The 104,801-nt window shown below is 46.2% G+C and overlaps 3 protein-coding genes across 9 annotated transcripts; 2 read left to right on the top strand and 1 right to left on the bottom strand.

Moving 5' to 3' along the window:
• Positions 1-583: 583 nt before the first annotated feature.
• On the bottom strand, positions 584-25,149 carry MAP1LC3B (microtubule associated protein 1 light chain 3 beta). 2 transcript variants are annotated; one of them, XM_066243059.1, is made up of 4 exons: positions 24,566-25,149; positions 7,201-7,256; positions 2,130-2,236; positions 584-1,054 (listed from the first exon to the last, which is right to left on the bottom strand). In XM_066243059.1, exons 1-4 carry the CDS (start codon positions 24,591-24,593, stop codon positions 880-882), a joined length of 366 nt encoding a protein of 121 aa, XP_066099156.1. In that variant the 5' UTR covers positions 24,594-25,149; the 3' UTR covers positions 584-879. The 2 variants fall into 2 exon arrangements, with proteins under 2 accessions (XP_066099156.1, XP_066099155.1); XM_066243058.1 differs by lacking the exon at positions 24,566-25,149 and adding an exon at positions 17,069-17,238.
• A 230-nt stretch (positions 25,150-25,379) lies between these two features.
• FBXO31 (F-box protein 31) lies at positions 25,380-73,305 on the top strand. 4 transcript variants are annotated; one of them, XM_066243267.1, is made up of 10 exons: positions 25,380-25,769; positions 40,276-40,347; positions 44,970-45,056; positions 56,595-56,671; positions 60,291-60,458; positions 61,025-61,099; positions 65,287-65,396; positions 66,043-66,196; positions 67,567-67,910; positions 72,403-73,305. In XM_066243267.1, exons 1-10 carry the CDS (start codon positions 25,421-25,423, stop codon positions 72,623-72,625), a joined length of 1,659 nt encoding a protein of 552 aa, XP_066099364.1. In that variant the 5' UTR covers positions 25,380-25,420; the 3' UTR covers positions 72,626-73,305. The 4 variants fall into 4 exon arrangements, with proteins under 4 accessions (XP_066099364.1, XP_066099365.1, XP_066099366.1 ...); XM_066243269.1 differs by lacking the exon at positions 25,380-25,769 and adding an exon at positions 39,778-39,796; XM_066243268.1 differs by lacking the exon at positions 44,970-45,056.
• Positions 73,306-81,078: 7,773 nt separating this feature from the next.
• On the top strand, positions 81,079-96,306 carry C9H16orf95 (chromosome 9 C16orf95 homolog). Of its 3 annotated transcripts, none has more exons than XM_066242851.1 (6): positions 81,079-81,367; positions 84,071-84,211; positions 89,103-89,249; positions 90,062-90,098; positions 93,646-93,856; positions 96,017-96,306. In XM_066242851.1, exons 2-6 carry the CDS (start codon positions 84,071-84,073, stop codon positions 96,033-96,035), a joined length of 555 nt encoding a protein of 184 aa, XP_066098948.1. In that variant the 5' UTR covers positions 81,079-81,367; the 3' UTR covers positions 96,036-96,306. The 3 variants fall into 3 exon arrangements, with proteins under 3 accessions (XP_066098948.1, XP_066098947.1, XP_066098949.1); XM_066242850.1 differs by lacking the exon at positions 96,017-96,306 and adding an exon at positions 94,075-94,689; XM_066242852.1 differs by lacking the exons at positions 84,071-84,211; positions 96,017-96,306 and adding an exon at positions 94,075-94,689.
• The last annotated feature ends 8,495 nt before the right edge of the window (positions 96,307-104,801 follow it).

A 104,801-nucleotide genomic window follows, 5' to 3' on the forward strand; every position in this document is an offset into this window, starting at 1 on the left:
TAACATTTTAGTCACACACTTAACATAAAACATGGACCATCTGCAGCTTGAAGCCAAGTGTTTTTAGTTTCAGGGTAATGTAGTTTCTACCACTGTCCTAAAGAATGAAACTGCCACAAGTGCTTGTTTATTTCCAAAGCAGGCACTAGATTGAGCTCTTTGATCAGAGAATATCCAAAGCAGAAGAAATGTCACTTTTTTTCCTCTAGGCCTTTTGAGAAACTAGACCAAATAAATTATGCAAGGTTCTGACTAAGCAGGGGTGTTTTTCTGTGTGTTACTGTCTGGAGAACAAACCAAGTAAGAACTTCACTGCAAGAGCACTGACTTGGGGTATACTTACTAGGATCAGGAATCTTTAACAGCAGTTTACCCCCATTTAGCCTGCTTTTTGCCAACTATTATGGCAAATGTGTTTTGGGGGGCTATGCTTGAAAACTTATGCTTAAAGATCCTCTTAGAGATTTCTCTAGTTGGGTAGAAACCATTCATTAAAAAGTCAACAGGTTCTGTATATCTAGAGAAAAGAATTACTGTCTGAATGCTTAAAATACAAGTTCTTATTGAGGAAAAAGCATTAAAATAACTTGAAGATCTATTTTATTGGTAACTTAGAATGCAAAGTATTTTATTTTTTTAAACTAAATGTGAAAACAAGACAGCCTAGATTAAATAATATAGTTTCCAAAGCTGAATGTGCCCATTTGGAGCTCAGTTTTTCTGCTTGAAGTACAAAAACAATTTTCTAAAACTCCTAGGCAGGAACACTACTGGTTTGATGATCTGTGATTAGATGAACTGATCAATCTTAGTTGGTAACATCCCTTTTTTTCCTGTTGATAGGGTTTAAAAATTCTAGAACAGATGCATTTTTTAGTCTTACACCGACAATTTCATTCCAAATGTCTCCTGAGAGGCATATACCATATACAGGAATCCATCTTCATCCTTCTCACTTTCATATACTTCCGAAATTGGTGTGGACACGCTCACCATGCTGTGCCCATTCACTAACAGGAAGAAGGCTTGATTAGCGTTGAGCTGTAAGCGCCTTCTATTGAAAGAAAACGTGAAAAAATATTGATACTTCAATAAGTAGGGAGTATCTAAAAATATCACCCACCCTACTGATATGCTACTTCTGGCAAAATGAAGCATAAACCTTACTGAAGATGACTCTAATATTTCTTCTCCCAAAGCACAAGACATTTTCTTTTTTTTTTTTAAATGGAAGTCTAGGCTCCCCACTTGGGTCTCTGGTGACACTCTGGGGAGGGAGAGGAGGACCCCATTACTACCATTACTCCTAGAGTGGGAGTCTAGGTTCACATTCCCATCTCCACTAATTTGGGGTGGGGAGGGAAAGTGGGGTATGGCTTTCCCATGGTGTTTGTCTGGAATAGGGCAGACATTGTCAAAAAAGTTTTCCCAGCTAGGCTGCTCTTTGCCTGGTCCTTTGGCTACAGAGAGCAGGTTTTGACTGGGGCTTTTATTTTGTAGGATAGGGTCAGAGGTTTCCTCTGTGCTAGTCCAAGATATATAGAAAACAAAAGGAAAATCTAGGGATCTCACTGCTATGTCATTTCCTTGAGTCCCAAGGTCCCTAGATAGTCTCCCTACTCTACTTTTCATAGTCTTATATTTCTGTTGTATAATATTCTTCTCACAAAACACAGGACTTTTTCTATGATTATATTCATAATCAATATTGGTGATAATCCTTGATAGGTTATTCTCACTATCTTCTTAAGGCCAGTTTTAAATTAGTATGCTGTGATCTGAAGAGCTATTAATTTCTAAAATGTGAGAAAAATAGTTCAAAATATATTTACAAACTAAGACCTAAGGTGATATAATTTATTACCGTTGTTCTAGTCTACATTCTCTTTTACTAATTTTGCTATACAAAACTTATACTTTTCTGAATAAAGGACATCTACACTGTACATTATAAAAGGATCAGAAGGGACATGAGATTCAGCAGGTAGGAAATATAAAAAACTGAGAAATGAAACAGCCTACAGTTTTATTAAGCTTGCATAATTTAAATCAGAACTAAAGGTTTATCTGTGTGATCAAGAATGAGAAGTTACCCACAGAAATAAAAAACAAAAAAGGTGATTAAATACCTAATTATCTTGATGAGTTCACTCATGTTGACATGATCAGGTACAAGAAACTTGGTTTTATCCAGAACAGGAAGCTGCTTCTCACCCTTATATCGTTCTATTATCACCTAGAAATGAAGCCAGAATGGTGATTTTAAAATAATTGTTAACAGAAAAATAACATACTTCTCATATTGTAACTGGCACATGCCAAAATGGGGTTTCAAGCCGCACATTTGTTAGTTTCCTCACAGCTCTCCGTGAAGAGCTTATATGCTATCCCTTGTATTCCTTTGTTATTCAGAACCATAAAACAAAAAATCTAGTCAGAAAAAGACCCAAAGCTTTAGAAGAACAGAGACTGGGTAGCAGCTTACAGTGGAAATATCTGAATCTGTCTATATCAATTCTAATCCGACCACACTTCCTGTGACATGGCAGAAACCTTAATAAAAGTGTGAGATCTTAATTTTGGTAATAGACTCAATGGTTTTCTATATTGGAGACATGTTTCTCAATGTGACATGAAAATAACCCTAAGTAAATATCTGACAAGTGGGGCCTGACCAGTGGTGGCGCCTGAGGCAGATTACGGTCAGTTGAGACCCCAGCACAGAAGAAAATTGGGCCCCTTAAAGAAAAGAGGGAAAATAAAAATACATGTTAACCATATATTTAAATAAATAAAAAATATTATGTACTATTAATGTTAAAATTGCACATATAAAACCAAACTTGGTGTCATTAGAAAAAAGTGTAAAGTTGGAGGGTTTTGCAAGGCCTGTCAGAAGTCGGGGCTCTGGGCATGCACCCGCCATTAAATCTGCCTCTGGTTGGCGCGCTGGATAGAGCGTCGACCTGGGATGCTGAGGTCCCAGGTTTGAACCCTGAGGTGGCTGGCTTGAGCGTGAGATCACTGACATAACCCCAGGGTCGCTGGCTTGAGCCCAAAGGTCCCTGGCTTCAGCAAAGGATCACTGGCTCGGCTGGAGCCCCCTGGTCAAGGCACATATGAGAAGCAATCAATGAACAACTAAAGTGTTGTAACTATGAGTTGATGCTTTTCATCCCTCTTCCTCTCTCTCAAAAAAAATTTTTTTTTGACAAGTAGTGACCATGGTTAGCTGGTTCTAAAGACAAATTTGTTATGTGAAGATTTCTTTTGCCCTGGCTGGGTTGCTCAGTTGGTTGGAGCATCGTCCTGATACACAAAGTTTGAGTGTTCGATCCCCAGTCAGAGCACATATATGAGACAACCAGTGAATGCATACAAAAATGGAGTAACAAATCAATGTTTCTCTCTCTTCCTACCTCTTTCTCTAAAATCAATAAATAAAAATATTTTACAAAGATTTCTTTCATTTTGATAAAATATTCTTTTTTTTTTTTTTTAATATTCTTGCTATTTATTTGAGCTTTAAGGTCAAGAATCTTGAGAACTATGCAGGGAACAAAAATAGTTTCACATTATTCATGGAAATACATCCAATAGCTCCTTGCCTACTTCCTTTCTGTAGAGAAAAAAGGTGTTTTTTTTAACCTTTATTTATTCATTTGAAAAAAGAGAGAAACAAACATTGATTTGCTGCTCCACTCATTTATGCATTCATTGGTTGATTCCTGTATGTACCTTGACTGGGAATTGAACCCACAACCTTGGCATATTGGGACGATGCTCTAACCAAATGAGCTACCCAGCCAGGGAAAAAACTGGTTTTTTTTAGTTTTGTTTAAAAAAAAGTTTTTTAAAATTCTTTTATGGGAGACACACAGAGAAAAAGAGACAAAGAGAGAGGGACAGATAGGGACAAAGAGGAAGGGAGAGAGATGAGAAGCATCAATTCTTTGTTGTGGCATCTTAGTTGTTCATTGATTGCTTTCTCATGTGTGCCTTGACCAGGGGGCTCCAGCTGAGCCAGTGATCCCCTTGCTCAAGCCAGTGACCTTGGGTGTCAAGCCAGTGACTCCATGCTCAAGCTGGCAACCTTGGGGTTTTGAACCTGGGTCCTCTTCATCCCAGGCCAATGGTCTATCCACTGTGCCACCGCCTGGTCAGATTGAAAAAATTGTTTCTTAATCTAGTTCCAAGACACTATATATAAAAGTTCTGCCCACAGACTGGTGACTGCCTCTGAGTCTCATTATCAACTCTCTACTGAGAACTGTAGACATTATTCTCCATGTACAGCAACTCTCTGCCCATCATAACAATGAGAAGTTGAGAGAGATGAATGGAGAACCGTTACATGTTTCTTTAGAAGAAGAAAGAATAGGTATCTGTACTTTGTTCCACTCTATTAGACCTACATGAGGTTCTGTGCTAAGGACAAACCAAGCTGTCAACACCTTTCTTATTAAAATGAAGAACTTATCTATGGCTGTGTGTTCAAAACATGATATCCACAAGGAAGTACCAGTACCTGCGTGGGTTTAAGTGTAGTAGAAATTAGAAACAATAAAGATATCTTAGATTCTTGGCCTAGGAAAAAGCAGAAGTAGAGAATGAGAAAAAAAATTTGGCCGTTGGCTCAGCGGTAGAACTTTGGCCCAGCATGTGGATGACCTAGGTTCGATTCTTGGACAGGGCACACAGGAGAAGTGTCCATCTGCTTATCCACCCCTCCCCCTCTCACTTCTCCCTCTCTATCTCTCTCTTCCCCTCCTGCAGTCATGGCTAGATTGAAGTGACTTGGCTCCAGGCACTCAGGATGGTTACATGGCCTCTGCCCCAGGCACTAAGAAGAGCTTGGTTGCTAAGCAACAAAACAATGCCCCGATGGGCAGAGCATCGCCCCCTAGTGGGCTTGCCAGGTGGATCCTGGTCAGGGTGCATATGGGAGTCTTTTTGCTTCCCCTCCTTTCACTGAATACGAAAAAAAAAAAAAAAATTCAAGACCTTAGAATCCTTCCATTAAAGAAACACAGAGCAGCCTGGAAAATGGTAGATAAGATGACCTTGGGTATCTTTTGCTTTCAGGTGCTGAGTCTGGCCTGCCTGGAGAGAATCTGTTTTAGCTGCTCCTACTCACTAAGTAGTGGTGATCTCCATAAAAATATAACCACCTATAAATGATGAGTTTATTTTCAGTTATTTTATTTTTCCTATAACTCTTCTAATTTGGGAGAGCAGATGAATAAGGCATTTGATTATATCTGAAAAGTGCCTTTTCGAATTTTCACTTAGACAGTAGGGCTATGGACAGGAGCACAGAAGAAAAAGTCACCATTGGGGAATGGAGACTGGGGGGCCAGGGTGCTGCCTGCGCCTTGTCCATCCGCCTGTCCATTCACTCACCCTGTATTCTCAACATGTGAGTGACTGTGTTTCTTAAACTTGTTCAGCATGACACAAGCACGTACATGTAAGTACAAATATGTGAATTCTGCAAAAAGAACCTAAAACTTCTAGCAGAAAAGATGACTTTTAATGTTCACAGCTCTGGCTAGGTAGCTCTGTTGATTAAAGTGTCCCAATATGCCAAGGTTGTGGGTTAAATTCCCAGTCAGGGCATATACAGGAATCAACCAATGAATGCATAACTCTGTAGAACAACAAATCGGTTTCTCTCTCTCTACCCTTTTCTCACTCTAAAATCAATCAATAAATATTAAAAATAAATAATACACATATATTCACATTTCAAAAGTAGGCTGTGGAACAAATCCTGGCCAACTGTTGGGCTGGCTATTTTTTTCCAAGGAGTAATGCCTGTGAGCAAATAGACATAGCAGGTACTCAAAAGTAAAGATGGCCCTGGCCAGTTGGCTCAGGGGACAGTGTGTCAGCCAGCATGCAGATGTTCCAGGTTCGATTCCCAGTCAGGGCACACACAAGAAGCAACCATCTGCTTCGCTTCCCCTCCGACACCCCCCTTCCCTCTTCCCCTCTTGCGTCTAGCGGCTTGATTGATTCAAGCATCAGCCTCACCTTCGGGCACTGAGGTGAGCTCAGTTGGTCCGAGTGTCAGCTTCAGGCACTGAGGAGAGCCTGGTTGATTTGAGCATCAGCCCCAAGTGGGGGTGACCAGTTGGATCCCAGTGGGAGTCTGTCTCTCTATCTCCCCTCCTCTCATTAAATAAATAAAAAGTGAAGAAAAACCTTAAAATTAAGGAAACTTCCTAGAAGGTTCACCTCCAAGCCATACATTGACCCAGGTATGAGGACATACTGTGAAATTTCCAACCAGTCCAAGGAAAACAGAACATGTCCCAACCCCATCTTTTTTCCCCTTACTTCGGTATGAGATGACCACTCAGAAAGCCAAATGTAAAAGCTTCTATAGAATTTAGCAATGGAGTTTCCTTATAAGTGGTCTGTAGAACTTGTATGGGGTTGTTCCCAGCATTTTGCAAATCTTTCCAACAACTATGTGGGTTGGGATGTATTCCCCATTTTATAGATGAAAATATGGCAGCTTCTCTCAGAATTTTAGTAACTCAACCAAGATTACTTGGTAACCTTGAACATAGGGCCTGAACTCAGCCTCTGCCCAAAAGCAAAAGTTCCTTCTAACAGTTTCTCTCTAGACCTAGTTAGTGCCTCAGCAGAAATCCATTTAAGGTCAACTACCAAAGGCTTCAGGGCAGCGAACACTGTTGCCTGGGAACAGCAATAAGTGTTTGAGGCCCCTACACATGACAAGAAAGAGTGGTGTCATTCTTCCATCTCCTGCAAAGAAGCCAAATTTAAGAAGACACTTCTCTGGGGCATCAAAAGTCAGGCAGCCTAGAACGTGCAATCACGCTTAAAGACTGAGAACTACTCATTTTCTCACAGCAGTAGTTTTTGCTTTCTTTAGAAGAAGGTGGATATCTCCTTCCACTGATAAAACATTAACAGTCTTAACCTCTTCATTCTTGTCCCAAAAATCTGTGAAGTGTGCAATATTGAGACAGCAAACTCAGATTTAGGAGGAAATAGAATGTGATTAGATTCAAGATGAGATTAAGCTGTCTCAGATTTAGGATTCCTGTAGAAACCCCAGCAGGTAGTTGACACAGAGGCAGTGCACTAAAGTCATGCTCAGGTGGTGCTCTCTCCTTCATATGTTATTAATCACTGACACATATGTAGGAACCTGAAACCACCTACCGGGATCTTGGTTGGATGCTGCTCTCGGATAAGTCGGACATCTTCTACTCTTTGTTCTGCAACAAAAGGAGACACAGGCAATGTGAGACACTGGGCCTCAATGCAGCTTCCTTCCTGCATTTTTGTGACTTCCGTATCTGAACTCACCTCTCCCCAGCTGTGGCACAGCAAAGCAGTAGCCGCATCTTTCCTAGACCTGAGAGAAAACAAGCACTAACACTTCATACCTGGCAAGGTTGGTATGTAAGGCCAAGGGCAATTACATGAAAACCAGCATGCAATTACATGACTTTATCAGGTGAAAGACCTAAAGCCAGGGGAAAAAAAGAATGCCCTATTTGAGTTTTAAATAGTTTCACACAGTGCCCAAAGTAAAAGTTTAAAGCACAAAGTCTACTGTTAAATACTTTTCTGAGAATATGTCTCTATTCTCCCCCTTAATACAATCAATTATTTATAGATTCAGTAATTGTATTAGGCTCTCTGTGGAATATAGGAAAAAAGCAAGCCAAATCCAATTCTCAAAAAAGTGACAATATAATTGGAGGGGGATATTATATAAAAAAACAATACATGAACAGATGAGTAAGATGGCATTAATTAAAATCTTCTAACAAAAATTAACATAATCAGCCTGACTGGTAATGGTGCAGTGTATAGTTTCAACCTGGGACGCTGATGTCCCAGGTTCAAAACCCTGAGGTTGCTGGCTTGAGCATGGGGTCTCTGGCTTGAGCATGAGATCACTGACTTGATTACATGGTCACTGGTTTGAGCTCAAGGTCACTGGCTTGAGTTAGGGGTCACTGGCTAGGCTGCAGCCCCTCATGCCCATCCCATCAAGGCACATATAAGAAGCAATCAGTGGCCTGACCTGTGGTGGCGCAATGGGCTAAAGCGTTGACCTGGAACACTGAGGTTGCCAGTTCAAAATGCTGGGCTTGCCTGGTCAAGCCACATATGGGAGTTGATGCTTCCTGCTCCTCCCCCTACTCTCTCTCTCTCCTCTCTAAAAATTGAATAAAGTCTTAAAAAAATAAAAGAAGCAATCAGTGAACAACTAAAGTGCTGCAACTATGAGTTGATGCTTCTCGTCTCTCTGTCTTCCTGTCTCTCTATCTCCTCATGTTAAAAAAAATAAAAAACAAAAATAAACAAAAGCACCTTGGTTTACTATGGTAGGATTCATTCTCATGGTATTTGCAAGTAAATTATCAATGTCATGAACTTTCTGAGAACACGCTTATACTCATGTCTCCAGAAAAAAGATGCTATGACCTATATAAATATGAATCTATTCTAACATCATTGCCAGTTTGGTTTAAAACAAACTAACAAGTACATTTTAGTATTTTTTCATAGAAACTATTGAAATAATTTCCATATTCAAATATGGAGATGTAAGTTCTATTTCTACTTTCCCATCTAACATTTCTAAATTGGCCCCTAAGATAAAAACAAAAACAAAAACATATTTACTATAGACAAAGAAGACTGCAAATACATGGATTCCTATCAGTGTATATTCTTTTTCCATACATGAAGATAAACATAAATTTAGCTATTGTCAATAGTAAACTTATTCTAGTGGTTTTCATCTTTGATATTGTATTTATAACAAGAAATAAATATTTGGTCCTGACACAGAGATCCGAAAATGCTTGGAATTTCCTAAGCGATGAATGATTTTAAAGATGTTTCTCCTTATTCATAATAAACCCCTTTTAACCATAACTGAGCTCATGTTAATGAGGCGATTTTGGGAAAAGCCTTTAAGCATGGGGCTGGTTGCCAGGGGACCAACAGTAATTAGAGGGTTGAAACTTCCTGCTTCACTCTCTAATCACATGGGAGGTGAGGTGAGGGTGACTATAGTTTAAATCACACCAATGACCAGTGCTTTAATCAGTCATGCCTATGTAATGAAGCTTCCATAAACATCCAAAAAGAAGGATTTGGAAAGTTTTCAGGTGCCCTACACCAAACGTGGGGCCAGGGAGTCTTCTGGACCTTACTCTATATATTTCTTTACAAGCTTGTTCATTTGTATCCTTTAATATCCCTTGTAATAACCCAGCAACCTAATAAGTAAATGGTTTTCCTAAGTTCTGTGAGCCACTCTGAATTTTTTTTTTTTTTTCATTTTTCCGAAGCTGGAAACGGGGAGGCAGTCAGACAGACTCCAGCACGCGCCCAACCGGGATCCACCCGGCATGCCCACCAGGGGGCGATGTTCTGCCCATCTGGGGAGTCGCTCTGTTGCATCCAGAGCCATTCTAGCGCCTGAGGGAGAGGCCACAGAGCCATCTCCAGCGCCTGGGCCATCTTTGCTCCAATGGAGCCTTGGCTGCAGGAGGGGAAGAGAGAGACAGAGAGGAAGGAGAGGGGGAGGGGTGGAGAAGCAGATGGGCACTTCTCCTGTGTGTCCTGGCTGGGAATCAAACCCGGGACTCCTGCACGCCAGGCCGACGCTCTACCACTGAGCCAACCGGCCAGGGCCTGAAAATTTTTTTGTGTGTGACAGAGACAGAGAGAGGGGCAGATAGGGACAGACAGAAAGGGAGATGAGAAGCATCAATGCTTTGTTGCAGCTCCTTAGTTGTTCACTGATTGCTTTCTCATGTGCCTTGGTGGGGTGGGGGGTTTACAGCAGAGCAGTGATCCCTTTACAGTTTACAATGATCCCTTGCTCAAGCCAGAGACCTTGGGCTTCAAGCCAGCGACCCTGCACTCAAACTGGTAAGCCCATACTCAAGCCGGATGAGCCTGCCCTCAAGTCAGCAATCTCAGGGTTTTGAACCTGGGTCCTCTGCATCCCAGTCTGAAGCTCTATCCACTGTGCCAATGCCTGATCAGGTCAATTTTTTTTTTGAGTTAGTGGAGGGGAGATAGAAGGAGAGACTCCAACATGCACCCTAATGGGGATCCACCCAGCAACCCTCGTCTGGGGCCAATGCTTGAATCCAAGCTATTTTTTTTTTTTTTTTTTTTGTATTTTTCCGAGGCTGGAAACGGGGGAGGGGGGGGGGAGTCAGACAGACTCCCGCATGCGCCCGACGGGGATCCACCCGGCACGCCCACCAGGGGGCGACGCTCTGCCCCTCCAGGGCGTCGCTCTGTTGCTACCAGAGCCACTCCAGCGCCTGGGGCAGAGGCCAAGGAGCCATCCCCAGCACCCGGGCCATCTTTGCTCCAATGGAGCCTTGGCTGCAGGAGGGGAAGAGAGAGACAGAGAAGAAGGAGAGGGGGAGGGGTGGAGAAGCAGATGGACGCTTCTCCTGTGTGCCCTGGCCGGGAATCGAACCTGGGACCCCTTGCACACCAGGCCGACGCTCTACCACTGAGCCAACCGGCCAGGGTGAATCCAAAGTATTTTTAACGCCTGAGGCTACCACTCCATCTAACCAAGCTATCCTCAGCGCCTGGGGCCAACACTCATACCAATTGAGCCACTGGTTGCAGGAAGGAAAGAAGGAGAAAAGGGGGAGAGGAAGGAAGAGAGAAACAGATGGTTGCTTCTTTTGTGTGTCCTGGCTGGGAATCAAACCCAGGAGGTCCATATGCCACGCCAATGCTGTATCCACTGAGCCAACTATCCAGCGCCACACTCTGGCAATTTTAATCAACTTGAGGGGGTTATGGGAACCAGATTTATAACCAGTGAGTCAGAAGCACAAGTAACAACCTGTACTTTTAATTAGTGGTTGAAGTGTTAGCAGGAGAGAGGCAGTTCTGTTGGACTGAGTCCTTAACTTATTGGATCTGAGGCCATCACTGGGTAGATTGTGTTAAAATTGAGTTAAATTGTAAGATACCCAGATGAACTGCTTGATGTATGAAAAACACACATGTCATATGTCAGAAGTGAAGTAGAGTTTAGTAAGATACTGGGAGTAGAGGAGAGATAGAAGATGAAGTTTTTTTCCTTTACATCATCCGTAGAACCCTTCTCTATTTCTGAGGGTGTGATTCCTCTTCTTTGCTCTAAGACCTGTCCCTATGACTCTCCTACCCTAGCAAAGGTGCTCTATCACCTAGACTTGCCTATCAGCCCTCTTCACAACAAAAACCTGCATTCTGTCAGGGTAGGTTGTTCCAGAAGCTAGGGGAAATCAGAATTTAATTAATTCATTCTAGCAAATGGAAGATAATTTTTTAATAGACCCTGGAATATGTTTTCTATTTAAAAGCTTATCCTAATAAATCTAAAAGGTAAGTGGAAACATTTAGGCAAATGGGGGAGAGAGTTTTTTGGGTTTTTTTAACACAAGGAAACAGGTTTATTTTAGTAAATGAAGAAGGAAAAAACCAAATAGACTCTAAATGTGAGGCTTCAATGTCAGAAACTACTGCCAGAAGTTTTATCTTGATTTATCCTCAAAATAGGGCCCTAATACAGGGGAGGGGGGATGCATTCAGGGCAACACTAGAATCTATGTAAACACAATAAATTAAAATCAATAAAAAAAATAGGGCCCTAAAAGGAAGACAAAAATGATTATTCTTATTAAAGACAAGTGACTTCTTTAAATGAAAAGAGTAGCATAGGAATGTCCTTAGTGTCTTGGCCAGGTGAGCCTGATGCAGTTGAGTAAATGTGGTTTATGCTGATACCTCACCCTTTTAGATTAGCCATTTATCTTCACAGACCAGTAGTACATTTGACAGGAGCACACCAACAACACAGATCAAAGGTACATAAAAAAGCAAACCTTTTTAACTTTTTTAGCGAGAGGGACAGACAGGTTCAGGGACAGACAGGAAGGGAGAGAAGATGAGAAGGATCAACTCATAGATACAGCATCTGACCTGTGGTGGTGCAGTGGATCAAGCCTCAAGCTGGAATGCTGAGGTCACCGGTTCAAATCCCAGGGCTTGCCTGGTCAAGGCACTTATGAGAAGCAAGTACTGTGAGTTGATGCTTCCTGCTCCTCCACCCTCACCCCTAAAATCAATAAATAAAGTCTTAAAAAAAATTCATAGATGCAGCACTAAGGAATAATCATAGTTGTTCATTACTTCTCATACGTGCCTCGACTGGGGGGCTCCAGTTGAGCCAGTAACCCTCTGTTCAAGACAGTGACCTTAGGCTTCAAGCCAGCAACCTTTGGGCTCAAGCCAGCAACTAGGGATCATGTCTATGATCCCACTCTAAAGCCAGTGATACTGTGCTCAAGCTGGTGAGCCTGTGCTCAAGCCAGATGAGCCCACGCTCAAGCCGGTGACCTCGGGGTTTCAAACCTGGATCCGCAGCATCTCAGGCCAACGCTCTATTCACTGCTCCACCACCTGGTCAGGCAAAAGAGCAATTCTTTTACTCAATTATTTTCTCAGTGTTGTAATGATCTGTTTAGCATGTCTTTTTCATCAGACTGACCCTGGGTCAGAGACCCAACTTTAGTCATCTCTATGTACAGGTCTCAGGCCTGTACATAAAAGATGGTTAATAAACAAATGAAAGCTGTAAAATAGAAATACTGTACCAAATGCATATCAAGATATATACTGCTCACAAAATTTAGGCAATATTTCAAAATGAATATAAAGCGATAAAATACCCCCTAATTTTTGGGAGCAGAATTAAGGGATATTTTAAAATGAATATGAAGCAATAAAATATCCCTTAATTTTTGTGAGCAGTGTATTTCCCCAGATTCCTTTCCCTCCTGTCTCTAAGAATCCTTATAAGCCTTCCAAATAGATAAAAATAGAGAATAGGAGTCTAAGGTACCTTATTTTACCAATATATCATTTGCAAAGTTGCTTTGAGATTCCCCAGAGCATTTAAAGTAAAACTTCACTTACATACATTAATTTTTATTTCACTGAGTGATATGTAATACATTTTTTCTCAATCTATCTATAAATCATAAACATAATATGCAATCCACAATGAGTACCATGGCTTGCTAAGTTCATGGAATGCTATGTAGGTTTTGGCATAAATCTCACTCTCCAGTCTACCTATTAGAGTAGCTGAAGTTATTTATTCTAGACCAACACATAAACTTCCCCTGAGACAGGCAAACCCTTTCATTTTTAATGGAGAAGCTTAAGACTTAAGTTTACCATTGAATCTCAGCAGAACAGTGTCTGGGAAACAGTTCTGATACTAAATGAACTGGTCAAACCGAGAAGAAAATGGAGTGATATTATTATAACATTTGAGAAGACAGAATCCAGCCCTGGCTGAAAAGAGCAGTTGGTTAGGATATTGTCCTGATATGCCAAGGTTGCGGGTTTGATTCCTGGTCAGGGCACATACAAGAATCAACCAATGAATGCATAAATAAGTGGAATGATAAATCGATGTTTCTTTTTCTCTCTTTTCCTCTCCCTCTCTAAAATCAATAAATTAAAAAATAGAGAAGACCGAATTCAAATTTGTTTGCTCAAACACAACTTTTGAAGTTCATTATATTTTTCAAAATATTTGCAAGGATACACTATGCATCTTGACTCAGAGTGTTGATTCACTGCATGTATTGGAAATAATGGCTACCTACAGGAGGATGGAAGAATTCATCTCAGAAGGCTAAAAGTACAAGTCAAGACTCTGCCACAAGGCGGACCATGATCTTCACTACTTTGGGCCCCACCCGCTTTCTTTAGCTACAAAAAGAAGGGTTATTTGGAGTGGGCCCTAAGATCCATTTCTTTTTTTTTTTTTCATTTTTCTGAAGCTGGAAACAGGGAGAGACAGTCAAACAGACTCCCGCATGCGCCTGACCGGGATCCACCCGGCACGCCCACCAGGGGGCTACGCTCTGCCCACCAGGGGGCGACGCTCCGCCCATCCTGGGCCTCGCCATGTTGCAACCAGAGCCACTCCAGCGCCTGAGGCAGAGGCCACAGAGCCATCCCCAGCGCCCGGGCCATATTTGCTCCAATGGAGCCTTGGCTGAGGGAGGGGAAAAGAGAGACAGAGAGGAAAGCGCGGCAGAGGGGTGGAGAAGCAAATGGGCGCCTCTCCCGTGTGCCCTGGCCAGGAATCGAACCTGGGTCCTCTGCACGCTAGGCCGACGCTCTACCGCTGAGCCAACCGGCCAGGGCCAAGATCCATTTCAACCCTCTCAATTATTGTGTAAGATATCAACAGAACTACATTCAATTTTAAATTAACCTAAACTCACTCACTTGGAAAGAGAAAGAACTGTTCAAGCTAACTGGGGCTGGTCTTAAATTCCATAAAAAAGTTCTTGCCAAAAAATTGATTCTCCTCATTTACTGTGCTACAAATCTCTAAAAACTGTCAACTATCAATGCTATTACGATAATCAGGAGCAAAAAAAAAAAAAGGTAGTAGTCATTAAAGGATATTTGATGTGGGGAGGAAAGGTGAAATAAGGGAAAGCCCACAGGTACAATATATGGGATAGGCAAAAGAAGGTTTAGAGTTGTTCGTATGAAAACAATAGCTTTAGTAACTCAAAAGAAGGTTACAACGGCACAGTAAACCTACTTTTGCCCACCCCATACATAAGATAAACTAATGAAAAAAAAAAGAAAATAGAGTATTCCTGCTTGTTTACTCCCAGGGCCACAGGTACAAAGTGAAACCCTTCTAATTCATTAGAACATGTTTCTCCAGAATAATCTAAAAATACTTTAAGCAAAGGAAAGTATAGTTTCAGTTATGGAAAATGGGCATCTTTCCCACACAAATGTCCCCAGTTAATTTTGAAATGCCAGAGTCAGGAGGATGGAAGCCAGATACAGCAAATGTTTGAAATGTTGCTTTCATAAATGTTAAATAATATTAAGAGTTCACTAAGGTCACTGAAGAGAAAATTTCTAATAAAAAAAGCATGTCAAAGTCTTGTTAACCAACAAACTGCCTCAAAATGAATTTCATTTCCTGAAACTTCCAGGCACAAGAAATCAAATACTTATCAATAATGCTACCTAGAAAGCCATATTCAACCTCAAATGAACACTCACCTCTTTTTGGACTTTAAGAAGCTAGACAAGCCTGACCAGGTGGTGGCGCAGTGGATAGAGCGTTGGACTGGGATGCGGAAGGACCCAGGTTCGAGACCCCGAGGTCGCCAGCTTGAGCGCGGGCTCATCTGGTTTGAGCAAAGAGCTCACCAGCTTAGACCCAAGGTCCCTGGCTCCAGCAGGGGGTTACTCGGTCTGCTGAAGGCCCGCGGTCAAGGCACATGTGAGAAAGCAATCAATGAACAACTAAGAAGTCGCAACGTAACGAGAAACTGATGATTGATGCTTCTCGTCTGTCTGTCCCTGTCTATCTCTGCCTCTGTAAAAAAAAAAAAAAAAAAAAGAAGCTAGACAAAAGTATCACTCCTTAAAGAACATTCCTACAGGAAATTCTCCGCGCACTGGAAGAACCTCCTACTTCCCTTTCCACCTGACTGCTATAAAAACAAGTCCTACAGACACCCAAGGAGGCCACCTTGTTATTGCAGAATTTTCTTGCTTAAGAGGAGCACTAATCACTTCTCATCATTTTTGTGACAGAGTAAATATTGTGATGTTATTTTCAATTTCAACCAAATGCCAGTATACCTAACTTGGGTTTCTAGTCTGAAATGTGAGAGAACTAACTTGATTTATTACTGGTGTATAAGTAAAAATGTCCTCGCAAGCCGAGAGGATAAGCCACCCACCCTAGGTCTCCTACCACAAACGGGATCAAGATGTCCCAGCATGTTTGGTCTACATCAGCTGGTGCAGGGACGCATAAACGGAGCAGATTCAGGGGTTCACTAGTGTCCACTCATTCTCTCAATTAAGGCACTGCGGTTTTAAGTGCTCACATGCAATCTGAACAACTTCACTGGAGATGATTCACTTGCATCCCAGAGCCACCACTTCAAAGGACCTGTCAGAGCGCAGGACAGCCTCCCCACGTGTCCCATACTTCTTACAGGGATTTGTGCTTTTTGGAGGGACAGTCACCCCTCCCCCCAACCCCAGACTGGAGGGCTGACAAGGGGCCAAAGGTGATTCAGCACCTCGCGCAAGCGCGCCCTCGCGGGCCCAGGTGGGGACGCCCCAGGCCTGGCTCTCGCCTCCCCTCCCACCCTCCCCGGACTCCCCTCCCACCCCCTCAGCCCTCCTCGCGGGCCCTCCCCGGAAACCCTCGGCCGTCAGTCGCCCGACTCGGTCCTCAGTTCCGCAGCCCCTCAAGGCCGGAGCCCTCGGCCCTCAGGCTCGGCCCCTCAGTTTCTCAGCCCTCGGCCACCCAGACCTCAGCCTCGCGGCCCCTGCGGCTTCAACCGGCCCTGTGCCTGGTCCCCGCCGTCTCGGCCCCTCAGACCCGGGTCCCCAGCCCGGCCCGCCAGCTCAGCCCCTCAACCCCTCGGCCCTTCCGGGCCTGGCCCTCCGTCAGTGCCCGGGTCCCCAGCCCGGCCCGCCGCCTCGGCCCCTCGGTCAGTGCGCGGGTCCCCAGCCCGGCCCACCGCCTCGGCCCCTCGGTCAGTGCCCGGGTCCCCAGCCCGGCCCGCCGCCTCGGCCCCTCAGCCCCTCAACCCCTCGGCCCTTCCAGGCCTGGCCCTCCGTCAGTGCCCGGGTCCCCAGCCCGGCCCGCCGCCTCGGCCCCTCGGTCAGTGCGCGGGTCCCCAGCCCGGCCCGCCGCCTCGGCCCCTCGGTCAGTGCGCGGGTCCCCAGCCCGGCCCGCCGCCTCGGCCCCTCGGCCCTCCCCCGGCCCGGCCCCTCAGCTCTCCCCGACCCTCGTCAACCGCGGCCCGCCCGGGCCTAGCCCGCCGCCTGGGCCCCTCAGCCCTCCCCGCCCGTCCGTCAGCCCCTGCCCCCCTCCCTCGCCCCAGCCCGGCCCGCCGGCTCGGCCCTAGTCCTCTAGGGCCCAGTCGCCCTCGGGAGCCCCGGCCCCGCCCGCGGCACCCACCGAAGGTGCGGCGCTGCTTGAAGGTCTTCTCCGACGGCATGGCGTGGGAGGCTGGTCGGGGACGGCGAGGCAGAGGGTCTCGGCAGCTTTAGGTGGCAGCGGACACGACAGTGGCGACAGCGACTTCCCCAGTGTCTCCTCAGCCCGCAGCCGCGTCAAGTGACCAGAGCACCGCCTCAGGAGGCGGGGCCAAGGGCGGACTCAGCCGCCGCCATGCCGGGCGTGGCGGAAGCGGGGCAGCGCGGAGTGCACAGGCGCGTGGGCGCGGCGAGTCCCAGAGGTGACAGCATGGAGGGAGGATGCTTCCTCGGGACACGTGGGAGGAAGCACGAACCTGGGAACCGGGACGCCGGCCTTGCCTCTCACTCCACGGAGACGCGTGGGTGCGACCCCCGGTATCTCCAACATGTCGTGCTGTCCTGCGTGGCTAGCTGGTCTAAGTCAGCACTAGTGTTCTCAGCGCTCCATGTTGGTGGCTCTTTAATGATTCTACTTGAAAAGAGTACTTTTGTGCTCCTGTCTTACGAGTATCTTCTATCTAGGAGCTGCTGGTTATTCCTCAGGTGTAAGATTTTGTTTTGTTGGCTTTCAGACCAAGTACATTCAGGTGTGTGTGTGCGCGTGCGTGCGTGCGAATTCTAAGAATTTCCATTGGGCAAAAAAAAAGAATCTGCACTGGGGAAAAAGAGAAAAAGAATCACATGTTGTCCAAACTAGGAGAACTGCAACTGAGTTATTTCAGGTCTTGTTTCCTAGAATTTAACTTTGGAGAAAGTCTAAGGATAACTGTTTTGTCTTAAGATCTTTATATTGGGTTAATTCCTCTTGACACAATGCTACGGCCATTAGGTCACTTCTGGATGGCCTCTTGAGCGTTTATGATTTACAGGTACCTGCAGGAGACTGTAGTGGGCTTGCCCAACATCACCAGTGTGCTGGTTTCATTTAAGTAGGATTTTCCAGTCTCTCAAACACTGAATCTTACTCATATTCATATTCCTCAGTCTTTCAACCAGTAACTAGCTAAGCAACCTTGACAAAGTCATTTTCCTGAGTCTCACATTCTTTTGCAAAGGGCAATAATATTTAAGAACTCCCAAGTGTTTTCTGAAGAGTAAATGAAACTGGCTTGTAGAATCTAGATCGCTGTATGACGTTCAGTTATCAGTTCAGTTATTGCCCATCTCAGTGTCTGATCAACATACACCTATACGAACGTCACTTGAATCTTCGGCTGTTTTTGCTTTTGAATATCTAATACTTTGGCTGACCTGTGATGGTGCAGTGGATAGAACATCCACCTGTAATGCCGTGCTGGGGTCACTGGGTCCAAGCCCTGGGTTATCCTGGTCAAGACAGATGTGAGAAGCTGATACTTCCTGTCCCCCTCCCATCCCCTCACCCTCCTTTCTCTCTCACTTCCCTCTCAAATCAATAAATAAACTCTTTAAAAGATATATCTAATACTTTGAAAGATACCATTATTTCCAGGCTTTTCCCCCTTCTGAGTTTGTAAAAGCCTTTCTTATAGGCCTGTTTGATAAAGTAATTGGATTGTGCTAACATACATTATTAAACATACAAAAGATTCTAAGATACATTTCTCAAAGTGTTTTTTTTTTTCTTCACAGGGACAGAGAGAGAGTCAGAGGGACAGACAGGGACAGACAGACAGGAACGGAGAGAGATGAGAAGCATCAATTATCAGATTTTCATTGTGAACCTTAGTTGTTCATTGATTGCTTTCTCATATGTGCCTTGACCGTGGGCCTTCAGAAGATCGAGTATCCCCTTGCTCGAGCCAGCAACCTTGGGTCCAAGCTGATGAACTTTTTGCTCAAACCAGATGAGCCCGTGCTCAAGCTGACGACCTTGGCTCGAACCTCGGTCCTTCCGCATCCCAGTCCGAGGCTCTATCCACTGCGCCAACCGCCTGGTCAGGCTCAAAGTGGTTTTAATACGGCTGGAATTTCTTTATTTATAGAGAAGCCAGTATGTTGGAGATCCTTATGCAATTATTCCCATCACCAGAACAATGACATTAGTTGGTAGCTCTTTATTCTACCACTCTCTACAAAAGAACAGTGCGTTTATGTGCATGTGTCACTTTGTGTTTAGGCTTTTCCTCCTCTCTTTCTGTCACAGTTCTTTACCTTGAAAATCTGATAGTACTGTACACATTAATAAAGAAGAACATTTAAGACATTTTATCTGGTTTCCAAAGTTCCAAAGGAAGGTTTTAAGCTCCGAGTGTACTATCTTGGTTGTCTTGTATATATTCTGTGAAGACTGAAAAAAAATTTAGTAAGTGCTTATTATGTATCCACCTTCTGTGAAACACAAAATGATCAGTTTTTAAATCAAAAAGGATTTTTTAGATAAGTATTGGCTGGTGAGTGCTTTCTTGGCTTAGTGTTACTTTGGACGTCTGGACAACTGTTCCAAATGCAAGAAGGGGAAAATCGATTATCTGGCATATTGGAGTGTGTGGGGGGGAGAGTTTCATATTTTCCTAGCCCCTTAGGCATCCATAAAGCTTTACCAAATTACTGTCATAGCCTCAAGGACTGTGCTACTGATAGAACAGTATTGCTCTGTGATTTTCCAATACTAAAATCCACATTTACGGTGGCTGCTATAGTCCTACCCCTAATCTTGAATTCCTACTTGAATCTAAAACTCTATATCCCTTTTTGGAAAATAAAATAAAACCACATATCCCTGTATAGTTCTCAAAAAATCATCTAGTACAGTGGGCGTGTAAAGGTGTCTCATAAGCATAATCCCCGTTTTAGACTAGCATAGTTGAAAAATAATTAAATTCCATGTGCCCCAAATTGTGGTTTGATAGAAATTTGATGTAGTGAAAATATTTAGTGGTAAAGTAATATTGTTCATGAATTATTTTAAGCTAGCTAGTATAAGTATACAACGATTTATTTTTAGATGAATAACATAAATATTACTGTCACTTGAAACAGTCCATATAAAGGGAAAACGCAAAAGCACATCCTTCATTTAAATTTATTTAGTGTTGCCCCAGCATCCTCCCAATATGCCAAGGTTGTGGGTTAGGGGGAAAAAAAGAATCAATGCATAAATAAGTGGAACAACAAATTGATGTGTATCTCCCTACCTCTCTTTCTAAATTCAATAAATTAAAAAAATAATAATAAATTTAGTGTTTTCTCCAACAATCTCATGGTGCTTTTAAACTATCAAATAATCATTGTGGAAAGCCAAGCAGTGTCAGTTTTAAATAACTCTCATCCTATTCCTTTTTTCATAACATTAAATGATCATAATCATGGGGGAAATAATTTAACCGATAAAAATTGAATAGGCTATCCCAGCACTAGTGATGTAACACAGCTATAAATCATGCTGTCTGGCTATTTGTAACAATCTGTTAAATGGGGCATGAAACAATAACTGCTGTCTAGAACACTTAGGGTTATTTTGCCACACTCAATATGGAGGGCAAGTCACACTGAGAAGTAGTTCACCTCTTCAGGGCTGCTTGGCCTGTCCCACCACTCCTCTTTCTGATTGGAAGACATATTCCACCCTGGAAGTTGTCTGGGCCACTATTGGCCAGTTGTCCAATCAGTCCTGTGTCATCTTTTTGCTCTTTAGAACAAGTAAACAAACAAGTATTGCTCAAGAGGAGTCCGGGAGCTATTCTCAGAAAGGATTCAGTCAGGAGGATTTTGAAGTTGACACACAATAGATGCGTGTGGGAGTGTCTTCACTGGTTCCAGGGAGGTTTTTAGACAGAGGCACAGTATTGGAGTGCTTCCTCTACCCGTGAAGCTTTGCCTCTGGGGTACAACTTAAGAAATCAGCAAAAAGAGAAGAGGAAGAAGAGGAAGAGAGAATCAGCAAACTCAAGATTTATAGGAATGATCATTTAGTAAATTATGTAATATCTAATCACTGGGGTATAAACCTGAAACTAATATAATGTATGTCAACTGTAACTGAAAGTAAAAAATCATTTAAAAATCAGCAAACTAGTGTATGCAGAAAAGCCATCATAAATCATGCAGATAACCTAACATTATTTCTTAAATGAGTGAATAACAACTGAAAGAACTGGGTGACATTCACAGGTTTTGTTTGTTGTTGTTGTTTGCTTGTTTAATTCTAAACAAATTTCAAAGGATTGCTGTTTTTTCAGGAACAGTCCCTATATGGGACTGTTAAGGGATGCAACTATTCAGAATTATTTTTTTAATTTTCAATTTTCATTTAGAAAATTAACATGGTGACATTGAGCAATAAGAGTACACAGGTTTCAGGTAAACATTTCTATAGCATTTGAACTGTTGATTATATTGTATATCCATCACCCAGGGTCAAATAATTTCTGTCACTTTATATTTATTTATCCCTCAGACTCTTATTTTAAACTGTGAACTTCTTGTTTAGCCCTTGAATGTTTTTCCTTATTTCTGTTCACCTTGACTGTTTCTGCTGAGCAATGGGTAAGAAAGCATTTTTCACATCTGGATTCTGAGAAACAACATGCGTTTAAGTTAAAGGTTTACTAGTTTCACTGACTTTCCAGGCAACCGATTGGAAAATGCCATGCCTTGTGTTCTACTTATTTCCTTAGATGTTATCAGTTCTAACAAAGAGTTCATTATTGTAGTCTCATAGTGTTAAAACAAATGATCGCTTCTATCTAGCTTTTACTAATTTTACTGTGAATGCATCCCTTTTCTTTTTTTCCTTTCTTTCATTTACTACACCCTCTTTAGCGTCCTTTGTAAAGGATACAGTTCTATATAAGGGTTTATAAAATTGTTCAAGGACACATAAAGTTTTCAGGTTTCAACATTTTGTTTTATATGCAAAGTCTTTCCCCTCTAGTTCCTTTACACCACCATGGATTACCCATGCTCTCAGCTGTCTTTTTCTTTCTGTTCTGATGGTCTACACCAGTTCAATCCTTCAACATCTTTGAGTTACTGTACACAGCCTTCCCATTATAAGAATATATAGGTATATTTTTTAACTGTATAGTTGTATAACTCAAATTGTTAACATAGAATAGTTTAATTATTCTAATAAAGACAAAAATTTGATTAAATTATTTTGTCATTTTAGTATATGCTAAGCTTCTCTAGAAGAAAATTATATTTTATTGATAGGTACTAGTAGGAAATATATATATATTTTAAACATTTTTTTTATTTATTGATTTTTAGAGAGAGAGAGAGGAAGGGAGAGAGAGAGAGACAGAGGGACAGACAGAAACATTGATATGTTGCTGTATGTGCCCTGACCCGGGATCGAACCCATAATCTTCCCATTTTGGGATGATGTTCTAACCAACAGAGCTATCCAGCCAGGGCCTTTTCCTCTTATTAATGCATTCATTGGTTGATTCTTGTATGTGTCCTAACTGGGGATACACCCACAAACTTGGGACAGTGTTCTAACCAACTTAGCTACCCAGCTAGATTGTGAATAGATATATTTTAAAAAAACTGACTGAAATGTTACAATGGTAAGGATCATGCTTTAGAATCTAGGGATCTACACAGAACATAGCACATAGGCTAGTCAGGCATTCTGTAAAAATTTATTGTATTAGTTGATTACATTGTTGAGATACTTTCTAGCTTGTATGGTAATGGTTATAACCTACCAGTCTTCTCTACATATGTTTGGTTCATGTTCCTCCCTGTTTAATCTTCGTCAGTTTATTCCTTTTTTTTGTATTCTTTTTCATCCAACATTTAGTCAGTAAACATTTATTGATTATATGAAGTGTTAGTATATCTATCATGTTACAAGGGATATATCTAATAAAGCTGGTGCTGTAAAACAATATAATGGTGTTGTAATAAAGGGACTATCCTTACTAACAGGGGGTGCCATTTGAGGACAAGAAGGAAGAGGGCTGTTTTAATGGCACAGACTGGGGAGTTGGAACTTCCTGACAGAGGAGACAGCTTGAGCAAAGTGACAGAGCTGTGACAAGGCATGGTGAATTTTGGCTAAGGAATCTGGTGACTCCCATTGAAAGATGTGTGTGGGGAAGGAGAGAAGGCCAGGCTGGCAGATTAGGACCAGAGAGTAAACTACTTTGTAATGTGATAAGGTGTCAATAAACCCTCTACTTTTAAATAGGTGAGTGATGGGATGAGTCTTCTTCTGTTTGTTATTATTTGAAGGAATTGAGGTGTTTTTTTTGTTTTGTTTTTTTTGACAGAGACAGAGAGAGAGAGAGAGGGACAGACAGACAGGAACAGAGAGAGATGAGAAGCATCAATTTTTTGTTGTGGCACTTTAGTTGTTCATTGATTGCTTTCTCATATGTGCCTTGACCGTGGGGCTACAGCAGACTGAGTAACCCTTTGCTCAAGCCAGCCACCTTGGGTCCAAGCTGGTGAGCTTTGCTCAAACCAGATGAGTCCGCGCTCAAGCTGGAGACCTCGAGGTCTAGAACCTGGGTCCTCCAAATCTGAGTCCGACGCTCTATCTATTGCGCCACCGCCTGGTCAGGCGAAGGAATTGAGTTCTGATAACTGCACAAGATGAACTGAAAATCTTTCTAGATACCGGGAGGTCAGTTTAGTGTTGTTTTTTAATTGTGTGGACCTGAGATGATCAAAATTTGAACTAAGGCACTGTTATTTTTGTTAGGAGATGGACTTTCCCATTTATGGGATTCTGTGGACTAGGGTAGGCTGCCTTCTTTTCTGATTAGAGTTTTCCTTGTGGAGGTAGTAGTGGATAGCCAGAAATTTGTGAAGGCTAGGCCTGGGGAACTGTCAGGGTTACTATTTTCTATTAGATTAGCAAGACCTCACACTCAACTAAGAAATACTGGGGTGGACAGTAGATTCTTAGCTTCCGTTTAGATTCTAGGCAACTCCTCCAGCACTTCAGGGCATTGAAGTAAGTCTTGATCAGAAAGGAGTTGGGACCAACCAGTTGTAGATCTGTTTCTATAGTATCCACATAACTGGCTCTCTCTGGAAACAACCAATAACAACAGTTTCTTGTTATGAGCTATTTATTTAAGGTGAAGTCACTCTCAGTAGGTGGTCTTACAGATTCTCTAGAACACACGTGCCCCGGAGCATAGTGAACAAGGTAACTAGGGCATAACAACAAGATCACTGACAGATGACACAGGATTTATCAGCTAGCATAATTAATTCTTTTCACTGTAATGAGGGCAGAAATGAATGAATGAGTTTTCAGATAGAAGAAAGAGCTGCCTGACCTGTGGTGACGCAGTGGATGGAGCATGGACCTGGAAGGCTGAGGTTGCTGGTTCAAGACCCTGGGCTTGCCTGGTCAAGGCACATACAATAAGCAGTTAATGAGCAACTAAAGTGAAGCAACTATGAGTTGATACCTCTCGTACCCCAACCTGTCTCTCTCCCCACCCCTCTCTGTAAAATCAATAAATAAAATCTTAACAAAAAAGGTAAAGAAAGAGTTGACAGACACAATTCAGGGTTCTATTTGGCTTACCTAGTTTGTAGGGCTTAACAGTAGGCATTGGTTCCACTTGTCACTTAACACACTTTCTCTGTGCAGTCGTCTGGAGCTTTCCCTGGGGTCGTCTGGAGCTTCCTCCAGGAGGATGGTGTCCTTGGGTCTGTCCTCAGGAGGGTGTCCGGATGGTCCTGGTGGGCGATCCTCAGAGAGGGTTCTGGAGGGATTCATGGAGAGGGATCCTCTGGAACGTGCTGGGGAGAGTTTCCGGAGGGGTCCTCGGGACTGTCGGGGGTTCTCTGGGAAGGGTTGTTGGGGCCATCCTTGGGGCCGCAGACACACCCGAAGTTGTTCCAGGGCTGAGGGTCGGCCTCCACGAGCCTCATCAGCGCAGTGGGGAGCGCGTCAGCCCCATACTTTGGAAGTGGTGAGTTTGGTTCACACACGCGGCAGCGCGCCGTTTTGCTGCCCATACGCACGTCTCCGGTTGGGAAGGAGCGGCAGTGGCGCGTTTGTGCGTGACACTTTTTTCCTCGTGTGCGGTCCAGGAGCGGGACAGGAGACCCTCAGACCTCAAGTTAGCGGAGGCCAGGGCCGCCCCGGGACCAATTGACAACTAGGAGAGGGACCCGCCGATCAACCCCCTCCGGAAGGCGGGGCTTCCCGGGGCGGGACCTCTGAGAGCGCCCCCTGTGGGGCGGGGCCGAGGTGAGATGGCGGTGTTGGGGCGTGGCTAAAATATCGGACTAGGAGGGGCTCGGCTCTGAGAAGGAGTGATTAGGCTCTGTGGGCCGGCTGGGCTCTGGGGCGGGGCGGGGCGGGGCCGGCTCTCGGCAGCAGCGGCGCACGCGCGGCGGCGGCGCACGCGCGGCGGCTGTTACTCGGACTGGGATGGCGGTGTGCGCTCGGCTCTGTGGCGTGGGCCCTTCGCGTGGATGCCGGCGTCGCCAGCAGCGCCGGGGCCCAGCTGAGACTGCGACCGCCGATAGCGAGCCGGACACGGACCCGGAAGAGGAGCGCATCGAGGCGGGCGCAGCGGCGTTGTACGGTGCGGGAAGCGGCCGGAGCTCGAGCTCCTCGCCGCCCCCGCGCTGCTCGTTGCTGGAGCTGCCTCCAGAGCTTCTGGTGGAGATCTTCGCCTCATTACCCGGTACTGACCTGCCCAGCCTGGCCCAAGTCTGCACCAAGTTCCGTCGAATCCTGCACACTGACACCATTTGGAGACGGCGCTGCCGGGAGGGTGAGTGCACAATAGCGGGGTCCGTACCTAGGGGGGGGCTTAGAGCAGAGGTCCGGGCGGGCGTGTGGGTTCCGTGGGTGGGAGTGTGCACGGAGGTCCGAACGGCGGGAGTACGGGCCTGAAGGGAGGTCGGAAGTCCTCAAGGGCCCTGGAGTGGGATCGGCCATAGATCGGTAGCCCCATGGACAGGGTCTTGGATGGGCAGGATTTTCAGGCCTGGAGGGAACTCGAGGTCTCAGGTCTCCATGGGCCCTGGATGGAGACCTGTCACTGATTGGGGAATCCAGGGTGCGGACACAGCTGTGTGGAGGCGCCTGGTCATAGATCCGGGATGCGGACGAGGTAGAGTTCCCGGTGGGCATTAGGGTGCTCTGAGAGGGGTGAAGAGGTCTCCCAGTTGTGGGGACAGAACACCGCAGAGCCAAGGGGAGTGGCACGAGCTGGGACTGGGAGGTGCCAGTAGGTGCAGACCTTGGAGATTTAGGGTAGTATTGACATTTGCGGGCGCCCCCTTTAGGGTCAGGGGATAGGGAGCTGAGGAGAGCGATGACGGTAAGCTTGAGGAGTTACGAAGCAGAGAGGGCCGAGTGTTTGGAGAGTCTCCTGAGAACAGGACTGGATTTGTGGACAGGTGGGTGGAACCGGGCAGTGTTAGAGGGGTTGCTATTACCCTCACGGATGTTGGTGGCAGTAGTGAGGGTAGTGAGTAGTTTTGTAACAAATCCCGGGAGGAAAGGTTTACTTACTCCAGAGTGCAAGGCTCTCAGCGTTTACGTTGCCATATCTTTGATGTTCAGTAAGCTCTCATGTATTGGAAAACAGCGTAGGTAAAAAATCAGAACGCTGCAGAGCAGCAAAAGGATGAAAGTAAGAATCATCAGGGAGCATTTGAGATCTTGCTCCCTGGCGTACACCGTCAGTTTGACTCAGATAAACTTGTTGAAAAAAGTTAAGTAATCATCAGAGTCTTTACAATCAAAGATAAACCACCTTTAAAATTTGGGAAACATCTCTCTATATACATACATATGAAGAGTCATGTACATGTTTTTACTTAAATGAGCTCATGCCCTATATATTTACTTAGAGACAATTTAGTATAAAAAAAGTGTTCTACTATTCCTCTGCATGCATAGCCACAGATTAGTTTTTGATAGACTTTTAAATTTGCAATTTTTCATTGTCATAACCAGTGCTATCGAGACTGCCTTTGTGCATTTCATAAGAATTTATGAGATTTACGTGTACCTGTTATAACTTCTGAGATTATCTTCTTTGTGTATACTTCCCAAAGTGGGGTTGTGGGTAGTAGCATGTGGTACAACCATTGTCCAGCTGTTGGTATTTGTACCCCGAGTAAGCCTACATGAGAAACCTCCTTTCTTGAATCATTCCCAACAAGCAGATCAGCCAGTCATCTTCTTTCTTCTGTGAACTTCAGTGGCCAAGACTCCAGATTTCTGGTCATCAGGGCAGGCTCTGTGTATCTGCTGTAAGATCCTGGACATGCTGCTTCCCCTGCCTAAGTTTTAGTGGGAAGTACTGTCCCACAGGGTTGCTTTGAGGGTTTAATGAGATGACAATACAAGTGAAGCCCTCACCCTTTAAATGGTAGGTATTTAGTTATGCTTCTTGGCCACTTAAAATTTTTTTATTTATTGATTGGTTTTAGAGAGGAAAGGAGAGATATTCTTGTATGTGCCCTAACTGGGGATTGAACCTGCAACCTTGGCATATCCCAACAACGCTACAGCCAACTGAGCTACTCAGCCAGGGCTTCTTGGCCATTTTTATTTCATCTCTTCTGAATTCCCTATTTGTGGGTTTTTGTTTTTTTTTCCTATTAGGGAGTGTGTATTGTCTTACAAATTTGGAAGAACTCTTAATATTAGCAATATTAATATTTTGTCATGTATATAGCAAATATATTTCTTTTAACATTTTAACATAGAGGCAAAGAAAATTCCACTTTCTTTTTGTGATTTCCATTTGCTTTGTTTTGTATCAGGTCCTATAAGATACAGAGTCATCACAGATACAGTGATACCTTGAGATACGAACAGACCAACATACAAATTTTTTTTTTTGAAGATATGAGCTGCAACTCGGTCTGTATTTTTGTTTGAGATCAGAGCGAAATTCCGAGATACGAGTTGTGATTCAGGAAGCTGCCGCTAGTTGGCGTGTTGGCGCACGGGTCCAGTATCGGCAGTTTGATATACGAGTTGATATACAGAGACAGAGAGAGGGACAGAAGGGAGAGAAATGAGAAGCATCAGTTCTTCGTTGACTTATGAGCTCCGTTACAGAACAAATTAAATTCGTATCTGAAAGTACCACTTATTCCAGTGTGCTTTGAGGAGTTTCTTCATCAGTCAGCCAAACCTGCATGGTAGTCTCTGGGGAACTGGAGTATGTGTGTGTGTGTGTGTGTGTGTGTGTGTGTGTGTGGTTCAACTCTAGGAATGGAGGATGACAGAAGACTTCTTGTAATCATAAAAGTCAAAGGCATGCCAGAGAGTAAAATTAACTGGAGTTATAACTCAGGGTAGATTTCTAGATTTGCTAATGGAAATATAAGAAATACTGATGAAGATATAGAAAGAAGCTGGGGAACAGACATAGAAGGACCCTTCAGTCCTTTCTTTCCCACTATTGCATTTCTCAGTTTAGAGTTCCTGGGACAACAGACATCTTATTCACCAAGATGGCCTGACGTGCTGGGGGAATTTTCTTTTTTTTTTAAATTAATTTATTTATTTAAAAAAAATTTTTTTTTTTTTTACAGAGAAAGTCAGAGAGAGGGATAGACAGGGACAGACAGACAGGAACGGAGAGATGAGAAGCATCAATCATTAGTTTTTCGTTGCACGTTGTGACACCTTAGTTGTTCATTGATTGCTTTCTCATATGTGCCTTGACCGTGGGGCTACAGCAGACCGAGTAACCCCTTGCTTGAGCCAGTGACCTTGGGTCCAAGCTTGTGAGCTTTACTCAAACCAGATGAGTCCTGCGCTCAAGCTGGTGACCTCGGGGTCTCGAATCTGGGTCCTCTGCGCCCCAGTCCGACGCTCTATCCACTGCGCCACCGCCTGGTCAGGCTGGGGGAATTTTCATTTTGAGAAATTTATAAAATGAAGGACAAACATGATAAAACAGGCATATTCCTAGTTACCCCTCCCCCCATTAAATAACTTTTTTTTTTATTGTCATATTTGGAACAGAGACAGAGAGAGGGACAGACAAGGAGGGACAGAAGGGAGAGAAATGAGAAGCATCAGTTCTTCATTGCAGCATCTTAGTTGTTCATTGATTGCTTTCTCTTATGTGCCTTAACTCCGAGGACTACAGCAGAGTGAGTGACCCCTTGCTCAAGCCAGCAACCTTGGGCTCAAGTCAGCGACCATGGATGACCATGTCTGTGATTCCATGCTCAAGCCAGAGAGCCTGCACTCAAGCTGGATGAGCTTACACTCAAGCTGGGAACCTCAGGAGTTTCGAACCTGGGTTCTCCGCATTCCAGTCCAACACTCTATCCACTGTGCCACAGCCTAGTCAGGCTCCTCTACTTCTATTTTATGAAACATAGCAGAGCCCTGGCAGGTTTAGAGCATCAGCCCAGGGTGTGGAAGTCCCAGGTTCAATTTCTGGTCAGGGCACACAGGAGAAGTGACCATCTGCTTCTCCATCCTTACCCCTCCTCCTTCTTGCTCGCTCTCTTTTTTCCACTCTTGCAGCCAAGGCTTGAGTGGTTTGAGTGAATTGGCCCTGGAGGATGGCTCCATGGCCTCATCTCAAGCACTGAAATGGCTCAGTTGCCAAGCAATGGACTAGCAGCCCCAGCTGGGCAGAGCATTGCCCCCAGTTGGCTTGCTGGGTGGATCTCAGTCGGGGTGCATGCTGGAGTCTCTTTGCCTCCCTGCCTCTTACTTAATATTAAAAAAAAGGAAGAAAGAAAATGTATTAGGTAAGACTCAGGCCCCTTCTGATCACCACCATCCTTTCCATTACAAGAAACAGCCACTGTCATGGGTTTAGTTTACTTTTATGTACACACTCTTGTATACATCTTCAACATATTATTATTATTTTGTGCTGGTTTAAATTTTACAACTATGTTATACTTTAAGTTTTGTAATAGCATCTGCTTTTCTTCCCTGTCAACTCTGTTTTTTAAAGTTCTGTCCATGTTAATACATTTAAGACTGGTTAAGTCTTTTTAAATGCTGTGTGCTGGTTCATAATATGAAGAGGTCACATTTTTGTTCGTTTGCTTATTATTATTATTTTTTTTCATTATACCTAGTGTGACAGTGAACACTCTTGTATGTGTTTCCTTGGATGCAGATAAGTTTGAAAATTTCTCTAAAGAATATATCCAGGCCTGACCAGGCAGTGGTGCAGTGGCTAGAGCATTGGCCTGGAACACAGAGGACCCAGGTTTGAAACCCCAAAGTCGCTGGCTTGAGCACAGGCTCATCCGGCTTGAATGTGGGCTCACCAGCTTGAGCGCAGGATCATAGATGTGACCCCATGGTTGCTGGCTTGAGCCCAAAGGTCGCTGGCTTGAGCAAGGGGTAATTGGCTCAGGTGTAGCCCCCTGGTCAAGGCACAAATGAAAAAGCAGTCAATGAACAACTAAGGAGCTGCAACAAAGAATTGATGCTTCTCATCTCTCTCCCTTCCTGTCTGTCCTTCTCTTTGTCTCTTTCTCTCTGTCTCCCATAGAAAATAATAATAATAAAAAATAAAAAAAAGAATATATCTAGAAGCAATGTTGCTGGGCAGTGGACTTTCTGATTTGCAGTTTTATTAGGTACTACCCATTTATTTTCTGGAGTGATTTTACCTGTTTACACACCTGTCATTGCAGCTTGAATAGGCAAGTAATAATGTGAAATACAAATGCCCAGTGTGTACTGGCATCTTCACAGTCTTTTGTGGTCCAGGTTATGTCATTTAATACAGTACCTGCTAGATTCTCTCTAAAGTGAATGATATATTAAAAATGTGTGCCAGTCTAGATGAGAAGCAGCATCTATCTCATTTTAATTTGCATATGCCTAATAAGTAGGAAGGATGCACTTTTCAAACATATAGTTATTGGCAATGTGGGTTTATTTGCTTATCTTTATTCTTGGCCCTCTTTTTCTATTATTCTCTCTATTAATTTGTGGGTTTTATTAATTTAATCTGGATAGATTTCTGTTTACTATATTGTAAAACATTTTCTTGTAGTCTATAGTCATTTGCTTTTTTACTTCATATATAGTGAATTTTGTGACTCTTAACAATGTAAGTCAAAATTACAGATTTTTAACTTTGGGTTTAACTCATCATTGTCACCCCAGGGTTATGAAAATGGTCGACAGCTAGGTCTTCAGTTTCACTATTTCATTCTGGTAGCTTTAATTGCTTATCTGAGTCAGTAGTTGGACAATCCTATGTGGTATTCATAGATGTCTCAAAGAGTTAGTATAATTGTGATTGAACTTATATACATATAGAAATATTTGTGTACAAGATATATGTGGTCTGATTTTTCTGAGCCCCAAAACTTCATCTTTCCTGAGCTAGATATTTGATTACAATGGGTGTTAATAAGGCCAAGGTCAAACTCATGTGGTTAAAAACCAAAGCTCTCCCAGCCTTGGTGAATAGGAGGCAGGCTCTCAGGCTGTTTGAGGAGGTGGATGGTCCTAGATGATCAGGTTGCTTGAAACAGTCTTTCAGGTTCGGTCCTGACGGGCATAATGGTGGCTACAGTTTTTAGTATCTTGAGAGGGTGAATGAGACTAATGAATTTGAATATTTACTACTAAATGTTTTCTATATTCTTATAGTGTATTGGATTTTCCAGAACAGAAAACAAGCCACAAAAAAACAGGAGTGGGAAAGAGGATACCATATCCTGTGTTTTTTGTTTCAAAGAATTTTGGACCATGATTAACTTTCAGGGTGCTGACAAGGCATGTGTGTTTAATAGCTCTTCCTAAAAGGAAGGAATAATTTTGGGACAGGAGGGAGGGAGGTACACTAGAAACTTAAAATGAGGTAGCTTGTTATAATGTTTGGTGAGAGGCTCACGATTTCTCGTGCCTTAGCAATAGTAAATCAGTGATTTCTGTAGAACTTTGGCCTTTCCAGCCTGGCCTGCATATTGTAACATGGGAGTATTTGCTAGTGGTATTTCTCTGGACAGGTAAAAAGGTTGCTACTGAGAAGCCAAATCTGTGCTCCTGATTTGGGACAAGAATATGACACTTGGGTGACATTTTCTCTCATGTAGAAAACCAACCCCAACGCAGTCTCTTGTGCAGGAGCGGGTAGATAAAGGGTAGACACTTTTTGATGTGTCATTCCTTTGGCTACAGGCCTCCTGCAGTTACTTGCATGTGGGGCTATAAATAAGTCATCATTTCTCAGAGTACCCCGGGGTAGAAGCCAAGTACATTGTTCTGCCTTTGACCCTGACGGGGCTTTTTTTGGTTAATACTTCACCACCTAGTTGGTGATTTTTGAAATGTTCTCCCATTTTAACACTGTTCACTTATGCAATATTTAATGAACTCTTTGTAAGGCTAATGAACTTAATAAATTCAGACCATATTTCTAAATCAGCATATTCAAGTAATAACAGAAGATAAAGTTAAAAACAAAGGAAATGCTCGTGCATGTATTTTTCTATTCTATACTGAACTCGAAATATTGAGTCACAAAAATTTCATGTTTTTCAGTTCAGCGTCTGCTGGCAGTGTCAGGTTTTGAATTAATAATGTATAATTTTTCCATTTCTTTCTTTGATGATGTCTTTTGTTTTTTGATGATACAAGTTTTTTTGTGTGTGTGTGTGTGTGTATTTTTCTGAAGCTGGAAACGGGGAGAGGCAGACAGACTCCCGCATGCGCCAGACTGGGATCCACCCAGCACGCCCACCAGGGGGCCACGCTCTGCCCCTGCGGGGCGTCGTTCTGTCGCAACCAGAGCCACTCTAGCGCCTGGGGCAGAAGCCAAGGAGCCATCCCCAGTGCCTGGGCCATCTTTGCTCCAATAGAGCCTCGCTGCGGTAGGGGAAGAGAAAGACAGAGAGGAAGGAGAAGGGGAGGGGTGGAGAAGCAGATGGGCGCTTCTCCTGTGTGCCTTGGCTGGGAATCGAACCCGGGACTTCTGCACGCCAGGCCGACACTCTACCACTGAGCCAACCGGCCAGGGCCAATGATACAAGTTTTTAATGACACATGGAATAATATTTGTATAGTAGTTTGATCAATTTTAAGTCTGAAGTGGGTTCACATTGCATCATGATTAGAAATATCTTTTTCCCATAATGTGTGATCTTTATGACAGAAATGGGAAATTAAAAACTGATACTGAATTTTGTTTTTGCATGTAGGAGAAAACGCTATTTCTGTTCTGTTTGATATGCTGATGTAAAATGTAATAAATTTGGCTTTTGTTAAACATGGCTGAAATTGGAACAGCCTTCACCGGAAGAGGTGAAATGGGCAAGTTGTTAGTTTTAAGGTTGGCTTGAGAAGTATTTTTGATTCCTGTTAAGTGACTGCTTCTTGAGCCCACCAGTTTTAGCGCTAGAGAGGGCAGGTAGGCAGTTGGATAAACAAACTGTCCAGGTTGTAGAAACACATGGGTCTCAACCATGAGAAGAGGAGCCAGTGCACCTTTTGGACATAGAGCAGGATCTCAAAACTATAGGGAAAACCTTTATCCTTTTCTTCTGCTTTGCTAATGGAAAGAACTACAGTTCTCTGTATTTTTCAAGTTGAATCTCATATGCTGCTTCACAGAGAAACCTATCCTTTCAATTAGCAAAGTAGAAAAGGATAAGGATAAATGGTGCCTTTTAAGACTTCCTTTTTTTTAACCTAAAACAACAACAACAACAACAAAAAAAAAACAAAACTGAAAAGTGAATCTGGTACCCAGAAAGCATTGAGGAAAGATTTTCTCTCGGTCCTATTTAATTGGACAGATACTGGTGGCTTGCCAAAAAGAATTGATTGGTTTTAGAGGTCTAGGCACTGCCATTTTTGCTCCTTTACTGTGTTTATAAAGTGGTTATGTAATGCATTTGAAGATTTGAGTTTGTCTCTCTGGCTGTAAGTGGCATGCAAAGAAATATAAGGGCATCTTTTGGCCTTTGGAAAGGAACAAGTGTCCTCCCCTAAACTAGGCCCTTTCAGGAGATGGCCTGGGTTCCAAACTCATGAGTCAGCATCCTTTGCAAGCGATGCCATCGCTGTCCACCCAGGGGTGATGGGGAGAGTAAGTCTGAAATCACCAGGCTTGCTTGTCTAGTATTGGTGGAGGAATTAGGGATGTGTCTGGAATTTTAGAAAAGAGACAGCGTGAGATGATTTCAGAGTCAGCCTCATGGGCTTATCTCCTGGTTTCAAAGTGTGTACTGAGACAGAGCAGGTGTGTGTGTATTCAGGAAGAATGGGTGTCTGGGATGACAGATGGACCTTAGCCTGAATGGGTCTCTTTTGGCCATGGGAGTGCCTATCGTGGGAGCTAGATGGGGTTCAGAGTCATCTGATTAGAAGAGCGAAGTTTCTCAAGGTGCCTATTGGTGCCGAGACTTTATCTTTGTAGAGATGGAACTTGTTGGGAATAAGTCGCATTGATTATGTAGGTGGTTTTGGCTCTCCTCAGAAACTATTTGTTTAGCATCCTGAATGTTTTAGGTGTTTAATAAGAGACATTTGTGGGTTGTGTCTAGGTTTTGGTTTTTACATTTTTTTCTCATCCTAAGATAAACTGGCTGCAGAGCATTTTTCTAGATTTGCTATATAGTATATATATTTTTAAATGGGCATTACATTCATTTACAGTAATAGCTGAGGAAAGCAGCTGCTGGAGAATACACAGGGAGTTTGAAATCAGGGCTCTGTTGTTGAGGAGTGTTCTTGGATGTTCACTCAGAGCAGGGGTCTCAGTGCCCCACTCCTCTCCCTCACCAGCCCCCCCCCCCCTTTGAATTTTTTTTTTAGCCTCAAAAGTAAATTTTTTTTTTTTTGTATTTTTCTGAAGTGAGAAGCGGGGAGGCATAGAGACAGACTCCCACATGTGCCCGACCAGGGTCCACCCGGCATGCCCACCAGGGGGCAGTGACCTGCTCATCTGGGCCACTGCTCCAGATGGAGCCATACTCAGTGCCAGGGCCAACTTTGCTCCAGTGGAACCTTGGCTGCGGGAGGGGAAGAGAGAGACAGAGAAGAAGGAGAGGGGGAAGGGTAGAAAAGCAGATGGATGCTTCTCCTGTGTGCCCTGGCTGGGAATCGAATCTGGGACTTCCACAAGCTAGGCCAATGCTCTACCGCTGAGCCAGCCGGCCAGGGTTGAGAAGTAAAATTTTTAACAGTATTTTATTAAGGGTTATAATTATCCCCTAATTTAGTATAAACAAAAAAATGTAGTCTTTCCAATCAATTCTGCCTTTTAATTTTATTTAGAAAACTAAGTTTATGGCAGGTAGGAAACAAGCCAGCAATTCCTTCAGTCACACTCTACCCCTTCTTCTGCTTGCCAGGTACCAAGTCTGGGTTGCACCTCCATTTGCCTCTGCCTCTGCCTTACCTGGTGGTACAGTGGCTCTTAACTGAATACCCCCCCACACCTGCTTTTCCAGGTGCATCTCTTCTGGCTCCACCCATAGGTTAATAGTCTACTAGGCAGGCCCTGTCCAGGCTACTTTTCTCCCTCAGAGTCTTCAGTGCTTCTCTGTTGCCTGTGGACTCCCATCTCTGGCATTCGAGCCCCTCCAGGACCAAGAGAGAACCTCCCTTTCCTGACTTATCTGTGTACCTACCAGCTTGCTTCAGACCAGGGGTCTCAAACTTGCGGCCCGCGGGCCGCATGCGGCCCGCCGAACAATTTTGTGCAGCCCGCAGACTAATCCACGAAGTTCAAAATATTTTGGATAAAATTAAGTAAGCCCGTGGATTAGTCTGTGGGCCGCACAAAATTGTTCGGCGGGCCGCGAGTTTGAGACCCCTGCTTCAGACGATGTCTTAGCACTGTGCTTTTCCAAGGTGGGCGAGTTCCCTCATAAGTAGCATGTTTTAGGACAGTGAGGCTAAGTCCTCTCTAATAGTAATTTCCCAGTACCGAGGCAATGCATAGAGTAATGATGTTAACTTTTTTTGCCCTCTTCTGTTCAGTGCAAAGTGTGTGTAGATCTTAGTCATGCTGACATGGGTACCATCTCCATGCTCCAGATGTGTGTTCTTTGGGTTCTCCTGTGGGGCTGAGAGAGTAGGTAAAATAATTCTAATCCATTCTCACCTATGGAGTGACTAGATTCAGTGCATATTCAGAAATGTGCTGTGAGGACAGAGTTTTGGTAAGCCCCATCACATAGTACTGGCCTTATTGGACAGGAAATGAGTGAGGAGAGGCTGGCAGCCCTGGCAGTTAGGTGCAGCTTCAGTGTTGACTTGACTCATGTCAAACTACTGGGCTGTTTTTTAAAACTAACTCCCCACTTTTCCTTCACCAGTCCCTGGCAACCGCCATTCTCCTTTCTGTGTCTACAGATTCGACTCCTCTAGGGATCTTATGTAAATAAAATCATATAGTGTTTGTCCCGTTGTGACTGGCTTATATCACTGGGCATAATGTCAAGTTTCATCCATATTGTAGCATTTGTTAGAATTTCCTTTCTTTTATATATTTTTTATTTTTTAGGATTTCTTGCCTTTTAAAGATGGCATAAAATTGTAATTTATAGATAGATCACATTTCATTCATCCCTTCATCTGCTTAGGTTGCTTCCACCTTTTGCCATTGTGAATAACACTGCTGTGAACATGGGTGTGCAATATCTCTTCAAGTCTCTGCTTTCAGTTCTTTTAGTTATCTGCTCAGAAGTATTGTTAGAATAATAGCTAGATCACATGGTAATTTTATGTTTTATTGTTTGAGAAAATGTACCAGACTGTTTATCAGAGTATGACCATTTAAGTTTTAAAGTTTTCTCAAGGCCTGCTCACCCATTTTTCTACCCCTTCCCAACTTTTTGATACTTTGTTGTCATCTTTGGTGTAGATACTTAAAAAAAAATTCATAAATCACCTTATGTACTAGATTAGCAAAGAAACTTTGAATTGACAGCCTGCAACACCACAGCCCATACTTAGAGAGCAGCAGTAGGCAACATGGTTTGGTGTTTTAACTTTTAATCATTTTAGATAGGCTCTTTGCCAAAGGATGGAGTTAACACTTGTTAGTATTTCTAGAAGGAAGGATATCTAGTACTGGCAAGTATGCTGGCCAGCTAGTTCGGTTGGTTAGAGCGTTGTCCTAATATGCAGCAGTTACCGGTTTGATCCCTGGTCAGGGCACATATAGGAATAGATCGATGTTTCTGTCTCTCACTCTCTCTCTCCCTTCCCCTTTCTCTAAAATTAAAAATTAAAAAAAAAGAAAGCTATTTTCGGTATGTTTTCCCTTGATGACTTTATGGGAAGGTTTATAGAACAATCAGAGGATGTGGAATTGTTTTTGGCTACGTTTTTAAAAAATTTTTCAATCATGTGGAAAATACTGAACATTTTTTACAGGAACATTTGGATCAGAATGACATTATACCACTTTGGTGGAATAATTGGGAACATTAAGAAAATCCCACTTTCATTAGCACTACATTATAACTTTGCTTTTCTTCTGATGGTTAATGGCATTTTTGTGGGTGCTTTATCTGGTTGCGCAAGTTCATCTTCTATGTGATGTTAGCAGTACCATTTGTTGACAAGGTATACAGAGATTTATGATGACTTGGTCATCCTAACTCAAAACCTTAGAATCACTCAGAAGTCCAAGTGATTAATGAGGGGCAGTGGTAGTTTCTATCAGGTTAGAGTATCTATTGGACTCATACAGAAGTCGTAAACCAAGTCACCAGGCTTGGGCAGTCTGAGTAGAGAGAAAAGCCCACGGGATAGTCTCAATGCTTTGCAAAAGGCCTGGCTTTTGACTTCAGGCGCCGTCAGCAACAAGAGCACAGATGGATGCATTTTCAGGTCTTGCCCTGTATATACCATTGGCCTGCAGCACTAACACATACTACAGTGCAGTTCAGAGGAGGACACCCTCTCATACCCCCAGCCCCACAATCAAACCACTTGGTCAGAGAGGCAGAAAGAGGCAGGTCCTTGGCTGCTTCATGTGCTGGTAGCACACTAAAACTGAGAAAAGGAGCTGGCTGTTCAAAGCCACACAAAATAAAACGAAGAACCGATGTTACTATTTGGTTAACAATTTTGCAGTGCATTACAGTATTTGTACAAGAGAAGGACAAAGTGTATTTATGGAGAGCTGAACAAAATAGTGACGGTGACTGGTGGTGTTTGGGAGGAGCCACTTGGCATCATAGAGCCAACAGGAAAGTGTGAAGATAGTTTAATATAGAGCAGAGCTCTTCTCAGTGAGTGTGGGGTGTGGGGTAGACCAGTTGTTCATGTTTTTCTAGGGATAAGCTACAAGGATTTTGATAAACTGTGGTCTATCAAATTGCTGGCAACTCATGTTACATGCCTACATTATTTTATCCCTTCCCCAGATTCTCAAACATATTTCATGATTTGTGTTTCCAAGTGCTTATAATTTATATAATCCTCTCTAGAATGTAGTTCATATTCTTTTTATTAAGAGGGTAAAACAGAGGTATTTTGCCTAATAATGAGCAAGACCACGGTTTTAGGTCTTTAACTTCTTATCTCTTCATCAATAGAGGAGGTAGGGAAAAGCAGGGGCCCCCCCGCACAGGCTTCATCAAAGGGGTTTGCAGAGTAGTAACCAGCTTGCCCCAGATACCTTCTCCAGGCTGTGTGAATCTTTTTTTTTTTTCTTATTAATTGGGAGAGGGGGGAGGCAGACAGACTCCCCCAGTGCCCTGACCGGGATCCACCCAGCAAACCCTCTGTGGGGTGCTGCTCTCCCCATCCGGGGCTTGCTCTGTTGCTCAGCAACTGAGCTATTTTAGTGCCTGAGATGAGGCCATGGAGCTATCCTCAGCGCCCGGTGCCAACATGCTCAAACCATTCCAGCCATGGCTGCAGGAGGGGAAGAGAGAGAGACAGAGAGAGAAGGAGAAAAGGGGGAGGGTTGGAGAAGCTTATGCCTTGACCAGGAATGGAACCTGGGACTTCCCCACACTAGGCCGACATTCTACCGCTGAGCCAACCAGCCAGGGCCATGTCTGAATCTTGAATTCTACTTTGTGTAATGCCAAAATCCTAATAGTTGTAGAAGCATTTAGCTTATTATCATTCATTCAATTGAAAAGACCAGACCTCAGGCAGGTTCGGGCATGACTGAAAGTGATGTGATGAGGGATAGTGCTGTGTGGCTACTGGCCAGACAGCATTAATCCATGTTTTAGATGACTGCTGAGTCATCAACCTCACCAAGCCTCAGTTTCCCTCCATGTGATGTGGACATATGTAGTACTGGCCCTAAAGGACATTGTCAGGATTTTGTTATGAGGCCATCCTATGAAGCCCCAGTTGAATGCCTGTACCTGGTATGAGCACAGTGAGTGAGAGTCCTGGAGGCTATTATTGTGAAGTCCTAGGGGCCTCTGTTCTCTTCAAATTCTTGCTGAGCACACACCTGTGCCAGGGCTGTGCTCACCACTATAAGGTGTTCTCATCCAGACTTTGATTCTGGCTTCCCCATCAAAAGCCCATGTTCCTTTGTACAAATAAGTCACTACTTTACCCCTGTTTTTTTCATCATTAAAATGGAGATGACAGTAGCACGTCTCTCATGGGCTGTTGGCAGGATGGAGTGCAGTGGTGCCCAGCAAGAGTGTGGCACGGTGCCCAGCATGCACAAAGGTTGGTATGAAGTCGGTGTTGTTATTAGCTCTTGGCCAACAGGCAGTTCTGTATTAGTGTGGATTAGTTCACTTATGATGCTTTCCTTTTGAAGCCTCTCTGAGACCTGCACAGAGGACGTGAGGTTTTGGTTGGGAAGTGCTGAGGGCAGGGGAGTGATTTTGAAAAGTAAGGCCATGATGGGGTGAGAGTAGGGATAGGAAGAAGGAAGTAGAAGGTGTATGTTGTCTGCCAGGCCAGTGGGGAAGACAGGGAGACGGGGAGGGTGTCAAAGATCCTCTTATCAGCTATTGTTTTAAGGCAGCCCAATGCAAAAGGGCAGAGGGTGTCTACCTCCTCCTTCCAGTGTCTTGTCCAGGGCTTCAATCGCAGGATCTGTTTCTGTTTAATAGAATTAATAGCATGGTGAGCCAAATAAGGGGCTGAAGGGGCCTTTGTGGAACCCTGACACCAATGATGATCTCATTTTCATGGTTGCATTGTTTTCAGACCACTGAATTGTATGATCAGACTAGCAAGACAAGGCCAAGGCTTAAGAAAGCACTTACCTCCCTCCCTCTCTTTTCTTCTCTCCCTCCTATCATTTGGTCTATTTATATTGCTTTGTGATTTCTTAACAGTAACGTCTAATAAATGTTTCGTTACAGAGTACGGCGTTTGTGAAAACTTGCGGAAGCTGGAGATCACTGGTGTGTCTTGTCGAGATGTCTATGCGAAGCGTAAGTTAATCTAATATCATCCATCATTAACTTTGTTCCAAGAGCAGACACTGTGAGCATCAACGATGGGTAATAAATTAATTTGACCCCAAACCCAGTTCCATTCTCAGACATCTTAATCTTAATGTCTTAATATAGATTTTAAAGATAGTACTGGTAGTAATGGCACCAGAACTGAGTAGGGGCTTGTCAGTACCCTTAGTTTCCAGCCCATCACAGGATATTAGGTGTCAAGGACCTTTAGATCTGAAAAGGCCTGACCTGTGGTGGCGCAGTGGATAAAGCATCGACCTGGAAATGCTAAGGTCGCCGGTTCGAAACCCTGGGCTTGCCTGGTCAAGGCACATACGGGAGTTGATGCTTCCAGCTCCTCCCCCCGTCTCTGTCTCTCTCTCCCTCTCTCTCTCCTCTCTAAAATGAATAAATAAAATAAATAAAAATTAAAAAAAAAAAAAAAAAAGGCTAGATCTGAAAAGCATGTCTGCACTGGGTACAAACTCTGGGTGCTCCCAGAGGGGTCCTTGTCTCTGGATTCTGATTGGATATGCAGATAGCGGATAGTAACTGGGAAATGAAGTCATCAGCCACCCACTGACCTCGTCAGCTGACATGGCTGCCTTTGGACCCGCTCCTCCCTCCAGCACTTTTGATAGCTGTTCCCTTGCATTTCCTGTAGAGGTGTTGACCACCTTCCCCCCAGCACCCAATTTCCATTCTTCTTTCCTTTACTTTTCAGGGTCATCAGCAACACTCCCTGAGTGCTCCAAGTTCCCCCAGCCCCAACTATTCCCAGCTGGACTTTGCTCAGTGCGCCTTTGCTGGAGGCTGTGAGGGCCCCTGTTAACCCCAGTGCTGTCCAGGTGGGCAGAGCCCCAGGTAGCGTTCTGCTCATTCTCTACCGCCTTGGGGTGTGGTGTGTTATTAGCACCCACAGCTGGGAGTTAAAGAACAGAGTGAGAAAGACGATGGTGACCCAGTTCTTTTTGGCCTAAAGTTGACTTGTTGACCTCTTAAGTATTCATCTTAATACCATCATAGAAAATTGTGCTTTTCACATTCTTTTGAACTTTCTACCCAGTTCTCTGTTGAAAGCAGATCGGGCGGTGTCTCCTCACCAAGTACCTTGCCCAGCAACGGAGGGCCACGCTTCTCCATGGAAACACCTGTGGTTCAGGGCTGAGAAGGCGGGCAATGGGGCTGGCTGTGGGCCAGGCTGCTGACTGTGCGCTGAAGCGCTACAAGCTTTCACCAGGGTCGGGGCATTAGTTGGAGTCACTTTCTGTGTTCCGTCTTTTCTGTGGACCTGTTCTCAGAGTCCCCATCTGAGACGCCCTCCTTCACGTGGCTGCGCATGGCGTTTCTGCAGAGCAGCTGACTCTGCGGGAGACACGGGTGGTGTTGGGTCCCCGTGTCTGGGCTGATGTCATCCTCTTGTTGCTTCCTCCTCCCGTTAGAGACCGCTGCACACTGTGGTCCATGGCCACGTGGGATTGCTGGATGGGTTAGTGTTTCTGCATTAGGACTTGCTCACACCTGGGGTGATTTCCTGTCTAAAGTCTAAGTTATTCATGGGCCTTGCTCTTCCACACACTTCTTGGTGGCTTGGCCGTGCCCTCCAAGCTCTTGTCCCTCCCACCCTGCCACATTTCAGCCCCTGTCCTGCCAGCTCTTAGTACCCCCTGCGCCCCCTCCTGTGGGGGCTCCACCCTTGCCCTCAGCCACCATTCTCACGCTGGCTGCTGCCTCCTGCACTGCTGTCCTGGCCCCGACCCCACTGCAAGGCTGCTCTGCTCCAGACCTCCCCACTCCTCCTTCCCCAGGCACATTCAGACCTTGGTTTCTTCTCTTGCCTCTGCTTCACATCCCACCACCCCAGGGAGACTGTGTCTCCAGAGGAAGTGAGTCTGGGAGGCCTGAGTGGTCACGTGTCATGGAAGTGTAACATCTCCTGTCCTCTCATCTCATCAGGGAGAACAAGGCCTCTGACTCCTGCAAAGCCCAGAGTTCCAGAGGCAGGAAGCTGGCTGCTCCCGTCATACCCTTTATCCTGTGGGAGCCCACATGGTCCTGGCTTCACCCTCGGTTCCTCCATTGTTTGCCCAAAGCTCAGTGTCTTAAATCTCGCCAGAGCAGAGAGTTGGAAGAATTCACCCTTGCTGTCGGCATCGGTGTTAAAAATCAGAACCAAACCCCCATTGCAACAATCTCTGTGTACATACACATAGAAAGGTTTCCTGGCTCTTGTGGAAGGCCAGAAGGCTTTTATGAATATCTAATATGTCATGTTTTTTCCCTTAGTAACTGTTTTTTGAGTTTTTTTAGGCTGTTTGATGATACTATCATAAAGTAGTGTGAAGACTGTTCTCTAAGCTTTCTGAGCACTCGAAATAGCATCGTGGAAGTGGGCAGGTGCTCACACCTGCCAGGTATTAGGGGCTATAACACTCACAGGACAGCACACCTGGTAAATAAGGCCCCCAGGAAGCTAGTCTCAGCTGTGGGTGGTGGAGGTTGGCTGGGCCCTCTGGTGGCTGTCCTATAGAGGGGATATCTGGGCACAAGTGAGCAGGAAGGTGGTGTTTGTACACGCAGACCAGGGAAAAGGCCCGAGGTGGGAAAACTTTCCTCTGTAAGGGAGAGCAGGGAAAAGACTGAAGAAAGAGTCTGGCCAGTTCAGTCTGGTAATTATTAGGGGAAACTTACATACAAGGCATGTCTTGGCAGTTGCAGGGGGAAATGGACCCCTGCACCACTTGGCAGGCACCAAAGAATTATATACTGTAGAGGGGTGATAGTCATAGGTACTAATACGTTGATGTTACCAGGTATGGGAAATTACTTTAAATGCTTGACCAGGTCAGAACAACTATTCCAGAAACCAGCACATAACATGAGGCAAGGGAAGGTGCTGATTTATATCTGAATGAATCTTACTTATTTATATATTTTTATTGGTTGATTTTAGAGAGATAGGAAGGGAGACAAAAACATAGACTTGTTGTTCCACTTATATATTCACTGGTGATTCTTACATGTGCCCTGACTGGGAATTGAACCACAACCTTGATGCTCTGATCAACTGAGCTACTCAGCCAGGGCTGAATGAACATCATTTATTATCAGACAGTTTCTAAGCAGGGTTTGCAGAAAGCAACCTTTGTTCTGGCATAGGTCCAGCTTGCAGGACTGACAGTGGAACATCTTTTCTCCATAGGTGGGTAGTGACTGCCAGGGAGCAGGAAAAGATGTGGCCGGGATAGGTAGTTCAGGAGGTGGACAGCAGAGCAGGGACAAGGGCCACGGTGAGGTGTACACACACACATGCACATAGGGACATGGGTGGACAAAGGAGGACATCTGGAGGTTTCTTTTGACTGCTGATTTTTTTTTTTTTTTTGTATTTTTCTGAAGCTGGAAACGGGGAAAGACACACTTCTGCATGCGCCCGACCAGGATCCACCTGGCACGCCCACCAGGGGGCGACGCTCTGCCCACCAGGGGGCAATGCTCTGCCCCTCCGGGGCGTCGCTCTTTTGCGACCAGAGCCACTCTAGCGCCTGGGGCAGAGGCCAAGGAGCCATCCGCAGCGCCCAGGCCATCTTTGCTCCAATGGAGCCTCGCTGTGGGAGGGGAAGAGAGAGACAGAGAGGAAGGAGAGGGGGAGGGGTGGAGAAGCAGATGGGCGCTTCTCCTGTGTGCCCTGGCCGGGAATCGAACCCAGGACTTCTGCACGCCAGGCCGACGCTCTACCACAGAGCCAACCGGCCAGGGCCTGACTGCTGATTCTTTACTCCTTGAAAATGGTTGGAAAACCCAGAGAGTAATTCATAATATCTTTATTTAGTATCCCTAAGTGTTTAATTTGCCACCAGCCAAAGCAGATTTTTAGGGTGCAAGAGCATGTGTTTGTTTCACTTTGAAGGCCTATTCAGAAAGAAATTGCTTAGCTTCTAGAATAGGTGGTACAAGAAAGTCAACCTTCGCCCCTAGCGTAGGTGGGATAGTGTACCAGCCTTGGATCAGAAATGAAATGTCTGAGTTAGGAACTGGCAGACACCGTCTATAGTCCAAAGCAACACAAACACAAGCAAAGGAAGACACTAGGCATTCACTATACAAGCTGGATCTCTTAGTTTCCCTAAATCAGCGATTCTCAACCTGTGGGTCGCGACCCCGGCGGGGGTCAAACGACCAAAACACAGGGGTCGCCTAATGCCATTGGAAAATACATACAATTTTAAATAAAATTGTAAAATTTTAAATAAAATCGCGACCCACAGGTTGAGAACCGCTGGCCTAAATAGTCACTACAAATATCCACTAGCTGTGCCCTCTGCTCTCCTACCTCAGTGAGCTCCTTTGATCTGTCTCAGTTGAGGGAGAAGAATGTCCCAAGCTTGCCCATCATCATGAGTTTCTGGCGTGAATCCATTGATTGAGAAGAAGATATATCACATTTTCTTTCCAGCCAGACCTCTCATTTTTGGCAAGTGTTTGTCTCCCAAGGTGCCAGAATTGAATATGATGGAGGTGAGGGGAAACATGTCGAATCATGTGAAAGCTGTTGATACCATCGTGGAAGTGGAACCATCCTTAGCCCTTTCCCTGCTGTGTCTGTTCAGGTATAAACCCTCGTGTGAAGTCGGGACGTTTCATGAAAATTCTTCCCGATTACGAGCACATGGAGTACAGAGATGTGTACACCTGCCGTACGTACCTCCTGCTGCTTTGGCTTTGGTGGGGAGCACGGCGAGAAGCTGCATGGAGAGGGACCTCTTAACTCACAGCACGCGGATGCTTTGGTCCTAAGAGCAAGCTGACCTTCTTGGCTTTTGCTGTCTTTTTCACCTTTCCACAGTGCTCTCTGTGGCTCAGCCATGACCAGGATCACACCTGAGTGGTGGCCTGGGGCGGTTGTACATATGGGCCAGGTTTCCACAGCATCTTCTGTTTTTTTGGGTAGTGCCAGCATGATCACTCTGTTGATGTACATTTTAACATTTATCATTTATCAAAGCCTAGAGGAGAGAACAGAGTAGAAGCCTTAAAACCGTTCTATTTGGTACTGGCCAGGTAGCTCTGTTGGTTAGAGTGTTGTCTCAATACATCAAGGTTGCAGGTCCAACCCCCTGTCAGGGCACATACAAGAATCAACCAATGAATGAAGAAATGGTTGTAACAATAAATCAGTGTTTCTTTATCTTTTTCTCTCTAAAATCAGTAAATAACATTGAATTTAAAAATGAAATATAAGCGGTTTACTTCTAGGCTTCATTAGTCACATTTTGACAGCATACATGAATTTGAAAAAAATTACATACACATGCACCTATATACATAGGAGACAAAAGTATGTAGAAACAGTTGATTCTTTAGAACCCAATATCTCTTGATCAGCATTACTTGGGCTCTGGAAACTTTCCTAAGCCATATTTCATAATGATTAAGGCTATCTCTGCTTTTTATTAGGTTGAACTCAGATGGAGAGTATGAATTTTGGTTGTCAAGAAAGGTAACAGAAGTATGTTTGCACAGAAGGTACTTTTTACGTTTGTACAGGGACACCCCTCCTGCTGGCTCCCTCAGCCCCACTGAGTGTGCTGTGTTAGTGCTGCCTGAATGGACAGACCTGCATCTGAGTCTTATAAGCGCATAATTTCTAACAAACCTAGGAATAGAGGTTTTTTTGTGAAATTTCTCTTAAAAACGTAAAAGAAAATTTCTCCTAAGTCCTGCCAGGGTCTGGATATGTAACTAAAGTGTTCACTGATCCCATGTTACTTACTCCACAAGGCCACACTGCAGTCAGTTGGAGTTGCCAGGACTGGTCAGTGTGCTCTAGCACTGTGCATGACTGTGAAGGGGGATGTCTGGGCACTGTGTGTGACTGTGAAGGGGGTGTCTGAGCACTGTGTGTGACTGTGAAGGGGGTGTCTGAGCACTGTGTGTGACTGTGAAGGGGGTGTCTGAGCACTGTGCGTGACTGTGAAGGGGGTGTCTGAGCACTGTGCGTGACTGTGAAGGGGGTGTCTGAGCACTGTGCGTGACTGTGAAGGGGATGTCTGAGCACTGTGTGTGACTGTGAAGGGGGTGTCTGAGCACTGTGCGTGACTGTGAAGGGGGTGTCTGAGCACTGTGCGTGACTGTGAAGGGGGTGTCTGAGCACTGTGCGTGACTGAAGGGGAGTGTCTGAGCACTGTGCGTGACTGTGAAGGGGGTGTCTGAGCACTGCGTGACTGTGAAGGGGGTGTCTGAGCACTGTGCGTGACTGTGAAGGGGAGTGTCTGAGCACTGTGCGTGACTGTGAAGGGGAGTGTCTGAGCACTGTGCGTGACTGTGAAGGGGAGTGTCTGAGCACTGTGTGTGACTGTGAAGGGGGATGTCTGAGCACTGTGTGTGACTGTGAAGGGGGTGTCTGAGCACTGTGTGTGACTGTGAAGGGGGTGTCTGAGCACTGTGCGTGACTGTGAAGGGGGTGTCTGAGCACTGTGCGTGACTGTGAAGGGGGTGTCTGAGCACTGTGCGTGACTGTGAAGGGGATGTTTGAGCACTGTGTGTGACTGTGAAGGGGGTGTCTGAGCACTGTGTGTGACTGTGAAGGGGGTGTCTGAGCACTGTGTGTGACTGTGAAGGGGATGTCTGAGCACTGTGCGTGACTGAAGGGGAGTGTCTGAGCACTGTGCGTGACTGTGAAGGGGGTGTCTGAGCACTGTGCGTGACTGTGAAGGGGGTGTCTGAGCACTGTGCGTGACTGTGAAGGGGAGTGTCTGAGCACTGTGCGTGACTGAAGGGGAGTGTCTGAGCACTGTGCGTGACTGTGAAGGGGAGTGTCTGAGCACTGTGCGTGACTGTGAAGGGGAGTGTCTGAGCACTGTGCGTGACTGTGAAGGGGATGTCTGAGCACTGTGCGTGACTGTGAAGGGGAGTGTCTGAGCACTGTGCGTGACTGAAGGGGAGTGTCTGAGCACTGTGCGTGAGTCTGAAGAGGTGGTGTCTGAGCACTGTGCGTGACTGTGAAGGGGGTGTCTGAGCACTGTGCGTGAGTCTGAAGAGGTGGTGTCTGAGCACTGTGCGTGACTGTGAAGGGGAGTGTCTGAGCACTGTGCATGACTGTGAAGGGGATGTCTGAGCACTGTGTGTGACTGTGAAGGGGATGTCTGAGCACTGTGTGTGACTGTGAAGGGGAGTGTCTGAGCACTGTGTGTGACTGTGAAGGGGGATGTCTGAGCACTGTGCATGACTGTGAAGGGGAGTGTCTGAGCACTGTGTGTGACTGTGAAGGGGGTGTCTGAACACTGTGCGTGACTGTGAAGGGGATGTCTGAGCACTGTGTGTGACTGTGAAGGGGGTGTCTGAGCACTGTGTGACTGTGAAGAGAGTGAGCACTGTGTGTGACTGTGAAGGGGGTGTCTGAGCACTGTGTGTGACTGTGAAGAGAGTGAGCACTGTGTGTGACTGTGAAGGGGGATGTCTGAGCACTGTGTGTGACTGTGAAGGGGGTGTCTGAGCACTGTGTGTGACTGTGAAGGGGGATGTCTGAGCACTGTGTGTGACTGTGAAGGGGGTGTCTGAGCACTGTGCGTGACTGTGAAGAGAGTGAGCACTGTGCATGACTGTGAAGGGGGATGTCTGAGCACTGTGTGTGACTGTGAAGGGGGTGTCTGAGCACTGTGCGTGACTGTGAAGGGGGTGTCTGAGCACTGTGTGACTGTGAAGGAAGATGTCTGAGCACTGTGCGTGACTGTGAAGGGGAGTGTCTGAGCACTGTGTGTGACTGTGAAGGGGGTGTCTGAGCACTGTGTGTGACTGTGAAGGGGAGTGTCTGAGCACTGTGCGTGACTGTGAAGGGGAGTGTCTGAGCACTGTGTGTGACTGTGAAGGGGGTGTCTGAGCACTGTGTGTGACTGTGAAGGGGAGTGTCTGAGCACTGTGTGTGACTGTGAAGGGGAGTGTCTGAGCACTGTGTGTGACTGTGAAGGGGGTGTCTGAGCACTGTGCGTGACTGTGAAGGGGAGTGTCTGAGCACTGTGCGTGACTGAAGGGGGATGTCTGAGCACTGTGCGTGACTGTGAAGGGGATGTCTGAGCACTGTGCGTGACTGTGAAGGGGAGTGTCTGAGCACTGTGCGTGACTGTGAAGGGGAGTGTCTGAGCACTGTGCGTGACTGTGAAGGGGATGTCTGAGCACTGTGTGTGACTGTGAAGGGGAGTGTCTGAGCACTGTTCATGACTGTGAAGGGGGTGTCTAAGCACTGTGCGTGACTGTGAAGGGGAGTGTCTGAGCACTGTGCGTGACTGTGAAGGGGAGTGTCTGAGCACTGTGCGTGACTGTGAAGGGGAGTGTCTGAGCACTGTGCGTGACTGAAGGGGAGTGTCTGAGCACTGTGCGTGACTGTGAAGGGGAGTGTCTGAGCACTGTGCGTGACTGTGAAGGGGAGTGTCTGAGCACTGTGCGTGACTGAAGGGGAGTGTCTGAGCACTGTGCGTGACTGTGAAGGGGAGTGTCTGAGCACTGTGTGTGACTGAAGGGGAGTGTCTGAGCACTGTGCGTGAGTCTGAAGAGGTGGTGTCTGAGCATTGTGCATGACTGTGAAGAGGTGGTGTCCGAGCATTGTGCTTGACTGAAGAGGTGGTGTCTGAGCACTGTGGTGACTGTGAAGAGGTGGTGTCAGCATTTTCTGTGACTGTGACGGGGGTGTCTGAGCATTGTGTGTTACTGTGTAGAGGTGGTATCTGAGCACTGTGCATGACTGTGAAGGAGCAGTGTCCAAGCACTGTGTGTGACTGTGAAGGCGGTGTCTGAGCACTGTGTGTTACTGTGAGGGGGGTGTCCGAGCACTGTGCCTGACTGTTAAGAGGGGTGTCTGAGTGCTGTGCGTGACTATGAAGAGGTGGTGTCCGAGCATTGTGCATGACTGTGAAAGGGGTGTCTGAGCACTGTTTATGACTGTGAAAAACACCTACACTGTGTATTCAGACTTCAGGCTGAACTGCTTATGTGAAGACCAGAGACAAGGGGGTCTGTCAGGAGTGTATATGAGCAGTCAGGAGGTGCTGGGGTGCTGTGGATGGAGCACTAGGGGGTGGGGTCAGCCCAGTCTGAAGGTTTGAATTGTTTTTCTCCAGACCCTCTTGGAAAGTAGCCAAGATCCCTTCTCCAGACCTGTGGTAGAGAATGGGACATAGCACTTGCTGGTGAGAACAGTCGATCAATCTCCATGGCTATGCTAACAGGAATAGCCATGCGTTAGCTTTTATATACAAATGGACAAGCACTTAGAGCAGTGGTTCTCAAACTTTTTGAAGTCAAGGTGCATTTAAATCCTACAAATAATTGTAGGTGCACTATATACAAATTTCTGAGAAATATGTTATAATAAGTCAAATATTAAAGAAAAAAATAAAATCCAAACGTGTTTTTATGTAAATGAAATAAATATGACAAAATTAAATTTATTCTGACATTAAAAACATTTTTATGTTACATTTTTTGAGTTATGCTTTTTAGAATTTATAAAAGGGATACAAAATAAAAAAAACAACAAAAAGTTATCTTTATAGATAGATAGATAGATAGATAGATAGATAGATACATTCTTAGTAAGATTTAATAAATTTGGCAGGTCTCGGCACGGATGTGTTAAGTTTTTTCATTCTTGTGTTCATGAGACACATGAGCCTGATGTGTTCTAGCGATTTCTTCAATGTTTGGGCATATATTTGAAAGCCAAACTCTCATTTCCTCATCAATACATTGAAGAGCTTCTATTTTTACTCTTGTGTTGAGTGCAGAAAACTCCCACCATACATATTATCTTAACTTTACACCAAACAAAGGATAGAAGAAACTTACCTTCAGTCTTTCTGGGGAACGTGGGAGGTAGTGTGAACAATCCAGCACCACAGCTTAAGAGCCTTTTGCAACCTAATCAGGCAAGTGAGGTGGGAGTTAAGCAGAATGTCAGTTTATAGGCAATTCCCCACACTTCTGACCCCCCCAAATCTAAACTCCAAAAACCCTGTTGGTTTTTTGGTTCCCAACAGGCACATATTTCTCTGGAATACCCTAGGGCACACCTGGAAATCTTCTAGGGTGCACCAGTGCGCCCTAGTGTACACTTTGATAACCACTGACTAGAGGCTTATTACATCATACATTTGCCACAAGATTCTTCTAGAACAGCGGTTCTCAACCTGTGGGTCGCGACCCCAGCGGGGGCTGAATGACCAAAACACAGGGGTCGCGGCCCTGGCCGGTTGGCTCAGCGGTAGAGCGTCGGCCTAGCGTGCGGAGGACCTGGGTTCGATTCCCGGCCAGGGCACACAGGAGAAGCGCCCATTTGCTTCTCCACCCCTCCGCCGCGCTTTCCTCTCTGTCTCTCTCTTCCCCTCCCGCAGCCAAGGCTCCATTGGAGCAAAGATGGCCCGGGCGCTGGGCATGGCTCTGTGGCCTCTGCCTCAGGCGCTAGAGTGGCTCTGGTCGCAATATGGCGACGCCCAGGATGGGCAGAGCATCGCCCCCTGGGGGGCAGAGCACCGCCCCTGGTGGGCGGGCCGGGTGGATCCCGGTCGGGCGCATGCGGGAGTCTGTCTGACTGTCTCTCCCTGTTTCCAGCTTCAGAAAAATGAAAACAAACAAACAAACAAAAAAAACCCACAGGGGTCGCCTAAAGCCATCGGAAATCCAATGGCTTTAGGCGCGATGGCTTTAGGCGACCCCTGTGTTTTGGTCATTCAGCCCCCGCCGGGGTTGTGACCCACCAGTTGAGAACCGCTGTTCTAGAACAATTTATCTGGAATTTATATGTGGAGCGAGAATGGAATTGTGATCCATGTCTGGGGAAGGCTCACTGGCCAGGATCTGAGAAGTACCTAGAGTTGTATTGGAGGTGTTTTCTTTTTGTTCCCAGGGGGCTATCAGAAGCTTTTTCTTTCATATCTTTTATTGTATTTTATTTTCATTTCTTTTATTTTCTCTTTTCATTTCTTTTTTTGTTTCCTTCCATTTTTTTCATTATTTTTATTCTTATTTTATTTTCTTTTTATTTTCCTTTTTTTTATCATTTCTTTTTTCTTTTTACTTTTATTTCCTTTTCTATCATTTTCTTTTTATTTCTTTTCTTTGTTTTGTATTTTTATGAAGTTAGAAGCAGGGAGTCAGACAGACTCCTTCATGTGCTCGACTGGAACCCACCAGGCATGCCCACCAGGGGGTGATGCACTATCTTGGGTGCCGACACACTGCAGCTGGAGCCATTCTAGTGCCTGAGACAGAGGCCATGCAGCTGTCTTCAGCACCAGGGCCAACATTGCTCCAATAGAACCTTGGCTGCAGGAGGGGAAGAGAGAGAGATGAAGAAGAGGACGAATGGTGAAGCAGATGGGTGCTTCTATGTGCCCTGGCTGCGAATCGAACCTGGGACTTCCACATGATGGGCCAATGCTCTACTGCGAAGCCAACCTGCCAGGATCTTTTTCATTTTTTCTTTCATTTTTTCTTTTCTTTCTTATTTCATTTATTTTTATTTTCCTTTTTCCTTCTCTTCTCATTTCTTTTATTTCCATTTTTCTTTTAATTTGTTTTATTTTTTCCTTTATTTTTTTTTGTATTTTTTCTGAAGCTGGAAACGGGGAGAGACAGACTCCTGCATGCGCCCGACCGGGATCCACTTGGCACGCCCACCAGGGAGCGACGCTCTGCCCCTCCGAGGTGTTGCTCTGTTGCGACCAGAGCCACTCTAGCGCCTGGGGCAGAGGCCAAGGAGCCATCCCCAGCGCCCGGGCCATCCTTGCTCCAATGGAGCCTCGCTGCGGGAGGGGAAGAGAGAGACAGAGAGAAAGGAGAAGGGGAGGGGTGGAGAAGCAGATGGGCGCTTCTCCTGTGTGCCCTGGCCGGGAATCGAACCCGGGACTTCTGCATGCCAGGCCGACGCTCTACCACTGAGCCAACCGGCCAGGGCCTTCCTTTACTTTTTATTTTTTCTTTCCTTTCTTATTTTATCTTTTCATTGTTTTCATTTTTTCTTTTTCCTTTTTTTAATTTTTTTTTTTTTTTTTTACAGAGACAGAGAGTGAGTCAGAGAGAGGGATAGACAGACAGACAGACAGGAATGGAGAGAGATGAGAAGCATCAATCATTAGTTTTTCATTGCGCGTTGCAACACCTTAGTTGTTCATTGATTGCTTTCTCATATGTGCCTTGACCATGGGCAGGCCTTCAGCAGACTGAGTAGCCCCTTGGAGCCAACGACCTTGGGTCCAAGCTAATGGGCTTTTTACTCAAACCAGATGAGCCCGCGCTCAAGCTGGCGACCTCGGAGTCTCGAACCTGGGTCCTCTGTACCCCAGTTTGATGTTCTATCCACTGCGCCACCGCCTGGTCAGGCATCTTTTTCCTTTTCTTTATTTCTTTACTTTTATTTTTTTCTTTTTGTTTTCATTTTTCTATTTTCTCTTTTCATTTTCCTTTTATCATTTTCTTTTATTTTTTATTTTTCTATCTTTTTATATTCATTTTTATTTTTTCTGTTAAAATTTTCTTTTCTCTATTTTTATTTTTTTCTTTTTTTTCATTTTCTGTTTATTTTATTTCATTATTTTCTTTTTATCTTTTTTCTTTTTGTTTTTCTTTTTTATTTTATTTTCTTTGCATTTTTTTCTCATTTTCATTTATTTCATTTTCATTTTTTTCTATTTATATTTTCTTTTCTGTTTCTTTTTTCCATTTTTATTTTATTATATTTTTATTTTCCACTTTAGCCTTTTCCCTTTATTTCTTTTACTTTTGTCTTTTCAGTTTTTTCTTTTTTATTTCTTTTCACATTTTTATTTTCTCATTTTATTTTTTTTTACTTTTAATTTTTCATTTATTTTTTCCTGTTTTTACTCTTATTTTTATTTATTTTTTTTCTTCTTTTCTTTTTCTTAGTTCTTTTCATTTTTTTCTTGTTTTTTCTCTCTATTTTCTTTTCATTTTATTTGTTTTGCCTTCTATTTTCTTTGCATTTTTTCTTTTTATTTATTTTTTCCTTTTTCTCTTTTATATTTTTTCCTTTTTAAAATTTTTTTCTGATTTTTCTTTTACATTTTTTACATTTTTTTTAATTTTTCTTAGTCCTTTATCATTTCTTTTGTGTTTTTTTTTCTTTATTTCTTATTTATTTTTAGAGTGGGAAGAGGGAGAGAGAGAGAGAGAGAAGACAGGAAGCATCAACTTGTAGTAGTTGCTTCCTGTATGTGCCTTGACTTGGCAAACCCAGGGATTTGAACCAGCAACCTCAGTGTTCCAGGTCAGTGTTTTATCCACTGAACCACCAGAGGTCAGTTCTTTTGCTTTTTTGTTTTTCTTGTTTTTTCAATTTTGTTTCTTTTCTTTTTTCTTTTTATTGTCTTTTATTCTTTTCTCTTTTATTTCTTTCAATTTTATTTTTTTACTTTTAAAATTTTATTTTTTTACTTTTCCTTTTTTTAATTTTTCTTTTATTTTTTTCATTTATATGTGCCTTGACCAGGCAAGCCCAGGGTTTTGAACCGGCAGCCTCAGCTTTTCCAGGTTGACGCTTTATCCACTGCACCACCACAGGTCTATTTTTTTCATTTATTTTCTTTTATCTTTTTAATTTTAATTTTTTGTTTTTCTTTAATTTTTTTTTATTTTGTTTTTTCTTTTCTCAGCTCTTTATATATATATTTTTTTTTTTTTAAGTTTTTTTTACTCTATTTTAATTTTGTTATTTTTTTACTAAGTGAGAGGCAAGTAGGCTGAGACGGATTATTGAATGTGCCCTGACTGGGATCCATCTGACAAATCCCTAGCAGCTGATGCTCTGCCCAGCTAGGCTGCTGCTCCGTTGCTGAGCACATGAGCTATTTTAGCACCTCAGGTCAAGGCCATGTAGCTGTCCTCAGCTTCTGGGGCCAACTTTGCTCAAAACATTTGAGCCATTACTGTGGGAGGGGAAGAGTGAAAGATGGGGGGTGCTGGAGAAACAGATGGTTGATTCTCCTGTGTGCCCTGACCAGGAATTGAACCCAGGACTTCCATATGCTGGGCTGATGCTCTGCAACTTAGCCAACCAGCCACTGTGAAGGAGAAAAGTTTACATTTGTGAAAAAGGAAAAGTTTCTTTTTCAATTTCCCTTTTTCAAGTGAGTAGAGGTGAGAGAGAGACAAACTCTTGCATGCACCTCAACTGGTATCCACCAATCACCCCCGTCTGAAGATGGTGCTCTTCCCATCTGAGACCAAGCTATTTTTGGCGCCTGAGGAGGAGGCTCCATAGAGCTATTTTCAGTGCCTGGGTCTGATGCACTTGAGCCAATTGAGCCATGGCTACAGGAAGGGAGAGAGAGAGAAGGGGAGGGGCAGGGGTAGAGGAGCAGATAGTCGCTTGTCCTGTGTGCCCTGACCAGGAGTTGAACCTGGGACATCTACACACTGGGTCAATGCTGTACCACTGAGCCAACTGGTGAAAAGTTGTTTCAATCCCAATTTCAAACTTGTCTGTGCCCAGGTATTTGGTATTCAAGTGCTCCTGGTGTGTTCTAATGGAGTGCAACTCAGAATATTTTCTCTTCCATTACCCATATTTTCCAGAAAGTCTGCTGTAATGATGTGCTTGTGACCAATTACTTGAGACCCTGCAGTGTTTCTCCCTCATCCATTCATGCTATTCCTGGAGCTATTGAGAAGTTGGGTTCTTCTGGTCTCTTAAAACCCCCTGGGCCATGTTCTCTTGGCCCAGAGAGTATGAATAGTGAAGTGCAAGACTTGGTCCTGGAGAGAAGCAAGTCAGTGTCACCTGAGGCTGCAGATTCTTTTAGGAGCTTTGTGGCATCAGATTAGCTGTTTTTGCTGCATCGCTTTTGTTTTTTTTTTCTCAGTATCAGAACATAATGCCGTTGCCTGATATTCTTGACAATTCGTGTCTGTAAGACATTGGAAGCATCATGGGGATATATTATCCTTACCACATATCTGACACATGCTCCTTTGTGCAAAATGATGGTAACTGTTGAGGCACATTTTGAACTTAAGAACAACTTTAACCACAGGGCTCTGGGTTTTAAGGTTCTGACCTAGGATACTGGCAGTGCTTCAGATTGCTCTGGGAGATACAAGAAGTCTGGTGGAGTATTGCTCACCACATGGTGAGGAGATGGACAGGCCACTTTTTAACAGATATCCAGCTCATAGCAGTTAGGAGAAAATTCCCTTGTGTTCACCAGAGGGTTAGCCTCTGTTCTCAGGAAGAGCCCACATTTAGAGTTTGAAGTTAGGAAAACATGTCTCAGCTCTTGCAGGCAGGCAGGAGGAGTCCCCCCCCCCTACTGGTAGGAGAGTCAGCCTTCCTCTAGTCAGGCCTTCACCTGAGTGGATGAGGCCCACCACATTGGGGAGAGCAGTCAGCTTTATTCAGTCACTGATGTAATTGTTAACTTTATCCAGAAACACCATCACAGACACATCCGGAATAATGTTTGACCAAATATCTGGGCAACTCATGGCCCAGTCCAGTTAGCACATGAATTAACCAGCATGCACTGCCTGCACAAAGACCACAGACCCTACACCTGACAGTCAGAGCCTTGCATAAGTTGGTTGCCCATTCGTTCATTTAGTTATTTATTCACTCAACAAGTACATGTTCAAAGGAAATTGAAGTGAAGGACATTTTCCAAAGTGTTGACTGCAGCTGGTCATCTCTGTGTCATGGGATTTCAGGTGGGCACTGGGTTTCCTTCTGTCCAGTTGTCAATGAATATGTATGCATTGCTTTTGAAATAAGGTGGGGAAGTGTTGTTTCTTAAAAAAGAGATGACCCAACTTAATTCTTAATATACAGTCCTATGACATTTTGAACTCTGCCCCCACCTTTTAAACAATCCGGTGCATCCTCAGTTGTGTAAACTGATGGGAGGCTTGTCACTTCAAAGGGTGCTCAGTCCGTGTCTTGCAAGCAGCAGTTCCCTGTCCAATTGGCTGCTCACATAAAGTCAGTCTGGTTTTCAAAATGACCCAGTTGTCTGTTTCATTTTGCTTTTTAAGGACATTTTTCTTCTTAGAATTCTTTAGAAACTTTTATAGAAAGGATTTGCTTAAATTCATATTAGTTTATAAAGCTCTGTTATAAGCCCTTATAATTTCTTCATAATTCTTTCTTGTTCCTCCGGCCCCTTCCTCTGATTGACTATAAAATGAAGACTGGCTGCTCTAAAATGAAGACCTGCTCTTTCTCTCTTCTGTAGTGCTCCACCGATACAGACACATCTTGGGATTGTGGCAGCCAGATATCGGGCCCTATGGAGGACTGCTGAATGTGGTGGTGAGTCCAAGAGCCTCGTGTGTGGATTCTTAGGAAAGCAGGACTGCTGACCCACGTGGATGAAACTTAGTGTCTTTTCTACCATAGGGCAAGTCAGCTGCTTTCTATATGACATTAGAGTAATTACAATCAGATTGCTTTTTGCATCCCTAGCTGGTTCTCTGCAGAGCAGTGGTCTCCCCCTACAGTGAGGGCTACATGTGCCCTGAACGGTGACTCTGGAACAGAAGCTCTATGGCCGGGGGTGTGCAGGTATACCTTATTAGATCTGGGCAGGGGCCTGGGCCCAGGCGTTGCTGTAGCTGATGTTGCTAGTAAAACAGTCAGTGCCCCCGGGCACTGGTGTTCTCATCCTGCTTGCTCTCTGCTGGCGTGTGCCAGAGTCCAGTCCAGAAGACCAGCTGCATGTGGAATGGCACTGGGTCTGCCTCACAGTGGCCACTGGGGCCTTGGACAGCCTTGGTGTGGCTCTTCTGAGCCTGGTCCAGATGGGTCACCTGGTGTCTCTGGTTACTCTGTCACTCTGTGTGTTTTACTCACCAGGAGGGGTTTTATACAAGGATAAATGCTGCTTCATAGCTTTATATTTGGTGGAACCATTCATTAAGAAACACGTTATCTATGTTTACCGTCAATGGGGAAAAGCCTTGCTTTTAAAACATTTTCTCAGGGACAAGTGAGACAGCTCCCAGGGTGGCAGGTTTTTTTTCTTTTAGTCAGGGAGGGTGATAATTGTTTCATACTAGCAGTGAGTAATTGAGTAAAAAAAAAAAAACTTGCTAAAAGCAGGAGATAATTAGGGGAAAATGGCACACATAACTGAACAGTGACAACTGGCTCTTGTCTGAGACCAGTTAGCCACTGAAGTGATGAAATTCTTTCCTCTGTCACTAGAGCAAGAAGCAGTGGATCCAGGCTCTCCTTGAAAGGCGGGAGTGAGTACAGTGTCATCCCAAATGGGATCATCCCTGTCTCTCCACTGAGAATGTGGGTGCCTTGGTGCTGAGCACCAGTGTGTGGGGAGTTCGCTGTCCTTTGATCTGGGATCTGTCACTGTCACTCACTGTTTCAAACACAAGAGTAGCAGAATGGTAGCGTGAACTACCAGTGCCCACTACCTGGATTCAGTGGTTATCAACAACGTGCCGAGTTTGTGGTCTGTGTCTCTGCCCTTTGGCGTTTTCTTTTCTGGTATTTTCTTTTTTTCTTTGTTCTTTTCCAAGTGAGAGGAGGGGAGATAGAGAGACAGACTTCCACATGTGCCCTGACCAGGATTCACTGGGCAATCCGGCTGGGGCCGATGCTCTGCCCACCTGGGGCTGCTTGCAACCAAGCTATTTTTTTTTTTTTTTTTTTTTTTTTTGTATTTTTCTGAAGCTAGAAATGGGGAGAGACAGTCAGACAGACTCCCGCATGCGCCCGACCGGGATCCACCCAGCACGCCCACCGGGGGGCGATGCTCTGCCCCTCTGGGCGTTGCTCTGCCACGACCAGAGCCACTCCAGCACCTGGGGCAGAGGCCAAGGAGCCATCCCCAGCGCCCGGGCCATCTTTGCTCCAATGGAGCCTCTGCTGCGGGAGGGGAAGAGAGAGACAGAGAGGAAGGAGAGGGGGATGGGTGGAGTAGTAGATGGGCGCTTCTCCTGTGTGCCCTGGCCGGGAATCGAACCTGGGACTTCTACATGCCAGGCCAACGCTCTACCACTGAGCCAACCGGCCAGGGCCACCAAGCTATTTTTAATGCCTGAGGTAGAGGCTCCACAGAGCCATTCTCAGCGCTGGGGACTGATATGCGTGAAGCAATCATGCCATGGTTGTGAGAGGGGAAGAGAGAGAGAGAGAGAGCGAGAGAAAAAAAGGGAGGGGGAGGGGTGGAGAGGCATATGGTCACTTCTCCTGTGTGCCCTGACCGGGAATTGAACTTGGGACATCCACATCTGGGGACGATACTATACCATTGAGCCAGCTGGCCAGGGCCTTTATTCAGGCATTTTCAAGCCAATCCCAGGTCTGTATTGCTTCATCTGTTCATACTTCAGTGTGGGTTTCTAAATATGTGGGTATTTTTCTACATATATACCACGATCTTATCACACTTTACAAAAGTAGCAGTTATTACTTAATACTTTCTGAGACTCCATATGTAGGATGCCTAATTGTCTTTTTTTTTTTTTTTTGTATTTTTCCGAAGTTGGAAACCGGGAGGCAGTCAGACAGACTCCCGCATGTGCCCGACCAGGATCCAACTGGCATGCCCACCAGGGGGTGATGCTCTGCCCATCTTGGGGCGTCACTCTGCTGCAATCAGAGCCATTCTAGCACCTGAGGCAGAGGCCACAGAGCCATCCTCAGCGCCCGGGCAAACTTTGCTCCAATGGAGCCTTGGCTGCGGGAGGGGAAGAGAGAGAGAGGAAGGAGAGGGGGAGGGGTGGAGAAGCAGATGGGCACTTCTCCTGTGTGCCCTGGCCGGGAATCGAACCCGGGACTCCTGCACACCAGGCCGATGCTCTACCACTGAGCCAACTGGCCAGGGCATCTAATTGTCTTAAAACTGCTTTTTGAGACTGGTTTGTTCAAATCAAGACTTAAACCAGGCCCTCATATTGTGTTTGTTTATTTTGTGTCATGATTCTCTCCTGTTGAAAGCAGTGCCCCATTTTTTTCTCAGGAACTTGCCCTATTAGCTATCACTTTCTGGATTACTATGTTTGCTTTTTTTTCTTTACTGATAGAGATAGGGACCGGGAGAGAGATGAGAAGCATTAGTCATAGTTGTGGCACCTTAGTTGTTCATTGATTGCTTTCTCATGTGTGCCTTGACCAGGGGGCTCCAACCAATTCAGCAACCCCTTGCTCAAGCCATTGACTTGCGCTCAAGTCAGCAACCTTGCGCTTTTAGTCAGTGACCATGGGGTCATGTTGGTGATCCCACACTCAAGCCAGCGACCATTTGCTCCAGCTGGTGAGCCTGCGCTCAAGCCGGTGACCTTAGGGTTTTAAACCTGGGACCTCAGCATCCCAGGTTGATGCTCTATCCACTGTGCTACCTACCACCATTCCAGCTACTCTACTTGCTCCTTTTCGGGTCATTGAGTTCCCCCACCCACATTTTAGATCTGAAAATTTTCTCTAAAAGGCTTTCTTGGATTCAGGTCTAATTGCTTTTTTTTCTATGTAAAAATACTATCTTTTTCCCTGTTTTATTGAGGTATAATTGACAAAATTGTAATGATATATAAAGTGCAAATCATGGTAATTTTACTATATGTATACGTGGTGAAAAGATTCCCACCTTCTGGTTAATAACACATGTATCATCTGATGTTTAAGTTCTACTCAGAGCAAATTTCAGTGATGCAATAGAGTGCTATGAACTGTAGTCTTATTGTTTTACATTAGATCACTACTTTTTAATTAACAAGCACTTGGTGGGTGGGGCTATGCTTGTCCCAATGCAGTAGATCAGGGGCATCTCAATGCCTGTTGGCCCTGACCTTCTTTGTGGGACTGTATTGTAGCGATGTGGGTGGTCATCCTGGACAGCTGTGGCATGAGGAAATTTTGCTTCAGTGCCTCATTGTAACTCTTGTATGGCGTGTGCCCTTTCTCCTCACCATAGGTGGATGGCTTGTTCATTATTGGTTGGATGTACCTGCCGCCCCATGACCCTCATGTGGATGACCCAATGCGATTCAAGCCCTTGTTTAGAATTCACCTGATGGAGAGGAAGTCAGCCACGGTGGAGTGTATGTATGGCCACAGAGGGCCCCACAATGGCCACATCCAGGTAAGCATGTACTCAGGGCTCCCTTAGATAACAGCCATGTGTAGGTGAGAGGCAAGGCCGCCTCTGTTCTTCCCAGTCCTGGTGCCGGCTGAATTTGCAATGGTGTTTCTAGCTACAAGCCAGTGTTTATATAGATCAGGGGAAACAGGGCTCTATTCTACTCCTCTGTATTATTTATGTTCTGGTGCTGTGATGTAACTCCCATAGACTCACTAGTTGGAACCCTTCAACTGATTCTGCATCCAGTTAAAGCTATTTGTTCTTTCTAACTACAATAGCACTCTTATTTTTTCAAAACCTCTAACTATGAAATGATAGCCCCTTTGTTGTGCTCTTAGAATTTTCTGGAAAAGCACAAACTCTTGTCTCTTAGATGCACCGCTCCTCTGAGAAGAAAGTGTGTGCTCAAGGTGGTTCTGAGCTCCCTTCTCTGAACTGGTCATGATTTGTAGGCATAGTGGACTTCTGTCGTCGAGGGGGGGTGTATCAGTGAGGAGGGGCTCATTGTCTGGTGGAGATGCCATGACTAATTTGTTCCCCTCTCTCCTTTGTCATGAACGCTCAAGATTGTGAAGAAGGATGAGTTTTCCACCAAGTGCAATCAGACAGACCACCACAGGATGTCTGGTGGGAGGCAAGAGGTGAGTCCGTACCCGTTCTGTGCAAGAGGAGCAGACATGAGATTGAATGGTTTGACATAGTCACGTTGCCACCAAGCGGGCCCTCTCCCATGCTTCATCCTTACATTGTTGGTGCAGGAAATGTATCTGCTTTTTGTCACAAACCGCCATATTGTGTACACAGCATAGGTTTTTGTTTCTCCATCAGCCCTCAGAATGAATGACCAAAAGGAAATAGTTTTCACTAGGTAGTTCTTCTTTACCCCTTCGTTGAGAGGGTCAGTGTACTGTGCAGGTTTCTTCTTAGAGGTGAGTTGCAGGGAGAACAGAGGGCTGTTCTTAGAGCCCTGCTTTCTCCCTGCAGGGGGACCTGGTGATTGAAATTTCAGACCAGGCAGCATGTGAATAAACCTGCATGTCAGCAATGCATGGGAGTCTCTTGGTGCTTCCTTTTGTTTGCAAGAGTAGTGTGTTTTTTTGTTTTGTTTTTTAAATTAAAAAAAATTTTTTTTGTGACAGAGACAGAGAAAGACAGATAGGGACAGACAGGAAAGGAGAGAGAAGAGAAGCAGCATCAATTCTTCGTTGCGGCACCTTAGTTGTTCATTGATTGCTTTCTCATATGTGCCTTGACCGGAATCTACAGCAGACTGAGTGACCCCTTGCTCAAGCCAGCGACCTTGGGCTCAAGCTGGTGAGCCTTGCTCAAACCAGATGAGCCCACGCTCAAGGTGGCGACCTCAGGGTTTTGAACCTGGGTCCTTTGCATCCCAGCCTAATGCTCCATCTACTATGCCACTGCCTGGTCAGGCTACAAGAGTAGTTTTATCTTGTCATTCAGTTGTAGTTTACGAAAGCTCTTAAGTCATATTGCCATTTCAAAATATTGCCTTTTCTTAAGAAAAACTTGAACATTTGTTTTTAAAGGTATTTTATTCATTTTAGAGAGAGATAAGAGGAAGAAAAACTTGAACATTTATAACGGAGAACATTCATTACAGCTTCTGTGTATTTGTTGGGTATGCATTTCTCAGTCAGTTTTTGAGTCTCTGATGGCCCATACTAACTCATGATCCCCTTAGCATCCTTCCATGAAGGAACCAGTGAGTTGTCTTCCCCAGCCCTCCATGTGGGCTCCACCCTTCATCAGTACCAGAAACCAGCCCTGTGGGGTCATAAACTGCATCCACAGGGCTTGTCAACTTTCTTACTTGCTTGCCTGCAAACTCTAGTTCCGGGATTTCTGCCAGCTTTGTGCACCTTTGAAGGCCAATTTCAGGCTGTCCTGTGGCATGACCTTAGGCTGCAGGGTCCTTGGCCTGAGCCTCCTGGGTGCGTCCTGTGTGACCTTCCCGTGTGGTCCTCACATTGCAGCTATGCCATCTGTATTCCGTGAACAGTAATGTAGCCCTTGGGCTACTGACCCCAGACTCTCCCTCCCCAGTGCAGACACATCCTAGCCTGTCTTAATGGATGATGGCCAAGATCCAGCTGCCACCTTACTGCCCTGCCCCTGCCTGTCCAGGCCCCCCAGCCAGAGGCTTCTGGAAACCTGGGGGGCTGCAGGGAGGAGCAGAGATGGGGAAGTAATCTCCCATTTACTAAAATGATGCCTTATCATCTTCAAATATGAAGTCAGCAGAATCTGGAGGGCAAAAGTACTCATATAGCCCCACCTAGGAGCTATCTCCAGGCCCATTCTCCAGGCTTTCTTTATGTTTTTTGGCATTTCTGATAGTGATTATAATCTCTCAGTTGGATCTGGTTTTTTAAGCTTAATTGTTACTCCAGAGACATTTTCCAGCTTATTAGAACCTTTCTCAAGATTTATTTTTGGTTCAGCTTAGCAGTCCATCATCTTGCTCTGATGTGATCAGATGTAAACGTTCTCCTTCAGGTGGACATGGGGTTTGTGCTCAAATACTCACGTTTCTCCTGCTACCCTGTTGACCACATGCTTGAGTGACTTAGCCTCTGGGAGCCTCAGTCCTTATCTGTAAAATGAGGCCATATAATTATCTGTGGATCCCATGTGATTTTGGAGGGTTGAAGAGGATAGCACACATGAATGACTTAGCACCAGGCCTGGCTGGAGCCATCCAGGAGGATTCCAGTGTTATTACTGTCACCCTACTCTCTGAGCTCCGTGCAAAATCCTTATCTGGACTTTGGGTCATGCAGAAATGGAATTGCTGGGTAAAGGCACTGAACATGTTCCAAATTCCTGTTATGTGTTATCAGATTGATGGTCCTTGTGTACAGCCCACCAGGGCAGGTGAGCCCTGCTCCCCGTGCTTCTGTGGGCCCTAGTGTTGACCTTGGTGGAGGTAAGACCAGTTAGCACGTGGACTTTGGCTTAACTCTGATTCTGTTACTTACTAGCTGGATGACTTTGGAAATGTTTCTCTACTTTTATAAGTCCCAAACTTCTGTAGAACAAGAAAAGTGTTAGCACTCATCTCATAGGCCATTGTGCAGATCAAGACAATGATTATATAGTAGCACATGGTGAGGCAGCTCTGGATAAATATTAGTGATTCTTGTCTTGCATGTTCTAGGCCCCTGTGTTTTTCCTAATGCATATATACCTTGTAAGATTATTTTATAGTAAACATGTATTTCAAAGTTTTTTGTTCTGAGTAATTAGGTCTAGGTGGTATTCCTGATGACTTTGACCTTTTCATGCAAAGTAAATAATATGACTATTCACAATCCATCTTCATGGCATTTAGCTCAGGTCTGATTATTCACCATGGCAACATTAAAATCCTTGTTCATTACATTTTCCATTTTTATCTGTTATTTATGTATTTCATTTTTAAGGGCCTTCTATGAGTTGAGCCATTTAAATGGAAAGTTTTGACTGGTGAAGTATAATTTGTCAAAAACTTCTTTTATGGTTATTGTTTTCTGTATCCTAAAAAACTGCCTATCCTCAGGTGACAGAGAATCTCTTTCTCTGCAGTTTGGTAGCATCACATATTTAGGTCTGTGACCCATCTTGAATTACATTTTGTGTATGGTGTGAGGTAGGGTTTGTGGTTCTTTTTCTTTATATGGATGTTCAGGTGTTTGAGTACCGCTTGATATATTTGTCAGTCCTTATGCTTATACCACCATCTTGATTACTGTAGCTTTATAGTAAGTCCCTTCACAAGACTACTCTTCAGCTTAGCTCTATCACTAGATTGCTTTCAATGATTAGGTTCTTTTCATTTCCATGTGAATTTCAGAATCAGCTTGTCAGTTTCTACAAACAGGCTAGCCTGGTGGGATTATGACTGACATCCAATCTGTAGGTCAGTTTGTAGAGAGTTGCTGGCTTAATGCTGAGTCTTCCAGTGCACACAGACCTCCGATTATTATTAGGCCTCTTTACTTTATTTCAGTTGTCTCAGGGATTTCAGAAGGAGATCTTGGACATATTTTTAATATTTATTCCCGAGTCCTGTGGTCTTGTTTAGGCTATTGATTTAAATTTTTTATTTTACAATTTTGTTCTGTTAGTATATAAAAATTTAGTTACTTTTTATATATTGACTTTGTAATTCTAATACTTGTTTTGTAGTAATATTTTCTTTTTTGCCTGATTTTGGGCAGTAACATATTAAAGCAATTGACAGTAGATCTCTTGTTGTTTGGGTAAATTGCTTTCGCTTCTGGTTATAGCGCTAATTCTAGATAATCATTAAAAATACTATATTGAGTAAGGAACTCAGTTCTGTGGATTAAGTTAAATGTGAAGAATCAAGGAATTAGGCACTAAATATCCTTCACATTGTTTGATTTCATTTTCATAATGAGTTTTATTGCTTTGGAGACTCAGTGTTTATACAAGCTTCCTTTTGGCACGTATACCAGCCGCCTCCTCTTTCATGGGTAGGCATGAAGTGAGGCTCATGTGGCTGTTCCCTGGGAGCTCTGGACAGGGACTGTGGCCCCAGCTTCACCCAAAGGGACCCCATGTCCCTGATGCATCACCTGAAGTCTGGGCTCATGTACTCTGTGAAAGCAAGGATCAGAACCCTTCATTTTTCACTGGTAGCATGCCCTGTCTTCATCTGTCCACCCAGGTGAATTCCTCTGTCCTACTGTGCCCATAGCCTCACCCACAAACATAAACATGCTGCGTTGTCCACTCAGTTACACACCAGTGAGCAGCCTCTCCACACCCCTGGTGGTTTTCATGACCTGTATTCTCTTGGAAGGAATTCCGAACGTGGCTGAGGGAAGAATGGGGACGGACGCTGGAGGACATTTTCCACGAGCACATGCAGGAACTCATCCTGATGAAATTCATCTACACCAGTCAGTACGAGTGAGTGCAGCCCCGCCGGGGTGCCATGGACACATCCCTCTCTGTGGGTCCTAGGAGTGCAGTCTCTCTGTGGGAGTATTGGGAATTCTGTGCCTCCCTCTCGGGTACTGTGAGCATAGTCCCCTTCCCTGCCTCTCCGCCTGCCCCGTATGTTTTCTGTCTTCTATCATCCAGCAGCAGGATGCTCTAGTGGGCCTAGTATGTGCGCCTGGTCCTCAGTGTTGTTTCCCACACCGGCCCAGAGGGCTGACTGTCTCAGCCTCTCTGTCTCTGAGCCCTGGTGCTGTCGCTGTTTAGCCCCTTTGCCATGTCCCCTGTGTAGTCTTGGATTCCTGTCACAGGGTGGCAGGGCAGGAGTGGCTTTCCCTTCCCTCTGCTGAGATCTCCACTCCAGTTGCCTCAGAGTACCTGGTAGAGACTCATGAGCCCCTGTAAAGCATTGTTGGAATCACATGTGTGAGGGTGCCATTCACATGTGGGTGGAGTGAGCATGGCTCAGGAACATGGATTCCCTGCTCCCCACTGGCCTCACCATGCTGGTCTGCTTGCCTTGCCTGTCCCCCTGTGGTGGGGCATGGAGGTATGGCCTCCACAGCTGACGGCCGTGCTGCTCTGCCCTGCTCTCACGCCAACTGCTCTCCCATAGCAACTGCCTGACCTACCGACGCATCTACCTCCCGCCCAGCCACCCTGATGACCTCATCAGGCCAGGCCTCTTCAAAGGCACCTATGGCAGCCACGGCCTAGAGATTGTCATGCTCAGCTTCCATGGGGAACAAGCCAGGGCCACGAAGATCACGGTGAGTCCTGGGTTCACCCGGCAGTTCTAGTTTTGCATGGACTTGTCAGGCTGGTCACGGAGCAGCGTGAGTCAGGCTGTGCCCTGGTCCTCAGCATGGCCTGGACCCGCGGCACTGCTTCACCAGGGGACTGGTTGGGAATGCAGACCTCAGGCCCAGCCCAGATGTGCTCAGCCAGGATCTCAGAATTTTGAGCACTTCTGCTTTACCACACAGCCCTTTCCTGGATGCACACTGAGGTACTGGGGAAGCTGAGCAAACACTGATGCCCTTGCCGCGCCCTACAGATTCTGATTTAATGGGGGGTGAGGAGAGGGGTGCTCCCAGTTACCCCCACAGCCTCCACATTGGGGACCCCCTGAGGTAGCACACAGCCCCCACTGCCTGTCCTTACCTGAGCAGATTGCAAAAGCAGTTGGAGGATTGTTGAGCTGAGTAGGCCTTGTGTTCCCCACTTCGGGGACCTCCATTGCCATCGTGCTCACCTGTCATTTGCACAGTTGTTGGGGTGAGTTTCTGGGATATGCACTAAAGCATCCTGAAGCAGCAGCATCACTTCCTAGTCCTCACAAAGCATTGCTTTTGAACTGTGTTTGCCAGGTCCCTCTGCTTTTGGGAAAGCTCCTGGTGAACGAGAGCCTGGAATCAGGGCCACGTCCTTGGCAAAGTGGGGCTCTCCTGTGGGGATTTTGGTGTGTTCCTGGGACTCGTGCAGAACTGCAGAACCTGGAGATCTGTTGGGGTTCAGGTTTAAGAGCTCGTGTGTCCCAGGCAGACCAATCTTGGCTGGCCTCTTTGGCCTGCTGCTTGCTACCTGCTACCTGACCCTGGGGGGGGATGAAGTTCTCTAAGCCCTAGTCTCTTCAACTATCACATGGGCTAGTTCCTCTCAGTGCAAATGAGCCACTGTGCCGGGTGCCAGCGGACCCTTAGCAGGTCACCAGTAGGTGCTATTTTTTTGTCCTCAAAGATCCCTTCACAGATGGGGCTAGGTACTAATATCTATACACACACACACGCGCGCACACACACACACACACACTAAGTGAAAGGGTAGATTGGGTGGGGGAGACAGAAACATCAGTTTGTGGTTCCACTTATTTTTGCACTCATTGGTTTATTGCATATGCCATCATTGGGATGGGAGCCACAACCTTGGCATATCGGGATGACGATCTAACCAGCTGAGAAGTCTGGCAAGGGCCAGGTGCTAATATTATGTGGGTTTCTAAAATATTGTTACTTAAGAGGTTGCTGCAAAGTCAGTAGGAATGCTGGAGTGAGCTCATCTGGCCAGGGGCGGAATCTAAGCTGGAACACATTTCTGCTGGTCTCCGAACTCTGCTGACCACTGCCCATTTGCTCCACAGGGTGACCCCAACATCCCTGCCGGGCAGCAGACGGTAGAGATCTACCTCATGCACCGCATCCACCTGCCTGATGCTGAGAACCTCCGCAACTTCAACGAGCTCTCTCGCATTGTCCTGGAGGTTCGCGAGCAGGTGCGCCAGGACCAGCAGCAGCAAGAAGACAGGGCTGGAGACAGCGAGGGCCACGAGCAGCACAGCCCCCAAGAGGCTCAGCAGGGCGCTGCCCAGCCCAGGGAGCCTGGGGACAAAGTGGCCGCAGCTTCGGAGGAGCAGCCTGCCCAGTTCCTTCTGCCTGTGGGCGTGAGCTCAAGGAACGAGGACTATCCCCGAACCTACAGGATGTGGTAAGGACACGAGGGGGGCGAAGTCCAGGCTCTGACCGGCCGGCTTGGCTTGCTGGACCGAAAGAGGAGCCTCTGATGACCTGGTCCAAGCCATAGCTCATACCTGAACAGGCTACACTTTTCCCTGGGCTGTACAGTGAGTTGTCACACCCCCTTGCGGAGCCTCAGACTGGGTTTATTAGAACTGCCAGGCATGGAGACTCCTCCCAGAATGCCTTGCGTCACATAGTAATTAAGGTAAAAGGGAGAGGAGGCAGGACGTCAGGCAGCATGGAAGCAGACAGAGAGGGGGAGGACTCTCCCCTGGCTGCCTCTCCAAGGAAGCCCGCTTGGAGTTGGCCTGCATGTCCTTGCAGGTAAGGCCGGCCGTGGGTTCTCCATCCTTCTAATGAAGGTAGTTCTGAAGTTGGTCCATTATTTCTTCCTGTAGTTTCTTCCTTTTTTCTTTCCCTCCTTCCTTCCTTCCCTTATTTTTGTCACTCTTCTGCCACTTTGGGCCAAGGCTCATTGGCCACCAGAGTGAAGCCCAGGCCAGACAACATGTGGAAGGGGCTGGCATGGCCCCTCCCTCCCTGCAGAGGTTAGACCTCTTGGGATAAGACCTCCCCCACTCCCAGCGGCCAGTCTTGCCTGACTTGCTGTTTTTACAGTTTTGCAGTTTTCTGCTGGGCCTTTGCTTTCAGCCACTCAGGCCAGTCCCTGCTGGATTACTTACGAGACCCTGGCCCTGTCCCTACATTTTCGGGCTAATAAGTTTCACTAAATGAATAAAAGATAAAATTTAGGTCCTCAGTTGTACTGGCCACATTCCAAGTGCTCAGCAGCCCATGTGGCTGACGGCTAGCATATCGGACACGCAGGACTAGAATATTCCATCACAGAAAGTTCTCCTATACCATTCCCTTAGTGGACATTTTGGGGAAATAATCTGTCTTCTGGCATGACAGCCGACTCTCTTCACCTTTCTCAAGTTATCTGTAAAGGTTTGTCTCCCTGTGGGCCGACTGCTGTCTCATGTGCCTGTAGTGGTGTAAGCAGTTACTTACGTATAGATGGGCTGACAGGGCGGGCAGCACGCTGAGCTCCATGAGGGGGATCTAGGTGTCTGTGTGGGCTGAGTGGAAAATACTTATTACATTTTCTTCTTGTTATACATGATGGTAAGAGTTACTGAATTTGTGTTTTCCAGAGGAAGACATACAACTAATATTACAATATAATTTCACCTGATGTGAATTTTTTTTTTTTTTTTTCATTTTTCTGAAGCTGGAAACAGGGAGAGACAGTCAGACAGACTCCCGCATGCGCCCGACCGGGATCCACCCGGCACGCCCACCAGGGGGCGACGCTCTGCCCACCAGGGGGCGATGCTCTGCCCATCCTGGGCGTCGCCATGTTGCGACCAGAGCCACTCTAGCACCTGAGGCAGAGGCCACAGAGCCATCCCCAGCGCCCGGGCCATCTTTGCTCCAATGGAGCCTTGGCTGCGGGAGGGGAAGAGAGAGACAGAGAGGAAAGCGCGGCGGAGGGGTGGAGAAGCAAATGGGCGCTTCTCCTGTGTGCCCTGGCCGGGAATCGAACCCAGGTCCTCCGCACGCTAGACCGACGCTCTACCGCTGAGCCGACCGGCCAGGGCTGATGTGAATTTTTTAAGATTTTATTTACTGATTTTACAGAGAGAGAGGAGAGAGAGACAGGTGGGGGAATGAGAAGTATCAACTCATAGTTGCTTCACATTAGTTGTTCACTGCTTGCTTGTCACATGTGCCTTAACTGGGCAAGCCCAGGGTTTCAAACTGGCAACCTCAGCATTCAGGTCAGCAGTCTATCCACTGCGCCACCTCAGGACAAGCAACTGATATAAAAAAAAAAATTTTTTTTTTGAGAGAGAGGGGGGCACAGATAGAAGATAGGGACAGATAAGAAGGGAGATGAGAAGCATCAGTTCTTTGTTGCAGCACCTTTGTTCATTGATTGCTTTCTCATATGTGCCATAACCAGGGGTGACAGCCGAGCCAGTGACCTCTTGCTCAAGTCAGCAATCTTGGCCTTCAAGCCAGCAACCTTTGAGCTCAAGCCAGCAACCCTGCGCTCAAGCTGGTGAACCCCTGGTCAAGCCAGCAACCTCTGGGTTTCAAACCTGGGTCCTTTGCATCCCAGGCCGACGCTCTATCCACTGTGCCACTGCCTGGTCAGGCAAAGTTTTTTTGTTTTTTTCTGAAGCTGGAAACGGGAAGAGACAGTCAGATAGACTCCCGCATGCACCCGACCGGGATCCACCCGGCACGCCCACCAGGGGCGATGCTCTGCCCATCAGGGGGCGATGCTCTGCCCCTCTGGGGCGTCGCTCTGTTGCGACCAGAGCCACTCTAGCGCCTGGGGCAGAGGCCAAGGAGCCATCCCCAGTGCCCGGGCCATCTTTGCTCCAATGGAGCCTCGCTGTGGGAGGGGAAGAGAGAGACAGAGAGGAAGGAGAGGGGGAGGGGTGGAAAAGCAGATGGGCGCTTCTCCTGTGTGCCCTGGCTGGGAATCGAACCCGGGACCCCTGCACACAGGCCGACCCTCTACCACTGAGCCAACCGGCCAGGGCCAGGCAAAGTTTTTAAATACAGTGTGTCCGTAAAGTCATGGTGCACTTTTGACTGGTCACAGGAAAGCAACAAAAGACGATAGAAATGTGAAATCTGCACCAAATAAAAGGAAAACCCTCCCAGTTTTTGTAGGATGATGTGGCAGCATGTGCACATGCACAGATGATGATGTAACACCGTGTGTACAGCGGAGCAGCCCACGGCCATGCCAGTCGAGGATGGATGGTACAGAGGAAAGTTCAGTGTGTTCTGTGGCTCGCTAAATTCAAATTCATGACCAAAGTGCAACGTGAATATCAGCATGTTTATAACGAAGTACCACCACATAGGAATAACATTACTCGGTGGGATAAGCAGTTGAAGGAAACTGGCAGTTTGGTGGAGAAACCCCGTTCTGGTAGGCCATCAGTCAGTGACGAGTCTGTAGAGGCTATACGGGATAGCTACCTAAGGAACCCTAAAAAATCTGTGCGTGAGCCCACATCGAACTGCACTGAATAGGTATGAAACTGGGAGAGTTTTCCTTTTATTTGGTGCAGATTTCACATTTCTATCACCTTTTGTTGCTTTCCTGTGACCGGTCTAAAGTGCACCATAACTTTACGGACACTGTAATGTGTAGTTGACATGCAATATAATATTAGCTTTATGTGTATAGGATAGTCATTTGACATTGTGTTTCTTACACTGTAATCACAATAAGTCTGGTAACCATATGTTACCATACAGAGTTAATAAGATAATGTTAACTATATTGTGCTGTATATTACATCTCTGTTTGAAAGGCCATAAAAGAAAAATCTCTGTTATCCCTGTAAAACTTGACCCTTCCTAGTAGCTCAGTAGCTCATGGCCAGCAAGAGTCCATTAGCAGCACACCAGCATGCTGGGGCTCACCAGTCAGGAAGCTCCAGTCCAGCCCCTGGCAGAACCGCGGGATGGTCCTCTACCCCCATGCTGAATACCAGGCTCAATGGCTTTGGAGGGACTGCTCTGATCCTTCCCTGTCTGCTTATGTGTCTGCGAGGCCTTTCCACAGCACCTGTGCAGGAGACATTTGCTGTGCGTTCCCTAAGTTCATTAGGCATTCCTTTGCTTCCCCGTGGGGGTGGTGCTTTTTACTCCATCCGAGAAACTCTGAACCACAGGCTGCTTTCCCAACCCCCTCCAGCAGAGCCTTAGCACAGTGGGGGAAGGTGGGGGTCTTGGGTGCCATTTTACGAGCTTGGAGATTCAGGCCAGCTTCTGACTTCTTCTCATCCATCAGCAGCACCAAGTTCTTTGCAAGAAAGACAAATATATTTCAGGCTCATGTTGATCTCAAAACTTGGCCATATGGCTATTTGAAGGTTCTACCTTCTGAGTTAATGTCAGTTGCATGCCAATATGTCTTTGTTGATTATATTAGAATTGTTCATATGATGACATAACTACTTAAGGAATTAAGATTTTTGTTACCTGGGCCTGCATTATGAAGACATATGCTTTGGGACTGAGTCATGAGGTGGGTCTGCCTGAGGTCCCCTTCCTTTAGTTGGGTGAGTTGGTAGAGATCAGTGGTTAGTGGGTGAGCCCTACCATCTGGGATTAGCCCAAGGAGCCCACTCTCTGTACGTGAACAGTCATCTGCCCACACGCCCAGAGCCCCACCCACCCATCTTGTATGATGGCTTAGGGTGCTGTACATTAGAGTTGTGCAGCGGCCCTATGGGGGACAAGGGCTGTCTGTGGGTCTTTGCCGATTCTTAGCTTGTTGCTGGCAAATAGCAAAAGTGTCTTGAATGGAATGAAGGGTGTTTCAGAACCCTCCAGGATGACACAGCGCGTGACCCAGGACGGTACAGTGCCTCGAAGCCCCCTCACTCTTCTCTCTCTTGTGCTTTCCCTCTTTCTTTGTTCAGTTTCTATGGTACGGGCCTCATTGCTGGCCATGGCTTCACCAGCCCCGAGCGCACCCCCGGGGTCTTCATCCTGTTCGACGAGGACCGCTTCGGGTTCATCTGGCTGGAGCTGAAATCCTTCAGTCTGTACAGCAGAGTCCGGGCCACCTTCCGCAATGCAGACGCACCGTCTCCACAGGCCTTTGAGGAGATGCTCAAGAACATTCAGTCCCTGACCTCCTGACGGCCCCCTTCCCTGCAGTGGGGACAGCTCTGGACACCCTCACGGTGGGAGGAGCAGCAGCATGCACTTTGGAGATTTGACCTCCTGACCAGAAAACCCACCTTCCTATAGGCATCTTGGTCCAGCCACCCAAGGCACTTTGTATAGAACGTGCAACATATACCTGCACCTTTGTCAGTAGCTGATGGAAAGCTGAGCTGAGCATGCCTTATACAAAAAATAGAAGAGAAAAGAAAAACAACTGATTTAGGAGATGGGCTGCCAGACATGTAGATAGTGGGATTGGAGAAATGGAGTTTGTCTTTGGACCACTGATGATTTTCTCTGGAAAACAAAATCCTCCTTCGGGGAAGTTCATGACATAATCTCTTGATTTAAGGCATCCAGTGTTGGGGTGCCAGCTCCACCGTCCCTCTGTAGGAAGCAAGTGAAAGTGGCCATGGCCTGTGAGGGCGTTGGCGAGGTGACCTGTGGAGCCTGGGCAGGTAGAGAGGGGCAGTGTTTGTGGAAAGAGCCCCAGGAAGTCAGGGAGTGTCCGTCTCAGGACCCAGAACTGAATTCCCATATCTCTTTTTTGTTTGTTTGTTGATTTGCTGCTTTTATTTTCCCCCGAGCTTTTGAGCATTAGCTTACTGTTCTCCAATGGCAGCATTCATCAATAAAATATTTCTTCATTACAATTCTTGGTATTTAGTGTTTGGCTTTGCTTGTACCAGATGGTAAACTCAGTTCTGTAACACACAGAAGTCATTTGTATGATTTTTTTGTCTTGTGTACATGTATGTTGAAGGACTAGACTCAATTCATAACCCCACTGCTGCCTGTGAATTGGTCAGAGCTTGAATATAGTACTTTTGATGGACATTTGTTTCTGAAAATCCCACTGGGCTGCCTGCTGCTCAGAACCCAATACCTGAGTGACAAGTGTTGGGTGGAAAGGAGACATTGCTCTATTCAGGAAGCAGGTAGCCTGTCACGCCAGTGGGCTAAGCTAAAGACTGTCTCCCTTGTTTTGTTTTATTGGTTTTTTGTTTTTGTTTTTTGTATTTTTCTGAAGTTAGAAATGGGGAGGCAGTCAGACAGACTCCTGCATGTGCCCGACCGGGATCCACCCGGCATGCCCACCAGGGGGCGATGCTCTGCCCATCTGGGGCGTTGCTCTGCTGCAATCAGCCATTCTAGCGCCTGAGGCAGAGGCCACAGAGCCATCCTCAGCACCCGGGCCAACTTTGCTCCAATGGAGCCTTGGCTGCGGGAGGGGAAGAGAGAGACAGAGGAAGGAGAGGGGGAGGGGTGGAGAAGCAGATGGGCGCTTCTCCTGTGTGCCCTGGCCGGGAATCAAACCCAGGACTCCTGCACGCCAGGCTGACGCTCTACCACTGAGCCAACCGGCCAGGGCCTGTTTTATTGTTTTTGTTGTCCTTTTGTTTCTTTTTTTCATCTTGCCTTTTTTTGTGAATTCCCATTTCTCTACTGACTGATTTGTATTTTGGACCAAAGCATTTCACTGCTGTCTTAGAGTCTTAGACAGGGAAACAGGGCTGGTGAGGCCATGAGCAGCTGGAAGACCCTGTGAACACCAGCCCTGGTCCAGGTGTCTGAGCAGCACCCTTGTGCTTGCCTTGGTCTCTCTCCAGCTTTAGAACCTTCCCTGTAGCCAGTTCCAGTTGGTATTTGTGCCCCCCCAACACAGCACACGCGGGCGCACACACATACACACACATACACACTCTGACGCTGGAACCCCAAACTGCAGTTCACACGAGGACTATGTAGTCCCCTCATGGGCAAGAGGGCAGGGTTTTAGGAAAGTTGCACTGTATGGATCAGGAAGCATTTTGAAGACCAGGACCCTCCTGCATAGAGACCAGAGCGCTGACCCTTCTAGTGACATGCCTGTGTTAAGTTAGCATCTGCATTTGGGGACCCCTCCCTCTGAGATCCTTGCTGATCTCAGTGTCTCCTGAACCTGTGCTGGCCTCCAAGAGTGTTTTCAGCTCTGCAGTCTGCAGAGGGCCGGCTCCACACAGCTGCCCCGGGCTGTGCTTCACGGAGGGCAGGGTGGAGTTTGTTCCCTCTCTGTTGCTTTTCCTTGTTTGGTTGATTGCACTGAGCACTCACACTGGGTGTGAGGAACCCTAGGGAAGGCAGCAGCTTTGCGGTGTCTTGATGTACACAACAACCTGAGCTGCCTGTGAAATGTGTCCTCTGTCTTTTCAGTTAATTTCTCCCTGTCTGGCCTTGTATCATTTAATCTTTAAATTAAAAAAATCCCCACTGTCTCAGCTTCAGTTAGCCTGGCAACTTTGACCTTTTGCCTCCCAGTATTGTAGAATCGGCAAGGTCTGGGACACAACCTCTAAATGGCAACTGGTCCTGCCAGGAGGTTCTGTGGAGACCCAGGAGAGGCAAGGGGAGAAGGTAAGGCCCCTCCTGGGCAGCCACCGTCAGCGGAGCCTCATCAGAGATGCATGGCCATGACTCACCTTCCTTATACTTCTAAGAGGTCCTGCAGGAAGTTGAGGCATGGTCCCAGTTTCCACGACTTTTTCAGGACTGAGCCTAAAAGTGTCACTACTCCTATCTTGCAGTATGACTTTCTCTCTTGTGCCAAGTGTGGCCAGCCCTGAATTGTGCTTTCTACCTATGGCCATGAAGCTTTGAGGGGAATGAAAATGAAGGAGAACTGGGCATGCAGGCTGTCAGTTCCACCATGTTTAAATAAAATCAAGAAAATGCCTATTTTACCCAGAGTTTGTGGTTTGCCCTAACGGACTCCATCCTCCTGAGAGCCTCACCTATACTGTAAAGCATACACAGATTGAAGATGAGCAGTTCTGATTAGAAACCAATCTCAAATCTGAATCATTTAGGCTGCCTCTGGTATTTGGGTCTATACGTGATTTTTTTTTTTTTTAAGAATTTATTTATTGATTTGAAAGGAGAGAGAGAAAGGGGGAGAAGCAGGAAGCATCAACTCACAGTAGTTTCACATATGTGCCTTGACCAAGGTTTGAAAGCCCCGGGTTTGAAACCGCCAACCTTAGTATTCCAGGTCAGCACTTTATCCACTGCATCAACACAGTTCAGACAGCCGGTTTCCACCAATAATGACTAAAATCACGCTGGGCTGTTTCTGGTGTATGGTGAGGCCCAGGGTCTGTGAGATCTGTCCATCTGGCAGTGGCCCGCAGTGACGCCAGGCAGGGCCAGCAGCTTATTGTCTGGAGTATGTGTTGTTTTCCCACTCTGATGTGCCCTCAGCCAGCTCCTGGCTTCCAGTTCAGCAGGGGAATATGCAGACACCCAACACCAGGTAGCTTCCCTTGGTCAAGGTAAGGAAGCTCTTCAGGAGAACTTCCTGCATGAATTAATTTCCAGTGAATTCAGTGGGCCTGAATGACTCCTTGTTGGGACCCACAATGTCCATGTGGTGCTTGCTTTGGGGAAGGAGGCAGGTGGACTTAGGAGAGTCCTTATACATTTTCCAGTCGTTGGCACCGCCTTCACTTGCCACCTTGCTGTTGTGAGGTGGAGTAAGGTAAGCCTGTTGTGTGGGTTGGAAGAAACAGCTTCATCTCTGCACACCTGGGCATGCTCTGCTCTCTGCTACTCAACTGAAGAGGATGTGATTGGAGATTTCGACACAAGTCCTTGGAAATTTTCTGCATTGGGGCTTAATGCTCATTGCATGAGACTTGCAAATGAACCTTTTATTTTTCAGCTACATGACATGGGCCTGGCCATATATCCAGTTGTATCTGCCCTTCCAGTTCAGATTTCCCAGTGTCTACTGCTGAGTGTGAACAGGTTTGGAGGCCACCTGGCAGTGGGAGAGTTTCCAGCTGTTACCTGAAGAAGCTGGAGCACCTGCTGCCCATTGCTAGGAAGCCAATACACAGAGACGAGGGCAGAAGTGAATACAAGTGTCTTTAATTGAATTGCCAGCAAATCCGAGAAGGCAGAGGGCTTTGGACGCAAAGTCTGCCTTTATATCCTCAGTTTGCAGGCTTCTTTTATAGGGCGATCAGGGCTAGGTAGGGGTGGGAGAGGAATGTGGTTACATGTCCTTTTTTAGGCCTTGGCATGTTCACTGTCTTTGGAGATAAGGTTACTGGCTTTGTTACTTTTCTCAAGGAGTTGGATTGGGTCCTAGTCCTCCGTGGTCAGGGCTGTGGACACCTGTGTTTGATCGCCAGTTTGGGCATCAGGCTCACTGTGGCTGGTATTCACTGCCACAGCCTCCCTGCTCCTTTCCTCCTGTGTCCTTCTGTCCCAAGAGCAGGCAGTTTAGGACCAGGCAAGTTCTGGCCATTGTGGAGGGCAGGGAGCACACACAGTAGTCTGATTAGCTAGATGCAGGCGGGCCTCCCTCCCAGCTTCATGCAGAACTAGCTCAGGCTTTCTCTTTTACGGAGAACTTGGAGTTGACAGCTGTTGACAGAGACTGCAGGAGGAAAAGTGGGGAGAATGTCCTCCAGAAGGCTGCTGTGGGGGTTCTGGTAAGGGTTGATACGGCCTGACCCCTGGGAAGTGAGAGGACTCTGGGTGACGAGTGGTGGAATGCTGGACTGGGGTGGGGGGGATGAGAGTGGAGAGCTGATGCCACTCTTGCCTTTCTGTGCCACTGGCCCAAATGTGGTCTCAGGGGACCTGACTGCTAGTGGCTCAGTCCTAAAGCCTACCTCACATAGTTACCATGACCATTCAGTGGACCATCGGTTCAGGGCAGCTGCCTTTCCAACCTGGGATCCAAAGCAATGGTGGAATTCACAGGCCACCCTTGTTCAGACAGTGTCTGCTGAGCACCTTGTAGACTGGGCCAGGAGGCAGGCAAGGACCTAGACCCGTTCCTGTCCTCTCCTCAGGTTCCTTCCAGGATTCAGGGTGGAGTCAGAGGCTGGCTGAGCCTGGTGGATGGCCCTCACCACCATGGAGCTTCTCTCTGTCCCCAGTGTCCCATAGCTAGTATTGGAAAGCAAGCTTTCATTGGGCACCATAGGCAAATGGGATGCTTCTCAGAACCCCTCCTTCTCCTAGAGGGTGCTTGGTGATCTCAGGGAAAGCACTAGGATGTGAGTCCTTGGTGTGGAGGGATGGGTATGGGTGGGTGGGGGGGGGTGATGGTGACTGAAGCATTTGCAAATGAACATACTTTCAAGCCTGGCTGTCTGGCTTGGGCTGTGCCTGTTTCACAGCACTCTGATGACAGTAAGAGGAGGAGGGTGGGTTTCATGTCCCCCAGCAGATGGTAGGAGGATACAGTGAAGGAAGTGAGAAGGGAGACCAAGAGACTGAAGCTACACAGCTCACTGAAGAGAGAGTAATATAATGTCACAGAGAGGAGAGAATAAGGGTAACCATAAAACCTGTCATCCCAAGAGGAAAGGGTAAGGATTTGGCAATAGAGTCGCACAAAATGATGTCCACCAGTGAGGACCAGACACATAACACTGGGCCCTAGTGTGGGTGAAAGAGTGAGAATCCTTTATGTAGGGGCTGTTAACACAAAACTCACCAATGCAAGTCAACAGCGCCTGGTATTACCTTCACCCAAACCCACTGCGCGGCCTGGACTGGGGAGGGATGCTTTAACTACCAAGAGACTCAGAATTCCCCTGATAAAGAAAATGAAATTTAAAACATTATAGTTCTGCCTAACCAGGCAGTGGTGCAGTGGATAGAGCACCGGACTGCGATGTGGAGGACCCAGGTTTGAGGCCCTGAGGTTGCTAGCTTGAGTGGGGGCTCACCAGCTTGAGCGCAGGGTTGCTGGCTTGAGTGTGGGATCATAGACACGACCCCATGGTCACTGGCTTGAGCCCAAGGTCGCTGGCTCGAGCAAGGGGCCACTCAATCTGCTGTAGCCCCCAGTCGAGGCACATATGAGAAAGCAGTCAGTGAACAACTAAGGAGACTAAGGAGCTGCAATGAAGAATTGATGCTTCTCATCCTTCTCCCTTCCTGCTTGTCTGTCCCTATCTGTCCCTCTCTCTGTCTCTCCCTCTGTCACACACACACACACACACATGCCCACACACGTGTGCACACACACAAATTATAGTTCTTATTCAGATTTTATTTAAAAGTTACATTTTAACTTAACCCTCAGGATTTAGATGTGCAGAACTCCTTTCCTGTGCCTGTGGAGGGCTTATTAGGCTGAGCACAGGCTGAATGCCAGTCCCCCGGGCTCTCATGCAGGACCCTTGGCTGGTGAACACACTGCACAGCTGCACCATGACTCAGGGACTCAAAGCCCTCGCTCTGCTTCCCCTTCCCATACCTGGGGGTCTTGGAAACAAAAGCCCGGCACAGAAACACTTGGTAGTCACGGGCTTCTCTGGTTCTTCCCTCCCCTGAGAGGTGGCAAGTAGCCAACACCTGTTTGAAGTGGGAAGGAAAAGGGAAATGTGTGTGTGCTGGGGGGGTATGATTTTGCCACACTCAGGTACTGAGGGGTGACATGCCTGGCCCTCCAGCACCTTTCATGTTCTGTCTTCCCTGATCTTCTCAACCTTCCTGTGGGATTAGTTCTATGGTTGTTTAGTTTACTGGCAAAACTGAGGCTTGGAAAAGTTAGGTGACTTGCCTGATACACAGGGAGTAAGAGGCTGGGCAATACAGGCCCTTGTTATTCTGAACACAGGGGGCTGAGTGGGTGGGTCTCCTCTGGATCACCAGCTGGTATGGTAGTGGATTGGTTTCCTGGCTTTGAACAGGGCACAGGTAGAATCACAGCCACATCTTGAGGTCTGGCTTTTCTGTGTGCGCTGTTCATCTACCTTTTTGTGGGCTGTGACTGTGTTCTTTTTCATTGTCACATAGTGTTCTATGTGAATATCCATAGTTTAAAAAAAAAAATCTTTTCTCCTATGGACATGTTGGCCATTTCCAATTTGGAGCTGTTAACAGAATATAGCTGCGGATGTTTTTGAGCATATCTTCTGGTGGATGTAAGCCCTCATTTCTCTTAGGTATATACCTGGCAAGGAATTGCTTGGTCATTGAGTATGCATGGTTAGGTTTAGTAACTGTCAAACACTTTGCCAACATGGTTGTACATATTTCTTAAGCAATGTCTGGGGGATCCACCTGTCACATACCCAAAAACTTGGTATCTTCAGTCATTTTAATTTTAGCCATTCCTAGTGGGGATGGGGACAGTGATGAGCTATTCTTCACATGAAAGGGCAAGACAGTGTCTCAGTGGTAAGGGCCAGAACTTCTGGGGGATATGACTCTGTCCTTTATGCTATAGCCATATTCCAGGGGGCTCCGGAGAATGGAAAGAGAAGCCAAGAGCATTCCAAAGTGGGAAGAACCAAGACAGCTATAAATAAAATGCTAGGCTAAGACGAGACTTCTGGAAATTTTGTCATTACCTATTAAGAAACCAGGGATGACATTCATAAACACAATGTTTAAGATATTTATCAGGTAATATGGTAGAGGCACGGCCCAATCAGCATGCATTGTGTACTGGCTTGGAAGCTCAGGCCTGCTCATAGGTCACAACCTTTCCAGTTGAATAGCAGAGCCAAGAAACTGAACAGTGCCTGGGAGAACCCTGCTTCCTCCATGGTTAGAAGGCAGCACATTGGGGTGTTGCCCATTAGGGATACAGTTCCTTTCATTAGGCAAATACTGATATTGAGAGTAATAAAGTCAGCATGAAAATACTGAAAAGCAGGTAAAAACTCATTTCCAAGAAATGCAAATTGAAGTTTGTGATAAACTAAAGGAACATACAGAGGCGGAAAGCATTTAGTTTTACAAAAATGTGAAGAAAATCTTGTTTCCATTTTATCAAGTGCCCAGGGCCCACACACGTGCATGGGGGAATGAGGGTGGAGGAAGGGGAGGAAGGGGCAGAGGAAAATGGGCCAAATGGCTCAAAACAGCAGAGGGACCCCCGAGATGGCAGCTTTTAAACTCCAGGTTGCTCAAGAAATACACATTTCTCTGAAAGTCACAATTTGATCCCGTCAGTAGGTCTGTCAGGCTCAGCAAGTGAAATGAGGAATGCACAGTTAATTCTGAAATTCAGAAAAACAACGAACAAATTTAAGTATATGCCACGTCCTGCATGTGATACATCCATGCCGGGATGCTTTGTGGCTCCCTGAAACCAGCCCTGGTTTCGCGGGGCCCGCCTCCTCCTCTCCTCCTCGGGGACAGACCCTGGGCTGGAGCGCTTGCGTGGCCAAACCGTCGGAAATGCGAGTGGGCGCAGCCGCAGCGCGGGACAACCAGTGACAGGGGTGCGGTTTGCCCACTTCCCCTCCGCGCCAGGACCATCCTGCGCACTGACCTGCTGACCCTCTGACCCGCTGTCCTGCCACTTCCGAGATGCTTTCCACCAGGAGCCAATCAGCTGCCATGAAATGCACGTGCACAGAGGGCGGCACCTTACTGGCCGGACACACGCCAGTCAGGAGAGGGAGCGAGGACGCAGAGCGGCGGTCGCGGGGAGAGGGCTGGTGAGAGTGCTGGTCCGCGGTGGAGTGATTGGAGTGTTCGCTAGCCTCCGCTTCGGCCACCACATCACGATCAGCATCACCTCCACCTCTTCCCCACCACGACCGTATCGCAGTCCCGCGGGCCCTTCCGCGCGCCCTCGGTGCCCGTTGGGTCTGTCAGCGCGCACCCACACCCCGAGCGCGTGTGCACTGGCGAGTGCCTCCCCTGCGGTGACTTGTGTCATGTGGACAGGACAGAGAACACGCCTCACCACAAAATGTAAGCACAAAAGGACAATTTTTTGTTTCACTGAGAATGGCTGGGGAAGGTCTTCAGGCATGGATGTATCCAGCTGCTCTAGAACTGCGGTCAAGGACTGTTTGTCTCCATCTCTCAGCTTTGCTCTCCTGTATGCTGGCTCCACCTGGAGGCAAGGTGACCCAGACCTTTAGAGACACAACCTCAACAGAAAAGGAGGTTCTCTTTACCAGTAATTATAAGCAAAGTCCCAGAATGAGTCCCATTATACTGACTTGGTTTATGACCCATTCTGAGCCAACAACTAAGATAAGCTGGGTCTAACTTTTCTGCCCCGGGAGTTGAGGGTTCCAGCCCATTTGAAGCACATAGACTGAGATGGGTGTGCCCCCCCCAGGAAACAGCAATCCTGTTGTTACCAGCAGGGTGTTTGGATGCTGTGCAGGACAACATCTTTTATCCTCTGTGGGTTTTTTTTTTTTTTTTTTTGTATTTTTCTGAAGCTAGAAACGGGGAGAGACAGTCAGACAGACTCCCGCATGCGCCCGACCAGGATCCACCCGGCATGCCCACCAGGGGGCGATGCTCTGCCCCTCCGGGGTGTCGCTCTGTTGCGACCAGAGCCACTCTAGCGCCTGGGGCAGAGGCCAAGGAGCCATCTCCAGCGCCTGGGCCATCTTTGCTCCAGTGGAACCTTGGCTGCGGGAGGGGAAGAGAGAGACAGAGAGGAAGGAGAGGGGCAGGGGTGGAGAAGCAGATGGGCTCTTCTCCTGAGTGCCCTGGCCGGGAATCGAACCCGGGACTTATGCACACCAGGCCGACGCTCTACCACTGAGCCAACCGGCCAGGGCCTATCCTCTGTGGGTTTTTAAAAAAACATTTATTCAATCTATAGGGGTATCATTGGTTAATAAAATTATATAGGTTTTAGGTATACAATCCTATAATACATCACCTGTATTTTGCATTGTGTGTTCACCACCCCAAGTCAAGTCTTCTCTGTTTTCAAATATTAGCTGGATGAGTTGCTCTCACTGACCGGAAGTTATTGCTATAAGAAAATAGCAGTAATAATTATGATAATAATGAAACACAAAAACACTTGTATCACTCTACGGTTCCTATGTTACAAAACACTTTGACACATGCCACTTTTGTGCCCACTGGAGATTACATATGGCCAACATTCTACAATTTGGGGAGGAGGTGAATGAGAAAGAACAACACAGAGTCTGGCATCCCACAGACAAAGCACCCAGGATTTTATGCTGGAAGGAATTTAATTAAATGTGCAGTTTGGACAGTGTTTTCCTTTAGTACTTCAAGTAAGCTCAGGAGTGACTGATAAAGCCTAGGAGTTGTGTTTGGCAGCTCCATGTCTTGCAAAGTTCTCACCAGGTTGCAGTGTTCCTGTCTTTCCCAAAGAGCCAAGGACAAGTTTAGCTGGAGTGTGCCCAAAAGAGTAGGTTCCGGAATGCAGGATTTCTCCATAGCCTGACATCTGGGAACCCAAAGACATTAGCCCATTCGCCTCATTCTGTTATCATGTCCTACCCCCTCTCAGGTGTATAAGGATGACCCCTCCCACCCTGGGGTTTATTTTATTTTAAAATTATTTATTTATTTATTCATTTTAGAGAGGAGAGGGAGAGACAGGAGAGACAGAGAGAGAGAGAGAGAGAAGGGGGGAGGAGCTGGAAGCATCAACTCCCATATGTGTGCCTTGACCAGGCAAGCCCAGGGTTTTGAACCAGCGACCTCAGCATTTCCAGGTCGACGCTTTATCCACTGCGCCACCACAGGTCAGGCCCCACCTCTGGGGTTTAATATGAGCCAGTTCCAGAAGGCTGGCCCAGGCCTTCACTCTAGCCCTCCTGTCCCCAACCTACACCAAGCCCAGAGCTTTCTAAGCCTTCTTGTTCTTCTTTTCTGGAAGAACACAGCTCAAACCTTGGGAAAGAAATGTACCTCACAGATCTTTTGGTAAGGAAAGCAACCCTCAGCTACTTTACCCTAACCCCGACACACCCCCGTGGGTTGGGGCGAGCGCAGAATGTGGGTCCAGAAGGAACATCTCATGAGTGGATGTGTTATACACGGGAGTCCATGGTTAGGGCCATCACCAAGGCCCCAAATTTTCTGTGTAGGGGCACCCACTGCCTATCCCTAGCCCCTAGTTCCTCATGACTGCGAGACAGTTGTTTAGGAGGCCAGTGGGAAGCAACACTGCCCCCCAGCAGACCTGCTCTGGGCATCAGCTCCTTCATCAGCCCTGGAGTGGATGGCTTCCCCTCTCCTTCTCGCCTGTGGGTGTGGGAAGGATCCATGGGATGGCGGTGGAAGTGTTTGCAAATGGAAAGTGCTGTATGCAGTGACACATAACCACAAAAAGAGCAGGCATCCCCACTGGAGTCGGCTGTACTTCCCCACTTTCAGAGCCGGACTTGAGATTTGCTCATGGTATTGCAGCAGTTAAGTGTCACGAATCCCAGCACATCTGTTCTGCAGGCTCTGGAGGTCCCCCTCTAAATGAGTTTGGAGGGCGAGCCACAGCAGCCTGCCTCTTTCTGAATTGCAGTAGGAACTAAGGCCTTGTCCCTGCCCTTGGACACCTGCCTGAACCTTGGCTTTCTTTGAGCATTGATTTACTTTTCCAGAGAGTTCTTTGGCTCACATCACAATGCAGCATCGTTTTTAATTTTGTCTTTTCTGGCTCTTGCTCAGATGTGTCCCAGCCCCAGTGCTGTTCACCGGGAGCCCATCTGCTGTGAGTGCCAGTCCAGATTCAGGGGCCACCTACCGGGGCCTAAGGCTGAGGCAGTACTACCTTACTGGGTCCCTCTGTCTCTGAGACCCCAAAAGCAGGTGGGTGACTGAAACCAGGGGTTTTTCACTGGGTCCAAGGAACATTTCTACATAAATGATCATGTCATCTGTAGATATAAATGATTTAATTTCTTCCTTTCCAACATGGATGCCTTTTATTTATTTATTTATTTTTTGCCTGGTACACTGGCTAGAACTTTCAGTATATGTTGAATAGAGTGGAGAGACAAGACAGACTTGTCTTTTTCCTGATCTTGAAGGGATAGTGTACAGGTTTTCACCATTAAGTATGATGTTAGCATTAGTTTAAATGTCTTTATCAGATTAAGGAAGTTCCCTTTGTATTCCTAGTTAGCTGAGAGCTTTTATTAGAAATGAAGGTTGGGGCCCAGGCTGGTTGGCCCAGTGGATAGAGTGTTGGCCTGGCATGTGAATATCTGGGTTCAATCCCCAGTCAGGGCACAGATGAGAAGCAACCAACTGCTTCTCTTTCTCTCCCTCTCCCCATTTTCTTTCTCTTCCCCTCTTATAGTCAGTGGATCGGTTGGGTCAAGCATTAGCCCCAGATGAGGGTTGCCGGGTGAATCCCTGAATCCCAGTTAGGGTGCATGCAGCAATTTGTCTCTCCATCTCCCCTCCACTCACTTAAAAAGAAAAAGAAAAAAAGGGGGAGGAGGGGAAATGAATGATGGATTTTGCTTGTGTCTATTGAGATCATCATATGGTTTTCTTTTTTTTGGTTTGCTAATATGATGAATTACATTGATTAGTTTTCAAGAATCAAATGACCATTCCTATAATAAACTTGATTTAATCATGATGTATATCCATTTGATTAGAATTTTTGCATTTGTATTCATTATGGATATTGGTCTGCACTTTTTTTGTAATGCTTTTGTTTTTGTATGAGGATAATGCTGGCTTTGTACAATTAATTGGAAAATATTCCATCATTTTCCGTAAGACTTTGCATAGAATTGGCAATATTTCTTCTTTCAGTACTTGATAGAATTTTCCAATAAATCCATATGGGCCTGGGGCTTCCTTTGCGGGAAGGTTTTAACCACAAATTTAATTTCTTTCATAGATGCAGAGCTACTTATACTATCTATTTCTTCTTGAGTAAGCTTTAGTAGTTTGTATCTTTCAAGGAATTTGTTCATTAACTCATTGTTGTTGAGTTTATTATCATAATGTTGTTCATAATATACTCCTATCACTCTTTTAAAATCAGTAGAATCTGTAGTGCTGCCATCTCTCATTTCTTGTTTTTTAATAAACTCTCAAAAAGAGGTCAGTGACTTTACAATAACTAAGTCATATGTTCTAGGCCCATGATGGCGAACCTTTTTATAAAAACTGCCCACTTTTGCAGTGCTGGTCAACCTGGTCCCTCCCATCCACTAGTGGGTGTTCCAGCTTTCATGGTGGGCCAATCACGACACCATTTGGTTGCTCCGCTGCCACCCACCATGAAACATGAAGCTTGAATGCAGGGTCGCCAACCTGAATGTGGGATTGTAGACATGATCCCATGGTTGCTGGTTTGAACCCAAAGGTTGCTGGCTTAAACCTAAGGTTACTGGCTTGAGCAAGGGGTCATTGGCTCAGCTGGAGCCCTGGTCAAGGCATGTATGAGAAAGCAGTCAATGAACAATCAAAGTACTGCAATGACTGGTTTATGCTTCTCGTCTCTCTCCTTTCCTGTTTGTCTGCCCCCCCACTCTCTCTCTCACTTTTATTTTTATTTTTTATTTTTTATTTTTATTTTTATTTTTATTTATTTTTTATCTGAAGCTGGAAACGGGGAGAGACAGTCAGACAGACTCCCACATGCGCCCGACCGGGATCCACCCGGCACGCCCACCAGGGGCGACGCTCTGCCCACCAGGGGGCGATGCTCTGCCCCTCTGGGGCGTCGCTCTGCCGCGACCAGAGCCACTCTAGCGCCTGGGGCAGAGGCCAAGGAGCCATCCCCAGCGCCCGGGCCATCTTTGCTCCAATGGAGCCTCGGCTGCGGGAGGGGAAGAGAGAGACAGAGAGGAAGGGGGGGTGGGGGTGGAGAAGCAAATGGGCGCTTCTCCTATGTGCCCTGGCTGGGAATTGAACCCGGGTCCCCCACACGCCAGGCCGACGCTCTACGCTGAGCCAACCGGCCAGGGCCTCTCTCTCTCACTTTTAAAAAGAATTCTCAGAAGCCTGGATCTTGTCCATCTCTTTGACGTTACCCCTGACCCATTCCTGGCAGAGCCCCAACTGCCTGATGGTGATCGCTTGGACTGGCCAGTTTGTCCCATTAGCCTAATTGGGTTCTTTAGCAAGAGAGAGGATATGAGTGCTGCCCAGGCAGCCTGTAAGGTCTGCCCCATGACGTTAGTTCTGTTATGCCCATCCTCGAGGGATCTCTAATGGGCACATGCTCTTCTGCCACCTTCTCCACCTAGCCAGCCCCTGTGACCTGGCTCGGGGGCGCTTTCTCGGAAAGCCTCCTCTGGCTTGGCATGCTTTCCCAGCTCCGTCTGCTCTGCGGGATCCCGGCCTTTATTTATTTATTTATTTATTTTTATTTATTTTTTCATTTTTCTGAAGCTGGAAACAGGGAGAGACAGTCAGACAGACTCCCGCATGCATCCGACCGGGATCCACCCGGCACACCCACCAGGGGGCGATGCCCTCCCACCCTGGGCATTGCCATGTTGCGACCAGAGCCACTCTAGCGCCTGGGGCAGAGGCCACAGAGCCATCCCCAGCGCCCAGGCCATCTTTGCTCCAATGGAGCCTTGGCTGCGGGAGGGGAAGAGAGAGACAGAGAGGGAAAGCGCAGCGGAGGGGTGGAGAAGCAAATGGGCGCTTCTCCTGTGTGCCCTGGCCGGGAATCGAACCCAGGTCCTCCGCACGCTAGGCCGACGCTTTACCGCTGAGCCAACCGGCCAGGGCCCAGCCTTTATTATTTCACATGGACAGTGCAGTGTAGTAACCCTCTGTGGGCAGGGTGGGGTTTTCTGTGCTTCTCGACTAGTGCCCGCCGTGGAGCATGCACTTGGAAAGCAAGAGCTTAGAGGAGTGGGTAGAACTGGCCAGAGTGTCCTCAACCTGTCGAGCTAAAGGGTCACAGGCAAGGGGCGCCCATGCCATGGTGGCAAGAGGTGCAGAGGTGGGGGAGCGGGGTGCCCCAGGCCTTGTTAGGTCTTCTCGATGCATCAGCCCTCAGCCCCTCCCCTGCAGAGGCGCCTGTCGGTGCAGCTCATCTCACACGGGGCATCTGGCGCTCCTGGCAGCCTCGCGAAGTTAACAGGTTTGCTCGAAAGTAGTTCATTATTATTTCCTGAAACATGTGACATGAGCACATGGTTGGATATTCCAGCAATACGAAGGAGTGTGGTGAACGTAATTCTCCCTCCTGCCCCCTGTCCTATTGCCCTGCCCTCCCCCCAAGGCTCCCTGTGTGTACTGAGATTTTCTGTGTGGGCTCTTTCACTCAAACTCCTGGCTTGAAACAACAGTCACTGTTTATTCCTTGTGTGTCCGAGGTCGGCCTCTGCTGGGTGGCTCAGTCCCACGTGTCCCTGATCTTGGGGTTGGTGAGCTTGCTCAGGCCTGGCCTTCTTGCCACAATGACAGAGGAGCAAGAGGTGTTGGAATCCTGGGAGGCTGCTTTGGCCCAGGTCTAGATCTGGCTGCTGTCCCTTCCTCCTCATTCTGCTGGCCAAACCTGTGTCTGATCTAACCCAAATTGAGGGGTGGGCTCTGCCCTGTCCCTGCTGGAAGGAACTTCAGAGGCACATGGCAAAGAGAGAGGTGCGGAATCGGATGTAATCCACCACAACTCATACAAACAATATTACACATATTTTCTTTTAAAATATGCAAATGGTATCATCCAGTGTCTACAATGCTGCATTTCCCACTAAACAGCGTGTCCTGACAGACTCGGCCTCCTGTTCTAGCCAAAGGCCACTTCATTTCCTCTTATCCCTTCAGTCTGTCATGAATTGCCTTTTTTTTTTTTTTTTTGTATTTTTCTGAAGCTGGAAATGGGGAGGTAGTCAGACAGACTCCCACATGCACCCGACAGGGATCCACCCGGCATGCCCACCAGGGGGCGATGCTCTGCCTATCCGGGGCATCACTCTGTTGCAACCGGAGCCACTCTAGCGCCTGAGGCAGAGGCCACGGAGCCATCCTCAGCGCCCAGGCCATCTCTGCTCCAATGGAGCCTCGGCTGCAGGAGGGGAAGAGAGAGACAGAGAGGAAGGAGAGGGGGAGGGGTGGAGAAGCAGATGGGCGCTTCTCCTGTGTGCCCTGGCCGGGAATCGAACCCGGGACTCCTGCATGCCAGTCTGATGCTCTACCACTGAGCCAACCGGCCAGGGCCATGAATTGCTTTTTATTGGTGGACACTGAGTCTGTCTAGTCATAGCAGCCAATGCTGCAATGAGTGTTCTGTGCACACAATTTGCAAATGCATGTGCGTTCCTTCTGGTATGCAGTCCTGGGAGTGGCTTGCTGGACCAGACTGTCATTTTAAACTCTGATCTATGTTAAAATGCTAGCAGACCCTCTTCATGGATGAGAATGCTGAGGCTGAGAGGGGCTGAGTGTTGTGCCCAAAGGCTGTTCCTGGAGGCCACCAGGGTCAGGACAGAACCAGGTCTCCTTGCTCCAACCTGTGCGTCCTGCCCCTGCACCACTCAGAGTCCTGCAGCAGAGGTTCAGGTGGTGGGCTGTAAGAGCAGGGGGAGCATGACAGTGCTGGCCCCTGCCACCCCAGAGTGTCAGGAGGAGGAGAGCTGTTCCCTCAGCTGGGGGTTGGCGTGTGCTTGTGGGAGGGGTGCAGAGAGCACCTGACCTGGCTCTGTCCCTGAGGCTGTGCTTGTCTGGGGCCTAGCCCCATCTACTTTGAAACATCTTTTCCCTTTCTCTCTGTCAGATCATAAAGATGGTCCGGGTTGATGTCCCCAAAGCCAACAAGGCCTGCCCCTGTCCATGTCACCGCTTTGGGGGCCTCCTCCCAGTGCCTAGGGGTCAGGCAGCGATGCCCTACTGGGTGCCCCGGGTCCTGAGGTCTCACAAGAAGGTAAGACGGAGGCTCCTGCAGCAGCGAGGCCTGGGACTGAGGGCAGGCCTGTGGAGGGACCCAGAGGTGAGGGGGAGGATGCTGGGTTCTCTCCCCACAGAGACCTCCATTGGTGTCCGTGGGGGTGGCGTCCTCTGGAAGCCATGGCAACAAGGCCTGTGTGGGATGGCCAGCTCTGATGTCCTGGTGGGTTAGGGAGGGGTCACTGCTGTCTGAGGGGGGCCCTGTGTCAGCTGCCCGCTTTCCCAGAATTTCTCCTCCACCTTCCCCTCCCCCTGCCCTCCTTCCTCCACCTGGTGTGCCTGCTCACCTCCCTGCCTTCTCCCTCCCACGCCTGCACCCTCACCCCTTCCAGCTCTCAGCCTGTCTGAGCATCCTGTGCTTATTGCCCAGCCCTGGAGGCATGGCGGGTGGTGGGGGAGGGAGTCGAGAAGGGCCATCACGCTGACCTTCTGTCCTCCCTCTTGGCTCTGTCTGGCTCCTGCGGAGCTCTGGGTTCCAAGACTGGGACTGCAGGCTGGCCAGGTCCAGCGCTCCTCCACCCCAGCACCGCTTCTCCCAGGGTGTCCTGGGTGGCAGTCAGAGGCGTCCTTTCTGCCTTTGCCCACATTCCACTTGCGGCTTGTCCATCATCAAGCTGGAAACTGTCCCCAGAATGAAGACCCAGAGTCCCTTTAAAAGGAGACCAGGGCTGGCGGTTTGTGCTGGCCATGGCCCCTTTAGAGGTTTCTAGACCAAGCACCTACCCCATGAATCACCGGGCTGGTCACATTTTCCTAGTACATATATATTCATATGTTCATGTTTTTTAGGTGGTGAGAAGGCAGCAGAGTTTTAAAGGCATCAAAGGTAACTCTCCCCGGGAATACAGTGCCTCATGAGGATCATGCTGGGGATGGGGAGACCTCTCTCTTCTCAGATGCCTGTAACACAAAGACGTCCACAGACTGGCACACACAGCACTTCTCCTCCCCCTGCTCTCGTCAGACACGACTAATCATCCACCATCTTTTCCCAAAGAGCCCAAGGAAGCCTCAGATTCCATTAAACTATCAACATTGTTTAATGATTTGTGTGTGTGTGTGTGTGACAGACAGAGTGACAGACAGTGACATACTAGAAGGGAGAGAGATGAGAAGCATCAATTCTTCATTGAGGCACGTTAGTTTCTCATTGATTGCTTTCTCATATGTGCCTTGACTGGGGGGCTACAGCAGACCAAGTGACCCCTTGCTCAAGCCAGCGACCTTGGGCTCAAGCTGGTTAGGTTTGCTTCAAACCAGATAAGCCGGCACTCAAGCTGGTGACCTTGGAATTTCAAACCTGGGTCCTCCACATCCCAGTCCTGTGCTCTATCAACTGTGCCACTGCCTGATCAGGCTCAACATTGTTTAAAGATGAAACCAATTTGCAATCGGGTGTTAGATGATATTTATTTATTTATTTTTTCTTTTTTTTTTTCTTTCATTTTTCTGAAGCTGGAAACAGGGAGAGACAGTCAGACAGACTCCTGCATGCGCCCGACCGGGATCCACCCGGCACGCCCACCAGGGGCGACGCTCTGCCCACCAGGGGGCGATGCTCTGCCCATCCTGGGCATCGCCATGTTGCAACCAGAGCCACTCTAGTGCCTGAGGCAGAGGCCACAGAGCCATCCCCAGCGCCCGGGCCATCTTTGCTCCAATGGAGCCTTGGCTGCGGGAGGGGAAGAGAGAGACAGAGAGGGAAAGCACGGCAGAGGGGTGGAGAAGCAAATGGGCGCTTCTCCTGTGTGCCCTGGCCGGGAATCGAACCCGGGTCCTCCGCACGCTAGGCCGACGCTCTACCGCTGAGCCAACCGGCCAGGGCCTAGATGATATTTAAAGTGTTTTTTTTTAAAGGTCTAATTTTCTATAATTTATGACATTGTGTGTGTGTTATATATGCATAAGTTAATGACAGTATATTTGTTTATATATTCATGACAGTACACGTTCTTATATTGTATATTCACAACACAGTATATGTTTGTGACACCATATTTATGCATATATTCATTACACAGTACTTCATATATTTATATTTGTGACGTAGCCTGTATACATTCATATATTTATGACAGATGTAGTGCATATATATTCATATGTTCATGATGCAGTATGTAGTCATGACAAAGCATATTCCTACATTTATATACTTGTGACCCAGTATCTATATTGTGTTATGCACTTATGTCACACTAAGCAAGGAGGTGGCATCTGCACACTGACTTGCATTTACGAGTGGGTTGGACTTGGTCTTGAAGTCCCTTTCTGGTGCTGATGGCTGACACTTCTTTCTCTGCACTGCACGTGAGCAGAGAAGAGGATATGTTTTGTGGGCTTGTATCACGTCCTCCCCTAGTGTGCCGTAGCCAGACTGCGTAGTGAGTGCCCTTGATTGAATCTATAGACACTGGAGGGAATGTGGGATACCGAGAGGCTGGATGACAGACGCCTCTCTGGTTCATGTGGTGGGCGAGAGATTTGAGCGGCCCTCTCAGAACCCAGGAAGAGCTGGGGAGGAGAGTGCTTGGGAAATGAATGGCCAGTACTCAGCTTGCCCACCTCTTCATGGTGCAAAAGATTCATATTTTTTCCAGACTACAAAAGTAACCCAATTAGGAGTTTCATTGATCACAGCCTTTGCCGGGGGCAATTTGGAGGTGTCTATCAAATCTCATAATGTGCATAACCCTTAACCCAGCAAGCCCCTGTCTGGGTCCTGTTCGCTGACATTCCCACATGCACTCGTATCTGCACCAGTGATTTGCATGGCAAAATATTGGAAGCACATTAGCGTCTCTTAGTGGGAGGAAAGAAGTCAGTGGGGGTGTATTTGAAGTGTGGCACTTGCCACCTAGAGTATGTAGCTGTTAGGGACAATGAAATGGACCCCAGGACACATTACAACATAGAAAAACAAAAGCAAGTCTCTGTAGCTCATACACCAGGACTTCACTGATGTAAATTTTAAAAGCAGATGCCCTGTTAGGATGTAGGTAAGGGCTGGGTGGGTGTGTCTGAGCTGTCACTGGAATTCAAGAGTGCGAATGAGAGAAAGGGTCCTGCAAAGAGAGACTAGAATGGGAGGGGGTGCACAAGGAAAAAATAGAGCAATACCTTGGCTCAGGTCAAAGAGTCCAAAGTCACTTTATGTGTAGAAATGTATTGGTAGGAGAAACTGCAGTTCTAACTGTATAATCACACACATTTATGGGTTTATTTTTTTTTTATTGGTTGTTTTGGCTTTGAATAATACTCTGCGTCTTCTTTAAAAAATAATTTTATTATTTTTTATTTATTGATTTTAGAGAGAGAAAGAAACACCGATTTGTTCTTCTACTTGTTTATATATACATTGACTGTTTCTTGTATGTCCTCTGACCAGGGATCAAACCTGCCACCTTGGTTTGTTAAAGGGATGCTCTAAACCAGTGGTTCTCAACCTGTGGGTCAGAAAATACATATGTCGAACGACCAAAACACAGGGGTTGCCTAAAGCCATCGAGAAATACATATTTTATTTAAAAATGTATTGTATAATAAATATGTATTTTCCGATGGCTTTAGGCGACCCCTGTGTTTTGGTCGTTCGACCCCCGCCGGGATCGCGACCCACAGGTTGAGAACTGCTGCTCTAAACCAACTGATGGGCCTGGCCAGGGTCAACACAGCATCTTTAAGAAAAGCCTAAAGCTCGGTTAGTTTATTGTTGAATCATGTGTCAAATGATAATTGTTTAACTAAGTTCGAAACCCCGAGGTTGTCAGCTTGAGTGCATACTCATCAGGCTTGAGCGTAGGGTCCTGGCTTCAGCATGGGATCATAGACATGACCCCATGGTCATTGGCTTGAGCCAAAAGGTCGCTGGCTTGAAGCCCAAGGTCGCTGGCTTGAGCAAGGGATCACTTGCTCTGCTATAGCCCCCTGGTCAAGGCACATATGAGAAAGCAATCAATGAACAAATAAGGAGCCACAACAAAGAATTCATGCTTCTCATCTCTCTCCCTTCTGCCTGTCTGTCTCTGTCTGTCTCTCTCTCTCAAAACAAAACAAAAAAAAACCGGTATTAACTTTTACTCCAGCCATTGTTCTGTAGTTCTGGCAGTTTATATTAATAATGTCTCAAGCCAGAGGCATTCAGAGGACAGGACCGAGCACGCGGTCCCACCATACAGATCAGCGTGAGGCTCTTCCCGAGCTCCGCACAGAGGAACTCAGTGTGTTTCTCTGGGCCAGTATCTGCTGACTTCTGTTTTAAAGAGAAATTCTGTATTTCTCATCTTGTGTTTTCCTTGCCTGGTGTTCAGTGTACAAACTGGGGCAGGCCTGCTGCTCCACACCTGGGCTGGGTCTGACTCGCTTTCTCTGCCTAGAAACCTCCCCGGACTCACATTCCTGGCACAAGCGCTGGCGGATCTGCTGCAACAGAGGCCTCCTCCTCAAGTGGCAGCAGCTGCAGGCCCTCCACCAGGATGAGCTGCTGGCCCCCGGCAGAGGAGAGAGCCGGCAGCCCCCCTCCCTGCCTCTCAGCCTTGGCCTCCTTGCCTTCCTCCAGGCTGTCTGGAGGGTCCTGGCGGTTATTCGGTGAGCAGGCTCAGGGTGGGACCGGGGAATCCCAGGCCCTATCCCTCCCTGGGCTGCGTCACTCAGGGGCTGCTGGGGTTTAACCGAGTCCAGGATGTGGAGAACTTGGTTGTAGTTGAACAGAAGGGTGGACATGGGTGTGGCCGTGATTACTGTTATGTGGTTCTCACTGTCCAGAGTCTTGCTCATTACGCAATGCAGGTGTCTTTTCTTTCCAGCCAGGTTCACGGAAGAGCAATGCAGATCTGATAGAGCTGATGGTGGGGAGCAGGCACCCTGGGGCCGCCGCCTTTCTCTTCTCCCCTCTTCTCTGTCCCCAAGTTCTAAAATCCTCCTGTCCCCAGAACACCACCAGGTCCCGTTCCCATAAATTTCCATCGTGTCCATATTGAGAGTGGATCTTTGAGGCAGCTCGCCCAGCCAGCCCTCTGGGGTTGGAGCGCACCTTTAGGGGGGGACCTGCTGCCTCTCCCCCAGCCCCGCCCCAGCCATCCAGGCTCCATATTGGAAAGCCCTTACCCAGTCCAGACCCCACCAGCCTCCGCCAGGACTCACATTTCTCACCTGCTTGCCTGCTGACTTCCTCCAGGAAGACTCTGGGGTTCAGGGCAGGGCCACCCCTTCCCCAGCTTCTTCCTTTAGTCTCTGAAAAAGCCTTCCTCCTCTTCCTCTTCTGAACTCTTCCCACCCAGTTCACCCATTCTTTCCCCACCACAGCCCCTCTCCAGCCAATTCCTTTTCATCACTCTCTATGTAAATTACATGTAAACACACATGTATGTAAATAACATGCAAATGTATGCAACTCTAATTTACATGTACTGACACATGGCTTTTTTATTGAATTTATTGGGGTACAGGTTTCAAGTATACAATTCCATCACACATCAGCTACACACGGTATCGTGTGCCCATCGCCCCAAGTAAAATCCTTCTCCATCCTCATTTCTCCCACTCTCTCCACCTCCATGACCCCTGACTCTCTGGCTGTCATAACACACTTGTCTGTGTCTATGTGTTTCATATATATATATATGTATGTGTGTTTTTCCTTTTACTTAGTTCTTATGCCTTCACCATGTACTTGTAAGAGGAATATTCTAGAAAATGCCAGGATCTGAAACCCGCTATAGCTGTCATTTCCCCATGTCTCGAGCTGTTCAGGGCAGGTTAGCTTAGTCTTTGTCACTCTGCCCTGGCCAGAAGTGGACGTCCCTGTGTCCTGTGTGCTGCGTGTCTATTCTCCTAGTGTTGGACTCCCTGGGATGACAAAGCCTGTGATGCACATTCACCTATGAGTGACCTGGGTCACCACCTGTCTAGGGCGTGTGCTCCCAGGAAGGGGTCTGGGCAGGGGTTCGTCAGCTCGGCGTGACCTGTCAACATGAGTAGGTCAGCACTGTGATGTTTTATTTCTCTGCTTTTAGGAAGCTTCATCTTTCTTTTTATGTTTGGCAACTCGATGCCAAATTTAGAGGGACTCCCTGCACGCACCCTGGGAAGAACAGAGATAAACTTGAGTGTTAGGTGGACGGTCAGGGCCGGCCAAAGGGAAGACTGCTAACACTTTTATAGGAGGCACCTGCTTTTGTGCCGGGCTCTTCGGGCAGAGGTGCAGGCACCAACCAGCTGCATAGGAAAGATATCCTGCCTGGCTGGGGTATATGTGGGATGCCCTGTGAGATACCCCAAACTACACAACCAAGTTACCTGAGGAGAAGCCTCTGTTCGCCCATCAGTTAGCCTGGTGGAGACTTTAGAACCAGGCAGACCTCTGGAGGGCAGGTGAGCTCAGAGCCTTCTCAACAGGGAGCCCCAAGGAGCAGTGTTCCCTTCTTGTTCAGACCTGCTTCAGCTTTCATTTCATTCAATTCCTTACCATTTCTGCCAAGTTGGGACTCTTACTTCAGAGTGAGCTGGCTCTGCAGGGTTGAGTGACTTGCCTGAGGTCCCATAGCTGGAAAGTGAGCCAGCTAAGACTGCACCCTGCTGTCCTCTCTCTGCACCCCTCCTGCCTGGGCTCCTGAGCACTGAGCCCACTGGGGACCTGGATGACATCCCTCTCCATTGTGGGGTACCCTCCATTCTCCTCCCCATGGAGAAGTCCTGTGGGCTCAGCAGAGGACAGTCCTACAAAATGCTTTTCTCTCTGTTTTCCAGCCATTTGGGGGGGTTTTAAAGTTGGAATCTGCAGCTACTATCAAGAATATCAACAAAAATGTCCATCATAATGAAGGTATTTAACGAAAGTTTTCAAATCAGGAGGAGTCTGAGGTAGTCACTATTTTCTCAGATCACATAATTCACACCCAGGATTCAATGCAAATTATTCATCGTTTGGGATTCTTGGTTTTACAGAGTTGCTGTGAATGCAGGTGGATTCTGTTGTTAAATGTAGTCAATAAATGTGAAACTCTAAAGTGGTCCCAAATTTATTGATAGTGACTTTTCTTCATAAAGAAGTGACTTGTTCTCTACTTCTGTGTCCCTGTGGGATGGGGGTCGCTTCTAAGTTTCTTATCTCTCTGCCAAGGACAGCACACCCTCTGGATGAGGGACCTGTAATGCTTTTAGCACCTGTTTTAGGTGGGTATCACTTTAAATAGCATAAAATTTTATGTGAATTGAAGTTTTAAAACTGAGTGTTGGGCAAATATGTTCATAAAATTTGTGTTATTTGATTTTGCTCACTTTGTTAAAAATGGCACTGCCCACATGGATGTGCTGCCAGGTGAAACCGCTAATTACCTTCCTGCTTGGGAAGGGGCTTTGTTATGCTAATGTTTGCTGGAGGAGCGGTTTCGCTCCAAAAGGTTTTAAGAGGAAAGAAGGTTGAGAAAGAGGCCACGTTTTTGCAGAGAAGCAGCCAGGGTGGCGGGGTGCTGAAGGACAAGCCAGTTTGTGCAGAGAGAAGCAGATGGGGAACAGAGGCGAGGGGCTTTGTGAGCTCTGCTGAACTGGTGGGGGCCTTTGATTCTAGGAAAAACCAGAAAAGATTCTCCTGGTTTTGGAACTGGAGAACATGTGAGTGGGTTTTGGTGCCCTGTGTCTTTGTTTTTACTCACTGGCTGATTGCAAGTCTAGAATAAAGGGATGGCCCACCATTTCTGAGTTCTGTTGTTTCTTTACCATCTGCCTGAATCTAATGGGAACCTGCATGTGCATGGCCACGACAGTGGTGGCCCCTGGCCTTACACTGAGATACCATTTATATACCATAAAACATACCTTTTTAAAGTATATGATTCAGTGGTTTGTAGTATGTTTACTACGATTTAATACTTGACTTTTCTCATAAACCCCAAAAGAAGCTCTGTACTACCAGTCACTCCCTCTTCTGTTTTTCCCCACCCTGGGTAACCATGACCTATTTTCTGACTTTTCCTATTCTGCACATTTCAGGTAGGTGTAATAATATAATATAATATAATATAATATAATATAATATAATATAATATAATATAATATAATATAATATAATATAATATATAATATAATATGTGAGTCTTTTGTGTGTGGCTTCTTCACTTAATGTTTTCAAGGCTCACCCACATTGTAGCAGGTGTCAATTGTAAGATCGGTAGATAATGGGGGATGGTCATATGGGGAACGCAGGTCCGGGAACTTTGGCTAGGACCGCCCACAACCAAGTGCGCCAAAAGAAACTTCCCAGGAACCCTTTGAATCCTCCGGGTGGACTGCGTGGACCCCACCCATTTACCTCTTAATGGTTTCACGCCCTGCCGGCACGGCCGGACAGCTGCAGGGTTGAATCCTCCGGGCAGACTCCAGGAACCCTTTGGAAAAGAGCGACACCTCTGTCAGCCAGTGAGATTTCACCATGTCATATTAGCTCCACCACCCTAGGGACCCTTTAAATATCTCTCACGCGGGTTACCTTTTGCGACTTTCCTGGCCTCCATCTTTCCTCCGGGCTAGGGAACCTTGTCAGGTGAGAAGTGCTCTGTACTCAATAAAGCCTTTTATTATTCCACACTTCCTGGCTCCGGCCCCTTCCTTCCTTCTCGGTGAGGAAAAATACCTTACATCAGTGCTCCATTTCTTTTCATGGTTGAATAATATTCCATTACTTGGACAGACTATATCTTGTTTATCCATTCATTAAGATCCATTCAGTAGTTGGTGGACCTTTGGATGGTTTTCACTTTTTGTCTATTGTGACTAGTGCTGCTATTGCTATGAACATCTGTGTACAAATTGTTATATAAGCATATTTTCATGTCTCTTCAGTATGTAGGTACCTTGGAATGCTGGGTTGTATAGTAACTTTGTTTAATACTTGAGGAGCTGACTTGTTTTCCACAGTGAAAACTGTTAGGTTTCCGTCCAGGTCCCTTTGAACTCAAATTCCCCTCACCGGACCTCCCACTGGGGCAGCTTCCTTATTAAACATCTTCCTCCCCCTCCCTCCCCTCCCTGCCCCTCCCTTCCCCTGTCTCCCCCTCCCTTTAAGCAACTCTTCCCCACCCTGGGAAAGTTCTGGGAAGTATCCTTGGGAGGAACAAGGTCTTTGGGAGGGGCCTGAGGGTTGGGGGAAGGTAGACAGTATGTGACCAAGGCTACAGACTTAAAATACGCTAATCTGAGCATGTCCAGCTGCACCAACCCCAATGTTAGCAAATGCCTGCAGTAACCCCCATATCACACACCCTCTTCCTACAGCTCTCCGTGATGCCACTAAAGTCTCAGCCCCTCTGACACAGATACATAAATAAACTTCATATAAAACTCATCAGGCCTGTACATCCCTCCTTTGGCTGACCTAACAAAAAACAGTACCATTTTCTATTTCTGTTTTTGGATTTCTGTATATCCTCTCCAACACTTATTATCTATCATTTTCAGTCTAGTCATCCTTGTGAGTGTGAAGTAGTATCTCAATGTGGTTTTGATTAACATTTTTCTTATGGCTAATGATTTTGAGCACCATTTCACATGCTAATTGGCCATTTGTATATATTCTTTGGAGAAATGTCTATTCAAACCCATTGTGTGTGTATGTGTGTGTATATATATATATATTTTTAAATTTTATTTAGAAAATTAAATTTAACAGTGTGACATTGATTAATAAGAGTACATAGGTTTCAGGTAAATATTTCTATAGCATTTGAACTGTAGATTTGTACACCCATTACCCAAAGTCAAATCATTTTCCGTCATCGTATATTTGTCCCTCTTTTTTTTTTTTTTTTTTTCATTTTTCTGAAGCTGGAAACAGGGAGAGACAGTCAGACAGACTCCCGCATGCGCCCGACCGGGATCCACCCGGCACGCCCACCAGGGGCGGTGCTCTGCCCCCCAGGGGGCGATGCTCTGCCCATCCTGGGCGTCGCCATATTGCGACCAGAGCCACTCTAGCGCCTGAGGCAGAGGCCACAGAGCCATGCCCAGCGCCCAGGCCATCTTTGCTCCAATGGAGCCTTGGCTGCGGGAGGGGAAGAGAGAGACAGAGAGGAAAGCGCGGCGGAGGGGTGGAGAAGCAAACGGGCGCTTCTCCTATGTGCTCTGGCCGGGAATCGAACCCGGGTCCTCCGCACGCTAGGCCGACGCTCTACCGCTGAGCCAACCGGCCAGGGCTATTTGTCCCTCTTGACTCTCTTCCCCCTCCCTCATATCTCCCTCCCCCTGGGAACCACTTCACTTTTAAATATGTCCATCTCAGTTTTATATCCCACCTATGTGTGAAATCATACAGTTCTTAGCTTTTTCTGGTTTACTTATTTCACTCAGTATAATGTTCTCAGGGTCCATCCATGTTGTCGTAAATGGCAATATGTCAGCATTTCTTATGGCTGAGTAGTATTCCATTGTATGTATGTACCATATCTTTTTTATCTAATCCTCTATTGAGGGACACTTTGGTTGTTTTCCTGTCTTGGCCACTGTGAATAATGCTGCGATGAACACGGGGGTGCATGTGTCTGTACATGTCAATGATTTTGAGTTTTAGGGGTAGATACCCAGTGGAGGGATTGCTGGGTCATATGATAGTTCTTAATTTTTTGAGAAACCACCATACTGTCTTCCATAATGTACTAATTTACATTCCCACCAGTAGTGAATGAGGGTTCCTTTTTCTCCACAGCCTCTCCAACACTTGTTATTACCTGTCTTGTTGATAATAGCCAATCTAACAGGTATGAGGTGGTATCTTATTATAGTTTTAATTTGCATTTGTTGAATAGCTAATGAAGAAGAACATCTTTTCATATATCTGTTGGCCATTTGTTTGTCTTATTGGGAGAAGTGTCTGTTCAGGTCCTCTCCCCATTTTTAAATTGGATTGTTTGCTTTTTTGTTGCTGAGTTTTGTGAGTTCTTTCTATATTTTGGATAGTAACCCCTTATCAGAGCTGTTGTTAGTAATATCATCTCCCAATTTGTTGGCTGCCTATTTGTGTTGGCAGTTTCTTTTGCTGTTCAGAAGCTTTTCAGTTTGATATAGTCCCATTTATTTACTTTTGCCTTTACTTCCTTTGCCTTTGGAACCTAACAGTTTCCACTGGGGTCAAATTCATAAAATGTTCTTTACAGGGAGTTTAGTACCCATGTTTTCTTCTATGTAATTTATTGTTTCAGGTCTTATATTCAAAATGGTCTTTGATCCATTTTGAATTAATTTTTGTGCAGGGGGACAAAACTGTAGTCAAGTTTCATATTTTGGATGTGGCTTCCAATTTTTCCAGCACCATTTATTGAAAAGACTTTTTTTTTTGTATTTTTCCGAAGCCAGAAACAGGGAGGCAGTCAGACAGACTCCCGCATGCGCCCAACCGGGATCCACCCGGCACGCCCACCAGGGGGCGATGCTCTGCCCATCCGGGGCGTCGCTCTGTTGCAACCAGAGCCACTCTAGGGCCTGAGGCAGAGGCCACAAAGCCATCCTCAGCGCCTGGGCCAACTTTGATCGGCTGCAGGAGGGGAAGAGAGAGACAGAGAGGAAGGAGAGGGGGAGGGGTGGAGAAGCAGATGGGCGCCTCTCCTGTGTGCCCTGGTTGGGAATCGAACCCGGGACTCCCGCATGCCAGGCCGACGCTCTACCACTGAGCCAACCGGCCAGGGCCGAAAAGACTTTTGTTTCTCCATTGTGTGTTTTTGGCTCCTTTGTTAAAGATTATTTGTGTGTATCTATACACACACACACATACACACACACATGCATGCACGCACGCATGTGCGCGCACACACACACGGTTTTATTTCTGGGCTCTCAATTTTGTTCCATTGGTCTACATGTCTGTTTTTCTTCCAATACCATGCTGTTTTGATTATTGTGGCTTGATAGTATAATTTGAGGTCAGGTAGTATAATTTGAGGTATACCTCTGGCTTCATTATTTCCCCTCACGATTGCTTTGGCTGTTCTAGTTTATTTATGGTTCCAAACAATCTTGGTAATTTCTTGTGCTATTTCTTTAAAAAGTGACATTGGAATTTTTATGGGGATTGCATTAAATTTGTATATTAGTTCTTTCAATAATGCTTTGTAGTTTTTAGTATATAGATCCTTCACATTTTTTCTTAACTGTATTCCTAAGTATTTTATTTTTGTTGTTGTTGCAATTGTAAAAAGAATTTTTTTTTTTAGTTCATTTTCTAAAGTTTCATTGTTGGCATATAGGAAAGCAATAGACTTCTGTATATTGATTTTGTATTTTGTGACTTTGCTATATTGGTTTATTGTTTCTAATAGTTTTTGGTGGAGTCTTTGGGGTTTTCTATATACAGGATCATGTCATCTGCAAAAAGTGACATCGTTACATCTTCTTTCCCGGTATGGATGCCTTTTATTTCTTTCTCTTGCCTGATCACTCTGGCTAAAACTTCCAGAACTATTTTGAATAAGAGTGGAGAGAGTGGGTAGCCTTGTTTTGTTCCTGATTTTAGAGGAAAACCCTTTATTTTTCACCATTTAATATGATATTAGCTCATAGTTTGTTATATATAGCCTTTTTTATGTTGATGTACTTTCCTTCTATTCCAATTTTATTGAGTATTTTAAACATAAAGGGAGGTTGTATCTTATTGAATGCCTTTTCTGCATCTATTGATAGGATCATATGATTTTTTCTTTGTTTTGTTGATGTGGTGTATTATGTTGATTGATTTATGTGTGTTGAACCTGGAATGGGCTCCTGGAATGAATCTCACTTGATTGTGATGTACTATATTTTTAATGTGTTGTTGTATTTGATTTGCTAGTATTTTGTTTAGGATTTTTGCATCTAAATTCATTAGAGATATTGGTCTGTATGTGTGTGTGTGTGTGTGTGTGTGTGTGTGTGTGTGTGTGTGTTGTCCTTGCCAGGGTTTGGTATCAGATATATGCTGGTCTCATACAGTGTGTTAGGGAATACTGCCTCTTTTTCAATTTTTTGGGAGGACTCTGGGAAGGATAGGAACCAAATCTTCTTTGACTGTTTAGTAGAAGATAGTGTAGTGATTTGACTAGTGATAGTGTAGCCATCTGGTTCTCAAGTCCTATTTTTAAAGAGATTTTTGATAGTTGTTTCTATTTCCTCACTGTTTATTGATCTATTTAGGTTTTCCACTATTATGTGACTCAGTTTGGAAAGATTGTATATCTAGGAACTTATCCATTGCTTATAGATTGTTGAATTTGGTAGCATATATTCATGGTATTCTAGTATGATTTTTTTTGTATATCTGTGATGTCTGTGATAATTTCTCCTTTTTATTTCAGATTTTGTTGATAGGAGTCCCTTCTCTTTTTTCCTTAGTGAATCTAGCCAGGGGTTTGCCATTTTAATGATCTTTTCAAAGAACCAGCCCTTTGTTGTATTCTTTTTTTCTATAATTTTTTGTTTTTTATTTTATTTAGTTCTACTCTAAGTTTCATTTCCTTTCTTCTGCTGTCTCTGGGTTGCTTTTGTTGTTCTTTATTCTAATTCTTTAAGATGTAATGTTAGGTTGTTTGCTTGAGATCTCTCTTTCTTCTGAATAAAAGCCTGTAATGATATTAAATTTTCTCTTATTACTACTTTCACAACATCTTAGAAGGTTTATTTTATTTTATTTTTCTTAATTTTTATTTATTGATTTCAGTGAGAGAAGAAGGGAAGGAGGGACAAAGCGTGGGAGAGACAGGTACATTGAGCTGCTCTTATATGTGCCCTGGCTGGGGATGGAACCAGCAACCTCTGCACTTCGAGATGATGCTCTAACCAACCGAGCTATCTGGCCAGGGCACTTAGAAGTTTTGATATGCTGTATTTTCTTTTCTTTTTTTTTTTTTTTTTTTTTAGTGAGAGGAGAGGAGGCATAGACAGACTCCTGCATGTGCTCTGACTGGGATCCATCTGGCAAGCCCACTAGGAGACGATGCTCCGCTTATCTGGGGCCCTTGCTCTGTTGCAACCGGAGCCACTTTTTTTAACACCTGAGGTAGAGGCCATGAAGCCATCCTCAGTTCTTGGGGCCAATTTGCTCCAATGAAGCCCTGGCTGCAGGAGGGGAGGAGGAGAGAGAGAGAGAGAGAGAGAGAGAGAGAGAGAGAGAGATGAGAGGGGTAGGGGTGGAGAAGCAGATGGTCGCTTCTCTTATGTGCTTTGGCCAAGAATTGAACCCGGGATATCCACAATCCAGGCTGATGCTCTACCACTGAGCCAACTAGCCAGGGCCAGTGTCGTCATTCTTGTTTGCCTCCATATATCCTCGTCTTTGGCCCACTCACTTTTTAAGAATATGTTGTTTAATTTCTACATTTTTGTCAGTATCTTTACTTTCTTTTTGCAGTAGAATTATAATTGCAGAGCTTTTTGCCAGAGAATATTCTTGGTATAATTTTAATCTTCTTGAATTTGTTGAGGCTAGTTTTGTGGCTCAACCTATGGTCTATTCTTGAGAATATTCCATGCACTTTGGAACAAATGTATAATCTGATTATCTGGTAAGAAATGTTCTGTATATTTATATTATGTATGTTTGGTCTAGTGCCCTGGTTGGCAAACTAATGCTCGTGAGCCACATGTGGCTCTTTGGCCCCTTGATATGGCTCTTCCACAGAATACCTTGTGCGGGTGCTACCTCGATAAGGAATGTACCTATCTATATAGTTTAACTTTAGAAAATTTGGCTCTCAATAGAAATTTCAATCGTTGTACTGTTGATATTTGGCTCTGTTGACTAATGAGTTTGCCGACCACTGGTCTAGGGTGTCATTTTAGGCCAATATTTCTTTTTTGATTTTCTGTTTGGAAGATCCATATAAAGCTGTAAATGGTGTGTTGAGATCTCTAGCTATGACTGGGTTTTTGTTTGTTTCTTCTTTTAGTTCTGTTAGTAGATGTCTTGTATGTTTGGGTGCTTCAGTGCATATACATTTTAAAAGATTTTTAAAATCGATTTTAGAGGAGAGAGAGAGAAATGGGGGAGGGGTAGGAAGCATTTATGCATAGTAGTTGTTTCTCATTTGTGCCTTGACCAGGCAAGCCCAAGGTTTCCAACAGGCGACCTCTGCATTCCAGGTCGACACTTTATCCATTGCGCCACCACAGGTCTCAGTGCATAAATATTAAGAAGTGTTAGGCCCTGGCTGGTTGGCTCAGTGGTAGAGCGTCGGCCTGGCATGCAGGAGTCCCGGGTTCGATTCCTGGCCAGGGCACACAGGAGAAGCGCCCATCTGCTTCTCCACCCCTCCCCCTCTCCTTCCTCTCTGTCTCTCTCTTCCCCTCCGCAGCCAGGGCTCCATTGGAGCAAAGATTGCCTGGGCGCTGAGGATGGCTCTGTGGCTTCTGCCTCAGGCGCTGGAATGGCTCTGGATGCAACAAAGTGATGCCCCAGAGGGGCGGAGCGTCGCCCCCTGGTGGGCATGCCAGGTGGATCCTGGTCAGGCGCATGCGGGAGTCTGTCTGACTGCCTCCCCCTTTCCAGCTTCAGAAAAAATGAAAAAAAAAAAAAAGA

Source organism: Saccopteryx bilineata, chromosome 9, assembly GCF_036850765.1.
Source record: "Saccopteryx bilineata isolate mSacBil1 chromosome 9, mSacBil1_pri_phased_curated, whole genome shotgun sequence".
Taxonomy (NCBI): domain Eukaryota; kingdom Metazoa; phylum Chordata; class Mammalia; order Chiroptera; family Emballonuridae; genus Saccopteryx; species Saccopteryx bilineata.

Bases quoted from the DNA above. Each gene is read 5' to 3' on its own strand.
- MAP1LC3B (XM_066243058.1), bottom strand. From the start codon at position 17,108: ATGCCGTCGGAGAAGACCTTCAAGCAGCGCCGCACCTTCG. The intron at 7,257-17,068 runs GTGGGTGCCGCG...CTTTTGTTGCAG, and splicing joins CAAGCAGCGCCGCACCTTCG to AACAAAGAGTAGAAGATGTC. The intron at 2,237-7,200 runs GTAGGTGGTTTC...CTTCATTTCTAG, and splicing joins AGCATCCAACCAAGATCCCG to GTGATAATAGAACGATATAA.
- FBXO31 (XM_066243267.1), top strand. From the start codon at position 25,421: ATGGCGGTGTGCGCTCGGCTCTGTGGCGTGGGCCCTTCGCGTGGATGC. The intron at 65,397-66,042 runs GTGAGTGCAGCC...GCTCTCCCATAG, and splicing joins ATCTACACCAGTCAGTACGA to CAACTGCCTGACCTACCGAC. The intron at 67,911-72,402 runs GTAAGGACACGA...TTCTTTGTTCAG, and splicing joins CCCCGAACCTACAGGATGTG to TTTCTATGGTACGGGCCTCA.
- C9H16orf95 (XM_066242850.1), top strand. From the start codon at position 84,071: ATGTGTCCCAGCCCCAGTGCTGTTCACCGGGAGCCCATCTGCTGTGAG. The intron at 84,212-89,102 runs GTGGGTGACTGA...TCTCTCTGTCAG, and splicing joins CTCTGAGACCCCAAAAGCAG to ATCATAAAGATGGTCCGGGT. The intron at 90,099-93,645 runs GTAACTCTCCCC...TTCTCTGCCTAG, and splicing joins GAGTTTTAAAGGCATCAAAG to AAACCTCCCCGGACTCACAT.